The 144,179-nt window shown below is 38.0% G+C and overlaps 2 protein-coding genes across 10 annotated transcripts; both read left to right on the plus strand.

The window, feature by feature from the left end:
• Positions 1-1,518: 1,518 nt before the first annotated feature.
• STXBP5 (syntaxin binding protein 5) lies at positions 1,519-104,952 on the plus strand. 9 transcript variants are annotated; one of them, XM_082049686.1, is made up of 29 exons: positions 1,645-1,884; positions 2,097-2,496; positions 4,313-4,410; positions 32,979-33,060; positions 33,917-34,017; positions 45,527-45,661; positions 46,727-46,790; positions 48,255-48,338; positions 51,602-51,725; positions 53,151-53,229; positions 58,371-58,525; positions 59,614-59,686; positions 61,845-61,992; positions 62,419-62,486; positions 63,541-63,581; positions 65,676-65,896; positions 67,278-67,456; positions 68,034-68,159; positions 68,636-68,787; positions 74,470-74,535; positions 78,080-78,139; positions 78,236-78,282; positions 85,492-85,561; positions 89,735-89,974; positions 91,410-91,779; positions 94,224-94,389; positions 95,194-95,305; positions 98,429-98,649; positions 99,346-104,952. In XM_082049686.1, exons 2-29 carry the CDS (start codon positions 2,344-2,346, stop codon positions 99,385-99,387), a joined length of 3,477 nt encoding a protein of 1,158 aa, XP_081905812.1. In that variant the 5' UTR covers positions 1,645-1,884; positions 2,097-2,343; the 3' UTR covers positions 99,388-104,952. The 9 variants fall into 9 exon arrangements, with proteins under 9 accessions (XP_081905805.1, XP_081905812.1, XP_081905806.1 ...); XM_082049679.1 differs by lacking the exons at positions 1,645-1,884; positions 78,236-78,282 and adding an exon at positions 1,519-1,590 and having other exon boundaries at positions 85,511-85,561; XM_082049680.1 differs by lacking the exon at positions 85,492-85,561 and having other exon boundaries at positions 78,236-78,283.
• Positions 104,953-130,124: 25,172 nt separating this feature from the next.
• Positions 130,125-133,581, plus strand: SAMD5 (sterile alpha motif domain containing 5; the record flags this gene model as incomplete). Its single annotated transcript, XM_082048944.1, has 2 exons — positions 130,125-130,598; positions 133,537-133,581. The coding sequence occupies 2 exons, from the start codon at positions 130,125-130,127 to the stop codon at positions 133,579-133,581; spliced, it is 519 nt and encodes a 172-aa protein (XP_081905070.1).
• Between the last annotated feature and the right edge of the window lie 10,598 nt (positions 133,582-144,179).

Genomic DNA, 144,179 nt, shown 5'->3' on the forward strand with positions numbered 1-144,179 from the left:
ACTGAAAATGCACACAATTTTCTCTTAAGTTGATTTTTACATTAGATGTTTACTGAACCTTACTTAAGTCTACTTGTTTTCTTTCTAAGGCTTTTGCCATCTCTGGAAGCATTTTACCGTGTCCAGCAGTCCAGGTAACACAGGGGAACAGCTATGTAAGTTCATGACACAGTCACTTTGTACAAGTATGCACACTGTCTTGGTTTCTTTCAAATACTCATGTAGTTGCTGGCAATACGTAAACTGGCATGGGGTTACAAGTCTAAGAAGAGTTTATGGAATTTTTACTTTTGAGGTCATGATGATGGCTGCATCATAACTATTTTGCTGCCTTCTGATTACTCTTATCCCTCTCCCCACTATTACACTCACTGTGCTAATAAAGCATGCATGGTTATCAGACTGAACACACCACTTAAAAGGAACATTTCACTGTATGCAGAGCCTTGTACTGCTCAGGCATTAAAGATGTAGGTAGGGGATGTGAGCCAATGTCTTGAATCTCATTTCTACAAGTTTTCCTTCCAAAAGTGATGACCGATCTTCCAGTTTGTTATAATAGAAAATAAAGTTCAGAAAAGAGTCACAAATAATAATTACGTTCAGCAATACAACGACTGGGACAAGAGTAATATCTATTAGCTGACCACTGACTAGGCAATTAAAAAAAATGCAATCTAGTACTAAAAGAAAAATAAAAGCAGAAAACAGAATACTCTATAACACTGGTCAGCAGAAATAAATGTTCAGCTCCGTACCACCTGCTCAAATGAGTCTTGCTGCCGTAAGAACGAATGGAAGCACTTTGGTAACCCCAGGGGCTCGCCTGGCACCCCGAAGGCTGGCGGGGACTGCTCGGATGGGGCCGCCCGGCTCCGCAGCAGCCCTCGGTCCGGACGGGTTTGGCTACGAACAGCGAACGCTCCCAGGCCGGGGCCGCAGCAGCCGCGCAGCTCTCTCAGCACGGGTCGGGGCGAGGAGTACGGGGGGATCGCACCCGTTAGCCATTCCTGCCGATGGGAACGCTCCCCTGGCCTCGCCCCTGGCCCCGCCTCCGCTCCCCGCTGCCGGGGCTGCGGCGGGTGCCGCCACCCCGCCGTGAGGCAGCGACACAGGGAACCCGTCTTGGCCAACACCCGCCACGACGTCCGGGTCGCCGCCGCGGGATGAGGCGCAGCCGCCCCGCAGCTGCTGGGGGGTTTTCCGTCTGTAACCACGCACGAAGCGCAGCTCCCGTCACGGCAGCTCTGCTCCCCGGGAGCCGCCCTGCGCTTCCAGGGCCGCGCCAACGGCAGGGCCTCTGGCCGCCGTCACCACCTGTTACCTGCTCCCGCCTCCGGCTAGCCGGAGGCCAACACCCAGCTCACGCCCGCCCGGTGCTCTCGCTGTCGCCCCCCAGGCGCGCCCCCCCCGCCGCTCACGCCGCCCCGGCCCCCGCGCAGCGCGGCGGGGGGGAACGGGCACCGCCACATCCGGGCGCCGGCGCTCTTAGCGCGCATGCGCGGGCGCCCCACTGCTGCGAGGCTGGGCGCCGCGGTAGGCGCTGGTACCGTCGCTCCTCCCTGGGGCGCTGCGCTTCCGCGTTGTCAGGCAAGGGGGAGCGAGCGTGAGGCGGGGGAGGCGCCCTCCGCGGCGGCAGGAGGAGGAGGAGGATGGTTGTGGGGGCGGGCGGCAGCAGTGGCCGCTGGCAGCAGCCGGGAGAAGCCCCGCTGGTGGCTGGCTGGCGGGACACGGAGCTCTGAGGAGGCGAAGGGTGGCTGAGCCGAGCCTCGGGGCGGGCGCCTGCTAAGGGGGGAGAGACTGCGGCGCCGGGAGGGGACCGGCACACACACACGCACACGACACGCAGAGACGGATGACAGCGGCGGCCGCGGCTGTTACGATGTGAGGCGGGCTGCGAGGGGGGACGCGGAGGCTCCGCGGAGAGGAGAGGCAGCCCGCACATCCCCGGCGGCGGGAGGGGCGGCCGGGGCGGGGCCGGCCGGGCCCGGGGAGAGCCGTGCGCCTCGGCGGGCAGGGCGCGGGGCGGCCGCGGGCGGCGCGTCTGGGACCGGCGGCGTTGGTGGGCTGACCGGCTCGTGTTTGCTTGGCTCCAGTCTCCCACCCCGAGGGCCCCGATGAGGAGCGCCCCTGCGCTGTCGGACTGACGCCTCGCCGCCCTCCCCGCGGACGAGGAGCGCTGCCCCGCGGCGGAGAGCGCGGCGCCCCTGCTCGTGGGCCGCCTCTGCACCGCCCACCCCAGCGGGGGCTCGTCTGCCGCCTGCGGGGCAGGCGGCGCGGCGCGGCGGGCGGCGGTGACAGCGCGGCGGCGGCGAGGCCGGAGGAGCGCCGCCGCCGAAGACCATGAGGAAATTTAACATCAGGAAGGTGCTGGACGGCCTGACGGCGGTCTCCTCCGTCGCCTCGGCGTCGTCCGCCGCGCAGCAGCAGCAGGCGGGGAACCGGGAGACCGAAATCCAGGAGACGCTCCAGTCCGAGCACTTCCAGCTCTGCAAGGTGAATGAATACTGCAGCCCCGAGCCGGCTGGCGGTCGGGGAGGGGGGCGCACCGCCGCGATGGGCTCTGCGGACTTTGCTTTTCGGTACCCAGCTCCCTGAGGCTGCCCGCTGCTTCTGTTTACTTGTTTGGATTTATTTTTTCGGGGGGAGGGGTGACGGGAAGGAAGCGGTGGGTGTAGCTGTACAGGTCATGTTGGATTTCCGTAGTCATCTTTCCTGGAGAGTTTCAGGGTCTGTCGTCTTCCAGGCTCTTTCGTGCGTGTGATATTGACCGCGTTCATGAAGGCTTCATGGAAAGAGTGGGATGGATGGGGGAAGGAGTGATACCTAGCTGTATTGCACATCTGATTATCGCGGCATTTGAGTAGAAGCCTCTGCTAATGGGCTCAAAGGACAGGGGATCTGTCGCTCTGCATTATTTGGAAATCCATTTGTCCTGTTCCTTTGCGTCTGAAAAAGGAAGCTGTAGACGTTTGTGGTGGTTTCACTGCAGTGTGTTGCCAAGTTGCCGATGCTGCTGTTGCAAATGTTCTTCGGAAACAGAGGAAAAGTTCCTGTTTTTTATTTGCTTGTGTGTGATACAATAATGGCAGTTTGTGTCTGCACACTTCAGAAAATGATGCAGTGAATTAATCCACCAGCTGTACCAAGAGAAATAAAATGGGTATTGATATTCAAATCAGTTTTTTTATCTTTACAATGCACCCGTGGCCTAGCTTGATATGGATGAGCTTGTTTGTGGTTTCTCTTTCTTGTTTTATCTAGTATTGCAGGCGTTTCTGCCACTTTGCAAGTTGTTCACGAAGGACATGGAAAAGAGCAGAGCTGTTACCAGTTAGATTTTGTTCACTGTGAAATACTGAGACTTGTGTGGTATGCCTGCAACTTCCGTGAAGTAAAAGAAGTATATAAAAAGTTTGCGATGCATTTATGAGGTCCTAAAATAACTCTCCTTTAAAGGTTTTGAAATGGAAAAGCTAGCATTTGTGTGATTTGTGTTGTGTATGTTTATAATGGAAATAAGAGTAGGTTACATTTTTATTATGTTCTTGATTCTGATTAATTGCAACCTGAGAAGTGTAAAGGAGTTATTGCTTGGTCAATTACCAAATTAGTCTTGGCTAACTGAAAAGCTAAATGTGCCAATAACTTCTTATTAAGAAAGAATCCCATGGTTGAGTGGGTTTTTGCTTTGTTTGTCAGGGTGGTTTTTGATTTTGTCTATTTTGGGGACTCTTTTTTTCTCTCTGGGGTAAGCAGAGGGTGAAAGATTGGTTCTGTGGGGCTTGGGTTGTTTTTCTTTTTTAACATGCTGAGAGAGGTTGCACTGTCATGTGGGGCCTGTTTGACTGAAATTGAAGTGATTGTCAGAAGAGCAGGTCTAGTAATTTGTAATAGTTCTAATGACAAGTCTGGCTTTGTTGCCAAACTTACTAGGAACATGTCAGATTTTAGTAGTTTAGTGCCTTTGGAACTGAAAATAAGATTACTCAGAGAATGAAGTAGATGAAAAAATAAAATGCTGAGTTGATACAGTCTTTGTATAGAAGAAATATAAGATTCAAATTAAGTTTCAGTAAGTATGACTGTCACTTGATGACCAAGGATGAATGAGTAAATATGACTAAAAAAATCTTTTATAATTGGTTCATGTAAGACAGTTGATTTTTCTCAGTTTGTTGTTAAAATGCTTTTTAGTTCCTTTCTTAATTGTGATTAACACTGAGTCCTGTTCCCTAACATACAACATTGATTCTGTTTATTTTTGTTCTGCTGTTTGGCCCATCATTACTGCGATGTTCTGACTTGTTAGACTGTACGCCATGGTTTCCCGTATCAACCTTCAGCCTTGGCATTTGATCCTGTTCAGAAAATACTGGCCATTGGGACTCAGACTGGAGCACTAAGGCTGTATCCTTTTATATTCTGAAGTGGATTTAGTGTGCCTCATGCAAGTGGTGTTTTGATTCAGCTGCTGGAACCATTCAGAAGTCTGGTGGGACACAAGGTATGCAGGAGGGGAGAAAAAAAGCTCTGTTTTCTGTTGGTGGGTGGCCTGGCTATTCTGGTTGTTCTTTGTGTCAGTTCAAGTTCTGTTAATGATGTGAGGTATGGCTGTTCAGTCCCCATTATCTCGAGTTAATATATACATTTTCTAGAGGATTACTAGTGTGCTGACAGTTTAGAGCAGCTGACTGCAAATCTAAAGAGAGATCTGGGCTGAGTTCTGTTTCATTCTGCTATATCCTCTGGGATTGGAAAATTCCATGCTGCTTGGTGGGTTTATTTGGTGTGGAGTGTTTTGTTTGTGTGATGTGGGGTTTTTTTGTCTTGATCTTGACATAAGATTTGTAATACTCTAGTTACCTGTTACTACATCTGTGTTGCCCAAAGATGGTTTCAAGCAGGGACACTAAAGGGTGCAGGAATTTTGTCTCACTAATAGTTTCTGTGTGACTGAGATGAGCAGAAGGAATTTGTGGAATAAAGCACCAGTAACACTGCTTCTTTTTGTTCACTGAAAAGTATACTGCCTGTATGTTCATAGCCATATGGTATGATAGCCATATGGTACTATCCAAGCCATGTAACAACATGTGTTTAAACTTTTATGTTTAAAAGAAGGTACCCTCTAGATTCTTTAATCCACACTGCCATTGCCCAACCTTACTTTTCAGCAGAAGATAATGAATTTAATTCTGTTGTCCTGAAATTGACTGAACTCTGACCTTTTTGGGGAAGGCTTAGGCCATCTTGCTAGGAAAATTGACTTAATCTGCTTTAAACTGTAGGCAGATCTCATCTTTTCCTTTGTTACTTACAATAGTCTGCAAGTAGACTTTTTTTTTTGTTTTCTTCTGTAATATCACTACGCTGTCTGTAAACTTAATTGCCTTAAGAGGGTCATCCTTCACAAGCTGAAAAATCATAACTTCAGTGTGAAATCTGGGGCTTTTAGAAGAGGCTGAAATGAAGTAGCTTGTATGGTATCTATAATATCTATTATGAACTCCCAGGATCTCTTAATGCAAAGTATGAGTAACAGTAATGACTGTGCAGTGCTCTTAATGCTGTATTTGAAATTACCCGTAACTCTGTAAATTTTGGTTTTAAAAAGGTGATAAAGTTGATTTAAATGAAGAATAAAGTGTGTGTGTGGTGCTGTTAATTACTCTCATATTGGTAGAAAAGATGAGAAAACAGAGACCTAAGAGTAAGGATTTGGGCTGGAGGAAAGGAAGAGATCAAAATGTGTCTGTTTAGAGCTTACTCACCTGTAATTTTGGGCACTATGATGTTGCAGTTTGGGTAATGATGACTTGATGAAACTTGTTTACTGCCTTTCACACCCAACTACACCTGTGAATTCTGGGAGTGTGAATTGCTTTCTAAATAATTGAGATAAGTATTGGAAGATTGTGAGGGAAGAAACAGTTACTGAGAGGAAGCAGTAACACTGACAGAAAATGTATTTCCTAAGGGAGGAAGTTTCATACAGAGGCTGAAATGTTGGTGCTCCTCTAACTTGATGAAGATGAGTATTCTTCTCAGTACCTTGATACAGATCTTGATTCTCAGAACTGGTTAAAAGCCCTCAGCTGATCGGTGCAGGCAGAAGGGGTAGACTCAGACACATTCTCAATGTGAAACCAGCTTTCTGCCTAGTGAAACCTGCTGGAAAAGCACTCTCTGAGAAGGAAGGAAACTTGCAAGAAGTGCTTATTTCATTCTATTGCTCGAAGATAAAAACACAACCAAAAAGTGCTTCTTGACCTACAGGATGCTTTACCTTTTAAGGTTTTTACAAACAACAAATTATGTGCAAGGATTCGTTAAAGTGGGAGCCACTTACTCTTTAGAACTGCAAAAGTGGTTTTAATTGAAAGAAGATGTGGACTAGAAAGAGAGTCAGTAAAGAGGTATTAATTGAGAAGTAAATCCGAGAAGTGGGAAAAAAGTCAATCCTCATTTTCTTCTGCATTCATGTTGTGAGAGTATAGAAGAAAAGCAACAATAATCCTTCTTTCATTGCCTACCAGCAGATGGGAGCTGGGTATTAGTGTTTTCATTGCATCTTCAAGTACAGGTGCATCTTGTCAAGCTTTTACTTCTTTCCTATTGCAAGTAAGTGACCTGAGGAATTGTGAAGCAGGTGTTTTTTTGGTTTTTTTTCGGAAAGGGTATTAAAAATAAAACAAGGAATGAGCTAACCTGTTTTAGATTTCATTAATATGTGAAGAAATGAATATTATAGTCCTGATTGACTTTGGACTATTTATCAGCTAACCCCTTTACAGAGCAAGTTCTCTGTACTTGAGCGGTCTGCAATTCAGGTATTTTAACTTCAAAACTTGTATTGATTAGAACAGATTAACATGAGCAGGAATTTTCTTAACCACTCTCCCATTTCATTCTTCTTTGTGAGGATTCTGTAACCAGTAGTGGAAGAACAGGGAGAATTTTAATATGCAAATAATAAATGTTGCCTCTGTTATTGATGCAGTGACATGTAAAAATAGAACTAAAGCTTTTGCTGAAGAATAAAAATCTGTGGATACAAATATACTGGGAGTTCACTGACTTAGTAAATTTACCAATTAGAGATAAAGACCGAGTAGGATCATCACTGTATTTAATTATCTGAATCCACAAATTAATTGTGAAAATGGAAATACCTAAACTATGGTTGGCATGTTTCGCTAATTGTATTTAGCAGCAGAATTGCTACTCTGTAATATTCTTTGCCCTCCATCGTAGGCTTGATGGGTTAAAATCTGAGGAAAGCCTTGTGGAGTTGGTGACTTAGTGTGCCAGAGGTGGGACTTGGCTGTTTCATGTGCAGAAGCAGCAGCTGACTCCAGATGTTGCTGTTTTAAGAGGGAGAGAAGTCCATAAACATATTAGGTAGAGACTGCTTTTAGTGTAAAACTTCAAATTTATCAGTCACCAAAGTTACAGCTTAGGATTTTTCACTAGCTTAACTTGAGCATTGCATCACTTGTATTCCTTTTTTTTTTAAAAAAAAAAAAAAAATAAAAAAAATAAAAATAAAAAAAATCTTTATTCTCTTTCCAGAGTTAGAAATATTTCTAACTGTGATTTAGCTAGGAGACTTAAAAGCAAGTATTTCTGAGGCAGACCTATATTGTTCAGGTATTATCCTTAATTAGGGAAGTATTTTATGCCCTCAATAGAAAGGAACATTTTGATCAATTAATAAGAAAGGCTCTGTTGTATTTTCAGCTATGAACAATATCAATATCACGCTTCCTTTACAGTGTGTGAGTAAAAGTTACAAAGTGTATAGCTTAGTAGAATACTGACCTTGGAGTGAGGTCAGGTGCTGGACCCACTACTCTTGACTATGGAACAGCTGGCTGATGTGACCCTCTCCCTGACATTAGGATCTGTTGGAAATAGTTCAGCCCTTTGATCTGGTTTTCTGTATTGCAGGGGAATTGAGTGAGGTAGGCATAAGAGCAGAAGCACAGCACTGAGTGATACAAAATCTTAAATTTATTTCTCGCATACACCCACACTCATCTGCTCATGCCGATCCTTGGAGTTTACAATGCTGATCAGAGGACAGCCGTTTCAGCTGCTTGAGGTGTTTGAGTCTTGGCTGGGGGCTCTTTTGTGTGGCAGTTCTGCCTTGGGCTCACCCGTCTGCACAGTCCTGGATGTTTGTGGAAGTGTTCCCCATGAGAAGCAATTGTGCTTGCTATTGATTTCAAACTGCAATGATCTGTGTAAGTCGCTGGTGGCCTCATTTGTCACTGCAGGCCAATATCTTTGACTTTCTCTATACTTAAAGGGATTTAGCTGTTGTTACTAGAGTAGCTTTCACCTTTTAATCTCCTGTCTCAGAAGTGTTAGATATCAAGTAGTTAAAAGTTCATTTATGCTTTGCTTCTTTCCTGTGCAGACTCTAACCGTTACAGCAGGACATGTAGTCTGTAGTCTTTAAGAAGTTTTGTGCATAGTTGTCTGTGCTTTGTTTTCCCAGCAGATATCAAAACCTTAGAATGAGTTAAAGTTTAGTATATATACTCAAGGTTTAACTTGCTTGATGATGTAATTGGGTAGACTTCATGTCATGCCATGACATTCTCACACTGTTCAGTGTCGTAGGCAATTGCTCTACTTCCATACTGTCTGTTGTTTTCAGTCTTTTTCTTTAAAGTCCCACCAGAAGATGAATGTGATCTGAACAAGGTAACATTTAAACTGTAAAGAGGTTTGAGAAAGGTGAAATGAACAGATGGATTTGACTGTCTTTAGGATGTTGTTTGTATAGAACTTTAAATTATAATACTAATTGTACAGGGCTCTGGACTTAATAGTTGACTGAGCTTTTTTGTTTGCTTTTGTAGGAGGTAGAATAAGCTAAAACAGAAAAATTGAAGGAATTCTTCTGCTCCCTGCTATTTAACAGCTTAATCTTAAACAAGTTTCATCAGTTTTTCTGTGCTTTAATTTCTCAATAGCAAAACTAGGATAGTATATCAAATGAGACATGTTTTGATTTCCTGCCAACATGAATGCAGTAACTTTATTGGTTCTTCATGCTTTAAAAATACTCATTTACAGCTTGAAGCTCAGACTCTTTCTTCATAGAGTGAATTCCTAAAAGGAAGACCATTTCCACTAGAAATTCTCAAGAATAAAGGGAACATGTGTAGAATAAGTGATGTGTCTTCCACACAGACCAAGTTGTGCTTAGGACTCTTTATTCCAAAGCAGAATAAGCTTTTTAATTAAAGTTGGTGGTGTTTTGTTTTTTGTGGTTTGGTTTTGTTTTGTTCTCCTCCCCCCATCCCTGCCCTGTTGCAAACCCAGTTCACAAGAAGGAGAAAAATTAGATTGTTCATAATTCTGTCATTAAGTATCTGAAGATCCCAATCATTCTGAATGTCAGCATCTGTTCATTTTCCCCATTATTTTCAGCAGTAAAAGATGACTTATGTAAGCAAATGGCTGAAGATTTCATGTATATGAGGTGTATAAAACTTGCTCTCTGTGACTTCCATTCTATGGCCTTTGTGAGAAGAACTCAAAACTGTTTTTCTTTGATAAAAATAGCCCAAAGCCTGGATGTGTGGCTCCATGCAGTCAGTTCCTGATGAAATGCTTATGTTGCAGCATCTGGATAGTTTTGCTGTAGATGTACTCAAAACAATTCAAGCAACTTAGTGGATTCTCTGTAGCTCTAACAAAATTCCATTTCAAACTTGTGATGTGATTATATCCTTTAAAAATACTTTGCCTTTGGATCATTCAGAGTGTGGAAGACAGTCTGACAGTCTAACGATATGTTGGGGTTTATTCCCCCCCACTCAGAGAAACACCAGCTTGAGATATTGTGTGTTGTGTTGTTTGTTTTTGTTTTGTTTTTTAAGTAGCTCTACACCTGTTCTTTCTCTCTTCCGGAGAGAGGGCAGTAGGGCAATGGTTGGAGTTGTGTTTACAATACGCAGAGCAAAGACTTAGTTTTTCAAACCGGACATCTACTGTGACGTTGGCACAGTTTCAAGTGGGAGACTGGACCATGTGAACTTTGGAGTATCTTTCTACTTAAATTATTCTGTGGTCCTGTCTATTTGACCGAAGTTGAACTGAACTACTGTTTTGTGTATCAGTAGGGTGTTGTTTTTTTTTTTTTTTTGGCATTTGTACACTGAAGAGAATAGTCTCAACCTTTGCCAACGTTCTTCTGGGCTTGGAACAAATCTTCCTGTTTTGGGAGGAGTATATCGGTAAAGCTACTTAAAACATTGCAATAGTGTCATGCCAGAGAGACTCTGTGATTATCTGTTAATAAGAAAATGTTTGTTGGCTACCTTGCCACCCAATTCACATAGAGTAGTTTAAACAAAAAAACTACTTTGCTGAAAACATATGTTAATCTTGCCATCTTTCTGTTTAACACTACCACATTTCTTATCATATCTTCTAGCACTTAGTTCACATGGGTATCCTTAGCTCTCTTATATCCTTTGTTCAATGAAAACCCCTGACCCCCTAAATGAAGAAAATCAACAAACTTTGGATATTCTGAAATGAAATAAGGCCAAAATGCTATAGTGAGGCATGTAACTCTTTCACAATTTATGGAATTATAGCAAGTTAGTACTACACAGAGAAAGCTATTACTTCATTCTTCATAATAAATAAAGTGGTGTATTTTTTAAATCCACGGTTATACTTGTTACGAGACATGGTGTGCCCATTTTCACTGGAATAGAGTTTTTTTTTTTTTGTAGTAGCTAGTATGTGGCTATGATTTGGATTTGTGCTGAAAACAGTGTTGACAACACAAAGATGTTCTTGTTACTGCTGAGCAGTGCTTGCCCAAAGCCAACACCTTTTCTGCTTCTTATGCCATCCCACCAGTGGGAGGTGCACAAGAAGGGACCAGAGGGGGCTGGGACAGCTGACTCCAGTTGACCAAAGGGATATTCTGTATCATATGACATCATACTCAGCAATTAAAAACCAGGGGAAGAAGAAAGAGGGAGACATTTGGAGTGATGTTTGTCTTCCCAAGTAATCATTATATGTGATGGAGCCTGGTTGTCGTGGAGATGGTTGAACACCTGCCTGCCCATTGGAAGTGGTTGCTTTGCTTGCATGCACAGCTTTTGTTTTACCTATTAAACTGTCTTTATCTCAACCCATGAGTTCTCTTACCCTTATTATTCCCTCCCCCATCACACCAGGGTGGAGGGAGCAAGTGACTGTATGGTGCTTAGTTGCTGGCTGGGGTTAGACCATGACAGTCCTTTTTGGCACCCAATGTGGGGCTCAAAGGGTTTGAGATATTGACAGACTTGATTGGAATGTGCTAGATTGAATTTATAGCTGTTATTGCTGTTTAGCTATTAATTGTTGGATTTCTGTGCTTGCCATGGGGTGTGGTTGCCTTGCTGTAAATTAGAGTCTAGTGCTCGTTAGTGGCTGCTTTTTGTTTTTCGCTGCTTGCTGTACTGCTTATCATACTCAGCTGTGCCTGGGAACATTTTGATAACAGCAATGGTGATGTGCCTGGGCTGGCAGATGGCCAGAGCATCACTGCTGTTTGTGTGCTGCTGTACTGAACAGGCTGGAACTCCAATATGAACTCGGATCAAAGGGAGTGTGGCCTGTGGTTGAGTTCACATGGGAGCAGGACACCTCAGAGTGTCTATGGCTGTGGATAAGCCCATACCAGAACAGATGCATCTCTAAGTGGTTGTGGCTGTGCTGCAGCAGGTATACCTCTGAAGGGATTGTGGCCCAAGGATAAGTCTATGCTTGAGAAGGTACAACTTGAATCATCCGTGGCTGTGCATGAGGTAATGCTGGAGCATCTCAAAGCGCGCTGCCATGGGTAAGCCCATGACAGAGCAGGGACACCACTGGAGGGACTGCAGCCATGGGTAAGGCCTTGTTGGAACAGGTTTCCTTCTGAAGGGGGTGTGGCTGTGGATAAGGCCATGCTGGAACAGGTGTATTGCTGAAGGCATTGTGGCCCATTGATAAAGCCACACCAGAGCAGGTGCACCTCAAAAAAACTGGCCGTGGATAAGTCTGTGTCACAGCAGGTCTTAGACTTGAAGTGTTATTGCACATACTGTAATTCTACTAAACAGCTTTTAGTAGTAATTGCTTTTGTTCAAAAATACCTGAAGTATAACTGTATTCATACTGTAATTTACAGAAATTAACTTTAGAATGAAAACTCTTCTTCCCTGTAAGTATTTCACTGGCAAAGTAGAAGCCCAGTGAATATAGCCTTGCAGCTTCGAACTTGCTGGGTCATAGTGAGCTTGGGGAAGGAAACGTCTTCAGAAAGCATGCAAAATTTGCAAGTTTGCAGGTATTACTGTAGTACTCACATAGCCTGTTTCCTTGTACCTCCTAGCTATTTGTGGAACACTGAGATGGTATTCATTGTGTGGTCTGATGTCATTAGGATAAAAGACAACAGGGAATTGGACAGCTGGGACCTAGTTTAGGCTTTCAGACTTCTGGTATGGTGCTCAATTCACTAGGCTCTTAATTTGACATTTTACTGGATTTGTTCTTTCTCGGTCACTGTGGAAGGGTTTTTATAACTGAGGTAGCATTGCTGCAGGAGAAGAAATGAGCAGTTTCAATCAAGTCATGTCTGGAAAAGTAGAAGCAGCTCATGATTTGAGATGTGATAAAAAGAAAGCTTGAAAGCACAAATCAAGATTGCAAACCCTATCAAAACTTCCTGTTTGACAGAAACTTTGTAACTGCATTACATGACTTCTCAGTGTCCAGATCTCCTTTTTTTTTTTTTTCTTTCCAAAGCTTTCACAAGGCAAAGTTAAATGTCCTTACACATTACCTTTAAGGTCACTAGAAGTGCCTTCAGTTGTTATTTTTATATGTAGTTTCCTATTGCTCTGCTAGAACTATATTTTTTTGTTGTTTCTCAGTTTAATGGAACAGTAAAAACCCACATTATTTATCAGGGTTCCAATAGCACATCTGTTTTTTTAGTTATCTATGTAGAAGCTCAGTGAAAATAGAATAAAACTTGTAAATGAAGTTACATGAAACTGGAGGACGCGGGGTTTGTGAACAGTTCACTTTGTCTTTAAACTTAGCTAACTGGTAATAGTTTCACATTTTTAAATAATAGTCCTTAGCAATTTTTGAAGAGTTAATACTGTGGTATTTCTTTCTTTCATCTCTTGGGTCTTTTCTCTTGCTACTCTTGATATGACGTATCCTGGAGTGTACCATCAGACTGATCATTGTAATTAAAAAGAAAAATGCAGATTCTTAATCCTGCCGAACACATCTTGTTAAGTAGACAAGATTTTACTTTTCCAGAGGTCTAATTCTTTTGCGTGAAGTGTGTTTAGCTTTTTGCCAGCCTGAAGAAGTTTGTGGTATTTGTGAACCAAAAGTGCATATGAGACCATGTTGCTTACCCCCATCATTATGATGTCTTTCAGCAGCTTTTGAAGTTACATTATTTTGCTGAACTGTAATTTTAAATCGTGGTATCATAATTGGTACTTGAATGCTGATCAAGCATAGCATCGCGGGATTCACCTGGTGATAACTTGGGTGACCTTTTTCATGTCGATGAGTCTATCGTAGGCACTTGATAATAATACAGCTTACATGTTTATCAAGGGGAGTGTTAAGTTGCTACTTCTGTTGATGTCTAGTGCAAATACAGGTGAAGATCTAATGACATAATTTAAATCTTTGGCAGGGATATTTGTATGACTTAATTTACACACAATTTAAACTAATGAAGGTCTTGGAAATAGCTAAAACTGAAGCATTTCACTAGTGGGGACTGTAGTAGAATAGTATAATTCTTTATTTAGTAGATTTCTAAAATATGTAGCAATTCTGTCAGCCTCTGGAAACTCATACTGAATCCTGATTCATCTTGATTTTTACAATGTTTTCATGAAATTACTTTTTTTTTTGTGGCTGTCATTTAGCCTGATCTGACATGTTGATGTTTAGTTTAAGATTTTCTGCCACAAATGAGAACCATTTTCTATTCTTGGTAAGAGGTTCCAAAACTGCTTTTATGTCTGAGATCTGTACAACTCAATGACATTCTTGGTCTGCATACTAGTTGTTCTAACTTAATAACTTCCTGCAAAGACTCCGTCTATTTTGAATCCTTAAGCTTCCTTTTTTTAATAAAAAAACCTGGTGATTGATAGTGCTTGTATTAAGACAGCTGTATTGGTTGCTGAATTAAGATTGGTTCTAATATTGTATTAGTAAAAAAGATTTCACTGAAGGTCAGAAACAGATCTTCCCTGATCATTCTTCTGCAGTAGTTCTACTGTCTCTTTGGTTCTGTACCTATAGATTTTTCATTTGCTTTTAAGTGTCAAGAATATTAAAGTAGGTGAAACTTGAAATATGTCTGCTAGTAAAGAAAAGAAAGTGCAAGATTAAATGCTTTGCAGAATACTAGGTTATGTTGATTGAGCTAATAAAAGTGTGAAACTGAAATTTTTTTGTAATAATGATACTGATCTTTTAACCCTTAAAGTGCTGTCTGAAGCGTTGCAGTTTGCAAAATCAACTGCATGGTCAGTGTTTTACAGAGAGAAGTTTATAGCTTGATAGAAATAACTAAAGGCTGCTTTATTAATTTTACTGAATGTTACGGGATTTCGTTTCATAAGTCCCTTAAAAAGGTAGTTACAAAACCTGGTTTCTGTTTGGGCAGACTGAAGCTTAATTTCCTTCTAAAATTGAGATTATATAATTGCAGTCAGCACTGCTTGAGTGTCTAGAGTAAGTCTTAGCCTGTCCTATTCAAACCAGTGTTCATGAGAGGAGTGCTGGTGGAGAGAGGAGTTTAGATTCTCCACCTAGAAGGCTGTAGCCAAAATGCACCTTTTTTTTTTTTTTTTTTTTTTATGGTATCTCCCATGGATTCCCCAAGAACTAATGGTCATTTCCTGCTACTATATTCTTGTGAAAAGACTTCACAGGAGCGATTTTAACTTTGGAAACTGGGGAACTAAATAAAGATGCAGATCTAAAGGAAATAAAGACTTTGTATTTCTGCTTAGCAAGCAACTATTTTATTTTGTGTGATTCATGCTGTTTCAAGCAGGGGATTGCATTGCATAGCCTCTCAAAGCTGCTTCCGGGCTTGTACTATGTATGTGTTTGATTAACATTATTAGATCTTTGGTTCATGTTAAGATGATATATTTAACGCTTCAAGAGTAGCCAACTAAAGAAGTAATCCAGCTGGTATCCAAAGCTTTTGGTAACCTTTTCTACTAAAGGCTCTGCCTCTTTCCCACCTTTGAACACCAACTTGTAGTCAGCAGCAGCAGATGGACAAAAGCAATTTGCATTTTTCTACTTGCTCATTAGGCAAGAAGAGTAGAATGCTAATTTTTGTGATCACTTAATGTTAAATTGATAGGATTAGCATGCCAGTATTTTTTTTTTTTTTTTAGCATATGCTCGATCCAGTCTTACTACCTTGTTAAACAGAGCAGATGTTCATCTTCACAGTTGAAAAACATTCTTGACTGAACTTTGTAGTGTTGATATTAGAAGTACAGTTACTAAGCTTTAGTGATGCTTGTTAATATGCAGAATGGGCTGCAGAGCAATAACTTGCCTGGCATTCCCTTTTATGTGAGTTCCAAACTTGTGCAGTGAGATTAGCTTCACGGCCACCCATAAATGTCAGAGAGAAAGGAGTGTCACCAAAAAAAGCCCCCAGTAGACTTCCATTTAAGTGCCTAAATATAATGAGACTTCTTGCTGGTATGGCATATATCCCCTCATTTTTAAAAATAATTAGGTAGGAAATCTAACACTTAGGAAAGAAATCCTGGTGAATTACTAACCTGGAAAAAGAGAGATTGGGTAGCCTACCTCTTTAAAGTACATAGTCTTATTAGTATTGTCCCCATGTTTTCATAAGGGCTGCTGGCCAAAGGAATCATAGAATCATAGAACCATTTCAGTTGGAAGAGACCCTCAGGATCATTGAGTCCAACCATAACCTAACTCTAACACTAAACCATGTCCCTGAAAACCTCATCTAAATGCCTTTTAGACACCTCCAGGGATAGTGACTCCACCTCTTCCCTGGGCAGCCTGTTCCAATGCCTGACAACCCTTTCTGTAAAAAATGTTTTCCTAATATCCAATCTGAACTTCCCCTGGTGCAACTTGAGGCCACTTCCATATGTAGCCAGATGTAGCAAGAAAGGGAAAGACATTGTACGTAGCCCCATAGAATGCAGTTCCATCTAGCACAAATTTGTTATAAGCACAGTCACACTGAGATAGTACATGACAGCTCCAGCAGCTACCAGCACCCTACTTGCTTCCACTCAGTGATTTCAGATTATTCTGCACAATGCAGGAGGCCCTAGCCAAGCAGTCACCAGGACTAAAAAAAAGTTCAGACCTGATATTAAGTATCTTAGCATCTCCTAACAGCAGCTGCAAATCTGAACTTGGTCCCGTTGTCTTAAGCCTATGTTCAGCATTGTATTTGCAACCAACATTACTTATGTGTATGCTATTTTATGTCTTCCAAAAAAGTGGTTTCACCAGTCAGCATGGAAAGTGGTTTCACCAATCAGCATGGAAAGACGTAGTATTCAGATAGCAGCTACTCACAAAGAATGCTACAATTTTCTTAAACTTTGTACTTACTTCTCTTTCAGTTAAAACAAACAAAAAAACCAAGCCAAACAAACAAAAAGCCATAGGTCCCAAACCCTTTTTCAACTACACACATTATATGTTGCGGCCTAGGAGTTAACTTTTACAACATTGTTTCTTTCTTATGTAGCAAAGGACAAAAGCTACTTAACTTTTGAACTCTGGTAGTTTCAAAGAGGTGTGAGGTTGTAGGTTTGTTTTGGGGGGTTTTGTTTGTTTGTTTTTTGTAATCTCTTTGTATGAACACTCTGCCAATCATTTCCAGATCAAATAAATGTTATTCTGGGTAAAAAGAAAAATAAAAATGTGGGAAGGAGGTGATATTTCCTGAGCAAATTTTACTGATGTTTTGATGATTTTTTTTTTTTTTTCTGCTGGCCATTCCCACCCATATCACAAGGTGCTAGCAGTGAAATTTTGTTACAAAATATTTAGGAACTTCAACTTTGCATTTTAGCATATCATAACCAGAAGCAGTTCCAGTACTTTGTGATAGTCTGGTTGTACATAGCTAACAGTGCATTCTGTAATTTCCAGATCAGGATTTTTGGTTACTTTTGTGCAGCCATTTTACCTCCTGTAGTTAAACTGACTGAAACTTAGTAAACACATCTCTTTTAATGCGGGAAAGTTACCTGTAACACATTCAGTGTATTAATAGTATTAGTGCTAAGAACCTTAAAGACCCTTGTTATAGCAGTTTGCAAATACAGCTCTACAGAAATAAAAACTTAACTGCAACTACATAGCCATCACAGCTGGTACATAGCTATAATTAGAGAGCTAAGTGATCAATATTTGAATGCTTCAGTATCTGTTTGATCCCCTACTTTGCAGCAGAACTGGCTTGTATTTGCAGCAGACTTCATTTTAAGCTAAGTCTATTTTAGTATCAGAAATTACAGTACCAAAGGGGCCAGAAATGTGATGGTGTGTGGTTTAAATGGGAGTATACGATAGTCACTAAAAAAATTGTCTTGGTGGGTTTTCTTAATTATAAAACAGCTAAAAACAAGGCTTGCATTTTGTTTCAGTAGACAGAAGTTGTAGAGATCCTTGCTATTTTGTTAAGGTCGTGGACAGGCTCTTCTCCTAAAGTGCTCAAAAGTGACCTTAACTTCTGTCTAGTGCACCCTGGCCTGGGCAGAATGTTTATGGGCTTTAGCTGTTACCTTAGTGAAACCCTTTGAAAGAAGGATAATTTCTAAAACCCGTAGAGGAGGAGTATGTAGTCTTCCTCTATATTCAAGATTGATTTGGGGGAGGGGGAAAGAAATCCTAGTCAGGCTACAGAAACTTGGGAAACACTACTACCAAGAATACTACTTAAATGTTTAGTTCATAAGTTCTGTGCATAATTTCCTAGTGATTCACCTGTCTGAATTCAAGCTAATATTTATTTAATATATACACGATACTTAGTGTATTATATATTTAGAAACATTTAATGTACCAGATTATATGCAATACAAACAATATAATAAAGAAAAATAGGATTGTCTTAAACTAGGTCTTTGAGACATAAGGATCACAGCAGTAGAAGCTTCAAACTGATAGATAAGTGGATACTACTGAAACTTGGCTTTTTGATTTGTAATTGCTAAATCTGCCCCACAAACTTGGAAGAGCATTGCAAACAAAAAAGCATCATTTTGCTGTCTTATAGAACAAACATGTGTCTGCATTTTGAGACTTATGTTTTCCTGTTCTTTGCATTTTAAGTGGCAAGGATTTAGAGGAGGGAAACTAGAATTATTGAGAACAGAGTGGCTGTCTTACAAGGGGATTAATAGTGCTTGGTCTCAGTTTAGAGAGCAGGAGGAGAAGTAAATATGATCAAGGGTTGTGAAATCAAGCAGACACTGTTTAAAACGCATGCTGAGATGTCATTTAGCAAATTTGCAGTGCAAAATCTAGGGGGTTTTCCCTAAAGTACTATTAGACTGATTTAAGAGATAAAAAGCAATTTTTGGTTTGAATATAATTAGTGAAATTCTAGAACTTGTGTGTGTGGGAGTTGGTGTCAGCAGGCCATACTGGTGCATTCAGGAGGGGAGTGGACAAATTTGCAGACATTGACTCCTTAAGCAAATGCTAAAGGGACTGGGAGTTTTCTTCTAATGTGTCTTATCCACCAGGATTGTTTGGTTTGGGTGTGGAAAGGGAATAGCCACAAAGAACAGCCAGGTTTGTGTGCTCTCCTTAAATAACACCAATTGCTCTTGTAGGAGACAGTGCTGGGCTGTGTGGGCCTCTGGCTTGAGTCAATGTGGTGACTCTGGAACTCATAGTCTGGCTGACTCCTGTCAGAAGAAAGAATTCCTTAATTGTGAATCATAGAATAGTTTGGATTGGAAGGGACCTTCAAAAGTAATCTAGTCCACCCCCCCTTGCAATGAGCAGGGACATCTTCAACTAGATCAGGTTGCTCAGAGCCCTGTCCAACCTGGCCTTGAATGTCTCCAGGGATGGGGCATCCACCACCTCTATGGGCAACATGTGCCAATGTTTCACCACCCTCTTTGTAACAAAAAAAAAAAAAAAAAAAGGAAAAAAAAAAGTTTTCCTCATGTCTAGCTTGAATCTCCTCTCATTTAGTTTAAGAAATTATCCCTTGTCCTGTAGCAACAGGCCCTGCTAAAAAGTGTCTCTCCATCTTTCTTATAGGCCCCTTTAAGTGCTAAAAGGCTGCCATAAGGTCTCCCCAGAACCTTCTCTTCTTCTCCAGGCTGAACCAGGGTCTCACCAGAGGGGAACAGGGCAGAATCACCTCCTTCAACCTGCTTGCCATGCTCCATTTGATGCAGCCCAAGATACAGTTGGCCTTCTGAGCTGCACGTGCACACTACAGGCTTGTGTCCAGGCCTTCATGTGACAGCACCCCTAAGTCCTTCCACAGACTTCTTCATTTCAACTCAGTGCTTTGCATTATAGTTACTTTTATAAATAAAACTTAAAACTGCTTCTGTAGTTGGTTAGCAAAGAAATAATGTCTGCTACTTAAGTAAAATTTATCAGATGCCTGAATGGTTGATGAAATGTTCCTGTGGTATGATACAACATAAAATGCCAAGAGTATTGGTGTGGTATAGTGGTGAGTTTTAACTTGAAGGAAGCTGCTTTGTAAACTCAAGTGTGGTAATTACACTGTGATCTGATAATGTTCTCTGTCTTCCCTTTTTTTGTCTGTAGTGGAGGTTACTGTTGCAATTAGAACAGGGTGCTGGGCAAGTTCAGAAAACAGTGTCCTTGAGTAAGTTTTAAAGGGGAATAGCTAATTTGTGCCATTCTCCAAATGTCATAGCATGCCTTACAGTAGTTGCATGCAATTTGACAAAGATGATACTACTAACGCTCACTGTTCTAATCTACAGAGTAATGGGTTGGCATTTACAGGAATATAATGTCACCTGGTGCATGAAAGCTCATCCAAAGAGGCTGTTCTTGCAAGATATTCCTGAAATTGTTTAGTGTCAAACTAAAAATTAGCATATTTCGGTAACAAAACAGGTTAAAAAAAAAAAAGCATAATTTGAAAACTTTGTCAGTATAGTTTGTTCTACAGTCCCCAGAAGCAGAGAATCTTCTGTATTCTGTAATTTCTGTTGTCTGCTACAGTACGTTTAAAACATAATTGTAAGTTGTACAAATGCACTTAATTTGGGGAGAGTTCACTTCTGATGAAATTAAACTCAGTTGGGAATACTTGTTATTGGTTAGTGTTGTCTTAGTGCATTAATGGAGAATCTTTAAAAATGATCAGTGTAAGTGCATTCTGTATGACTGATACTGAATAATTATAAATATTAATTTCAGCTTCTAATAAGGACTTATAAAAGTATTTAATAGTCTAAAGTATCTTAGTAGCTTGGTGGTCATAGATGTTATTTGGAATGTTACTTCTGACTTTTTTTTTTTAAAGGATAATTAATAAATGACATTCAGCGTACTATTTTTGTTGATGTTTGACTGGAATGCATGTATCAGTCTATTGTGGTGGTTGTTAGTAAAAGAGACTTCATTCTGGGTTTGTACAATAGGCCACTAGTTAATGTTCCTTTTTTCACTTGTATTTGAGGAAATTTTATAGTTGCTATTTTGGATTATTGGAAATTATTAGTTAATAGAAATAGTTATTTAGTTAATAGAAATAATCTCTGCTTGTCTTTTGAAACCTAGTTAGTCTGTCTTTATCTTAAACAAAGGCAATTTTCAGTGTCTGTATGTGACAGATTTCTTTTTCTCACTAAATTATTCTCCAAAAATACTCTTTTACAGTTTTCTGATGTGCTTTAGTACAGTGTTGCTTCCAATAGAGTTAATTGTAGCTCTTGTCCATGAATAGTTTCTAAGAATGTATCTTTCCTGGAAGAGGCCATCTTGGGTGGCCTGGGGCAATTGATTTAACTCTTTCTCCTCTGTCTGAAGAGGATTGAGTTTGTGTATTTATGTGGCTTGTGAGGGGGGATAACACTTGATTCCGCTGAAATGTTTCTTTGTCCCGACTGTGCAGCCTTGTAGCTGCACGGTGAATTTGAACACTGCCTGTTCTCTGCAAACTCACCAAGTTTAGGGAGTCGAGCAGACTTGGAATGTGTGTATGAATTTGTAGATGATTCTTAATTGAACAGCCAGCTTCTCTCAGCCTTTCCTGGGGGCTGAAGTTGGGAACCTGGGCATTCATAGGGGAAAAACTTAGTAGTAATCAGAATTAAGGTTGCAGTGCTAGCATGTCAGTCGGGGTTTTTTACAGTGTTTTTCAAAAGAAGTTGGGATGCTTTACAAGCAAAACACTTCTAGACTTGTAATGATTCAAGGAATCAAAGTGAATCTGCATGCAGTTGGCCAGTAAAGATTCTCTTTTTGTAAGGAGAAAATATACTTGACTTTTTCTCCTAATACATATGTGACTTGAATTTAGCTCCAGTAGAATTCTTAACATCAGGAAGTCTAATGCTTGGCTTTTTTTTTTTTTGGCTTTTTTTTTGTTTGTTTTGGTTTTCAGTTCACACAGAGCTACTGCCCACTGTAAATATACAACAGGATTATTTGTTCTGGTTGAAGATTGTAGTTCTGCTGTGCTATCATTTGAAAGAAGAAATGCTCTTCGAATGGTACCTTGTAAAGACGGCATTTATTACCTTTAAACTTTTCTAGCCAATTCTTGGAAGCTAGTTTTCTCCTGTGGTTTGGTTTGGTTTTGTTTTTCTTTCCTAGATGAACATAACAGGTGATTTAGTCTTACACATATCAACTTAAATGCTTACTGTTCCAGTTTATATCTGAGTCTCCTTTGTTTTCACTTCTCACCATGCAGCGTATATGTAAAACTTCCACATGTTGCAACTTCCAGTGAGTTGCATCAGCTGGTTGAGAGTTACGTTGCTGGTTTCCTCTTGTATTTTTTGATGGAAGGTGGTACAGAAATGAACTTTCAAGATGAATTAATTTTTTCTTGCTGAGTAGAAAAAGATGTCTGACAGTCAAAACATTAAAAATCTTTTAATCAAAACATTTTAAGCAGTGAATCACACTGTATCACTGCAGGTTCTCCTGACTCAAAGCAGGTGTGAACTGGCTATGCTACAATGCAGTGTTGATTTTAAAGATCTGGATTTGCTGCTTAGAAACCATCTTGAGGTTGGATGAAGAGTCCTGTTCCAGACAATACTTTTCTTCTGTCTGAGCCGCTGGATGTCTTCATGTTATGGCATTTCTGGAGTGCTGTTTTCCACAGCTGGAAACTTCCCTAGAGAAGGTGGGGAACCCTGTCTATTTGATACCTGTCATTTCAAGCTTTGACATTAAAACCTCAGTAAAGTTCTGGACTGTGGTGATAGTCTACCTCAAACTGTGAATGATTTTTTTTTTTTTTTTTTAATTTTGTTTGTGGGGTCAGTATTGTGACTAATGATGATGACAGAGGTTACTTTTTTTTTTTAAGATTTACGATTGCTAGGGGTCGTTTTGTTTGTTTGTTTTAAACTAAGCAGTAGCACTTTCACTCTCTTGGATGGCTCTCATGTGTAAAGTTGCTGAGCATCCCAGTGGAACCCAAATTGCTTAAAAAGAAAATTCCAAACTGCCTTAGTTTTGTACTTCAACTGTCATTTTGAAGGTAGTTTTCTGAGGAATCCAACTGTATTTCTCTTCAAGCACATCTTCCTGCAGACTGAGCCTTTACTTTGCCTCCTTCTTGTCCTTTAATAAAGAGGAAGAAACAGTGGAAATGTAAATGTCTTCTCTTGGCATTTGGGAAACAGAGTGATAGTGAAGGGGACAGCAGCACTGGGGAAAACCACTGCCCTGTTTCTTCAGCCTTTCCTTGGCTATGCAGCAGGTGTAGACAAATGCTTAGTGTTCTTTACCCCCCTAATCCTTTCCTCTCTCCTAATAAATCAGAGATCAAACTATTACATTTTAGTGTGTGTATTTTTTTAAAGACGATCTCATTCTTGCAGAATTATTGCTAGATATTTCAATTAAGCTACAGGATTGTAAAGAAACTTTGGAAGTGCTAAGCAGCATAAACAGATATAGCTCTGCATCTTTGGAGGGCTCAAAACTGCAATTTGCCTTACATAACTTTTTCTTCAAGCCATCATGCGAAGAGAATGGGGTTTCCTCTTCCTTTTTCCTTGGAACTGGAACAGTTTCAGTTATAGTAAACAAGTTGCAATTTATAGATATTCATTATTTTGGAAACTTTTATCTAAAGGAAAGAAGGATTTTATCTGTGAAAACTGCTATCCTATGACCTGTAGTATAATTACCTGCGTGTGTAACTTTTGAAATGTTTCCTGTGATTGCAGCATTTTATACAGAGCCTATATTTTAGGATGTTGTGATTGTTTCCGCCTTTCCCCTTCTGATGGGATATTCCTTTCTCAGCTTCCTACTTCCCTAGAACTTATAGCAAAGTATTACCTGTAAGACTCTTTCACTTCTGTCAAAGTTGATCAAATTGCTCTTCATCCTCAGAAATTGCTAGCACCTGACAAATGAAATGGTTTTTCTAATAGCAGGGCAGATGAACACAGCCTGAAGTATTGACATTACTTGGAATCTGACAGGAACTGGAAGTACACAAGGCTAAGAGATTAGCAGGGTCTCTAAAGTGTCAAATAAAAGTCTCACTGAAGCTAAATTTGCAAGGTAGTACCTTCCCTCCACCTAGCAATTAAAGTGCCTACTAAAAAAACTGCAGGAAAGATGCATAGGAGAACTACTTTGGACTGTTCTTTTCTGTTGATAGTCTGTTTTCCATCCTTTTGCAGTCTTAAACTGAGCTGTGGGTACTTGGAGATCTCATAACACTGTCTGATTTATCCCCTTCCCAGTGGTAATAAAAGCTGTTTGTTACTGACAACCCACAGCCCGTATAAAACACTAGCTCTGTGTTTATACTCTCATGGGAACTCCTTAGCATTATGGAGTGGTGCATTGCTTGAGGCCAAAGGAGGGACCCAGCTGAAGACCTCAGCTACACTGAGGAAGAGCAAACTACAGAATCCAAGGTGGCATCTGCAACGAAGTTTAAAAAAAGATTTAAGATTTTTAATGCTGGGCTTTACATTTTAATAGTATTGAAGAACCACATGTTTTAATGCCAGTTTTTTTAATCTGTCAACTTCATTTAGGTTTTTCTGATGACCATCTATTTTTTTACTATATTTTTAAGTAAAATTTAAGCTAAATAATGCAAAATGTTTACTAATTATGTTGAGATAGATCATAAACTTCTAAAAACAAATGACCATAGTACTTTTGAGGAGATATGAATTAAGATTGCATAAGCAACTTCTAGGGACAATGTCAGCCTTTTAATAGTCCATCTCAAGTTGCATTTCTGGTAAACACAAGCCACAGAAATAACACTTAATGCAACACTGAAATGCAGCTATTTTTGTGGTGTGAAATGGAGCTATGTGAAATAGCACAAATTTGCAGTCAAAACAGTGAAGTAAAACTAAAGGTATTTCAACAAGATGTAGTAATTCCTCTTAATATTTTGGAATGTAATGAACTATTTCTCCAAGTTCTATTAAAAGCACAAAAAAATTAAGGAACACTTTAAGGAGTAGGTTTTGCATTTAAAACAAAAAACCACAACAAAACACAATTCTGGCTCCAAGGTACCCCTTGTTTATGTGAGGACATAGTTTACTCTTTTGATATTGGTGAAATAGTGCCATCTACTGAATTGCTTTAATGCTATTAATACCTTGGTTTTCATTTCTGGTGGCAATTTTGAGCAAAGCTTCTTTAAGATCATCACTGCTACTTTGATAGCAGTGAAAAATTATCTCAGTTCCTTTGGTGATTTGCAAAACTAGAAATTATGTTGTAGTGGAACCTGAGGAACCTTAAAATAAAGCTGAAAACAGTGCTCTTACAAAGACTATATTGCAAAATATTTGGCATAGCAGTGAGAGGATAATTATTGGTAGCTCATATGTTTGAGGCTAATTTTAAGTCTTAAGGTGTCATTTTGAATGAAGAAGATTTAAGATGTCTCTCTACTTATGCATTGGTGTGGAGGAGATTGAAGAATGGGCTCATGTTTGAACAAAGTTGAGATGGAATGAGTAGTGATTACAGGTAGTGTATTTGGTCATGAATATCCAGTAGTCAGTGACTCAAAAATAGCTGAAGAGGATTTGTTTGGCAGGCAAGAGTTAAGGGGAGTATTTTAGATTGTGCTGTGTGAATGAAGAGGGATTTCTGGACCTAGCAAAGAATTGCTTTGCCATCAGAAATCAGTGTTGGCAGACAATAATTGACTGGGCAAGGATTGGTGCTGTTCTTTGGAAATGTTAAATTGTCCTTCTTATTAGATAATATCTATGGTTCTTTATGCTTCAGAACATTACATAGGTTAATACTGCTGTTGGCAATGTCTGTACAAAATATTTGGACACTGGGAAGATACATCATTCTTAGTCCAAGTATTCTTCAGTTCTAGGAGCATAGAATGGCCATGCTTCTCTTGGCCGAGAAGCTATGGACATAAGAAGAAAAGCCTTGTTAATTATCAGTATTGTGATATAGTATGTGCTACCAAAAGGATAGATGAGCTAGGATATTTGTAACAACATGTTAATATTTGACATTAAAATTAAACTGGTTTGAATAGAAGATAGGCAAACAGGACTTGAAAGCATGCAACAGAATACAAATATTTTTGTCTCTGAATTTTGATGAAGATCTTTCAAAATATATAATTATTTCCTGGGTTTACTGTATATAGTCTTTGGAAAAAACTTTATTGAGTTAGTGATTACCACCCATTTCACTGCATTTTGCGTAGTCAGAGGAACCATTTGCAGATATATTTGTAGCACTTTACTACTTTTTCGTGTGCTACCATTCTCCTTCCCTTCCATCTCATCCCAAAAAAGTATCAGACTAATCACTTTCTTAGCATTGTTAGTGCTGAAATACAGCTTTTAGATGAAAGTAGTAGAACTTGGATCACAAAACCAAGTAAAATCAAGGAAGGCCTGTAGCAGTGTTAGTTTTTTGAAAATGCTATGTTTAGTCTAAATTGATGTTTTTACCTTTTAATTTAACAACATGTTTTACTGTCTGTGAATTGTGCATATAGAAAATTATCCTTAAAACCAATTTTGTTTCTTGTTTGATTTTTAAATCACATACTTTGAATCCTATTTGCATTTGTACTACTTAATTACAAAATGCTTTAACGAATGATTGCCTCTCACTGGCAGCTCTGAGAAAATTCTACAAATAGAGCCTTTAAAGAAGACGTGCTGGCACTTTTCCTAGCTGTTTGGGAAATACTGTATTTGTGGATATCTATGTAAGCAACTTTGAAGTTTAAGATGTACTTTGACTCCTAGCTATTATTGTTGTTAGAAAACAGATCAGATCTAAATAGCTGCTCTTTATGCACTCCTTATTGGTTTCTATGCAATCTAGTTCAAGAATTGTTTAATTTTGAAATATATATGTTAAGGGTAAAAAAAGTGATTTTGTGCTTTGCAATTGCTGCAATTTCCTGTACGCAGAAACTAGTTAATGAACTTTAACTGAGATCTGTGAAATTCGGTACTTTTCAAAACAGGTCTCCTTTTTGCCCCCATCAATCCAAGATTTTTTTTTTTTTAAGTTAACATCAAATCACTTGGCTTCTGGCATTTAAAGGAGCTGAGCGTTGTTTTATATAAAAGTGAATACTTAAGGAAGTTGATCTGCATTTATGCAGGAACTAATGTTACTGGAAGCTGAGAAGTTCAGCTTCCAGGCAGTTGTGTAGTCCCCAGTTCACTGGAATTCCTAAAGCTGCGGTAGCAAACAGCTATAGTAGTTGTTTGCTGCAACCTTTTAAGCTAATATATTTGTAATAACATCTAAGGTCAGCTGTTTAAATACCATACCTGTTGTTGCCCTCTTCCTCCCAAATAGAAAAGGACAAATGGCAATCTCCCCACCTCCTTCGGAAAGCATGAACTCTTATGAGTGTCAGGGCCTGTACAAGCTGCTGTACTCAAATGGTATTAAATAATTTTATGATAATGCATCTGAAATACTTTTTTGGACAGACATTGAGTATCTGAATGCAGCTTCTCAGCTTTTATTGTTATTTTAAAAAGTGCTGAGCAGTCAATACCATTGCTTTCTCAAAAACATTTTTGAACTTTGTATAATGTTAACATTCCTAGGAAACGAGAAAAATAATGCATTTTTCAATATCTTGGTGTAGAAAGGATCTCTTCCAGTTCATCTTCTTGTCTTCCCCCCCATCCTTCTCCAAGAGAAGAGAAGACCTTTGGAAGAAACGTTTTGATAACCTTCCAGGACTGAGATCCCAGTCTCTTCATCTCTGAGGTGCCTCGCATTATTTTCATTCTTATGACTAACAGAACGAAGCTGAACGTAGATTTTTTTTTTTTCTTCTAATTTCATGGAAGTTATATTTCTTTATGCTCTAGGGACACTTGATTTGGTTCCCAAGTATGATACGTAATGACTATTTTTTTTTTTTCTGTCCAAGAAATGAGGTCAGACTGTATCTAGATGTCAGCTAATTCACAAGTGCTATATTTGCACGGAAGTTGCAGCCAGTGTCTTCTGTCTGTGACTGATGTCTTCCTTTCTCCTATCCTGTTTCCTTACTGTCAGTTTTCTTATCTGCTCACTCTCCTTAGCTGGCCGGAAAAGGCATCATAATGGTCCAGCTGGAATTCCCATAGTAAATAGTTATCAGTAATTTGATAGTATTTCCACCTGGTGAACTTTAATCTCAGTTCTGAAGCCCTAGTTTGTTTTTGCTTGGTGCTGTTATTTACATATGTGAAAGTAGATCTGAAATGTTAATAAATATTGTTGTATACTTTTGCAGACATAAATACTGAGACTTGGGGAGGAATAAAGACCTGCTTAGCTGAGTGATATAAACACAGCAAGATGCAATACAAGCCTAAAGCTTTAGAAGGAAACTCTAATCCTGAAGTTGCTGAGAAATAGTGATATGATACCATATCAGGGTTGTTATGAAGTATTTAGTGAACTTTTACATTATCTTGTTTGCTAATGCATGGATGTGAAAGGTCAAAGGTAGTTTTGTAGACAGAGTTGACTGTAGTACTTTCTGACTAGCTCTCCCTTGTTAAATAGTATGTGTCTTTATAGATTGTTCTTTGAGGTTGTTTCTGTGAGAGATCATGCTTTTGTGTGTGCAAGTAATAGTTTTGATTAGGTCTAGACCCAGGTAAGATTGACAGGAAAGTTGCCTGAAGCTACACTTGTTCTGCTTTAGTCCTGCTTAGATGTATCACCAGGACTTCATACTATTCTGTAACTTGATGTAACCTAAGCCTGCTTTTTGTCTGTTGTTGGATTGTATTCAGACTTTGCACTGGTGAGTAATACCAGACAGACTTTTAATCTTTATATACTTAAAATACTATTTGGAAATCTTGCTATCATTGTGTGTGTGCTGTGTTTTTTGTTTCCAGTTGTTTGTTTTTGTGAGCTTTTGGTTGTTTGTTTTGGGTTTTTTTTTCTATGTTAATTTTTGGGGACCACAATCAAAGCACACAATAAGTGTGTGCAAAATAAGTGGTGGTATTGCTGCCTATAAAAATAATTCATGGTGTGATTAAGTGGAAGACTGCTATATAGCAATGACTATAGTAAAACATGCAGGTATAATATGCAGTCCTGGCAAGCTATATGCGATATACCAGTATACCTAAGAATACAGTGAGTAATCTACTGCCCTTAGAGTTATTCAGATCAGTGGTATGTTTGTTCCTCCAGTTAGAGACCGATACTTTTGTATCAAAATTGTCAAGTGTTTAAATACTGTGAGGTGTTACAGGTACAGTTTGGAGAATATCTAGGAATTAATTTTTAAAGCTGTTAGTTTCAGATCTGTATTAAAAATCTTGAGCTATTGTAACAGTGGCAAATGTGATACAGAAACATGGTCTGTACCTTGTGCTGTACCATCAAAACTTTTCATAGCAGTGTAATGACACGAAGATGCAAATATCTGTGTGATGGTGGTTTGGAAGGTAATTTATATGATAAATATGTCCCTGTGTACATAACGGATTTATGCTTGGGATTGAATTGATAGCTACAGTTTTTGCAACTGTGTCATATGTCAACTGGGTCAACCACAGGTGAGAACCACCCAATCAATATTACCTAGGTCTGCTTAGAGTAACTTAAAGAAGTATTTTAAAAGGAGTGCTCTTCTAAGGCTGTCATAAATAGTCTGGAATTAGTTTTCTCTTTCAAAATGTGACTTTTAAGGGCAGATGTGCACTGAGTTGCTTCTATGTAAATAAAAAATATTACTATTCTTCATAGTTTAAAATAATACTTTGTAGAGAGAACTCACATATCACTAATTGAAATGCTTTAATTTTGCCTGGAAAAAAAAAAAGTGTCACTTTAGGTCTGAAGCTTGTTTGGAAAAACTATTACTTTGTGAGAAAAGGCAAAATCAGTGTCATTATGTGATATTAAATTAGCACGATACTGTGTTTTTCTTATGTATGACCTGCATTTCTAGCAGTTATGAAAGTGAACACTGATTTTGTGATATTCAGTACATTATCTCTTCTTTCTCTTAGCTGTAGCTCTTGTCTCTTACTTGCTTTTTGAAAAAGACATGCAGAGAAGACAGTGAAATGCTAGTGTTCCCAGGGTTAACTTCCTAATTACAGTGGGGCACATAGAAGCGAAATTCAAAGGTACAGCTGAGAAGCTGTTAATTTTTCTTGTTGGTTCCTATTTGGAATAGGGGATGAAGCAGGAATAGTACAAACAAATGCTTGGTAGTGAAGGAGGAAGGATGGGTCTTTGATTAGAAAACTGCTCAGAGCAGACTGTTTCCTCTGGTGTTACCCTAGGACTTTGGCAGAGAGTTTTTCCTGTCTACAAAATTTAAAAGCGTTGCCCATCTTGTCATTGTTCATTATAATTGTTGCCTGCTTTGGGGACTACTATGTGGTAGCTGATCACTGCTTAGCACAGCGAGGTCTCTTGCCTGAAGCACACATACACTAGTATAGAGGAGTTGGACAAACTGCATTCCATGGGATGCTGCGTGTTTTCTGTAGTTGAAAAACGCTGAATATGTACTGAAATGGACGTGTATTATTATCCTTCTACAGTCAGTATTTAAGTGACGTGTTTTCTCAACTTGGCATACTCTGCAAAACTGGGAGGCTTTAGAAAAGAAGATTAATGCTGTTTAGGAGGATGATATTAATTTGAGATGAGAAGAATAATTTTAGCTACTAGGTGAAAAAGTGAAGATGACATAATCCTTGGGTAAAGAAAATAAGTGGCACTAACTGCAAGGACTACTTTTATTTTTTTATAACTGCAAGCACCATAAAAGAGGCCAAACTCTATTTTCAGATCTGCATAGGAGGCTTCCACTAATTTGTCAAAAAGAAGAAACTTGCTCTGAATGTTTAAAGCTTGTGTGAACTTATTCCCAGTGCTGCATACTTACTGCTTTCTAGAGAGAGACCTGGTTCAAGTGCCATGGAAAATGCAAAAGAACGGTTTTGTTTAAAGAAATGTTCACATGTTCTTAATATTGAAGTTTTTACTGACTAGTTATAACAGGGCTTCCAGAAATATTTGCATCAGAAGTGCTTAAAGAAAACATTTGAGGAACAGAATTTGAGGCTGGAGTAACATGAGGAATCCATGGGCTTCTCTGTTTTTCTGGGTCATACTCCTCTTGTTTTGAGGCAAGGTAAAGCCTCACTTCCAAGTAAACTGTGGGTGGGTGGATTAACAAGGGTTCCATTTAATTTTGTTGGAAGCTGATGTTCAAGGGAGGGCCTGGGGAAATCTTCTTTTGTTAGAAAGCTACCTGCGTCAGTGCAGATGAATAACAAGTTTTAAAATTCACTTCCTGTAAACATCTGAATTTCTTTTTCAGATATTGCTTTTTGTATATCTCTGCAAATAATTATTAGTTCAAGTGAATGCAGAAGCATGAGCAAGGCTGAGGCAAATTTGCTCTGAAAGCTCTGGTGTTCCTTGTGGGGATATTTTTTCCAATCTGGCAATTTGTGTAGCCAATCCATAGATAATGCAAAAGCAATGATTTTACATTAAAAGTATTCAGAATTCTTTAGAAAGATATCATTTATAGGGACAACATCACCCCCCACCATTCCCTGAGTTTCAAGCTCTGTGTTTCTTTCCTTGTTTTGACAGCTATAAACTGTCAGTGGAATACAGATATGCAGATGACTTGTACAGGAAACATATTGGTAAGAATTTAAAATACAAAGAAAAAACAGGTGAGGCAAGCTGGCTCTTTAAGTCCTTCCATGCCAGAACAAAATTAAATTACTAATTCTGTTCAGGGGAGAAAGCTGGTATTAAGTTTGCTGGATTACTCAACATCTGTTTAGTGGAGCTCTCATCACTTAGATGGATGTTATGCAGATTCATTAGTCTAGGAGAAGAATGTTATTGAAGTTTAAAAGTTAAAATATTGTGGTGAAGCAGACTTGTTCCCATGGTAGTTCCGCTTACGTTTTATCTCACCAGCTTGGAGGTTGAGCAGGATGTGTGTTTCAGTTTTGGTTTGCATGCAGCCTGGTAGTGTCTTCAACTGTTTGACTGTCTCTAGTGTGAATGTATATCTTTTTTAAGTGTATTTGCATCTGCTTTGGTTTTGATCAACAATTTCTCAGTAAATGGAAGATCTGCAGAATGAGTGAGAATTGTACTGTTTTATTAATTTCTAGTGTATACTGAGAGAACAAATTAGATGTTGTTTCCTGTTTTGCATACATCTTTGGAATTACTTCCTTTCTTCCAAAAACTAAGGTGCCTGTTTAAAGCAAGGAGATGTTTAGCTCTTTGACAAATTATACTCCAGAAACCCTGGGCATATTATAATGATGAAATACTGACTGCTTCCGTAATTCGTCTGGACTTCGGTTATTTTTGCTCTGTCTCTTAGAGGTTGGAGAATTTCCTTAATTTCAAATCAGAAGAAAGAGGATGACTACATTTGAAATACAGAATCTTTGCAATTAATTAATGAATCAAGTATGGAGAATTGAAAGAACTGTGTTCCTGCTGCTTCTATTTGATATTCATTATGTCAGTATAGGACTGGTTTATGTGTGGGAGGGAAAATGAACAAGCTTTTGTTATCTCATAGTTGATGTGAATCCAGGAAGTCTTGATACAGAGATCCTGGAAATGTACTTTATACATTATTTCCCATTGACTCCTCTGTATTTTGGCTACTGATCTTTTATCTCTGTCACAGCAATTTTTTTTTTTAACTTAGATGATTCAGCTGTCCTTTTATCTCTAAGTAGTGTTGAAAATGGAGAGAGAGATCCTTTAGCACTTGACAATTGTGATCATTTTATTATATGCTTATTTATATCAACTTAATTTTATACTAATCCTGATATTTAATACTACTAAAATAACTCCATCAGTCTCCATTATGATTCTCATTGATGAAGAATTCTTTAATATGTGTACATTTAGCACTTATACGTTATTTTTTTGTATTCCATGGGGATAAATAAGATAAGTCTTTCAACTTTTTTGTGTTACTTTGTGTTGTTTATAAATTAGTTTTTGGTGATCACTCAGATCTCTGCTGTTCAATGTTGAGTGCACTAGCTAGAACCAGGATGTTAACCTGTTTGAATGTGATATTAGTGCAAGTGACAAAGTTGGTTATGGTTTTTGTTGTTCTTATGTCACATACAACCGTTATTCCTTAATGCTACCAATTCCAGCTTTGGTCGACCAGGAGTTGAATGCTACTGCCAACATGACAGTGGAGCTGCAGTAATCCAGCTTCAGTTCCTGATTAATGAGGTTAGTAAAATGTTGTACATATTCCATAATTCGGAGAAGATATGGAGTGTATTTTCTTCAATTTCTCATTAGAAAAGCATAAAAATTAGCTAATGCAAATGAATCTTAGCATGAGTGGCAAACACTAATAACTATCATAAAGAAACTTTTTTAATTTTAGAGAATATTTGATTTACTGTTGAAAAGTTTTGTCTCCAGAGTACTCTTGCTGTAAGCAAGGACTTTTTCCCTAGTGATATTTTTTTACATCACTGAACATTGCAAGTCATCTCTTGAAGTAGTAAAGTATGTTTTCAATACTACTAACAGTTTAAGTAGGTACTTAATTCTGTTTTGATAGTTACTCTTTGAGATGTGAGCTGAGCAATTATCCTTAATCTGATCCCTTGGAAATTTCAGGTATGTCTTTTCTAGGAGTGTAACAGCTGAAATCTGACAGCAGGGCTGTTCTGGAGCTAGCTGGCACCAGATTTGTAGAGGAACTTTCTAGCTCAGAGGAATGGAGAAATCAAACCTCACTAGCTTTGTCAGCACATAGATATTAGCAGCTGAATTCATTGCTTAACTTCTGTACAGAGGTGGGCATGAGGGAGCTGATGTGCTCAAAAAGCTTCTCCTTCCCCATGACGCCTCAGTGTAGAACTGAACCAAATGTGAGCTGGATTACATGTGGTCACATCAGTTAACTCATTGTAACTACTACTTAGAACTTATCTGTGCTATGGTGTTGAAACACATGCTTATTAATGTTGTTATCATCCAGGAAACAAACATGTAATATATTTCTGCTGTGATGTTGATATCCTGTTGTTATGGTTATGAAAATAAGGTGACTAAAACTTTTTTTTTCTTATAGGGAGCTCTTGTGAGTGCCTTGGCTGATGATACCTTACACCTGTGGAACTTACGTCAGAAGAGACCTGCTATACTTCATTCACTCAAATTTAACCGAGAACGGTAGGGACTAGATTGTTGTTGTGTTGCCTGTTACCATCACACTATGTGCTATTGTAAGATCAGGTTTATTAATGCAGTCCAATTTATAACCTAAATAACTGAAATTTGGTTTACATTAGGTGTTGGTGTTGCAGGCTGTTAAAGCCCAAAGTACTTGTGAGTAGACACACTAGTGACCTCACCTGAGATGACTTTTTATCACTTTAGATATTGCATTGCTGAACATCCATTTTCTTGTCTTTAAAAGGTGTAAGGACAGATGACTTTCAATGTATGTCTCCAAAGGAATTTTGGGACAAAAGAAAGTGTGTGTGTATGTGTGTACGTGTGCACAGCAAAACAACAGGAAAACTAGTTCAAATGTTTAGTTGGAAGTTTTTCTCCGCTTGATGTAAATCAGAATTCTGCAGCGTTAGACCTCCTGTGTTTATCAGAAGCTGAAAACAACATGCATTTTGACTAACAATTTTGAGACTGGGATAACAGCGTTGTAAGCAAGCTAGGGAGACATTTTAGATTAAATTTCTACAAGGTCAATTGATTTGATTACATTTCTGCAAAAGTGTTTGGTGGTTGTTTTTTTTTTTTTTCTTAAATAACAAATCACAGAATCACAGAATAGTTCTTCCCTTTGGGGAAGTAGTTTTTTTTTTTTTCCCATTATGCGTAAAGTCTCACCTGCTTTTGAACAACATGTGTCAGAGATGGACTGCTTGGGGAGCTCAAAGGATACTAGAAAGAACTCAAAATAATCAGACTTATACCTGTGTTGAATAGGGCAGGAAGTATTTAAGCTTTAAGTATTGGGTAGCAATATAAAAAGGCAAGTTAAGTATTTATGTAAAACCTCCTAATGTAATGTCATACAAAGTACTAAGCAGGCTGTTGCGTGGGTTATGGAGTAACCTTGTGGTTTTAAAGAACAGGTTATAAACAAATCTGTCAGGAGTAACATAAATGCAGATTACTAGATTTTTGAGGGGGAAAAGGACTAAGTGGTTCTAAGTCCCTTTTGAGGTTGTTTCTATGATCCTTGTGATAAGCTTTTCATAAGGACTTGTAGGGATAGGACAAGGGGTAGTGGTTTTAAACTGAGAGAGGGTAGATTTAGATTAGATATAAGGAACAAATTCTTTACTGTGAGGGTGATGAGGCATGGGATCAGGTTGCCCAAAGCAGCTATGGTTGCCCCATCCCTGGAAGTGTTTAAGATTATGTTGAATGGGGCTTTGAGCAACCTGGTCTGGTGAAAGATGTCCTGCCTGCAGCAGGTGGGTTGGACTAGATGGTCTTTAAAGGTCCCTTCAGACCCAAACTGTTCTGTGATTCTAAACTGTTATGCACAAACCAGAAAGTTCTGACAGAGCAAAATTCTGTGCCCCAAGGGAGTGACAATGTTCCTTTATGCAGTGTGAAACTCAAATGGAGAGAAATGCAATTCACAACCTCTAGATTAATGAGGATCGTCCAACTATAGGAGATGCAGTGGCTTATCCAAACCAGATTTTCTCCCCCTTCCTTCTTAAATGACTTTTCTCTTGCCTGCAGCACCTACTTAAGTATCAACATAAAATTTGGGTTTGCAGCCTGAAAGCACACTTGGACATTGGCTTCTAACTAATGCTTTAAAATGGACGTCTGAGCAGGTGATTCAGATTGCGTGCAAATCTGCTGGAAGCTGGCGTAGTCTTAGATGTATGGATATCTTCAATTAAACAGAGTGGAAGTTTTAAACCATCCTTGTCCTGTAAACATGGTGTTCTCACTAGCAAAACTTGTCACAGGGAGTTGAACTATGTGAACTCTTACCAAAAAGGGGGATGGGAGTGGAAGGGAGTCCAGGTAACTTGTACTGATTTTTCCAGGGAAACCTGTCCCTTGCTAATATAAGTAATGATAGTGCCATAGTTACTAGGAGTGGTAAAAATATTAAGGCAAGAGCTTATTTTTCTAGTATTTATAATCTTAAAGTATCAATTATAATAGCATGTAGAAGTAGCCAGAACACTTAAGATCCCAGAACCACACATTGTCATAGCTGTTTATTATGTCATGCTGGATGACTGTTAACTGTTTTCAAATATTCTGGGTTTTTTTGACTAGTTTATGAAATGAAGATTTATAAAATGAAGTGTAATCTCATTACTAAGGAAATATTTTGATGTTCAGAGAATTGCACAAATTCACTGTTGAATAATTCTAAATAGGTGTCTTTATATCAAAGGGTTCTTAGTAATTAATGATACTTAATAGGTTTGATATGTTATGTGGATTTGAAGTACATGGGGTTTGCTTAGATTATTTTTATGATGTGTATTCACTACTAAGTTTATTGACAAGAGTGTTCATGAATAAAACAGGGTCTTCTCAATTCACAAGTACCAAGTTGTTAGATACCTAATTAATAAAACCTTTTAAATAATTTATGTTGTGGGGTTAAGATTTATTCATAAGGGTAACTAACTTCTCAAACAGTAATTATTTAAAATATTGAATACTACAACAGAGCCTTGTAGCAATATGTTCTCTAATTATGCTTTAATTTGCTAGCTTGTGTAGGGAGCTTTAGTATCTTGGAAATTAGTTTGGATAAAAGAATAAGTAAGTTAAACTGGAAAAAATGTCCTTGGAGGGTAAACAATACTAAATCTTACGATATGACTAAATAAACTATTCTAGCCATATCAGTATTGACTCTAGGACTCTGTTGATGCTAAGGTTTTAAAACTACGTTTGGGAGTATCTGCAAGTACTGTGCTGACATTGTGGAAAAGCAGTATTTCTGTCCTGTTTAATAAGAGTTGACCTCAACATTATAGGCCAATTTTTATTCAGACTTTGTTTCCAAATTAGAGTTTAATGTGTAAGGATTAGATGTGAACTAGAAGATTGTTTCTAGTGTAGAAAGCTAACCGTAGCAGTTTGTTACACAGATTAAAGGATATTCTAGTCTTGAAAACTACCATTGAACTATGCTTTAAAAATCTAACAACATATAAGACTATAACTTGTTAATGAATTCTGTATTCTCCTGGCACAGCCTTCTGGCAGCTCTGGCCAATTCCCTGCTTTTAGTCATGTGGAAGAATTACTGCCTAATGTTTAACAACATAATTTCTAGATTTCATATTTGGTTCTCTTGTTGGTACTGTGGTTTGGCTAGCTTCTTTCAGGCCTGTTTTGAACATCTTTTTTATAAGGAATAGAAAACAGACACATCTTGTTTATAAATGCTCATGTCATGTGTTAAGTATTTATTATACTTACCTGAAAATGGAATTAGAGTATTAAATTAACTGTAAATTAATTCAGAATGCAGTCTCTACTATGACTGGAAAGTGTTGTGAATTCTTGCTTTTCTACTCATGAATTTTAAGGACAGGGTCTGGTGAGAAAGAGTGGTGGCTTTGGTTTTGTTTTTTAAATAATTCTGTGCCCCTTACAGACTTTGTTCTGAGCTGTGGAAAATACCTTCATTGGGTAATTGGCAGCTTTTTAGATTTGAGCAAAACACTTATTTAAAAAGTAGTGGCCAAGAGTCTTTAAAAATGCTGCTTTCTGTTGAATCTTTAAATGAGTATCTGTAGATAAGAAATTGGCCATTTAATGACTTCACAGCTCTTGGCTGCATTTTGTACCAGTAGTTAGTAATTTGAAGCAAGTCATCTGAACTGGTGATTGAAGTTTTTGACGTATAACAAATCTATTAGTTGAAATTACTGGCAGGCATCAGAAGCACAGTGCAAAACAAGATAGTTTTGCAGGTTTTCTAGCCTTTGGTTCCTGTTGCATTTGTGTGGGTTTTGCAGCTGCTTCATGTTCTAGTTACCAAATAAAGGTCAGCAGATATTAAACCAATGTAATACTAAGCTTGGCCACTGTTCCTTGACTGTGGGAAGAGGTGTGTAGGGAACAGGAAGAAATGCCTAATGATTCTTACATGGGAGGGGGTTGCTTGCATGACTTGTCATGCAAGTGAAGAATGTGTAAGTAGTACATATTTGCAAAATGAACAATTCCATGTGTGAACTTACTGTCCTAGGTTTTGTAGTCACTAAGATTTCTTCAGTGAATCACAATGTAGCTTTTATTATCGGCATACCTGCATAAATATCCTACACATAACATTGTGTGTTTACTTGTAATGCAAGACTCATGTCAAATTGGTTTTGACCTAGTAGCAAATGTTAATGTTAGGCTAGATTTACTCTGAAATAAGCATAGTTAATGCTTGTTATTAAAGTAAATATTGAAAATATGTTGTGAGGTAGATATCTAGTCTGACTTCAGTTTTCTTGCCATACAGGGACTATTAAACTTTGTGGTGATCTAAGATGTGAGAGGCCAAACACACATCACTAGTGAGTCAGGGGCTGTCACAAAGCCAGTTTGAGAGAGGGTTGGGTGACTAACTTGATTTAAAAAAAAAAAAAGAAAAAGTGGTGTGGGATGACTAATTTGAGTCTCCTTTGCTGCAAACCAAACCACAAACCAATCAGCTTTATGTATAATTATGAAAAATTTGTCTAGTTATCCAGAATGTGCATCCTTCCATAGCTGAAATTTCCTATTCTAATGCCAAAATAAGTAGTATACTTACTTTGTGACTTATCATAAAGACAAGAAGCAGAATCATAGCGTAAAAATAGAACTGAGTGTTTGGCCTGTGTTTTGTGTATCTTATAGCGGAATATGTTGATAGACGTTTAATTTTTAATATGTTGACTTTTATGCTGTGGGCTTTTGTTTTTCTTGGCATTAAACTGCACAAGTCAGAATTAGAAAAATATATTTGAAGTATCCCTGGGTTTGTATCCTGATGTAAACAGCAACTTTAGTGTTGTGTTTAAAATGTAAACTCTGTCTACAGTGAGTGAATAAACCCACTTACTAATAAACAAGACCTATCTTTTATGTTTCATACCTTACCTTTTTGGATACAGGTAACTTTGTACCTGGCCTGTGCATTAGCAGACATGAGCTGTGAGAGAATTTTTCCTTCTACCTCTCTGGATTTCTAAACTGACCAATTCTGCCACTTTGTGGATAGCAGGAGGACATACAGGTTTTCTTGCCTGTGAGAGCAGGTGATGATAGACATTGTTTGTGGGGTTTTGGTTGCGGCTTTCTTGTTCCTCTTTCTGTGCATCAATATCACTGTTTCACTTCCAGCCTTTGTTTGAGGGCTGGCTTTTTCCCCTCTGCCCTATGTCTTTTGGGTTAGGATTGTAGTATAACTAACAGAAAGATTACAGATATGTATCCAAATAATACTTCTGAGAAGTTAAATATTTGGAGTCTTTGCAGTGACAGTGATATATGAAGAACAAGTTAAATATGACAACTAAGTTTTTCACACATAACTAAGCTTTTTTATAACTTTATAAACTAGCTTTATTCTTGAGTGTGAAAGGAAATGATCACCAGGTCTGCTTACCTTTTTATGGTGTCATAGGGCCTTCTTTTACCTGGTAGGCTTAAAAATGTTACTCGGTGATTCAGTGGATTATGTATTTAGAAGAAATTTTATTTTGTTTCAAGAAGTTAGCAGGAGAAAATGAACTTCTCAACTGTGGATTTGCTCCAGATTGCTAATGTCTCTTTCATGCAAGACCAGATTCATTTGAAAAAACTTTTTCACATACATGCAAAGTCCTGTGTGTTGTTGCAGTTGATGGAACTGTAGTTGCATCAGTTGTCTTCTGCTGCCTTTGGCACTGAGACAGTACTAAGTGCTGAGTCTTATTACTCTGAGATTTCAGGTTTCCAAGAAGCAGTTTTCAAAAACTGTATCTATTGTTTTTCTTGCACAGTGATGACTTTCACAGTGGTATGAAGCACATAATGGCCAACTGCCACATGCCTGGGCAGAATTTAACCTTTAGTCTTCAAGCTCTGCCTGTCTGTCAGATTTTTCCCCATTGGTGATGGGTATAATTCTTCTGTCGCCTGTGGGAAAGCTATATCTCTGTGGCCATTTATAAAAATTGCATTATGTGACTTCCCAGATGAAATGTTCAGCCTGAACTGCATGTGTTAGAGCAAGCTACCCAAGTGTCTTCTGATGCCGAAGGTCTGGTTACTTTTTGAGTCATGTCAGGTATATTAACAGGAGCTTATAAATATGTGGTGCAGGAGATTTTATTAGTGGCAAGAGGTCCTTAAATCTTTAGGATACTTGATGCGAATTCCTTCAATATTGAAAAATAGTCGTGGTTTTCAAATCAGTTGCCTAAGAATGCATGTGTGCATTGGTCTTTTGTCAGCATTACAAGCGGTGAAGTAGCCCTTTTCTCTTTGTGTATAAATAAAAAATGGATACTCATTTTGAGTGATGTACAAATGAAGCTTGAAAAGCCATCTTAAAATGGAGAGGTGAAATGTTACTCCATAAATGAAAGAATACATAAGCCGTGAAATATATTAGGAACACTATATCATAAAAATACAAATACCGGCGGCAGCCTAAAAAACCTTCTAAAATTGAGCTTTTTTTTTTTCTGGAAAATTATCTAAATGGCCCTAGTATCGATCACACCAGTGGTCAGTGGTGACAGTTTCATTTCTGTTCTTGGCTCTTGCTTACCTGTTACTCTCTCTTGATGCCCTTAGTGTATACCCCAGCTCAGACACTGAATGGAGATACTGCTCAGCTGCCTTTAGAGACAGCCTTTCAAGTGAGCATATTTTGTGAAGCATTATTAGGAGTGATGCTATTGGATACAAATAGGATTGAAGTACCTGGTCCAGTTTCTATGATATACTGCATTTATCCACTTGGTCTTTTGGCGGGACAGTTTTGGGATTCATTGAAGGGAAATTCTTCCTCTGCGTGTGTGTTCTTCCCCTTTAGGCCTTCTTTATATGGGTAGGTATTTTAAGCTTATTGCAGTTACCAGATCTGGAAAATAGACCCCTTGCAGCAGTCTGGCCAAACCACAGCCACTGCTTCCTTCTATCAGCCATTCTGACCATGGCTCTTGGTTTTTTATGCCCATTAAAGAATTGACAAGAGACCATAGACATGGAGTCCAGGCTAACCTAAGAATTAAACTTTTCAGCTTCTGAATTTGCGTGGTGGCTGTCTCATGCATGAAAGGTTGAGGATAAAGGTATGCAGAATACAACTTTCATAGCTTAACACTTTTTTTTTCGTAAAATTCTTATTTTGCATGTACAGTAACGATCTGAGCAGACAGTGTTATTGCAGTGACTGCAGACCTGTAATGTTAGCCTGAGGTTTTAGAAATAGCTTAGTGGCTTAAATAAAATCTATTATCAGTGTTTGTCATTTGTCAAAGTATTTGTCACTGTGCATTGTTAAAGCAGTTTTATACGTTCTTCAGAATTTTCCATTTCATGAACCAGTAGACTAAGGAAAGACAAGACTGATTTAGGATTTCTGTTGTCATAATAATACACTCAGGATAACAGCCTGTCATTTTTACTTAATGTTTCCATTAAAAGCATACTTCTTAGACCTAAATATTAATTTAGTAAATGGTATTCTTTGATATTTCTGTAATTAAATTCCTCTAGGGAATACTATCACTTGCTATAATAACTATTTTGATATACATTGTGAAACAATCACAATTAAGATTGTTCTCAGTTAACTTTGACAGATTATCAGAAAAGACACATGGTCTGCAGTTAAGAAAGGAAATACTTCCAGTAGTTTTACAAATGGCTTCTTAAAGACTCTCCTGTCACTGCTAATACTTTCCTGTAAGCAATAGCACAAATTATATTAAGTACAATAAGAACAAGAAATATTTTGTTATTTTGTGAGGGGTTTTCTTTTATTGATGTTTTACACAGTTAGTGTACCACTGTGTTTTTCTCTGTAGAATCTTGTTTTCTTGAACTGTTGGTTCAACTCTTACAAATTAATTTCACAGGAAAGCGAAATTTCTTCTGTGTGTTCTTTTAAAATTGAACTGTAGATTTCAGGTTAAAAAGATCTCTTTAAAGCATTGCTGCTTTTTTTTATAAAGGGATTTTTTTTCTTTGTATAGGTATGGGGATGTGAAATATGTGGAGTGCTGTGTACAATACTTGCATTATGCTCTAAGTTCAGTCCCCTTCACAAAAAATATTATAGTACAGAGGCAGCTGAGATTTCCTTGGAGGTAACAAGAAGAATCTGTTTTGCCATGAAGGAGCTGCTTGCAAAAGCTTGCTTTCTGTGATCACTGGCTCAAATAGTCCCAGCCTGTCTCTTTAGATGCACAAAACTGGTATACTTTTTTATAAATGCTTCTGTTCTATTGTTTTTGGCCAGAATGGCTTGATACAGGAGAGGAAGAGTATGGTACTCTGTTTTTGACTGATATGTTATTTTCAGTCAGTTGGGGTTTGTGTGCAAGAGAAACTTGTGAAAGTTTTTTACTTGGGTTGAGTGTATCTGTAGTCCTTTTGATCTATTCCCAACAACGGATTGTGTTTTCCATATATATATATGTATGTATGTATCCATTTGTGGGTAGGGAGAGAGGGTGAAGATGGCTTGATTTGTTGAAATGACCAGAGCATTATACAGCAACCTGTGCTTCTGTTGATCTTAAAATATGTTATGGGTGGAGTAGGTTATTCTAATCATGTGGTGGCAGAAAGATAGAATTCTGAAAGAAAAATATGCATTTTTCAGAGGAAAGAAAAAATATCCTATCCTTGGCAAAATGTTAAATAAGCAACTGCTGCCTTTCCACCAAGAAGACTGTGACAATCCTCCAAAACAAGTTTGAATCCCTTTAATCCTCAGTCTAATTTTCAACACAGCAAGTGAGGCCACTGAATGTAGTGTGTATGTTGACATGCTAGTATGTTGTCAGTGGTCCTTCAGATGGTTATAGCTTCACTGAATTTTAAGTTTTTAAGAGGGCTGTAACATTTCCAATGTCGTTTAGAATCTACATAGTTCAAGGTGAAGCCTTAATCTCTGAAGAGAGAGAAGCTCAACACATGGACTTTAATGTTGGAATTTGCTAAATTGCTAAAATGAGTGCAGTTACCTGAATCACTTTAGACAAAAATGTAATTGAAGTTGGAAGACATACTTTTATTAGGGAAATAGATAGCAAATAAAATTATAGTAGAAAATGGAGTAATATTTACCACATGCAAGGTGAAATGGTGATTCTTTCATTATAGCAGAATCAGCGTGACAAATTCCTTTTGAATTTAACTAGTCATCAGTTAAGTGAAAACATAAAAGCTCTAAGAATACTTTTAGGTTATAAAAATCATACAAGCCTCTTTTTCTGATTGCAGAAGACTAGTAAAAAGTGATAAGGTTAAGAACCATGTTTTATATGTGCCTGCACCCAGCAATTTTGAAGTCTCTTCCTGCTTTAGAGGGTTTGTAAACATTTTGTGAAGTTACTTGTTCAACTCAAATTCACTCTTGATGTGGAATCATGTCAGTGCTTGTGAACTCTTGCACAGAGGATACAGATTGAATGTGGCTGCATATTCAAAGATAATATCAAGAGTATTGAGGACCTTGACACTGAGTGTTGCCTTTTTGCTATAGCAATCATAGTTGCAGCTCCAACTTATATTTTTGCACACCTTTAAATGGCATGAAATAAATTGGTTTTCATAATGAAAGTGTTGGACAACTGTAACTGACAATATTAACTCAGCAGTCAAGACAGATAGGCCCCTGACCCTGCTCCTGAATACTATTTCTGGCTGCTAGGCCACATTTTTAGATCCAACTGATCTGGCTGCCAGCTGCTTCTGGCAGGCAGTCCTGGCACAAAAAAGCAGCTGTGGTGTCACAGAGTGTTGAGGGTTTATGTTCTCCTGCTGCATCTCTTCCCCCTGCCCATGAGCTGCTTCCAGTGGGAGAGCTCTGGTCCTGGGCAGTAAGGTTTTGGGACCTGCTTAAGAAGTGTATGTACAGGCATATGTTATTTAGCTTCCAATCAATTTTTTTTTTTTCCCAAGGATGTTGGGGGAACTCAAGTCTTTTAATTGTGGTATTTGCAGATTGCTTTGCTTAGTAAAAATGTTGCAACCTCTGCAAGCTCAATGAGTTGGGAGAGCATTTTAAATGTTGTATGTAGTCCTTTTTTCTGTGAAACATCAATGAAAAAAAGTTAGTGCAGCACAAAAAATCAAGGAAGTTAGAAAATGGATAAACTACAGATTTGCTTAAGCAGGCTGCATTCTCTAACTAGGAAGAAATTAGTGATATAAAAAGTAAAGTGGTATACTTTTGATCCAGGTAGTATCATTACAGAAGCATTAACTTTTGAAAACTGTAATACAAATTAACATCTTTTCAGTCATTAGCAATTTTTTTCATTGCTGCTGTTAGCCTTTGCTTTTGTACTGCAGTGTGTATATACAGCATCTAATGCAAAGGATCTAAAGTTGTTCTTTGAATAAATAAACAGGCTTGTGAAGTGATGCATGGATTTGACAAAAGGGAGCCCAGCTGGGAGAAAACAAGAACAAAAAGTCTAAGGATTAGAGCTGACAGAACAAATTTCCATTGAATAATTATTTTACCTTATCACTGAAACATTTCTCAAAGCCGAAGTTTGATAGTCCAAGTAACTTGGCAATTTTTCTTTCAATATTGGACACTGTCAGATTAAAATGTTTTAGAGTTTGCAGTTTCCAGGAAGTTTCTAGGCTCTAATTTCAAGTTAGTATTTCTGCTGCATAGAAAAATCAGATACTTTAGAAGCTTCAGACACTATTTCCTTATCAGACATTATTTCCTTATCAGTTTTGAAGTAATAGTAAACAGTAAGTGGGAGCCAAGAGGACAGAAATAACCAAGTTTTCAAATACTAATATTGGCACTGGAGCTGTAGTCGAAGAAGAGTTCTCTGCTGTTACAAACAGTCATTAGCTTTTGTGTTTTGTTCACGTACTCTCTTCTAGCTGAAGAGAAAAATAAGGCAGAAAATTAAATTGTATTTTAAATAAGCCCCAAACATAAACTAGTTTTAAAATTACTTTTATAAATTGTTTAGGATTGGTTTTAGGTTTGCTCTTTAGAGGATACTTTGGGTTACATGTAAACTTACATTTCTTATGCTTTCTTTTCTGCCTTTGTCTCCTTACTTGAAACCAGCTTAATCTGCATAAGACTACTTCTAAAAATCCTTTGTTCTTTAGAACTTGAAATTAGATTTCAAATTATAACATAGGAGTGTTGTGTATCAAGTTTAAAATGACATCAATCTTGAAAATACATTCAACATTACAAGTTTCAAAGGTGGCTGTGTGATTTTTTTTTTGATTTTTTTTTTTTTTAAATCTGAATGTCATGATAGTTTTAGAATACCTTGGTTTAGTCTTGAGTTTTTACATTTGTCTGCATCTCTTACTTTTGTCATGTGCTGTCTTTGCTACGTTTCTCTATCTGTAACTTGTCTTATTTCTTCCTGGTTACCTATTGCCTTTCTTCTACTTCTTGGCAATGTAGATCTTGAAGTGTAGGATATATGAAAGACTAACTCCTTTTTTTGGTGGCTTTTTCTTTCAGGATAACATTTTGTCATCTGCCTTTCCAAAGTAAATGGCTATATGTGGGCACTGAAAGAGGAAACATTCACATTGTCAATGTGGAATCATTTACTCTCTCAGGCTATGTCATCATGTGGAATAAAGCCATTGAACTGTGAGTTTAATCAAGTATTTTCTGTTGAGGGGAGGGAACAAACATGTCCCAGATGTTATTAATATCAGTTGCAGAAATGGCATTGTTATGTAGACTGGCCTCCATATTAGTCTTGCTATACCAAATACGTGATCAAAGTACATAAATAGTCACATAAATACTTTTTATTCTCATAAATGTGAAGTGTTATTGTTAATGTGTTTCCACCTATAGCACTTTTTTATCATAGTGCCTGGAATAGACATAAAAATAGACAAATTAGACAATGTAAAAAGATACATAAGTCATTCTCTGTGGCTGGTACTTCGGCAGACATGTTGCTTCTACAGTTTGGGGGTTAAAATGTAAAGTATAAACATATGCATTGTAAGAGGGCTGATGTATGCTGAGTGTAATATTACTGGCTAAAAATGTGAATTTAAATAAGCCTATTCCAAGAGTGAAGTATATTTTCTTAGCAAATATTGTCATTGCTCCTCTGCATTTAATAATTACTTTGTGTATGCAAATACGGTGTTTTGTGGGTGAAAACATGTAATGTGTGCTGCTGTTCCTGTGTGGTTATTTTGTTTCCAGAATGCTGTGTCTGTCTTCAAAACATACATGAAGTCCATGATTTGCCAAAAGCTTTTGAAATAAACACAGCTCCTCATTAGTACATCTTCTTCAATAGAAAGAAGTCAACATAAAGTCTTAACTGTGGGTGGTTTGAACAATGGCCAGCTTGGGTGGTTTATGAATAGTGGCAAGACCTGCTTTTCAGCATAGAAATAAACATTTTATCCAACTTCGTCAATTCTGTAACAACAAACATTTAGATGTTGTAAAGCTAATGGCATTTTTTTCTGGGTGGCTAAAAATCAGTAAATAAGTCTTTCCTTGTGAAAAGACAAAAACCAAGTGCCTAAAAATAGACAGTGTTTATGCGCTTGAAGATAAGAGTGACTCCATGCTGAAATGTCAATAGTTTGCTTATATGGACTCTGTATCGCAGAATCTGTATTACTTGCAATCGTTGAGATGCAGGGGAATTTTTTTAGTTACATGGAAATATTTCTTGTTTAGGTCATCCAAATCTCACCCAGGACCTATTGTCCACATTAGTGACAATCCCATGGATGAAGGAAAGGTAGGATATCTTTAAAGACTATTAATTACATTAGTTTTCAATCAGGACTTCTTGTAAATATAGATACCACTGCTTTTTAAGGAAGGATTAAGTAGATGAGGACAATGTTGAAAGCATAAAGGAAAGCTAAATCAAGGTTTTTGGATCTGAAAACAATATGATGCAAGGTACAGGCTATCTGTCTTTTACTAGATTTAATGTGTCTAATATTTTTGGGGTACTTTAGTGCTGTATAGCACTGAAATAAATATTTTATCTATAAGTTGGTAGAGGAGATCCTCTTATTTTTCTTGCTGGAAATAACAGTATACCTTGAAAATCTTAACATGCTTAAAAGATTGTCCAGGCAAAATCTCTAGGTATGGCAATACACCATATTGATTTAGATCTCCATCCTTGACTACAATGGTATGTGTGTGAAGGGAGTGTTTTCTAAGTTGTAATATGAAGGACACTTCTCATGGTACTTCTGTTTACTCACAGGAAATAGGCTGTTTCAACAGCAAGTAAATCCTAGCAGCTAAGTACTCCCTTTTTGTATGTCCATGCTGGGAGAAAGAAGTGGGAGTGAAGGTGAGCTACTTAGTGCTAGGAGCTGCTTCTCCTATAGCAACATTGCTCAAAGGAAAGATCTCACAGTAGATCAGCAGCTACAGAAAATGAAGCTTCATTGCTGCCTTCTATATAACAACTGCCAAGACTGTTACTATTTCCTTATGTTGGCCCTCTTTTATTTTCATTAAGAGAAGTGCCACTTAAGAGAGCAAAACACTTAAATACTCAACAATGTGTTAGACCAATTATCATGAGCAATTTGAATCTTCACTCCCTGCAGAAACAGTTCAATCTTGATTCTAGCAAAAAGATTGTTTGTAAAGTTACCTTGTTTAATTTTGCTCTGGCTTTTCTCTTCTCAACAACTGATGGTGTTTCTCAACAGCTCTTGGTGTTCCTTTAGCCAGTTATCTCAATTGTGATTAACATCTGGAGAAAATTTGTATTGCATAGTTTCTTTATAGACAATGAACTGTTACCTAGAGCTTCAGGAAAGGTAGCGTGTTCTAGCAAATCAAAGCAGAACAAATTCCAGTGAGGAAAATGCACAATAAAAAGTTCCCTTTTCCAACCTCCACATTTTCACTCAGGAAGGAATACGCTTAGGAAAGTTTAATCTTGACTGTTCTTGAACTTGATGGGCTTTCCAAGGACTCTTCAGAAGAATGTGTATTTTTTTTTTTTTTTCTAATTTGGCACAAATGTCAGTTTTATTAGGTGGAACGTTTTAGAAGGATGACAAATACAAACATAAAGGTCTTCACTGCCTCTCACTAATTTTTGTCTTCATAACTACTTGCAGTTATGTGTAGTATTATGCTGCATCTCTTCAGGACAAGAACTACATGCATTTCAAATGGCATTTTGTCTATCCTTCTAAGAACTTAATGTATCTGCTTATTGTTGCAGCTTCTGATTGGCTTTGAGTCTGGAACAGTGGTATTATGGGATCTGAAGTCAAAGAAGGCAGATTACAGATACACACATGATGAGGTAATGCTTTCATCTACATTACTTACTATGAGGATATCACTCAGTACTCTAATAATGATTTTTTTTTTTTTCACTTTTTCTGCCTCTGTCACCAGTGGATCAATAAATAGGTCTCTTTGAAATTGCAAGTACTTGAACTTTTCTCTAAAAGAGCCGTAGAATTTGAATAATAGAAACTTCAGACCAAATAGTTGTTCACTGAGTTGAAGTTTGTGAAGCAATGAAGGGTGATGTGGATTGTATTTCTTAACTAATTGGGGAGGGAGGGGCAGGGAGGAGCTTTCAGATTTTTTTCTATTATTAAGTAGTGACTTCCACCTGTGTTAAGAATTTGAGTCTTACATTGAAACAAGATGGCTTAGCCATTTCTGTAATTTCAAATCTCCCACATATTCTGAAAAGGGGGATGAGGGAGAGAAACCACTAAATAGTCTTGCTAGGACATCTCTATAAATCTACCTTTTATTTGTAGGATAAGAACCAAGTTTGAAACAAAAAAACTGGGGAGGTTTAAAAAAAAAAGACATTGATTGGCACTTATTTTTAAAAACTTGATTCTTGAGAGAATGTAGGCTTTTTGAAAGACTGAGATTAAGAAAACCCATTCAACATAATGTGCAAGGTGATATATTTTATTGAAAACATAAAATTAGTCTTGATTACAATTTCATTGATTGTAGAATGCCTATATCATTGTTCTGTGTCAGGTAGGCCTGTTTCTTGTATGACAGTGGATGTATTTACCTTAGCTTTGTGCTGAACTTTTCACAAGACAGAACTGGTTTTGTTTGGTTGGTTTTTGTGGTGGTTCTGGCTCATTATTCATGGTTTTGTTATCTCTTTTCTTTGAAGGGGGAGTCTCTGAAGTAGTCTAAGCCTTAGATCATCAAACCTGTATCAGAACAGCAGAGCTGAATTAGGTTTCTTTGTGTGTTCAGAAATGTTTGTGTAAGCTTCAAAGTATATGTGAAGAGCAACTTCATACCTTCCAGTTTCATTACATGCATCTAGTTAATTCCCTGTCCCTTTATTTCGTAAACTTACTCCTATCTCTGTCATCTTTTTCAAATCATAATCAAGTTCTTACTATACTTCTTATTGTTCTTGCTCTTCTCTAACTTTATTTTGTTAACCATTCTATTTTATCTTTGTTTTATAAGAGAAACACAACAACATAGTATATTCAAGGTGTGGGCACACTGGATTTATGATGTGGCATAATTATGTGCGGTTTTGTTTGCTTTCTCTGTAATATTGGCTTAGCTTTTTGATGCTACAGGCATTAAGTAAATACTTCCTTGAAACAATCTTCAGTAAAACTAGAGTCTTATTCTTCAGTGTTAATTGCCAGCTCAGAGTCCATTGCATTTATGCATAGCTTCACATTTACATAGTTAGACAAGGAAAATTTAAGTCTTTCTGCAGGTCTTCACTAGAATCCTGATTTCTACCTTGCATATGCTTTGGTAATGTCAGCAAGCTTATCTTAATATGCTTATTCATAAATAACTGAAAATTAGAACAAACTGAGCAGCACAGATCCCTGAGGGTCTCTACCAATTATTATACCTTTATCCATAAACTCATCTGTTACTGCCTGCCTGCCTTTATTCTAGCTTGCCTGATACCTTAACCAATTATTCATCTGTCTGAGGATCTCTAGTCTGTTTGGTTCTAGTTTCCTTTGAGAGATTACTTTGAAAATTGTGTAGACATTTTAATTGGTGTTTCCATTAGCCACATACTTGTTAATGTTTTCGGAGGTTTGGCTATGATTTCCTTTTACCAAAAGCATATTGACTTTTCTTATTTGGTGTATTATACACATCCATTTGTTGGTTAACTGTTCTTTAATAATGTTTTGTTACAGTTTCTAGAAACTTACCCAGGGTAGGCACTGTGCTGCTTATTCTGTTTTTCTTTGGATTTTGTGGTCCATTTGTTAAACTGACGCCATACTTGTCATCTTCCTGAACCAACACTGATTTGAGAGGTTGCAAACAGCAGTCAATAGTTCAGCTGTTTCATCTTTTATTTCCTTTAAGATTTATAAGTTAATTTATCTAGTTGGTCTGCTGGTTTTTTGATTGCAGAGGAGGTAATGAAATATCTTAGGTCAGATCCTTTGTTAAAGAAATGTGCGTTGTCAAAAGTTGGGAATGGAGAGGAAGGGGAGAGAGAAAAAAAAATGAACTTGGTGAGTTTCATGGTATTCACTAGTGAGAATCAATATGCAGTAAAGTTGCTTAAAAATATTGGCCATTTGAGTCTTTAAAATTGAAGTATGCTTTTTCTGTGAGTTAAGATTGCCCTTTAAGAAAAATATATGTTTGGAAAAAGAATTACTCTATGCATAATAATTTGTTGGTTTACTCCTAGGGACTTTTTAGTGTCTAAGAAGTTATATATAGATTTACAGGCTCAGTGGACTCGGCTTGATTTTTCCATATTGGATGTTTTGCTTTCCTTCAAATTCTGGTACTAGTATTAACCATGGAAAAAATGTCAAAACTTTTCACTCTTGAGTATTGGTTTAATTTTTGTTATGAGTTTTGTTTTGGTGATTAAGAATATTGATATCAACCAACCAGGGCCACCTAAAGTTATTGTACTTTTTAATTGTAACTGACTTGTCACTCTAGATATACTGGCCTGTTGTATGCCTTGAGATTATGCTACAGCTACCTACAGGTCTAGTTTTGTTTTTCAGGCTTACAAAAAGTTTTGAATTGTGTACTAGTAGTGTTTTGTGCCAAAGTTTATCATACTCAGTCCACTGAATTGTTAGTTGGTTTATTTTATAAATACATAAAACATGTATTTTGTTATGCTTTAAATAATATTTAGCGATATTGCTAAATCTAACCAGATTTTCTATAAAACTAGACAATAAAGAGCCATACAGCCAAAGGCCTTGTTATGCTCTTTCAGCATTCTTTCCATCTCGTCAGGTTCCTTGCAGAAATTGATTGCAGTCATCCTTTGCCTTTGTGCGCTGTTTATCAGATCTTTTTATGTTCATTAGCATAATGCTGTTCCAATGGTAAAGGGTTGTTGCATTTCCTTTCTTTTGACTTTTTTCAAGAAAAGGAAGAAGTGTTCATTTCTCAGGTTTATCCGTTCTTGCATAAAGCCTGCTTTCTTACTGGTTCTTAAGACCTATTTCCACATAATTGTCTGTCAAAAACTGGGGTTTTTGTAGTATGGGCTGCCTACTGTTGTCAGGATTAGACTTAGACTGTTCTGTGTTTTCTCTTTTATAGGCTATCCACTCGGTGGCTTGGCATCATGAAGGAAAACAATTTATTTGTAGTCACTCAGATGGTACCTTGACCATATGGAATGTAAAATCTCCTACCAAACCATTCCAGACAATCACTCCTCATGGTAAGATAGAATGGATACCCACTGTGTTTGACAACTCTTAAAACACAGGGACTTTATTTTCAATAGGAGTATGTTTTGCAAAACTAAGTATTAAAAATGTATTTGTAGTGCAAGTAAAAAAACTGTCATATCAAATTCTCATAGTTTTCATTTTAAAAAGCCCAGTCTTTATGAAATAAGAATCCAATACAGTAGAGTTTTGTCTATATCTCTGAACTTTAAGACGACTTTTCACACAATGGCATTAATCTCAAAAATGCATATTTTGTAGAGCTTGCTTTTTGCTTGACATTACAATCCCATATGTTGTTTAAAATACATATAAGCAAGCATCTGTTTCATGTATAAATGTATGGATTACCATATAAATTCTTGGAAAGGTTTGTAACAGAGTAAGACTAGCATCTGGTAAGATGTTCCCAATGTTATGTGTCAAGTCTTGCATTAATGTTAATCCAGAAAATTAACATTACATGTTCTTCTGTGAACTATACTGCTGCTCTTCAAAAGTTCTATACAAATGCCAGGTTTACATGGTGTGCATGTGTCTAAGTCCTGTCTTAGCAGTTTATTTACCTCAGATTCTTAAGTGTGAACATAACAGTGAGGATGATCTGTGAGGTTACAGTCATAGTACAAGATGCTATAGTTAAGCATCCTAGTTGACCTGTCTGAGCCTCCAGCAAGTCCATGGTAACTGTGCTTGCTGTGGACTAGTGTGGATTTCTATATGATCCTGACTGATACTGTAGTAGTAAAACTAGTTAAACAAGACTGAGTTAAATTTATTTTGACCTCTTTTAATAAACATTTTTATCTTGGGTTGCAAAATAAATTTTCTGCAGAACTTTATAGTTGCATCACACTTGACCAATGTTCAGATAGAAGAGATGCATATTTACTATAGTCTTAGTCTCTACTGACTCCATGGGAAATTGTATAATATCTGTAGAAGCTTTAATTGCTAAAAGTGCACAGTAGAGAAAGAGCGGGCCTTAATGTTCCAATTCAAGTCTTAGCCTGTAAGAATAACACTCAGATTAAGCCACATTTTACTTGGAAACTGACCAGTTTTAATGGCAAAATGGTAGACATGAGAAATTTTAAATCACCCAGTGCTGCTTAAAACAACTTGTTAGGCAAGGATTCTGTTTTTGAAGACAAATATTCTACAATACTTAAACATGCACACACACAAAATCACAAAACCTGCAACTCCTAAACCTAAATATTATAGCTTGGTATATTGAGAGTTTTGACAAATCTTTAATGATGTTATTCCAAGGTGTCCTCTATAATTGTCAGTTTGTATGTTTGTTTGAATGTTCTAGTGGTGTTCTACTTTGCAAGATGCGTAGTGAATTTCATAATTTGTCATCATGTTATGGAACTGTAAGATTAATATAAGGAAATGATTCACTTTAGGAAAGCAGCTGAAGGATGGAAAGAAGCCAGAACCCTGCAAACCTATCCTTAAGGTGGAATATAAAACAACTAGAGCTGGGTAAGACTTGTTTTTGTATGCAAAACTAACATGTAAAATAAATGCAGCTCTCTGAGAATGTACTTACTTTCCCAGTTGTTGGGATACATATCCTGATGGCACTGAACTATGGTAAAACAACTGGAATAGTTTTGGTAAATCGGATATTGCCAATAAACAAAAAGAATATATGTGAACAAATTACTATATAAAAAGCTTAACATAGGTAAAGATACTGCTAATGCATTATCTACATGCGTCTTCCATGCTACTGAAGTCATGTGTATTTTTGTTCAATCTTTTGAGAATATTAGAAAAAAAAAAGGCTGATAAAGCACAGAAGACACTGAAGCGTAGACCTGAAAAACTGAACTTTGACAAATAGTAGCCTGATGCAAGTATTCTAAATTCTGAATATGTGCTCCTCCCCCCAAAAAGTTACTGACAGAGGCTTTTCTGATAGAGTTCAGTAATTTATGCAGTGAATTGTGCCTAATTATGCATATTGAGAATGTAACAAAGCAGTAGTTGCAGCAAGAGGCTCAGATGGAATTAGAGTATCTCGAATAGCATGTTTTTGTTACCAAGACTGCAATTAGGATTGAAGAATTTCATGAACTGTATAGAGTTTTTTATTTATGGTTCTAAAGTGCTTTAATGTGTTTGAGTAAAAAGTGCAATATAAAGATAAAACATTCATGAAAACCTGTTCAGATATTTGCAAGTGTTGTTTTCTTTTTTTCTTCTTTTTGTTGACTTTGGGGGGGATTTGTGGTGTTTTTATTTGCTTTCCAGGCATTCAAGTCTATAGATGATTACTTAATTGATGTTATATAGGTTTCTATTATGTATTGGTATACCTGCAGATATAACATCAATATATTTTTATTGTTTTGCTAGAAGTGAGATAAGTAGAAATTTAGGGCTGTGGCTAATTCCCAGATGTATGAACATCTATGATCAGTTGGAAAGCCATATTTTACTTGGAAGAGTTTACATCTGTCTCCATATTCTTTTCTCAACTGAAATGTCAAAAGCTGATCTCAAGAAAGATACAGATAACCAAAAGTCATCTCAGCTTCAGCAAGTTATAATTTCTGCAATCAAAAGCCTTCTGTTATAAATAGTCATTCTGAAGAAAAAGATGAGTTCAAAACTTATTTTATGCAGTCATAATGTGAAAACTAGTTGACTTTTCACACAGTTTAAAGAGGAGCTTATTCTAGTATAATTTCCAAGAATACATAGCTCTTTGGGGAGACTGCTTTTTCTGAGTGTGGGCTTTTTTCTGTTACACCCTTCATTTTCCAGTGTTCATCCAAACTGAGTGTTTTGGTGCATTTCAGTTTAATATTTTCTCCATCTTCAGTCTACTTATTGTACTTATAAATCTGTAACAGTTGTGATAATCTTCCAGAACTTCAGTTGGGAGGTGGTGGGGAGGGAACACTTTAAAAAAAAAAAAAAAAAAAGCATTGTGGTGGTAAAGCAGTGCACTGAAAGTCTCCATTAATTTACTACTACAAGACATGTACTTCAGTTCCCACTTTAATTTTTGGTTTTACTTGTGATCTCATTACAAGAATTTTAAGGTAAGGCAGAGCTGCCTTTTAATGTTCAAAATGTTGATAGTTTTTCTCTTTGCCAATTGAAATTTATTAGCTATGACCATGATAGAATTTTGGCTTTTGGCTAAAGCGCTGTCATTTGTTGTTCATGGTTTAATTTCTGTAGCACAGAGGAGAATAATTCCTGGACAGGGCCAAATGTTTTCTAGCTACTGAAAGAATATAAGAAACAAATCAAATAAACTTGCTTCTGTAGCAGTCTGTCCTAACTGTTCTTCAAAAACAAAGCAAAAAAACCCCACAAAACAACCCAAAAAGCTTACAACATATCTAAGAGGTACTGTTTAATGTATATTTAAGTTACTTCGCTTAACTTCTTTATTGTGAAAAACAGTGAGTTCTTCTCAAACTTTTTTTTTTTTTGAAAAAAGGTGTCCACACCGAAGGAACTGAACTGCTTGCCATCTGTAGTAGAGGCTACAGACACAATTCTTTCCACTGTTGCAGCTCTTATTAATCCCTTCTCATGTTTTTCCTCCATCTTTTCCTTATTGTGAAGCTGGAATTGGGGAAACAGGAATATGTGAGGCCTTTTCTGGTTCTTACAGATGACCTGAAACATTAACCCACTTTGTAGTGATTTTTTTTTTTTTTATAGCGTTCCCCAAGTGATTTTTTTTTTTACAGATGGGGAAATTAATGTAAAGGGATTGCTTCCATACCTTCTGAAACATAACTGTTTCAAAGAAGAATCTCTGTATTAGCAACTGCCAGAAATGCTGTATGGCAGTTCTCTAAAAGCAGAACACTGCTTTTGTTAAATGTTTTCTATTGTTTCAGGTAGGTAAAACATCACTATCAGAGTTGGATCAGTCTCATCTATTATGTAAAGTACAATATTGAAGTTATGCATTTCTATTTAACATTTGTGTGCATCAGCCTTTTAATATCTATCACAACTGAAGGACAACACCCTAAGTATTTAATTAGAAAACAGACAGCTTATGTTTGTGATAAATCCATGGTTTCACGAAAATGTGAAAAGTTCATACACAAACCTGTATAAGTCTTTCTGGCAGACTAAAGTCAACTTTAATCTTTGGCTCATCCATGTGACAGATCCATGTAATCTATTCTTAGCTCTTCCATTCTTTGCTTTGTAAGGATGCAGACTCTGGCAAGCCTACTCAAAGCAACCTGATTAGCTTGAGAAATAAAACTGGGAGAAACCAGCATGCAGTTATCACTGTGATGTATGAAATTTAGTAACTGAAAGTTGTCACTTTGTCAGTTGATCTTGATGAACCTGCAAGTGTAATAATTACTGCAAATCATTCTGGCAGTATTATTGTTTCAAAACCTAATGATTTTGTGAGGACAAAAAAATACTGTAATAAATCATTCCAGCACAATGAGAGACTTCAAGTAGATCACACCAGTACTTTTCACTGACATCCTGAAAAATACCAGATTAAATTACAGTTTGTCCTTTTCCTGAAAGTGCTTCATGGACCTGACCTTAAAAGATTATGTGAAGTTCCAATATAAAGAACTGAGATGAAATTAAAACTTGGAGAAAGCTTACTCCTTTGCTAGAAACACACTTTTGGCTGCTGTGGGAGGCAGGGTATTGGTGGACCTGTGATGTAATTTATGGCAATTCCTTTGAGGTCATGTCCTCAGCCAGCAAAACTCTTTGATTCTGGCAACTCTCCAGTCACAGAGCTTTCTGAAGGATCAGGCAGATTGTTAAACAGTTGTAGAAACAGAAAGTTTATCCCAGTCTGCTTTGCCTTCAATGCTACAGATATAGAACATGTTTCAGCCAAGCCTTAAACTCATGAAGGGCAACATGTGCATAAAGTACACATTCCATGCACAGTTTTCAAGAAGAAAAATATACCTGATCTGCCATATTTGTGTTTCAAGTGCTAACTAGTGAAAGCAACTTAGACAGTATGGGAAAGATGTTGTTATAGGAAAAGACAAAAAATAAAAGAACTCTGCAGCCTGATTCTCCCAATGTCAGGATGGCTTTTTTCTCCCCTACAAATTTTATCTAGATACTGGCCTAGAGCATCTTATGAGGAGAAGCTGAGGGAGCTGGGTCTGTTCAGCCTGGAGAAGAGAAGGCTGAGTGGGGAATGTCATCAATGTTTATAAATATCTCAAGGGTGGATGTCAAGAGGATGGGACCAGACTCCTTTCAGTGGTGCCCAACAATAGGATGAGGGGCAACAGGCACAGACTGAAGCACAGGAGGCTCCGTCTGAATATGAGGAGAAACTTCTTTATTTTGAGGGTGCCAGAGCACTGGAACAGGCTGCCCAGAGGGGCTATGGAGTCTCCTTCTCTGAAGACATTGAAAACCTACCTGGACACATTCCTGTGCAATCTGTTCCAGGTGAACCTGCTTTAGTGGGTGGGTTGAACTAGATCATCTTCATAGGTCCATTCCAACCCCAACCATTCTGTGACATACTAGCTGCAACACAAAGGGTAGGATTTCTACCTAAAGTGAGCATAAAAGTAGATCAGAGGAATTTCACACTCTTGAGTGCCTTTTTTCTTTCCAGAAATATAACCTAGATTTTGAGGCAATAGTAAAAAATGGGTGTGATTTCTTGAGCTGTATACTTATAAACAGCTCTTTAAAATAGCGCATAATACCTTTTAAACATAAACTGTATAAAAATGAGTGACCTTTGATAATCAAGAAAGTAGAAAATACCTAGTAAAAAGAAGATATTCATCTTGTTTTTTAATAAATGAAATGCTAAACTCTAAATTATGTGCATACTGGAGAACTTGGATGTATTTAAAAACATGTTTCTGTACAGACTTTAAAAAAATCTTTTGAAGGGAAGCCTCTAATCTTTTATTAAGACTAGAAGAAATTGTTTTAATTTGCTGTGCTCAGCCACTTAATTATGCAATAGGAGTAGTCTATCACATAGAAGTAGTTCCTTTAAATTTGTGCATGATGGTAGGGGGGGAAAATGGATAAAATGTCTAGAATAAATGTGTGATGAGAGATCTGTGGGTATTTATTTATGTCCTTGCTTCTTAAAAGATGTTGGGTCTTTGAAGCTTATCAAGCAGCTGGTTTCTTTTCCAAGGCTGCAGAATTACTTTACACTGTCTGCAACTGTTCATCCTTCAAAATTTATGGTAATTTTGTACAGGAAGTAAATGAGACTATTTCTTCCTGATTCTGATATTTTATCTTATGGATAAATGGGACAGTTGGGAAATCTGGATCTGCAGTTCAGTCTGAAAGGAACCATTCTAAAGTTTAACAACCAAAAAAAAAAAAAAAAATCATCTTAGTGAACAGTTGCAGAGATTGGTTAAATAAGCAATATAAAACAAAATATTTGGAAGAGATGTCTGACTTCAGTTGTAGCCTTTTAATTTCTGGTTTTTAAGTTTTGAAACATGTACTCAAGCTACACATTGCACGAAGAGCTGGTTTGCATGATTCTTAATGTATCTTTGCTTAATGATATCTCATTGAACTTTGGGCATTTTTTTTTAACCTTATTATTATTATCTCTTTTTACATAATATCTAAATGCCTCTGCTTTATTCTAGGGAGCCTTTCATCATTCTCTCAGGAGGCTTGTCCTATGACACTGTAGGAAGAAGACCCTGTTTAACAGTTATGCATGGAAAAAGTACTGCTGTGCTAGAAATGGATTATTCTATTGTTGATTTTCTAACACTCTGTGAAACGCCGTATCCTAATGGTAGGCTGTGTAAAGATTTTTCTCAGTGCTTTGACCTCTTCCCTCTGGAGTTTTATCCCATCAGAATATTCCTTACTGTTGCCTTTCTGTTTCATCTCTGGGGTTCAAGCTGCAGCAGCAACATCTGTTATCCCTATTGTCTGAAGTCTGTTTTGTTTCCCAAAGCATCATGATAGAATAGTTTATTGTAAAACCTATTTTGCTTCTAGAAGAATGCTGATTACTAGTTACATGGTTTTTCATTATTTTTTTTTAAATCCCAAAGGCGTGTGCAATCTAAAAGTAGCATTGCAGTTTTAACCTGTAGTTACTGCAGCAGATGTGTTCATCAATATTTATTAGAGCACATGAGACATTTTCCAGTCAGTGCTAAATCTTGATTAGTATTTGTGTAGTAGTCTTAACTTTTAGTGACTTTATTCATTCCCATACTCACATGAAGTTCGTCACTAACCTGTAATATCTCTTCTGCAGAAAGGGTTTGGTTTTTTTTTTAATCATAGTTTAGGTAGTTGTCTCAGATTAATAGTAGTATATTTCCGATGACTCCAGTGTTTTTAGCTGTCAGCTTCGATCAAAGTATATAAAACTGCTTAGCTTAGAATTGGAGGTCTGCCTGAAAGAGGGCAAAATAAACTTCAGAAACTCTTTTAATTTTCTTATTTTAGTGACAAGTCAGCTGGTTATCAATCCATTTTTTAAACCAATTAGAGTTTAAGCCTCACTGAATATGAAGAAAAGCATTTTGGAGGTTGGAGGATGTCATTATTCAGTTATTGGCTCTTTCTCAAAAATACTGCTTATGCATTTCCTCTTCATGTTCCTTTTCCTGTTGTTTGAGCTGTTTAAATGGTTCTAGCAAATCAGAAGAGAGTTGAGAATATTGAATATAAGGGAGAGTGTGGCTCTTCCAGACTTAACTTGGAGTATTCAGGGGGGTGAGTGTACAAAATATCTTCAGAAACTGTATAGTTATGAGTGGCTTTTCTACTCTTGACTGATTAGAATGCAAGGACCGATTATGTTCTTGAGGCTGTGCATGCAAGAACTATGTTTACCAATAACTAACTTTTTTTTCTTTTGTTCAGACTTTCAGGAACCGTATGCTGTAGTTGTTCTCCTAGAAAAGGACTTAGTACTGATTGACCTTGCACAAAATGGGTAAGAATCTTGTGTAGTCTTTTTAATAGTTGGCTGCAGTGGTCAGCCTATTGTTCTGCTCTATAGCTTTTTAGTCTGCCATAATACCTCCCTGTCCAGAACATAACATTTTGAATATTTAATACAAGTCTTCTTCAGCAGAACTGACAATACTTATAGATAACTTTTCTCAACTTAATACGTAGTAGATGACAAGAGTGACTGACAGAAATTAGTTGTACTGCTTTTTAGTTGTCACAGTTTATTTTGAAGTTGATTCCTGAGTGCTATGAGAGGAGCTCAGAATTTTGGGGAAGGGAACAGGGAGAACAACTGTTTAGGTAAGCCAGGTAATTTTGCCTTACAATGAGTGTTGTTGTCATTACCTAAATATTTGCTGATTTTATTGCCGAATTAATTGTTATCTTGTATTGCTTAAAGTAACTCAATACTGATGCAATAAAGATATACATAAAATTTGAATGGTAACATCTCCTCCCTGGTTTAGTACTGTGGTAAGAGGTTTTTACAACTAATACTTGCCTAACACATTTTGAGTCTCACGTTACTTTGTCCATGGAACAGTCTGTATACTCTTAGATGGTGATTAAAAATTCTAGATCCTGCAGTCTTTCTTTTTTAATCAAGGGTTTTGAAATTGGTATAGGCAGTAATAACTAACTACTAAGGGATTAGGAGCAGAGGAACCTGACAGATAACACCTAGCATGCTCTAGGTGAACCTGCTTTAGCGGGGGGGTTTCGAGAGGTCCCTTCCAACCCCAGCCATTCTGTGATTCTGTGCTCTTCGTGGTGTTCTTTATTAAAAGTCACCAGTGGTTAATGAAGAAAAAAAATCCTTGTGAAAAACATCCTTCCAGGGCAAGACAAAAACCTGTAGATATGTATTCTGAAAGTCAGTGGTATGATACCTTAGATAATGATGACTATATCGAATTTTGAAGGAGGTCAGGTTTGGTCCTAATATCTCTACAGCTACTGAGCAATTTCATTTAGATGTTTCCACTGTTACATGGCCATATGCTGTATCCAAAACTTGTTTCGGATATATCAATGGCATTGATCTTCCAACACTCGCATGCTGAAAGATCAATAAAACAAGTTTTAATGAGCTTGAAATAAAAAAGTTTGTACAAGGCTTTTTTCTCAAGTGAAATAGCTTATGGTGCCTGAAATCTGAAGTTAAGGCTTGTTCCATTTAATAGTAAAAAAATCTTCAGCAGTTATGTTTTTAGAAGACTTATAATGGTCTTTATGATTGGCTTGCAAACTGTTAATTATTTCACATCTGAGAAAAGCAATAAATTTAATTTGTTACAGGAGTTTTCCTTTTGCCCTGTGTTTTCATATGGATTTATCATATTTTGTTAAAATTAAGCCTTTCATTTAATTGTTAGAAGAATGCTTTAGCATTTGAGATAGCTTTGTATAAAGCCACTGGTATGCGGGATGTTTTAATCTGTTGTTGCTAATTTTTCCTTAAAATGGGTTGAAGATGTGTACCATTTCGCCTCTCTCAAAAAAAAATTCTCTGGAGATATGTTCATTGAATACAGATGTGTATACCACTTGATGTTTATTGACTTTTCTCATTAAGGTTCTGTTGCTTTTTTGTTGGTGGTGGGGAGTACACGTGTGTGTTTTCTTCTCATTGGTAACTGCCTGTCACTATCCGTAACTTTCAGAAAGTGATCTGGGAGTTGCAAATAGTTTGTAAAAAATGCTGGACAACTTTTTGTCTAGCAACAGTATAGTAATACAAAGTGAGAAGTGGAGTCTTCCTTTCTTTCTGGAAGAATAGACAGAAGAGTTAGAAATAAATTCATAGCTCCACATTACTACAATTAGGACGTGGTACCTTAATTTTTTCCACAGGCCATTAAAAGAGTAAGCTTCTAAAAATATAAAACCATAGCAGTGTTCTAGAAATACTCTAGAAACAGTCCAAACTTCAGATTCCATCTAGAGTAATACAGTATCTTGATAGTGTACTGGATGCGCAGTAAGGTTGCACAGTATATTTGTTAATAATCAAATTTAATATGCATTTCTTTTTCCTCTTTACAAAAAGAATGCAAACTTAGTTTTCAGTGTTTTGTGTTCTACATTTTTAAAAATGTTTTCCTAGATTAACAGTCTTCCCCTTTCATCCATTAAAGGTACCCTATATTTGAGAATCCCTATCCTTTGACTATACATGAATCTCCAGTTACCTGTTGTGAATACTTCGCTGATTGTCCTGTGGACCTCATACCTGCACTCTATTCAGTTGGCGCTCGACAGAAACGTCAAGGTTACAGTAAGAAGGTACAACATCTAGTACATACGTATGTATTTGAAAATATTGAAAATCAACATCTCTAGACAATGTAAGAGTGGCCGTACTAAGACCAAAACTCCATCTGATTTGTTATCCTGTCTTTGGCAGTGGCTAGAAGCAGATGTCTAGAGAAGATACAGCATATGGGAAGCTTATAGTTGTGTTTTCCTGATGTACTCTCATTGATCACCATATCACTGGAAGCCAAGGGACTTCCTGGAGCCAGGAGTGTTGTTTTATAGCCCTTGTTGATTTTTTTTTTTTTTTTTTCCCCCTCTCACTGTAGTTGATTGATCTATTTACTTTCTGAAGTCATGTGAAATACTGGAATCTGCAGTATCTGCAGTACTTTCAGTGGCTTAACTTTTCACTGTATGATATTTTCTTCCTCAGTGTATTTGTTAATCTTCCAGGAATGGCCTATCAGTGGAGGCAACTGGGGTTTGATCACTCAGAGCTATCCAGAGATAATTATTACAGGGTAAGTGGCACCATAGTGTAGTAATAACCTTTTTAGCTCATTAAGTAGAAGTGAGAATGTTTTGTTCCTCCTATAGAAAACAATGTTCTAAAGAGTGTTTTGAGTGATTGAAAAAAATACGTTCACCAGACAAGACATTTGTATAATCTCTTAAGGTGTTAACAGGAAAGCAGAGGAAAATATGGAAGAGAAGGTAGGAACAAAATGGTAGCAGGTGTTTTACAGGGATGGTTATTATAATGTGGTATTGTCATTATGTCTGCTTGCTATCAGTATATCCTGGATGAAACTTACCTTTTATTATTTAATTTTTGGAAAATACATGTGCAGTGTTTTAAAGCATAGGAAGTCCATTAAATAGTTATTGAGTTCAGTTCTCCAAGGGAAGATGAGTTTTTTTTATTTCAAAAAGGAGAACTGGATACTTAAATCTGTTTTGATCTCCTTTGAGACTGATCCTTTTAATACTACTCTGAGGAGCATAAACAAAGTAATTTATGATTGTGTAGTGTATCACTGAAAGTGAGAGCACTGCTCAAGTTTGTTTTTTAGAATAGCACATTAGCCATAATGAGGGTTACTGTCACTTTATACTACATATTGCAGAGAATTTGAGAGAGAGTCCTGAAAAAATCTAGTCATCCAGTTCTCAGTTTCAAGGGTAAATAAACAAGTTGTGACTCATTTACACTGAAATACGGTATATTTAGGCATCTCCTTTACAAGTGTCACTCCAAATAAACAGCATCTTATAAGAAACAACACATGGTAAGGTATACCAAACTGCTTATGGGAAATCTAACTAACTGAAATCAGAATTTAAAGTGGTAAATTAGTATTAGTACAGTGCAATTTTGGGGAGCTGGCCCCTTTTGTCTCAAGTATCTGGGTCACATGTATGTAGAATATCAGCTTCCAATAAGTTGTAAAAATAAATTGTCACTAAGAATGCTAATAAAAATAGAATGTTAACCATATTTTCTAATCAGTAGCAAAGAGGTCTAACATTCAAACTAACCATTTTACCATCTTACTATTTTTTAATATTTCATAGGCATGCTGATGGGTCAATCAAGTTTTGGGATGCCTCAGCAAGTAAGTGTTTTCAGTAGAGATTTTTTTTTTTTTTTTTTTTCCCAATGAAGTTGGAGTTTCTAAACTTACTGATTTCTCTAATGGAATGTACTTGCAGACTAGTCATTGACATTATTTTCTGCCTCAAGTAGTCAGCAACTCCATAGGAAAATGTGATTTAAAATTGAATAAAATTAACATTATTTTTTAGCTAATTGTTTCACTCTCTTTTCTGCCTCCTTGAAAAGACACTGGTAGTCCAAGGGCCAGCTCAAATGGAAGAGTTCTAAAATTTTTAGAAGCGTTCTCAGAAGCACATTGAGTGTAGAGATGCATGACAGGCAAATGCATTCCTTTTTAGTAAAACTGAATTTCAGTTAAATTATTTCTGTCTTTTTAGACAGGAGAGAGGCATGTGTTTATAAGACATCAGCTCCCCATAAATTACAGTATCTAAAAATGAGAATTGGAACCAGTAGTAGTTTGTGCTAATAATGTAGGCATTTGTGAAGGAAGGCAAGCGAACAGTAAAGACACTTTTCTTTGGTGGAACACTGAACAGACCTGAAGAGTCTGATACATTTCTCTTTAGTTATAGGGTCAATTGTATCTGATGATCTACACAGCTAACAGTGAGAAATGCAGTAAGAATTGAAATTAGAATGGATTACACAGAGTTGGATGTTTCAATTAATCTAGTTCTGACTAACCTTATTCTTTGCTTCAGACAGTTTTTAAGTACAATCTTCAAGTCATTACTCGTTGTCTGAAAACTTATGGAAGACTGAGATTCCAAAATGCTAAGGGATGTGTGGGTGTGGGAGGGAACAGATGCAATGTATATGTTTAAAAACTGGGAGGAGGAGTATTTGGAGTGTTATACATCTTTAACTTCAGTTTGCAGTGGGGGTGGAAACTGGGAGGGGAGGGTGGAACCCACAAAAAACCCCCCACGCTAACTTTGTGTGCTTAAAAATTCTATTCAGCATAGATCTGTTGAAAAGAGATCCTGCTAAAGATGTTTAGTTTCTTTCTAAAACAGATAAATAAACATGTTAAGGGACAATCTGCATCTATCCTGTATCTTGATTTTAAAACTTTTAAACCTCTTTAATAGCACAGTCTTACAGATGAACTAGGGAAGTGAACTTCAGGTTAAACCACTGAAATATGGAAGAGGAGAAAGGGTTCTGTAAATTAGGTTTTCCTAATTATATGATTAGTATTTGTACCATGGTGTGGGCTGTTGACTAGAGAATATGCTTTTGAAGTCTTAAAGCAACACCAAGACAACTGGAATAAAATAATTGGATCAGAAATAATTAGCTTTACAACTGAGAATGAAATTGCTAATTCTTGAATATCATCCAAGACCATTATTTGAATCTAGGTTCTATGATTTACACTCAGGACTTATGTTCTGGGAAAAAAAAAAAAAAAATCAGAGGTCTCATGGGTGATGGTGTCAGTGTTGCACAAAAAAATATCATCGGGATAAGTATAATTGGAGATAGCTGCAAAACCAACATGGAGTAATTCTTTTACAATTTTAAACTGTGGCAAGGCCTCGCTATAACAATTCTAGGAAACATACTATCAAGAAAAGTACGGACTGATCAGAGGGCAGTACTTTTGAATGACAGAACAAAAAAAGTGGAACAACTGGGACTCCTAAGTATGAGAACAGAGATGAGAGGCTAAGGATTTGAAATACTGTAAGGAGAAAGGAAAGGAGCTTTACTTTCTCTGCCATAGGTAGGCTTAAGTTGTGAGTATGACACACGTAACTAAATGTTATTGTTATAAAGAGATCCCTTAGTATAGTTAAGTCTTCAAGCTGTGAGGGTTTAGTTAATAACTGAAGCTTAGTATAAATCTCTCAGGGGAAAGGTTGGGTTTTCTTTGCTTTTTGTTTATACTAAGTGATGCTGCATTGGGCAAGCGGTACACTGCATGGGAAGAGGCAACACGGATATACAGTCCTTGTACTGTGCCTTCTTTTGTTGAATATAGTGGCTTTATCTGTGAAGAAAAGTTTCTAAATTAAAAAATTAACAAGAGAAAAATACCTGTTTAGATCAAAACTAATTTTTGTCTGTTTTGGTTTGTTCCTAGTAACGCTGCAAGTACTCTATAAGCTAAAAACAGCCAAAGTATTTGAAAAATCACGGAATAAAGATGACAGGCCAAACACGGATATAGTAGACGAAGATCCATATGCTATTCAGATCATCTCATGGTGTCCAGAAAGCAGAATGTTGTGCATAGCTGGAGTTTCTGCACATGTCATTATTTACAGGTTCAGCAAGCAGGAAGTCACAACGGAAGTCATACCGGTAATTAGTATAAACATTTTTTAACTTTGTGCAATTTAACTATAATAAGACTGTTGTAGCAGTTTAGTTATTTGTTGTCCTTCATTTCAGTTGATGAAAACAATTTTCCCAAAACAAAGAGATGTTTTTGTGGAGGAAAAATAATTATGAAATTCAGCAAAAGTAAAAATTGTGCACCAAAGTTTTTATTTTCATTGGCTTTTTCAGGTTTTGCATCTAATAATAGTTTTGTTGTATCTGTCAAAGCAAATAGTGGATCAAAACTTGGATGTACCAAAGGTAAAGTCAAAACAACTCAACGAAATGTGGAGTTTAAGAATTTTCAAAACTTTTAGGGAGTTGACTTTACTTATCAGTGTTTTATTCTGTATAAGATACAACAATGAGTTCTTTTACAAGAGTTTGAGAAGTCCTTTGTTAAATCAGACACACACATGCAACTTATCTCTATGCATGAGCTGAAAGCTTGAAGCCATTTAATTATAAAATATTGTATATTCTGAGTAAAGCATTAATTGTAATGTAGTTGGTTCCGCTCCCTACCCACCTACTCCCCCCACCTTTGCTCCCTTCAGGTAAGTCTCAGTTTGAGATGAGGCATGTTGTTTTGCTTCTGGTGTTTACTTATGCAGAAGTGCATTCCCTTCTGAGGGAGTGCTTTTTCTAAATTAGTTTTACAAATCAACCCGTAGCAAGCTATTCTTCAGTATTAGGAATGCTTTAAAAATACTGTATATTTGTTTCAGTCCATGAGTTAAGTTGTACTTTGCATAAGATGAGAATAAAACAGTGGAAAACTTTCTTTACTCTTCACTACAATTAATACTAATATTGTTATAGACCCACAGAAGGAAATCTGAAATCATGATGCACTTAGAGTTCTTTAAAATCTATGATCTAGTTCAGTGTAACAATAAACATTGAACTAAGTCCCATGTGTGCAGTGCTACAACAGTATAAAGCGTAGCTGTCTACATGCCTTCATTTCTTGTTAGTTTTAGCATTCCTAAACTGCATAAAACAAATCATCTTTATAATTGAGAATTTATTATGTGCACAAAACAATAATTAAATGGGTCTTGTATCCACTATTTAATTTCTTTCCAATATTAAGCACCAAACTTGTAAATATTGGGAAAAGGGTTAGATTTAAGTTTTAACAATCTTCAGATATTCAGTCTGTAATAGTGTGAATCTGTATTTTGGAAGACCACATGTGGGTGTTTAGTTGCACTGTTTATTAAGCTACTGTTATCTTTTAAAAGATTAAAAAGTCCTAGGTGTCACTTTTATCACTAGTATCTTCAGTTGCACTTCATTTTGTGTATAGTTTTTTTTGAAAGGCAGAATTTACTGATATATGTTTTTCTTTCATTTACAGATGCTGGAAGTACGTCTGTTGTATGAAATAAATGATGTTGAATCTCCAGATGGTGAGCAGGTGCCACCTTTACCAACTCCAGGCACAGGTTCCAATCCTCAATCCATTGTTCCCCAGTCTCATCCATCTACTAGTAGCAGTTCATCTGATGGACTTCGTGATAATGTCCCATGTTTAAAGTAAGTATATTCTGTTATACTTCTGAGTGTGAAACTTGTGGTGAGGATCTATGTACTTGGATATTTTTAAAGATACGTCATTGTTGGTAAAAAGATTGTGTTTCTTAGAGCAACGTTTTCCAAATATTTGAAAGTTGAGTTCTGTTTTAAGAAATTAATATTCCAGTCTTAACTTCTTTAAACTTCCTAAGTTGGTTTTTAAAAAAATTTCCTTTGGAAACTGTGAAAAGAATTAGTAACACTTTCCTTTAGACACTGTACGCTTTTGTTCAAGTCAAGACAGCATGCAAATGCTGGTACGCCCTACTCTAAAGAGGGGAGAAATGAAATATTGGTGATCATTACTCAATTAATTTTCCATTAGGTAACAAATCAAAAAGACCTTTAAAAAGAAGTGAATGAGCAGTTCCAGTGTGTTTTTTCTCTGGTAACTTTTATGTGTGTGTTTGATTCTTTGCAGTTTTCCAACTTCCTGAAGTCCAGTGCGATGTAGAATTTAGTGAATTCTAAGTCCAGAAGGGAAAAATGGATACTGGGGGGAATCATAAAAAGAGACTATGTTTTGTTTACATTTCAGAGTTAAAAATTCTCCTCTCAAGCAGTCTCCAGGCTACCAAACTGAGCTAGTTATCCAGCTAGTGTGGGTGAGTGGAGAACCTCCTCAGCAGATAACCAGCTTAGCAGTCAACTCAGCGTATGGCCTGTAAGTATATCCTACATAGTTTTTTCATTATTCTGTTAGTGGTTTAAAATAATTGATTAAAAATTAAGTCTCCATGTATGCTCACACAAGTCGCACAAATACACGAGAGAGGCAATCAGTCTCATGTGCTTAAAAGATAATTCTTTTTGGGTCATGGCAGATTCTGATGATGTTTATGTCAGAAACAAATCAGCATCACACTTCCTCACCTAGCACTGTACAACCAATAATAAGTGTCATTTAAGGCTCTGTCAGATCAGTTGGCAAATACAATGACAGTGTTCTGTTCTATTCAGTATCATGTTTCTTTACAAGAGAACAATTAAGCATTCTAACATAGTAATTTATAAATATGTGAAATTTAGAGTAATTGATAAAAATGAAGAAGTCTTAAATTACAAACAACAGCAAACACTGATATAAGACCTTACCAATATTTAATTAGCACTATCTTTTCTTTCCACTTCTTTTTCCAGAGTAGTTTTTGGAAACTGTAACGGTATTGCCATGGTTGATTACCTCCAGAAGACAGTGCTCTTGAATCTAGGCACTATTGAACTGTATGGCTCCAATGATCCTTATCGCAGGGAGCCACGATCTCCCCGAAAAACTCGGCAACCGTCTGGAGGTGAGTGACCCAAACCATGTTTTAACCAACTGTGCCTTTTTTTCTGAGCTTATCTGGGCTATTAGTGTATATTCTTTGAATACAAGCATCTTTTTCTCCATTGTGGTATAATCCATTCTTCTTGATCTGTCACTATTGCAGGTTTGTTACTTCATGATTCCTTCAAAATTGTTGCTTACTGGAATCTACTGATGATTGATATTATTACTTATTTTTCAGTGTAATGTATGTTTTAAGAAAAAGCAGATGGGAAAATATATCTGTGTGAATAGATATAAGTATAAATGCACAATGGATTTATGCAGTTTAAAAGATTTTAACTTAATAACACAGAATAAAGTAGTAGAAGTATCCCTGGTATTCCTGATCAAACTAGTACCTATATCACATGCTTGTATAAACCCATCAATCTTTGCAAATACCAGGTGTATCTGCTGCAATCCTTTGGCTTCTTATTTCATACTTTGACTAGGAATGTCCCTGACAAGTTAAAGCTTGTTATGTTGTGTATGCTGTTATGTTATGCTTGAGAGGAAGCCTGTGATTTAAATTACCCAAATAAGCTTCCAAATACAAAGTGGCTAAATAAACATTTTTTTTAAAAAAGGACTTTGAAGTAAAAATATAGTGAAGAAGGGTGTTTCTTTGCAACTGAGGAGGAAAGTGACTTTTCAGTCAAAATTCCAAGCTTTTTATTGCCAAAAGGAAAATTTAGTATTTTTAAGTTATTTTCTTCTTGTTATGTAAAGGATACTTTTAAGTTTATTTGGAAAACAGCTAAAGATAGAATGATAAATAATGTCACTGCTGTCCCAAATTAGTATTTATTTGATAGAGCATAAGTTTTCTGAACAGTTTATTTCCTAGCATGGATTGCTTTATTTTGAGATCCAGATTAAAGTCCAGGTAAGTTCTTTAGGTAATCTTTTATTCAAATTGAAATGAATGCTTTAAGATGCATTTTATTAGATCATTGGTTTGAGGAAGATGCAGTTAGCACCAATCAGCTTATTTCAGTTTGGGAACCTGGTCTAAAAATCGTTAACATAGAGGAGAACATACTCTCTCTAAGATGTTCGTGAATGAAGTCCTTTTAAATTATGAATATAACTCTTACATGAAATCATGTATTTCTTTTCTCATCTCACGTGTTAATACTAATTATCTGCATGGCAAAAGCATTTTATAAAACTGATTGTACAAGTTATTCTGCTGGCTTTTCTGTCTCAAATGTACTGTTAGTGTCTCCGTCTTTCCTTTTCTCATTGCTTCATAAAGGTATGCTGACTGTGGCTTCTTGCATGTGCGGCCTTTCTAACTTATATTCAGAGTCTGTGAAAAAGCTTCGCACCTCTTATATAAGTAAGTCATCTCATGGCAATAAAATATTTTTTGAACATCTGAATTTATTTTTTTACTTGTTCACTTCCCATAAATATTTTTGTTAGTCCATTTTAAGTACTTGTTTTACATTTAGAAACCGTTTTTTAATCCGTTGCGCATCTATTGTATTTCTTTTTCATGGCATCTTTAAAAGAAACTTGAAGGAAAAAAAACAAACATAATAGTCTCTGTGTTTTTTCATTTTGATACTTATTTAAAATGACAAGGAGATCCTGTCTCAGAAGTTACTGCTGTCTACAAATCCAAAATCTTACTCACCAGAGTTGGTGTCATTTTGCGATCTAAGGCTAGAAGCTTCCCTTGCTTGGTACCCCTTCTGGCAGAAAAAGCTTCAGAACTCTAATGTTAGACTGTAATTATTAACATTGTAAAAGATTTGCCTATTGATTTGTCTAGTACAAATGAAAATTTACTTCTACAAAGATGTTGTTCGTAGGGAATTCAAGTGAAGGTGTCAGTGTTGCGCAGCTCTGTGGGGTTTCCGAGCAGTTTTGAAGTTCAGGCACCTGTTGAAGGGTGGTAGCCCATCAGGGCTTCTCTGACTTATTCCATCATTCATGACATCAAGAATTTGGAGAATGTAAAGCTGATTTTTTTTTTTTTAAGCGTAACTTTGTTCATTTCCTTAGGAAGCTGGTTTTCTCTAGCCCTTGGGCAGAGGTAGGTATTTTTTAATTGAAGGAGAGTAGAATAAAACTAAGCTGAAAGAAGAATGACCTGGAGTTATTTTAAAAAAAAAAAAAACAAACCAGAATCGGACCACAATCTAAAGTCTCTTAGTTCTGCTGGTTTTGTCTCCCTCAACAAGAAAAAAACCTACATTTCAGATGGTAGGCTCCATAGCCAAATATTGTTTTCTGTATAGTCTTCAATCTGCCAAGGGAGAAAGGGAGCTAGGCATAAAAGAAGTGCCTCTGCATTAAGATGAGACAGAACTGAAAACCAGGATGGGCTGCCGATTTATTATTGTGAAGGGAAACAAAAGATGGGCAGAAGTCCCAAAACTGTTTTCTGAAGCCAATGATTGTAAAGCTGAACTTACCTGGACTATTTAAGAATAAAGTAAAACAAGTTTTGTATGAAAGAGTTTACTGATTAAGCATGTAGCTAATTCTCTTTCCCTCCATCATCCCCTCAATATCTTCATTATCTGGAGCTACAGTCTTTTTAAAAAATGAAAATAATTTCTATAGAGAGACATATTTACCATTATTTGTAGTTCTTTCAATATGTGTTACTCAGAGTTCAGTAGCTTAAACAATAAAACATTATTGCTGTGTGATTTCCCACAAATAAGAAGTCTGTTATATTAAAGAACAATCCTGTGCTATACTGATAGGGTTGGAACTGTAAGAATCAGAATACTTTTGGATTTTGTATTCTCCCTTTCTTGGACATTAATACCTGTGTTTAGTGTCTTCAAAGATGCAAAGAATTTGTGCTTCCTTGGCTTTGATTTAAAAGATATGCCTTCATTGAGTTCTTTGTCTTTAAAACCCTTGTATTTCAATACTTCAAAATTATTTTTTCTAAGAGTAAGACATTTTCAACTACTGTAGAGCTCTAATGACCTTCAGGGAGTATTAGTACTTGATTCATAAAATCTATCTAGAAAAAGTGTGCATGTAATGTGGTTGTTTTAGAGAAACTGCATTTCCCATTCTCTTTGAGAAAGCCACAATGTATCTTAAAAAAAAATCATAGTATCCTTTGCATGCATTCACACAAGTTCTTCATTAGTTATATTAAGTTCAGGTTCAGACAGCATGGAACACAACAGCATATTGTCATTGTCCATTATATCCCAAGATTGGCAGAACAAAAAATAAATTATTTTAATATAGAAGGGAGTAGAAAAACATTTGCTGTTACTCAACCACTTCCATAGGTTTTGCCTAAAATATACAGCAGAAATCCTCCTATTCTGTATGCTCTAGCATAAAATGTCTATTTAATACATCATCAGTATCTGCTTACATATTTATAATTTAAATTACATGTCGTCAGTCAACCAATTAAAAATTTAACACAGTTCTTAAAAAGTGCAAGATCTTCCCTTGGCTTGTGTTGCAAGAATATGTATGTTTCTGTCATCTTATTTTTTTCTACAGAAAGAAACTCAGATTCCTGTCTTAAAGCAGCATTTAGAGATGAGACTTTCTACAGTAGCTAGACTGTAAACTCTCATATCATAAATCACACTCTTTAGTGGGATAGATCTTAACTAATGCATAAAATTTTTGTATAGGTTTATGATGAGAGAATGTTTTGGGGGTTCTCTGTGGATCAGTTGATATGAGTTATTTGTGAAGATGTATATTAATCAAATTGTAGCCTCAAGACTTCTCACAAAGAAATCAAGCATGCAGGTGTGTGACTTCATTCTTGGCTAAAGACTATTCTTGTCAATGCAGGATTTTAGTTTTCATAGGAAAACTACTGTAGAGAAGTTAAACTCTTCCTGTGAAGATAAATAATTTAAGTTTTTCTGGGGAAGGCAAAACTAATTTCCTGAACTGTGTGTTTGGATTTGTAGAGTTTGGCTCCTAAAGGAGCATGATCTAGAAACACAACTATTTCTGAAAGCACAGTACAGGTTTTTGTCCTGTAGTACTGCTACTCTCTAAAACTTATGTTGCTTGTTGGGAGAGCAGCACCTGGATTTCTGAAAAATCTTTTTACACGACCTGATGTAATACAAAACATTTAGATACCCATGAATGTTTAAAACTCTGGTGCTTTCAGAGGTCCAATCACACTTTGTTAGAGAATATATACCACAATTATCTCATAGTGCTCATTGATTTAATGACAGATAAATAAATTGCTTTGTTCTTTCTCCTGTGTATTGGAAAGGTATAGCTTCCACCTGGGATTTTGCCATACATTTTGGAGTTGAAATTGGTTCCTGGACTACTGTTAAGCGTAGGCTTAACCAAGCCTTATGGTCATTTGATAATTTCACATCAATCCTAGTCATTGAGTTTAGAGGTTCAAGCTGTACATGCTCTTAGTACTCTTTAAAAAAATATACTTTGCATAAATGAAACTGTGAATGCAATATACTTTTAATGTGTTCCACACTAATATATTTCAGGAGAACATTTTTCCTTTAAATGATTAACTACTGTGTTAGCATTTGGAAATTCTAAAGCTTTGATGTTTGATGGAAGAGTAGCACTGTTCCCTTTTTTTATTGTTGTCTGTTAGTGAATATTTACAAATTCACTAGTGAATGTGTAGAATGCAGCTGTATAGGCAGGCTTTGCATCTGTAAGCCTTTATTGCCTTAGCTATTACCATTACACCTTTCAGGCTTTTTGACTATTTGAAATATTTCTGTGCATGCAAAAACCTTTTGTTTTAACAAATATCCTTAACTTCTACTGTTAAGTATTACAAGCTTGTTTGCATTAGTATCACCTAATGAAGTTTCTGAAGGAAATAACTCATCCAAAGATGAGTTATTAGCCTTAAAATATCAATAAAATGCACTTTCCTCAATTTTAGGCCATTTTGACTGCAATTTATTGTCAAAAAGGAAAATGGCAGTGTTCAAGGCCAGGTTGGATGGGGCTTTGAGCAACCTGTTTTGTGGAAGGTGTCCCTGCCTGTGGCAGTGGGGGTTGGGACAAGATGATATCTAAGGTCCCTTCCAGCCCAAACCATTCTATGAACATACTGCAGTTATTCAAATCATAAGATTACGATATTGTTAAAATTTAGTTACATTCCTCCATACAAGGAAGAACATTTCCATAAGCACCCTAGAACCTAAATTCTGTAAGGAACATCAATAAGGAGTTTTGCTGTAAAATGGACTTAGCAATGCATCAGCAAATACAAAGCTTATCACTGTAACAGTGGGAAAATAATTTGAAAAAGGGCACTGTGTTTTACACATCATACTGCACACATGCTTGTAATTCTTTAAGATCTTTTTTCATTTGTCTTTCTTTTGCAATTGAACTTTTAATATAATGCTAGGTTTTTCAAAGCGAAGGTGATATTTCTTATATATCTGTAGGATGTAAATAATTAACTGTTCTGATAAGTCTGTCTTGCTGAAAATATGGTGGATTTTGTAAAGAAAATTTCAGTAGGAAGAAGTGACTACAGACACTGTGGGTAATGTCCAAATTTTTTTAAAAAAGTTATACGTGAATTCGATCACAACTGGCTGCTTTGTGGCTAAAAATAAATGAAATTCCTAAGTGCAGTGGAAAAAAAAAGATAAAATAGCAGCTTTATTTATTACACACTGGTTTTGTGTTCCAGCAGGTCTTTGTGATATTAATGAAGGTGCCGTGGTACCAGAAGATCGCTGCAAATCACCCACTTCAGGTAATCATAACTTTCTCTGATCTTCAGTCTTAAGCTTCTTATTTGTCCAGAAGATGGCATGCTTTAAGTCAACATTTACTAATTAAGTAATTATATAAAACCTGTTGTCTCTCACTAAGTGTTTGGGTTGTCGTAAATTTTGCTGTGTTACACAACTGCATTTTTAAAACAAGGCTGATTTAAGAGATGCAATAGGAGTGTGTCATGAAGATGAGTGAGAAGAGAGATAATCTGAAATATTTATGCTTCAGGGAACATACTGCACAATGGAATTTTGAAACATTTAGAGATGCAGAAATTCCTGTAACAGTTCATGTGTCTGTGTTTCAGAGTCCTCAAAAGTGGTAAAGATTATTTATGTAAAAAGACCTAGTTCACTTCTGCATCCTCATAAGTGGTAAACTACTATTTTTCTTTGGAATTGGAGGTCTTTAGAAACTGGTATCCTTACCAAGTAACACTCCCTCTTCTTTTTTTCTTTTTATTACTTGCCACTACTGCATGTGACTGTTTTAAATGAAAGCTTTAGTAATATGTAATACTATTTAATATTTTGTTTAATATTGACTAGTTGAGGTTATAGCCATATAAATAACTTACTAGTGCATGTCAATATAGTATTCAAGATTAATATTTCATGTAGTAGCTAAAAATTTATCTTCACCTACTCTGAGAGAATTTCTCAAGTAATAGGTCATTTAATCTGCTTCATTGAAAGCTGTAGTCAAGTTAGAATAAAGGACAAAATTACAGGTTTACTCAGTACCTAAACTAGTATGTGTACTCTTTGGAATGTAGTGCAAAATGGTAAAGAAAATAAGAATGTAATGATAGATCCCTTTTCTATTGTAGCCTGTATCTTTCAAAGCTAAGTTGAAAGCATAACAAAGCAAAATGTCATGTTTGTAGCTCTAGTAGAAACTTTAACATAAATTTTAATTTCTGATTTGGCAACTGCTGTCTTTTGATGTTAATTTTAAATTCTGCAAAACTCTCATCTGGATCAGTCAACGTCATTTCCCTTTTTTCTAACCCTTACTTAGAGCAAACTTATAATAAAAGCAAAATCTGGCTGGCAATTTTGATTGAAAGTCTTCACTGAAGATGTGATTTCATGACAGACCTGTGCGATGCTAAGCATTGGCATGCTGTAGTTGTCACCTTCAGCATCATTTTTTAATGCAGGCATTTTTTTTGTGGTGTTTAGGATAAAGTGCAACTTTGCTGTCTCACTTTTAAATATCAAGACCAGTGTCTATTAATAACTTGCTGTGTAGTGCTGCCATTCTGGTAAATTATTTTCTCTGTCCATATTGAAGAGACTGAGGATAATTCTTACTTGAAGTCCAGCCTAAGGTTAGCTTCTGATAGACTGCTATGAAGTATGTGCATGAACAGCTAATGTGTTGTAGTCCTTAATCTGTGTCCTTTTTTCCCCACCTTCCTCTAGTATCACTCAAATGTGAGCCCAAACCACTTCCAACTGGTACTGCTAAAACTTTTAAAACATTATTTAAATTGAATTAGAGGGTTTATGGTCAGAATTTGGAGAGAAACTCAATTCACTATTTCCACTAACAGTGCAATGAAAGCAAGCCCAAAGGTTAAAATAAAGGTTTTGTAAGGAAAAATCCTATATTTAATAATGACCTCCCTCCCTATTGTCTCAGTTGTGTTAGCTGAAGTAGGTTAGAAATGAATGCAATCTGGATATTTCTTTAAGAAAATTGAAAGAGGGGGCAATTTAGAATAGATGGATTCAAATTTTTTGAAAGGAAACAGAATTAGGGGGAAATTCCTAACCCTGTGGAGGTAGAAATCAAGCTCCAATTTATGCATTGACTATTTGAGAAGACTATTTTGAAGTTAGTTCATATTAGAGTAAAATCTAGAAGCTTGGATAGCAGAGTGTTCTGTGAAAGAGTATAGAATGTCTTAGGTATATGCACAGTACTAAAGAGAAGTAAGTCTAAAGTAGCAAAAATAGGGAGTGGACAAAAGATGGAGGGGAAAAAAAACATTGTTGCTTTCCCCTGTAAAATAGAATCTTGAAATAATGAGCTCAGGCTGGGCCTTGCTTCCCTCGGTTCTGTCCTCTCCTCCCAGCTCTTGGCGAATGAGATGAGGTTCCTGGCAGGCTTCTCCAGTTTGCATTTGAGAAAGGTGCTTGGAGGGAGGCACTTCCCTAATACAGAAATTATTTGCTGGTGTTTGAAGAGGGAAGAGCTGCAGTTCCTTAGGTTTGGATTAACTTTTGTATCTTTTCTGGGCAAGAGTACAAGACTGGAAAGAATTTTGAAAACAGCATTCTCTTTTCCAAGATAAGAGATGACGTTTTGGAGAAAGCAGCTGCACAGTATTGGTGAGCTTGAGATGTGGTACAGATGAGAGATTTTAATAAAATGTTCAGTCTAGAGGCATTCTAGTTAAGAGGAAAATACACTAGCCCAAAACATTTGCTTGTTATTAGCCTTAAGACTGGAGGATGGGATTGGCAATTGAGCACATTATTGGCCTTGACTGTTATGGAGAGATCTGTAAAACAAACCAGCCACTGTTGGGGCTGCTCTGCTTTTGCTCAAGTGATCCAAATCTTCCATCTCTTCTACCTCTTCATGCCCAGGTGAAGAGGAGTGGAATCTGACTTTCATCAGCCTCCTCCAGTGGGTGGTTATACAGTTGAGAGGACTGTGAATGGGACTATACAAGTTAGAGTATCTTACAGTTTTAATAACACAGAGCTATAGAAATACTGTGAAAAAGCTAGAGAAATGATAACTTTATCTCCTGTTTTTTCTACAGAAGTTAAATGATAATAAGGTTAGGCTTTGGGAGCTTTTATCTGACCTGTAAAACATTGTACAGCACTGCAAACTGTCAAGTTTCTGTGTTCACAAATGTCAGTGTTTGCATTCCATTCTTATTTTACACTTCCACAATATACAATCCAATGAAATTTGACATTCTTTAGTTCAACTGTGTTCTAATTTCATGACAATGGTAAACCTCACATTGTGGGCTATAGCCACTGCTGGTTTTTCAGTACTAAGAATTCAGAATAATTGCAGGTGGCAGCATTGGCTCTGAATTGTCTGCAAAATAGTTTAAGAATGGTGGCCCAACAGTGACTTACTGCATTGGAAAAACAAAACAAAACAGCTTGAGTTTATTGTTATGGCATTGTTCTTTGAAACATGATTTAGGTTAATCTTTGATGTCCTAATCATGGTTCCTGACACAATCTAGTTATTCAATGTAAACATTTATTCAATGAGGGGAATATTTCTAGCAATAAACTTGCTGCACTGTTCAACGTTGAAGTTTGTAGTAATTTTTGTGATTAATCTCAATATGCAGAATTCCCGTCATACCAAAATAATTTGCACTTTATAGTATCTAGTACAGGTACAGAGAATGCCAGTATCAGTAGTTGGTGTTTTAATACATCTTGCATCTTCCTTAAACTCAAAGCATGTATTAATACATTAGTTTCTTGTCAAAGATAAATGTTTGTATATCCATTTCATTCTGTCTTCACTCATAGGTTCTGGTTCACCAAGCAATTCTGATGATGATCAAAAAATGAATAATTTTATAGAAAAGGGTACAGTATTTTTCTTTTCTATAGTCTTATTTTTTTTCTCTAGATCATCCTTTGTTATACTTAGATTGATCTTTTTTATTAAAATATTATTTCCAGTGAAGACCAAAAGCAGAAAGATTTCCAAGATGGTAGCCAATGACATAGGTAGGAACTAGAAAAAATTCTGCTCTGTTCCAGTGCCTTACTCTATGCAACACTAACCCAGCAGCAAAAAAAAAAAAAATAATTTTCAAATTTCAATGCATTGTTATTAATTCTTCATTCTTTACGCTAATTGGCAGTTCTATGGGCTGCTTCTGTACTAAATACACTGGGTACAATCATTTTAATAAAAATAAAGGATATTGGTGGTTTAAATTCTCTGATTTTACAATTGAACCTCTCTGTTTTCTGGATGGGTGAAATTCTAATCTGTACTAGGAGTTCAGTCTATGCAAGTCACAACATTATTCCACTTCTTTTGCAAAGGTATGCTCTCACTGAGAACATGTGGCTGATTCAATTTCTTTCTTTCGTGTGCTGCATTCATAGCCATATGGTCAAATTTCCATATGACTGTGGTCAAAATAGAGGTAGTATTGTGTTTTCCTTTGATCATCTGGAAGAGAACTTGGTCATATGTATAAGTATGTCCGCTTACTGTTCCAGAACTGTATTTACTTTTCTGCATCCAACAATGACACAACACCATACCGGCTCCAGACTTGTATCTTAACAATTTGGCGACAAAATTGCTTTGGAATATGTTGTATGCAGGTAGATTGAACCCTTTAATGCTTGGATTGAAATTAACTCTGCTTCTGACAATGGGGTTATTAAATAAATGAAGATGAAAGACTGATTTAATTTTGGGAAAGGGACTCTCCTTCCTTAACTGGGATGAGGTTATTTTCATTTCAGAATTATTGTGTTCATGGTTCATTTTGTTTTCATTTAGTACATCATTGCAGGAGGATTTCATTTTATCCCTTTAGTCAGATCAAAAGGTTGAAACTACATTATATAGTAAAACTGTTTGTTAAATTACTATTTCATAGGTTGTATTGAACCATAGGTTTAAGACTAAGGAGGAAGAGATTTATTTTCCTGTAGTATCCCTTTGATTTGCTGTTTGGCAATTTAACTTTTTTCTTAAACCATTAATGCCTTTTATTGTAGTTCAGTAATTAAGAAGATAAATAATTCAAAATTCAGTGGGATAAATAAGAGTATGATGAAGTCGTCTTTGGAATCTGAGGTACTGAATGAGGAAGAGCAAGAACATGCCCTTTCTCAGTACTAGGTTGAGACGTCCTTGCAGTGATAACAGAAATGTCAGGGAAGATAAGTTCTGAGACACTGGAAAACAAAATGTAATTCAAGAAAGCAAATGGCTGTCAATAGTATACCATGTCAATTCATCTGTCATTAAACAGTATCATTTACATGAGTATTGATTAATATATTCTCCTAAAGGAAATTCAGGCTACCTAGAAACTAATGTTTAGTTCATCTGAGAAAAACAACATTTAATCTTGTTCATGTTATATCAATGCCTGTTCATGAGAAAATGTTTCCCTTCTGTCTCAGTGCAGCCTTTTCTGACCTTAAGACCACCTATCTTGTGCAAAAAACATAGTTTGTTTGATTGTGACTTCATTACTTTTTCACTTTTTTTCAAAGAGTAATGTTATGGTATTAATAAAACGTGCTAATTACAGTTCTATAGAACTATTGACATCTGTTTCAGCTTGAAGCCTTTCAACTGAAACTATTGTGAATGTTTTTCATAGCTGAAAAAGCAAACCATCTATTTACAAGTAACGGGTTCTTTAGGGTGTAAGTTAAACACAGAGTTAATTGAGACAGTAAGGCATTTGATGTGTAACTCATAAATGTCTCCCAGTCAGCCAGTACTGTGATTTATGTATCTTGTGCAGTCATTGGAAGTTTAAAGAAATTTAGTTATTTGCATTCTGTTAGAGTTTTGAGTGGTTTAATGCCATGTACTGAATGTTTTGTGTTTTGAGGGTTTGTTTTTTTTTTTTTTCACTGCTGTGTTTTCTTTACCTTATCTAGCATGTTTACTCTGCATGGCTCTTCCTGAACTTGCATTCTAAAGTCTTCCACATAAGTCAAACACCTCTTCTTTGGTGTTAATAATTGCATGGTTTTGCATGTCATTGTTTTAAACTGACTTGCCAACTAAATGTGAATGGACAATGAGTTATGTAAAATGTGCTATTTACTGTCGTTAGCTTGACCATGTTGTATGAAACATTGTTTACCATCAGCTGTCTTCACGTGGATGAATTAGATGTATGTAGCATGGCTGTCATTCTTTGCACTGGCATTTAGTGCCATCAATTGAAGTTCTTTCCAGTCTTTGACAATGTGTAAAATAACCTGTCAAATAGATTGTGAAACAGAACAAGAATTATTTACATTGATAATTTCAGTTGCTCTTAACATCATTCCTGTGGTTTTTGTCCCATGGGAACAGTGAGTAAGGGGACCCTGCTTGCAAAGTGAAAAGTAATTTTGCTTCAGTGGTAGAGCTGTCAGGTGATAACATAATACGTATGCCTTTAGAAATAGGAAGCCTATGTCAATTGGCTCTTACTGAAAACTTATGTAGAGGCATCTTCATTTCTACAGATTCCTATCATTAGTGACAGTATTAAATGAGGATTCTTGCTTTGTTAAAGGATCAAAAACCATCTAAGACTGCACGATAGTATAAATAAAACAAAATGTAAATATTTCATGCACCAACACTCCAGCATTGCTATATATATACTGTTAAAGTCAGTTAGTCTTCTCTTTTTGCTAAATACTCATTTGTGAGTGTTCTGTGCTAAGGAATGGGTAGTAACTCACGTTAAAGACCTATTGTGAATATGTTGCTTTTGGGTCAAATTTCCCTTTTATTTGCATCAGAGGTGATCTTTGGAAAAGCTGCAATTGCCTTGGATATATGGAGATACTTGATTTAACGAACTGTTTCTAGAAATTATAGAAAGTACTGTGGTCATTTTTAAAAACAGCTGTTTGTCTTAGGAATGGCAAATGTTTGAAAGTATGAATGTGCTGTGAAATAGTACAGAGAAGCCTACTAAATGTAGGTGAACTTACAGGAGGAAGAATTGGTAGGTAGCCTTTAATTTCTAATGCCATGTCATTTTTACAGAAAGTCATTGTGATCCAGCTTCACTGCAGGCAAAATTTTGAGCTGTTTTGTTACCCATACTCAATTAATTATTTGGTATGAAGAGATTTATGCAATTAAATGTATAGCTACAAATCAGGTCAGAGGTGAAGAGGTATTGTAACATCCATGAATGGAAGAAGCTTTAGTAAAAGTGCTTGTAAAATATTGTAGACTCTAAGACCTTCACTATTTCAGTAGGCTACATCTCAAATAATTTTCAGGAAAATGCATTTATTTTCTGCAGTTTTAAAATGTATAAGGAAATGCAAACAATATTAGTAGGCAGATCTAAGCAGAACAGCTTTAATTCCAAATTTCTATAGTCCTTGGTGTTACTATTAATGTAAGGTTTCTCACGTTTGTTACATTCTAAGTGTACCCATAAATTTTTCAAACAGTGCTAAAGTCACTGACTGTTAATGCTGATTTCATGGAATAAAATCTTAAGATGCTCATAATAAGTACTCATTCACCCTAATGCCAGAGTAAGACTGTTTCTTCCAATGCATTTTTCATACTTTGATCTAATATTGGATAGATCAAGTACATATTTTCATACATTATCTTTTAAAGTAGTTTTATTATTTATATATGTAATTCAGAAATTTCAGCACTGATAATGTATTTATCTATTTTACTCTCACTGGTTACAATATTCAATTCTTTAAACATCTTGAAACTGGTAATGTAAATCTACCACTTCTATGTAGTTGTCAAATAGAGAAAAATTTGGGTACTTTGTCTAAAAAATTTCTAAACTCATGAAATGTTAAATGAAATGAGCTTCATGTAAAATTTTGTTGTCTACCAAAACACCAAGGTACTTGTTTCCTTTATAATCTTTAGGTATTTTAAATGGTTTAGACTGGTTCCTTACATAGGGAATGGATTACAAATCATTCTATACGCAGGGGTGTCCAACTCAAATTTCACTGCACAAATGTACAGTCCTAAAATTACATTCTGCCCTTTGAAGGCAAACACCAGGCTGATGTGGCCCCTGGTGAAATTGAGTTGGACACCCCTGCTCTATAGCTTTCAAACTGCTGTGCTATACATGGTAAAGTATCAGCTCAGGATAACCCACTGCAAATAAAATGTTACTATTACTGTTAAGTTACAGCTTTCTGTTGATAGTTCAGTCATGTCTCAGCTTTCAGGTTTTCTTCATTGAATTGGTTGACCCTCCTATGCTGAAATATAACACACTGTGCCAAGGTAACTCTTCATATTTTAACACCTGCCCCCTCAAGCCTGATCTATGAGAAATCTCCAAGAATCCCAAGTGTTGGTTTTGGACAGGTCTCCAATATCATACCTTTATATGACGCTTGATTATATTTGTTAGCAATAGAAAGAATGTATATGTGCCCGTGTATGACTCTAGGTTTTATAATTTAGAGGAGTATTAAATATAGGTATAAACACAAGCGAAATAGTAGCAGCGTGGCAGGCAGAGCAAAACAATTCCTTGGTCTCTGTCTCCTTTTCTCACACCAGCTGAAGGTTTGTCTTGGCTGTAAATGCTTCAGCCGCCACCACCATCAGGAGAGGTATTAAACTCTGATATGAGAGCTGGTCCTTGAGCTCAGCCAGCCTCAGCAGGAGCAGCCACCGTCGCCTTTGCCCTGTTGTGTGACTGCAGTAAAATGCCTGACATTGAGCCCTCTCTCTGTAGATGTCCAGCATGTCTCTTACATTTCTCAGATGTATATCTTTTATATTGTAGTTGTCTAGCATGTTGCTGGTTTTCATCTGAGGCATAGCAAAACTGAATTTTCCAAAAGCGTTGTAAACCATAAGCCAGATATGAATACAAGCAGGTGTTTTTATACTAAGTACCATTTAAAAACAGCATAGCAGGTGAAATATTCCTATTTTCTTATTGCATCTTTAGCCACTTTATTCTTTAAACACAAGATGGCACTACTGCTATTTAAATAGATTCTTGTTTCCTATTTACTTTTGCATTATAGAAGGTTTTGGCACATTATGTTTTGAAATGTGATTTTTTTTTTTTTCCTGTGTAGCACATTAATTCACAATTTCTAGCAATTACATTCTTAACAATTCATGTATCCTCTTGTCCCATTAATGAGGCATCATTCACTGTTCGTAGAAAATGATGTCTTGACAAATTTGTTTTGCCTTATCCAGCTAGTTCACACAGCTGGCCTTTCACTAAGGAATAAAAAAAGATAAAATTGTGGATTGACTCTTAGAATCCAACACATTTACCTGTACTTGTTGTTACCTGCTATGTTACCTAGTACATTTTTTTTTGTCATTTTTCTCAGAGTTATTAAAATTGCCCATTAAACATTTCTATTTGAAAAGCCAAAAGTGACCATTCTAGTCTTCAAAGTGACTAAGTTAACTAATCATTGCTAGTATTCACACACGGTAAAAGCTGTGAAAAGCCAAAAATAACTCAAATTATTTGTGTCCATACCTGAGCTTTTGTTCAGTATCTCAGCTTTTATGGTTTACCTGTCTAACACAGAAAACAAGTCTTATGATGAGAAATGCCTATCCTTTAATTTGCAGTTCCAGATAGGGTTTCATGATCTCTTTTTAAGCTGTTTTAAGTTCAAGCTGACAGCAATAAGATGGGCTCCTGGTCACTGGTGATGTTTTGTACTAATGTTTTTCTGTTTGTAGAGCTGAGCTCTGACCAGAACAGGAGCTGATCTTGTTTGGGGGGGGGGGGGCGGGAAGACAACAAAACAAAACCAAAAAGCCACAACCCTTGGCAGAAACTTCATTCAGATGAGTTTTGGTCTCACCATTAAGCTAGGCAGATGCAAGGATGAAGATAGAAAACATGTAGCTTTCCAGTTTCAACCTACACTAAAATAAGTTAGTGACTAGAATTTCAGTCTGAGAGTAAGTAATTTCAATTTAATTTAAATAGGGCATACTTTGTAACATTGACACATGAAGGAAATTAGATTATTTCTGGAGTCTTATTTTCAAATTTTTATAATGTATGACAGGAATAAAACTGTTCAACTATTCAGATGACTAGCACTTGCAATATTGATGAGAATAATTGATGACACAATGAAGTATTTCACTTTTTGAAGGAGTGGAAGTAAGTTTAAATCACATGCTGTTCTTCAGGATACATAGAAAATTGAATGATTCCTGTTAAAAGGATAATTAGAATGAGTTAGCTCAATCTTTAGCTGAGAGAAGCAGCAAGATTCAGGCTGCTTTATGGTGGGTATCCATTACAAGATACTCATAGAATTAAGAGGCTGTTCTCAACATCTACTTTAGGTAGAGAAGTATTACCCTTACAAGAGAGTGAATTAAATGATATATCAAAGTTCAAGCATGTGGCTGGGAAATAAATTCGGAGTCTAGCCCTGGTCTTGTAGTTAAGCTATGTCAAAATTATTCCTCCTCCAGTAACTCTTGAAAGAGAGATGGTATAGGGATATATGGCTACTAGTGTACTAGTACTAGTAACTTATATTATGGCAGCATTTGTTAGTATTGTACTGCATTTTAAATGGACTGTAAGATTTCCATTCCTATAAAGACAATTTTCCAAGGCAGGGATGAGGTCAAATGCTATTTTTTACTTCAGCAATATTATCAAAATTATACTCTTTTTTTGACAGTGTTGCAAGTGCTTGTATGATGCTGATTTTGTAATTATTCTCTGTAATGTCTTCATTCTTCTAAGGTTGCGAATTGCATCTCATTACTAGCTTTTAACACATGTACATTAAGATTTTAGCATAATTAAAAGTTCATCTTTTCTCTATTTTAAATATCTCAAAGAGAAGAGGGGACGGGATTTTAACTTTATGTAAACTTCAGTGCAGATTCTTGCAATAGCCAGGAGTCTGTGTTCTGCCTTCTAACCTGAGGAGATAAAACTCAAGGTTGAGCCAGAGCAAAATTCATCCAGTCCATCAAGTTCTGCCTAAAAGCTGAGGAGAAATGAAGCTTGGCAAAAGTCATAAAATTCTGTATTTGGGGATTTTGGTATTTTTCATGCTTTACTTTGCAACCCTCCCATGTGGAAGTGAGGCTCTGCTTTAGTAGAAATCCTATTGAGTACTGCAATTAATGTAATAATGGTATACTAAATATGGAGAAAGAGGCAAATAAAGGCCAGCAGAATAATGTTTAATCATTTTAAAAAAAGGATATACTTCACTTTTCAGCAAAGATGTCCAGGAAGCTAAGTTTGCCAACTGAGTTAAAGCCTGATTTAGGTAAGTTTACATAGTTGACTTTATTTTTACTAAAACTGTTTTACAGAATGTGGGTACATTAGAGTCCTAAATTATGTAAACTACCATGACTTTATGTTGCATTTATTCAAAGTATAGAACTAAAATTTTAATTCCACTCTTTTTGGGGGCCCTCAGGCACAAAATGTCATTGCTGTCATCATAAGGTAAGCCTGCAAGTCTTGTACATGGCTTATCGCACTTCCGTCACAATTTTTAGGCATCTGTCACTCACTTTATCAGTAGAGTTGTGATAGGAAGAGCATGAATAAGCAGGTAATATAAGGAAAATTGCTGCCTGTTTTGAATCATCTAATAATTTTTAAATTGAAAAATTAAATATTTTAAGACTAACAGAATATGTTGAGGTCCACTCAACAGATACCTGGATGTAGTTTCACGAATGTTAATTTTCGTTGGGGACCACTCTTTAAACAAAAATAATATACAGCTGTTCGGATGGATGACAAGTCTGCGGACTTCATTTTTCTTGAAAAAACACGCTACCTTTTTATGTAAGCAGTTCAGTTGTGAAGTCTATAGCACTAAAGCTCATTATATTGCATAACTAGAACAGCATACAAATTAGTAGATTTATTATTTTTTTTAGTACTTTGACTGCCAGCTTGTAGCTCAGATCCAGCTCCCCTGCCTTGTTCTCTGAAGACGATGGGGGACAGCTGTGGACCTACAGCAGTAGATGCAGCCTGAATGTGCAAGCTGCCTTCTGCTACCATGGCTCCCTCCCCTCCTCCAGCAGAATCGCTGCCACAAGCCCAGGAGAAGGCAGCTGCAGAACTGTGTATTTGACAACTGCTGCTACCAGCAAAGAAAGAGTCCACTGGGGTGTCCTGAAACTGAGTGGGACCACCCTGATTTACAATGTATGCTTACAGCTTGCTCCACTCAGAGAAATGTGAAGTTGGAAGGAACCCTCAGAGAGCCTTTAATCCCTTGCTAAGGCAAGGATCCAGATGTCTGACAGTTCAACCCCTCATCTATTCATGAGCCTCCAATAAATAAGTTTTTAGAAAAATCCTAAACAGAAAGTTCCAATGGTTTTGGTCAGACAAATTCCCTGTTGTTTAATCAGTTTTCCTTGCTTCCATATTAACTTTTTCTTGTCCTTTCCACAATGAACAGGGATAACAAGTGTTCCCTATCTTTTTGTTAGCCATCTTTTAAGCTGCTGAAATCTGTCATCTCTAATCTTCATTTTTGCAGACTATTTTTTTCATAAAGTTCAGTTCCTTCTCCTCTTTTTAGGTTATGTTGTCTAAATCTAGGATGGCTTCTGTTGATTTCATCTGAACTTGGAATTTTTCCTCATCTTTCTAAAACTGCTGTGCTCAGAACCAGAGGGACTTAACTGTAGCCTTGTTGGCACAAGAGAGCAAAAAAAAGTTGATTTTCCTCCCCCCCCCCAATCTGTCTGGTTCTTCCTTACTATATTTAATGATGTTTTAGAGATAAGTTCAGTTTAGGGTGAATTTTACCATACTTTGCAAACTGGACCACATTTGTACTTAAATATTATCTGATTTGTTCTATTTCTACTGTTATTTTACTCCCAGTTCTTTTATAGTTCTTTTATAGCATTAAGTACTAAGAAGGGTGGGGTTTCTGTGAAGACTAGAGAAAAAAGCCAAAATTCAGTATTTTCCGATCCTGAGATTCAGCATGTTCTACATAACTTAACATTTGCTATTCTTTCTACTGAAATAATGGATTTTTTTTTTGTCAACTCACTTCTCGTATACTCATAAAATACTTTGTCCTTTCCAAATTTTAAATAGCCTTTGACTGGTTTTGTGTGACTTTGCACATGAGTAGATATCTGCACTTAGATACCTCATTTTGTTCTGTGTAACATTCTTGTAGGTCTTCAGGTCTGTAAATAACTCAGGCAATTATGATCTTTATTTTACTTTTATCTTTTCTCCTAGCAGGATAGCTTTTACATAGCGTTCTTCAGCGATTGTCTGCTTGCTTGGATTTTTTTGGTCATTTATGTGGGCCTGTCTACTGGCTCTGAGACTACTGAAATGCCTTTCTCCCAAATTCATTGTGCTTATTTACTCTCTGTTCTTTCTATGGCTTCCTGAAACCTGCTCTTCCATGATCTTGTTCTTTCAAATTACTTTTCTGTCTTTAAATTTTTACCCTGCCTCTTTTCTTACTTAAATAACCAAAACAAAATCCTAAACTACATGTTTCTGTGTTTATCCTCCACTTTCTAAAACAGAAGTTATCTTGAACATAGTCTGCATTATACTATTGCTCTTCGATGTTGTAATCCAGGTGGTACCATTACCACTAGGTCCTATCCCTTAGTTTAGTGGCTCGAAAGAGCTTCATCTTTTCATCTTTCTGACAAAGTGGTGTGTAGCTGGTCATCACACTGTTCCCTCCTTTTCATCTGAAACTAATCCATTAACTCATCATAGATTCTTCCCTGACTTCAGGGTATATAATATACACTAATGCAGTCAAACTCTTTACTCCCAGTTCTCTTTCCTGAATGAATGTCCACTCTCCACAATGCCTGTATTGTCCCGCAAGTTACTTTTTATGGTTTTTTTTTTCCTGTCCATTCCAATGCTTCTGGAATTTGTACACATGGTCCTCAAATATTCAACCAAATACAACTCAAGTGCACATTTTATTTTATGCCTATTGCAGTTAACATATGATTATATTCAGACTGTTTAATTCATGTAAGAGTTGAAAAAACAAAGTTTAGTCAAGTCTGGAGAAGCAAGCATCCTCAGAGGTTGTGGTCATTAGAGGAATTATTTTAAAAAATATCTGTTTTCATTGTTTTACTCTGGATTTGATTTTTTTTTTTATGTGAAAACTTAGGATGTCAACATCCGAGCGGCCGACCTACTTTCTCTTTATAATCCATGTTTTAAATTTCACTTAGCTGAAGTTTAGCAAGACAATTTTTCTATCCTTGTTGGAATAAGACAAATATGTCCTGAGAAGATTGACTGTATATGTTGAGTAGATATATTTAGTCAGCGGAAATCTAGTGTGTATGCTTTTCAAATGCATGTTAGATGTTCTTTGTAGAAAGTCTTGCAATAATTTAATGAAGTTAACATAGTGATACTTCCAGAAAGCATGTGGTTAAATGTTGCTCTTTTGCTCTTAAACCTGCTTTAAAGATGACCATTACATCTATACCCTACCAAAAGTTCCAAAACAATAACTTAATTTTTTAAAAGCCATTATATAAATTGCATTAAGCTTTTACTAGTAAGGGTTGTCTTATGCTGAAATTTTGAATTTTGGAGTGATGAGTTAAAGGAAAGCATTCATTTGCGAGCGAGATAAATTCAGACATGCTGATGTGTTAAGTATCGCCATGTGTACAAACAGTACACATTTAGAAGCACATTTACTGGTTTGCGGCTTTTGTTGATAATAGAATTCACTCTCTGCTACGAGAACCTTATTTACTAAGCAGTAAGCAAGATTTCCTGAGAAGTATTAGTGCAATTTTGTACAGTATTCAAAACAGAAGTCTTCAACTTTGCATATCAGTGCCAGGTGGCATTTGATATATAGCATTAAATATTTCTCTTGCTAAAAGTTTGTGTGTAAATAGCCTGTTAGACCTACTCCATACAGTTTCCTAAAGCGGCACGATGTTATTTTGAGTCACTACAGCTTATGTGTTATCATGCTGTCTGGATGTAACTGCAGTTCTCAAACTGAAGTAGTTGCATCTTCACAAGTTTATGAAACCGTGTTTCATGGAAGACAATTTCTTAATCTGATCAATGAATTAATTGGCAGAGAGGTTTGTAATTCAGTTTGGGGGCTTTTTTGTGTGTGTGTGTGTGTTTTGTTTGTTTGTTTTTTAAAGGAGGAGTCCTGTTTAGCTGTTGTTCTCTGTCCTAGGAAGACAGATATATGCATAACAATTGTTCATGACAATTACCTAATTGCAACCCCTGCAAAAAAAGATTGGGTGCTTTGTTCAGGGTATAGCATTGAAAACTGGGCCAAAAGGAAATATGACTAAGGAAGAGTGCTGGAGTAATAATCAACAGAATTATAGTGTATACTTCATGCTAAAGAACAAAAAAATCTGTTTTCATGCCTACATTTTTCCATTCTTTTTAATTAATACTGATTTATTTTCAGATGTGAAAGACAACTCTTTCAGTCGATCCCGGAGTTCTAGTGTAACTAGCATTGATAAAGAGACACGTGAGGCAATTTCAGCTCTTCATTTTTGTGAGACTTTCACAAGAAAGGCTGATACATCACCTTCCCCATCCCTGTGGGTTGGGACCACACTGGGTACAGTGCTTGTCATTGTCCTGAACTTACCCCCAGGAGGAGAGCAAAGACTTCTTCAGCCAGTTATTGTTTCTCCTAGTGGTATGTACAAAGCAAATGGCCTAAAGTATACTTCGATAAAGTGTTGGTGGTGTCGTTCTTTCTTCAGATAAACTATTTTTCTCTGTTATAGATCAGTTGGAAATTAATACATACTTCACTGATCTAGCTACTAATGTTAACAATCTAGACTGATTACTTCATTACCAGAGTTTCGAAGTTGCAAAGTTGAAAATACGTTCTCATATAATATAAAAATTCCACTTTAATGTATATTTGCTGAGAAAAAACATGCTTTCTAACCTTAATGTAGTACATGGCAATTGTTAAACAGATAGTGGAAGAGATGAGTATTTCAAATGTTCCATTTTTTTTGAGTAATTTTCCTGCTTTATAAAAAGGAAATAAATCAAGGGCTGTATATTGAACAACTAACTTTAAATGGGATAGAATATTTGTTTGGATTGCTCTGAAAGGTTGTTTTCTGATACACAGCAACTGATTTTGTTTTAATTATGTATTAATGGTTTGCTTTCCTGCTACCACTGTCTCATGCAGAATATGCTGCTCTGCTCTACTTTGCTCACACTGATAGTTTCAGGATGTGCAACTTGCCGTTCCATTTGATTGAAATAGTGATTAGGAATAGTGTGACCTCTAGACCATATTTCATTTGTGCTTATCAAGTATGGTATTGGCTGCAGTATTCAGACATGGTAACAGGATTGTAAAGGCCATGCTGCAGACTGGACAGTTACTTTAATCGCTGGATCTGCAGTATGAACCTTAAAAGATACTGCCATATGCATGATGTGGTTTTTTTCATGTACATAGCAAATGTTCATGTTTTTACTTCCATGTGAATAAATATAAGTAAAATAAGACATGCATGAGCCCAAGATCTGACATACAGAGACAGTGATTTAAACAATTGGGAGGGAAAATTCCCTCTTTCATTTTATCTTACAGTGAAGTGGATTCAAATGTAAACTGCAAGGGGAAAACACACACACAAAGAAAGACAGGTTGCTTGTTTCTGTATGTGTGAATGTGTCTGTATTGAAGAAAGAGGTGGTGCTCACCTTTGGCTAACAGCATTTCTTGTAGGTATTAAGCACACAGTGTATTCCTCTGGAGTGAATGAAATGAGTTTAACACTGAACTCAATCCAAATGTGTATTCCAGCTTGACTCTCTTAGAAATGTATAGGTTTCTGTTGAAGTTAATGGAAGAGTATGCATATGCTTAACTCTTGAAAACTAGTTTAACATTTTCTTGAATGCATATGTGCTATTGCACATGCTTCATTGGTTTTCAGATTATTGTCCAAAGGTTTTTCTAAGTTTGTTTTGCTACACAGGCAAGCCTAAATTCTTGTTTAGTTTTCATTTTACTGACCGCTTTAAGGAATATTTTGTATCTTGAAAGACAGTTCAGGAAAATTGATTTAGAAAGGTGCTCAACTTCTTTTTCCTAGGAACCATCCTGAGGCTAAAAGGGGCAATCTTGAGAATGGCTTTTCTGGATACCACAGGATCTCTGGTCCCACCAGCACATGAACCGTGGAGAGAACATAATGTTCCTGAAGATAAAGATGAAAAAGATAAATCAAAAAAGCGACGACCTGTCTCAGTGTCCCCCTCTTCCTCTCAGGAAATCAGTGAAAACCAATATGCAGTGATATGTTCGGAAAAGCAAGCAAAAGTTATCTCACTGCCATCCCAGAACTGTATTTATAAGCAAAACATAACAGAGACTTCTTTTGTTCTTCGTGGAGATATAGTGTCATTGAGTAACAGTATCTGCCTTGCATGTTTCTGTGCCAATGGACATATTATGACTTTTAGGTAAGACCTGTTTGGTACTAACTTAAATATTAAGAGAAAAAAATAGTCTTCTGCTAGACAGAAAGTGTCCTTTTCCATAAGAAAATGAATAAAACAAGTCTATATTCACTCAGTGTTGATGAACCTCTAACACTTGAGCCTGGATAATTTCGATTATGCATTCTTATTGGACGTCGTGCCTTTAACACATGAAAAATTTACCAGTTTAGCTCAAGCTATTCTTAATCAACAAATAGTTCCAAGCATGTGATATACATCTTTGATGTGGTTTCTCAAATGTGAATTTACTCCCTGATGGAGAAAAGTGCATTGATCAGACATTCAGCTGGTACCTGACCACAACTCTGCATGTTTTTGTGCAGCTGTTTGCATCACACTCATGCTTCAAGTTTACTTCTTGTGTAGCCTGCTCATGTCTTGAAGGTCTTAAACTTGGGCTATAAAGGCAAGATTAATAGCTCGTGGTTGTAGCATAGAAATAAGTAATCTAAAGTAAGAGATTTAAGTTAGGAACTTAAACGTGTATAAAAGTAATGTTTGAATATATTTTCCTTTCACCTATGTAATACATCCTTTCTTTAATATTTCCAAATGCTATTTTATTCTGAATAGCACTGTGTGTGTGTATATATATATATATATACACACACACACTTGCACTTCCATTTTAGTCCTGGCTAATGCTAAGATGACTGTGAAACATGGCATTATAAATTTGTGCCAGTAAAATTCCTAAAAGGTTATATTTAAGGTTGCAAAAACAAATTCTCAGCTTGGGAAATTCTCTAAAAAGTTGCTCCTTCAGGAATTTGTTATGAATAAAACTAAAGCTGATCTGATACAATCAAAACTTACTTATAGGATGTAAGTCTGTTAACTGCATTGATCTATATCCCAACATATATTCTAAACATCTCTAGAAAATGCTGCTCACCTTGCTGGGCACGCACTGTATTTTCCCTAATTAAAACTGAACTGAATAATGTTCAGAGACTGTTTATTCTGGTTTTCTTCAGGGTTTATTGTGCTGCCAGGAAGAGACTTCATGTGCTGTTTGTGTAAAGTTGTCAGTATGTTGTATCATAACCAAGATGTCCCATACTTATCTACTGAAACAAGTTTAGATAGGACTTACGATTCTGTTACAGATTTGTTCGATACTCTGAAAATGCAATCTGGATATCATGTTTGGCCTGTCTGATCTGATATTTTTTGTTGTTTTTGTCTTGAAGCTGTAAGGACATTTTAGGCTTCCGTCGGTCTGAAGCAAAGCACTTCCCTGTTATTAACTTGCTCTTAGGAATATTATTTTTTTAGATAAATGCACAGCAGAAGTGCCATTTCTGGGTGATGTGCTTACAAGAGAATATTGCATTTTATTTCTTACCTGTAGAACTCGCCTCCGAACTCATGTTACCTGTTTTCCTTCCTTTCATTTGCCATAGATGAAGTCTCCTGCTAAGAGACCATCCACAGTCTGTAAAATGCAGGCTTAACATTTAGAAATCTCAGTATCATAAAAAAGCAGCACCACCCAGTGCTGACTGTTGCAGTTACTGCATCTTTCTTTGTCATTGCTTTTGACTTCACTTTGCCACTTCACTGCTTTTCTAGAAACAATCATCTGAAGCAGAATGTATCTGCAGCAAACACTGCTTAATGTATTGTTGGTACATTTGCAACTAACATCTTGCATAAATTATGTGTTTACAAAAATTTCACAGGGGATGGTTTTTGAGACAGCAGTTTATTTTGGGTTCTGTTTATCAAGACATCAGGTGTTCAGTCACTTCTTACTTGCGTTTATTATTACTGTGAGGTAGAGGAATGATTTTAGCAAAAGCATTGTTATAGCTTGATGCAGTAATTATTGCAGTTACATGTACAGGATCAGTAAATAGAAGGTAAGCAATCTTTGCCCTGAGAGGACTTCTTGAATATGCAGTCGGACAAAATAGATGGACATAATTCATAAGTCTGTTGTTTGAGGCTGCTGAATTCTGTTTGTCTTTTAAAGCACACCCCTGTGTATTTCCAGGTGTTCCTGAGGAGAGATCTTTTAGACTTGTATTTTTAGTCAAGGAGAAATTCTTCACCTGAGAGAAGAGGCAGGATGTTCAATTGTAAACTGTTGGCAGATACTTATAAAAATACTTTATTAGTAGTGACTGAATGATTTAAGTGAATCCGTGATTTACATGCTCAGAGTATCATTTAAATTATACTTTTAAACCTGTGTGATGCAGATGTTTGAATTTCACTTTTGAGGTGCTACCTTAATCTCATAAATATGTTTTGAGATTTTGTAATTGCCTTAAATGATACTCTGTTTGTCATACTTATGCGGATGGTGAAGACAAAACAGTTTGTGGTTTAAAAATGAGCCATTTGATAAATAATAGACAATCATGCTATATTTAAACATGTTTTCCTTATTTCTTAAGTTTGCCAAGTTTAAGGCCATTACTGGATGTATATTACCTGCCACTCACCAATATGCGGATAGCCAGAACATTCTGCTTCACCAATAATGGACAAGCACTCTATCTTGTCTCACCGACTGAAATACAGAGGCTCACCTACAGTCAAGAAACATGTGAAAATCTTCAGGTAATAAATTTTTTTAAATTACTGTTTTCTGATATGGATACACTTGGAGCTTCTCAGTTCTAGATTCACAATGCTTATAGTAATTAAGTTTGTCATAAAGCTGAGCACTTCACCTTTGATACTTTGATTTTTCTCACTGTAGAGTCTGATTCAGAAAGAATAATTTCTCTTATTTTTTTTCTGTTTCATCCATCCTATTGTATTTTAAACAGTTTCTTAATTTCCTATCTGATTGATAGCAGACTTCTTTGTTTAACATGTGCGGTTAACAAAACTCCCTTTTTCAACTGATGCTGGTGGATGTGCATGCTGAAATAAGCAGGGAATGCTAACTCAGGATACTTGAAGGGAACTATTATGTTTCAGGGGTATTAACAGCTTGAAAAGACTCTCAGCCATGCTTCAGCTTGGAAGTTGTATAGGATACTGAAATAGCAGAGATGCAGGCTGTAAGCTCGATTTTTGTACCACACATGGATATGAGTATTTGTAGGTAATGGTTTCAACAGAACAAAACCAGGAGTTTTGCCATATTGTTGAGGGGTAAATACAGCTTTGCTCAAATCCCCTCCTTTGCTACTGAATTTTGTGAGCTATAAACTTGCAACAATTAGAACAGATGGTTTGGATGGTTTTCTTAATAAGTTTTTATTTATTTCCGTCACCTTGCAAAGGCAGATACCTATTAAAGCAGATTCATTTTGAAATTCAAATCCATGAAAGAAGTCCTTAAAGTGAAAAATATTCCATTAATTTGTGTGTGAAATAATGTATGCCTTGTTGTGCCTCCTCTTCATTGCTAAGGAAATGTTGGGCGAGCTCTTCACTCCTGTAGAAACACCAGAAGCACCAAACAGAGGATTCTTTAAAGGCCTGTTTGGAGGTGGTGCACAATCACTTGACAGAGAAGAACTCTGTAAGTTTATAGTATTCAGTATTTTCCTGGTATTTCTACCCAAGGAAGCCAAAGATTCTTGAGAAATGCATTACCTGTGTTAATAGACGTTACATTTGCAAAGAGGAAAGTAAAAAAAGGAAGTGACAAATACCTTTTCATGGCTTTTATGTGATGTACACCTTACCAACAGATCTGAAAAGCTTGCTACTGTTTTTCTCACAGGATCCTTTAATTCATTTATTGAGGAATAGTTTATAAAGCAAGAAACTGATCTCACTTTTATTCATCTTTGAGTACTTACCAGGTTTTTTTTAATGCTGTTAAAATGAAAGGGGCTGGTTCTGGAAAACACTATTCTGGAGAGTGAGAAAATTAAAACTTCATTCCACTTCAGTTCATTCACTAGATTATTTTTCCTCATTTGACCTGTGCAGAGATGCCTTAGGAATGAGAGAAGGTGAGTTGCCAACTGGCTTAAGGAGAGAAGCCAGAGAGTGGTAGTCAATGGTGCAGCATCTAGTTGGAGGCCAGTATCTAGTGGAGTGCCTCAGGGGTCAGTACTGGGGCCAGTATTATTCAATATATTCATTAACGATTTAGACGAGGGAATAGAGTGTACTATCAGCAAGTTTGCTGATGACACTAAGCTGGGAGGAGTGGCTGACACGCCAGAAGGCTGTGCTGCCATCCAGCGAGACCTGGACAAGTTGGAGAGTTGGGCGGGAAATAACCTAATGAAATTTAACAAGGGAAAGTGTAGAGTCCTGCATCTGGGCAGGAACAGCCCCAGGTTCCAGTATAGGTTGGGAAATTACATATTAGAGAGCAGTGTAGGGGAAAGGGACCTGGGGGTCCTGGTGGACAACAGGATGACCATGAGCCAGCACTGTGCCCTTGTGGCCAGGAAGGCCAATGGCATCCTGGGGTGTATTACAAGGGGGGTGGTTAGTAGATCAAGAGAGGTCCTCCTTCCCCTCTACTCTGCCCTGGTGAGACCACATCTGGAATATTGTGTCTAGTTCTGGGCCCCTCAGTTCAAGAAGGACAGGGAACTGCTGGAGAGGGTCCAGCGTAGGGCAACAAAGATGATTAAGGGAGTGGAGCAACTTCCTTATGAGGAAAGGCTGAGGGAGCTGGGTCTCTTTAGTTTGGAGGAGACTGAGGGGTGACCTTATTAATGTTTATAAATATATAAAGGGTGAGTGCCACGAGGATGGAGCCAGGCTCTTCTCGGTGGCAAACAATGATAGGACAAGGGGTAATGGGATCAAGCTGGAACACAAGAGGTTCCACTTAAATTTGAGAAGAAACTTCTTCTCAGTGAGGGTGACAGAACACTGGAACAGGCTGCCCAGAGAGGTTGTGGAGTCTCCTTCTCTGGAGACATTCAAAACCCGCCTGAACATGTTCCTGTGCGACCTCACCTAGGTGTTCCTGCTCCAGTAGGGGGATTGGACTAGATGATCTTTTGAGGTCCCTTCCAATCCCAAACATACTGTGATACTGTGATTTTCTCATTCTTTCTTTGATTACAGCTTCATTTTTTTACTATGGTGGCATGCAGCAGTTTAATACATTTAACTTCCACTTATTCGTATTTGATAGATAACACATGATATCATGCAGATTTATTTGTAAGAAGTTTCCTTTTAAATATGAAACCTCTCTGTTAAAATAGACAAGGCTCCCTAGCAATCCTTTTTTTTTTATTCTTTTGATCTAGCCAATAAAAATTAAATTAGTCTTTACTACTTGTGCCTTTACATTTTCAACAAATATCACGTAGTTAGAGGTCACTTTCTGCCTAAAGATTCCATTTGTATTTTTATGTTTAATACTTTGAAAGGTTGGTCAAGTATTCTATTAGAGAAATATATGTGCACAAATTACATGTTTATTATGACTGGGACAGGACAAAACTGCTTTTTCATGGCAACAGAAAAGTACTCTTGAAATAATGTAAAGACATAGCTTCTAAAGTTACAAGTTGCCATCACCAAGTTTTGACTCAGATCTTCAGAAGGAAAATAGTACTGAATGAGGGAAAAAAGCCTGAAATTGAGTTCACTGACAATGCAAAAGACATTGGAAAATGCTTTAAAATAGTCATATTTAACACGAGGGTCACAGCAGAATATTATTTCTTTTTTGTTCTTGAGAATTGACAGAAAAATGTTTATAGTGTTAGTTGAAATCTAAGTCGTTCTTCCCAGAAGCATAAAATCGAATCAGAAAATCTTGAAATAACTGCAACAAAACTTACTTTAAAAGTTAATATTATTTTTCCAAGAGGTTAAAAGAGGAAAATATTAAAACCATAATTTGTTTGTAAAAAAAAAAAAAGTTATTATTTGGTTTGACTTAAGCATCCAAAAAATCTTTTGGCCTTCACTCAAATTTTTGTAGAGTATGCAATTCAGCATGAGATGGAAACATCCATTAAGTGTCTGGGCTGAACTAGGTGGCTGGTGTCCCATTGTGAGCAAAAGAAATGTAGTTAGTGTGGTCACTGGAACCCAGAGAGCATTTGTGAGTGTTTACTTTAGGATGAGCTGGTTTGTTCTTACAGCTGTGTTGCCTTTTCATGAGTTATATTACATTATTTTTTTACCAGATTTTTACAATAATGAGTGCACGGACACCTAATCTTCAGGTGTCTGCACCTCAAACTGAACTTCCATCACAGGAAACTTCTGCTGGTGGAGTCATGCTGGCTACAGCAGCAAAGCACTTCCAGAACTGACCACAGCTTGCCTCTTCAAAATTCTGCTTTGCTGAACTCCCAACACCTTTCCTGTGAAGCAAGCTGTATTGTTAAAAAACACTTCACCAGCACAATTCTGTTGATGACTGTAATGCCAGCACTATTGAGAGGGTTTTAATTTCACATTCGAGCTGTGAAAAGGTTGTAATTTTATAACCTGCCTGAAAACTCTGAAATATGTTTGAAAACTCTCAATTTTATAAAATACTAACATCTAGTAACATTGAGTAGTATTGCTTGAAGTCATGCCTGTGTTGAGGTGCTCAGTGTCTATGATAAAAATGACATCTCTTTATAAACTGGTTACATTGGTATTTATGTAATAATGACCAAGCTTACTTACTATTCCATTTTTATTGCTTTTCAAATGCCTCCAGTTGGAGAGTCAGCATCTGGGAAGGCATCAAGAAGTCTCGCCCAGCATATTCCAGGGCCTGGGGGTATTGAAGGCGTCAAAGGAGCAGCATCTGGTGTAGTTGGAGAACTAGCACGAGCCCGGTTGGCACTAGATGAAAGAGGACAGAAACTAGGAGAACTGGAAGAAAAAACTGCAGCTATGCTTTACAGTGCTGATTCTTTCTCTAAACATGCTCATGAGGTGAGTCGGTTGCATGTGAAACTGAGAGCATTAAACTGATTCTCTGCCAAATAAATGCAAGGCTGGCAAGTAGCTGGCTTCTGCAAGGGAATGTTAGAGGTATCTAAAGGGAATGCAATATCCTTGATAAAGGACACTTCACTTTTATCTGTAAATCCTAATAATTAAGTATTAATGTAAGCAGCTTTGTCTTATGGCACATGAGTCTAGAGAGTATCCTCTGAGTGGCATATAGACTTCCGAATATGTGGCTCAGTTCCCATTACTTTAAGATTTTGTCACTGAATTGGAGAAGAAGAGTAAATGCTCTGTGTGAGATGCCTGTGGTTCTTAAGAAAGACCCAGCTGTTGAATGCAAACCCCATGAATCCAAGCGAGTTTGAATCCAAACTATTTATTTTCTTCAGTAACTAGGATGGCTTTTCATGCAGATCTTTCCATCCCCTGAACTGCTGCTCCTGAACTTCCCAGTTCTCCCCAAAATGTCTTTTACTATCTGAGGCAAGATCAGCAGTGATTCTACCATTAGAAAATTCATCATGCTAAACCCTCGCTGTTCACCAATGTTGTTGTTGCAATTTTGAGAAGCCTTACTAAAGTCCCTCTTTCTCATGCTGCTTTGTAAGCCCATTTGTATCATTATACTTTTTGATGTATTATAAAAACAGTAATTAGAAATTGCTTTTTGTTTTTTAGATGATGTTGAAGTACAAAGACAAGAAGTGGTACCAATTCTGATGATGCTCATCAATTACATCTATTTAATTTTGTCCCAATGAAAAAATCTTCGGTTTTCATTAATTTTGGCAGGACCATTGAAATTTAAAGGAGTATTCACCATTGGATACTGTTGTTTCCTAGCACAAATCACACACTGTTTTACCTCAGTCGTGGCTTTAGCTGAGGAGCTTTATATTTAAAAGAAACACACACAAAAAAACAAACTCGAGTGTTTCTTAGCTGTTGGTTAGCTGAGAGTTGGAACAGAGGAGGTTACTAGAACATGTGGAAAAGAGGGTGAAGGGAAAACGTGGTGTGAGATGGGCAGGGGCAATGCAGGGTCAATCCTGTGTTAATATTTTATATGCCAAAAGTTTTTGTGCTACTGTAATTGCTGCCAGTGTTAGACCCTCCTGTGAGGAGAGGCAATAAATCAGGGGTCCAAGAGCTGGAATAAAGTCATTTGTCTTGCTGGATGGTAGCTGACTGACTTACCCTCTCTAGGACTCAACTTTATTTACCATTACTGTTGAAGAAGAGTTGAAGTTTGCTCTCACTTCTTTCATCGGAAAAGCTGGAAGTTTGGAAGATTTCATGTTGAAAATTGTATACATAGTTGACTTGTGCATAGTCTTTTCTTGGACCCCTGATCTAGTATTCTTGTATTCACATCATATTCTGTGGAGTGCAAAACAAGAGAATACACAGTTTTTGCATTAAAAAAGTCAAGTGAATAATATGACTGAAATGTGTCATGCTGGGAATTTTCATTTGTGTGATGGCCGTGCAATGTGAAATTTGGTAACATCTTCATTGTGGTAAGAATACTTCAACTTCAGTTAAATATTATTTTTTTGCCAAAAACAGTTATTGGTTCTGTTTGTATAACATTTAGAATTGGCTGTGGGTTCCATTCATGCTGTGAATTTTTATAAATGTTTAAAAGAATGTACCTTTACAGCCATTAATGAAAATAGCTGAGATAGTTTTGCTCAAAATTAAGTTCTAGATGCCCCTTTAGACCTTTACTATGGTATTGGATAATCATGGACTCAGGTTTTCAAACAGTTTTACACTCTGTGGAGGTGCTGATGCATGAGTAATGGCAAGCATCTAATATTTAATAGTTGTCAGTATATTGTTTAGCAAATTTCTAAATCCTGCTGGTAAGTTTACAAGTACCTATCTCAGCCCCATGCAGTGCTAAAGACAGTTGGCCTGAAGTTTGGGTTTAGTCTCGAAAGCAGTGTTTTCAGTAGTGTGGGCAGTGGTAAGTGTCCACTAAAACTTCAGGAATGGGTGAAACGATGCTCACTTTGGGTGAGGTGAATAATACAGCTGAGCTAACTTGTTAATGGCTGCTGCACTAGAGCTGTAACACTGGGAATGACCAGAGCTCTTTGAAAAAGAGAGAATTCCTTAAAATGTTTGCATTTAAAAAATAATTTAGACTTTTTTCCTCAAAGCGGGAATAGTTACTGACTGGTCTTGTTTTATAAAAGGGAGTACTTAGAACCTGAAAGATCTACATTGTCTGAAATTTAATAATTCACGTTTTTTTCCTCCAAGCACCACATTCTGCGTGGGTTTTTTCGCACACTTTCTGAATGTTCCCAGAGCAAAACCTCAGTTGTATTTGTATTGTAAAATGATGTTGCAGGTACATAGATAGAGCATCCTTACAAAACGCTTAGATTATGTGAAATATTGAAGTTACTGATCGTTCTTGATTCCTTTTTCAAATGAAAGGCAAGTATGTTTGGACTTCATAGCACAAATTGATACTTTCTCTGATTTTATGTATAACATTTAATTTAAAAAGACAAGTGAATTCTCTTGCCAGTAGGAGGGCATGCTGTACCATGCCCACTGTGCAAAGAACTTAACAAATGAGGATGTGACAATTTGAACAAGCAGCATTATGATTTCCTGATGACTCTGTCCCATACCTACTGAGGCAATATTAATTCCAGTTACTTAACTCAGCTTGTCACACAATTTTTGCCTCTGCATGTTAATTGATTTATTTTTCAGTGTCTAATGCATATTTAAGTTCACACCATTTTGTTAAAAATCCAGAAGAAATCTGGATAGACTACTTCCCATAACATTTCAAAAAACAAAAACACCCTAGCTGACACTTGTCCCCTTATCTCATATTTATAAATTGAGATGACTGATTATTTGACCTGGTGAAGAGGAGCTATATTTTAGAGCAACAGAATCCTGTGAAATTATTCTGGCCAGGCTCTGGAGAAAGGATGGCAAATGTTTGTTTCAGCAAATTGTGGTATCAGTTGAGTGGAAGATTACCTTAGCTTGAAAGGAGAGCGTACTTAACTTCCCCCCCAAAAAAAACCAAGACAATGAGAGACCATCTGCCAGTACAAGAAGAGTAGTGGCTTACTTGGTGTTATAGAGTTTATCATAGTTGAATCTTTTTCTGTTGCATGTGTGAAGAGGGTGCTTCTAGATTTGAAAACTAATGAAATGATTGCTCATGAGATGAATACAGAAGTGGTTCTTGTTCAACAGAAGGGGCTATGTACAATTTTAGTCTAAAAAGTTCCTTTTTCCTTCTCTGTGGAAGGGAGTTGATCGTACATACATCATTGCATCTTCTGCTGTTGCTGGTGCACCTTTTGTACAGCAAAATATATTGAAATCCTTGTGGGGGGAGCACCCCTGATTTTTTGCGAGCATTTTAGTTGTGTGAAACTTTTTTTAGAGTATCTGGAAAACTATTATAAAGTAGAATTGAGCTATTTCTTTTTTGTTTGGTTGTTTTTTTCAATGGATGTGTGAGAAACTGCTGCTGCCTATCTGTTTATATGTAGTGTGTCTCATTAGGAACTGTAAACTGAAGATGCTTTTCTTCATCTTAGTCCTGCCAAATTGTAACTTTTGAATGTTGACATGTGTAAATATGTGTGTATTCCAAATAAGTCTGAAAGTGTTACACCACAGGCATTTCCAGTGATTTGTCCTTCAGCAAACAGGCGGTTATAAAATGTAGTAATATATAGCTGTGTTCCTTGTCTGTCTTTATGCAAAGATTTTTGCCTGAGGTGGTACTTGCATGGCAGGTGATGTTAGAAAGCTCCGTCCAAAGGAGGATTTTTGGAAGAAAGTTTGTATCCTTTTTTGCCTTTGTTTTCCTTTTCTCTTTTCTTTTCTTTTCTTTTTTTTTTTTTTTTTGCTTTAATAATGGCACTGATATTACCTGAACTTTTAAACTTGAATTTTTCCTGCACTTTAATTCAATCATGGCATTTTATTCCTTAATTTTGTTTCTATATTTGTGCAAATCAGGTTCATTATTTGTATATAAACACACACATTCAATGAAGACTTTAGAACAGATTACTTTCAGGCACATTTGCTAATTATGTGACTATCATTTAGAGTGTGTGTTTTCTTAGCAAAATATGTATATACAAGTATATACAATATAGAATCTAATGAAAGGCACTTATCCTGTGTAGACATTCAGTTTATAAATTACTGCAACACTTTCAGATTTGTTACTAGATAATACAATGAAATCTATTTATACATACTGCTTAAGAATATACTTTTAGTTTTAAATAATTTTTATATGTACACTTCTACCTTTAATTTTAAAAATACTTATGTTCAATTTTTAAGTCAAAGTACTTAAAGTATGTATATTATCCATAGAAGAAGTTGTTTTAAGCTTATGAATACATTCATATCTCATATCGAGATGATACAATTACTAATCAATGAAAACAAATAGCCCATCTTGCTTTACAGAAAATAATCATACGTATTTTTACCTCCCATTTTGAACATTCTCAAACAGTTCTCTTAGTATGGAAAGGGAAGATAACACATTCAGAAAACTAACCATATTTAAAAGTTCTCTCAGTAGCTGCAGTCTTTGGCTGAATGGTTTTCTGTGATTTGGGATTTTTTTTTTTTTTGGGTGTACACATGAAAGGCTATTTTTCAGCTCTATTCCTTGGACTTTTAAAATTCCCTAAAATTGAAGTTTGTCCAGGAAATATTTTAAGTACAAATCTTGATTATACATCAGCTCTTTACATGTAATCAGGCTTTTTTTTTAATACTGAATGCACATTGGAAAACTTACAGCCTGCGGCTGATGTGTGCCCTGCTTTCCCATGGGGGTTTAACATAGCCAGGTGGGCACGGAGAGCAGCTGATGTTGGGGGCAGAGGGGAGGAAGGAATGCAAAGCTTTGCCTCCCTCTCTGACTTACAGAGTAACTTGTCGGTTGCACCTTTTCTTCATTCCAGCCGATTTCCCGTAAAATTTATGTGAAGCTTTTTGAGTGGATGTTGATAGCTTTGCTACTACTACAAAATCTTCAAATACTTTGTAGATGGAAATTAATGGTGTTTGAGAGGAGGAAGCAAGCAAAGCAAAACAAAGGTTGTGTAGGAGAATCAGCTAAACCAATTTTATTTCAGTTTTCTTAGAAAAGTTTAATTAAGCTGGGCCAATTTCTCCTTCTTATGCATGTTATAAAGTTGTGCTGGATATCATCCAGTTTGTTACCGTTTCAAGCAAGATGAGTGTACTGTGTTCCTGGGTTCTTCTACACTTTATAAAGCTGAGGCTTAATGATGTGGGTGTTCATTTAAAAAAAAAAAATTAAAGAGAGAAATGCGACAAACATAAAACAATCAAATGAAAGATGTCAATCAGTATTCCTTTTAGTTTTTCATGTAAAGCACCTGGAAATGTTTGTCATACAGCTGTAGGTTTCTTTGACACTCGTATTTGATTTTGTTAGTACCTAAGTTACATATTACCAGGCAAATAATAACTAGAAGTTAAACTGTTTCAGTTGAAAACATAAAAGGAGTTGTATGTGGATTACCACTACCATTCAGTAATAGGTGATGCAAAGGGAGAGGGGTGGGAACATGTTTTAAATATTCCCTTTTAAAACAGAATTGTAAATAAGCAGTACTGTGTTATTTTAGACCTGAGCTCTGCTATCTGTAGTGGTTAGAACTAGGAAAACATGCTGCTTTCTAGTTATGCTACTGTTTCATTGTACCAGCACCATTGGGGGGAAAAAAATCAGTAAATTTTTCTAACATTACCCACTTGTGGGTAAGCATGCTTGATGTGTAGCAGTTCTCGTTTATGTATATCTTAGTGTGTACATGTGTCTTTTTTCTTTTTGTTCATTGCAACTTATTCTTCAGTTAAGTCTTGCTGAGCCCCACTAGCTCTTCTGAGGGTGATTACTGGAATATGCATTTTAGGTAGGGTCGCAAATCCATCTGTCTACAAATATAGTTTCATATGAACTGCGAACTGTACTGTTACAAACACAACTATGTTAGATTGCATAGAGTTATTTTACTTACATGTACTTGAACTGAACTATGTCATCATAACAAAGTTAAAAAATTAAGTATGGAATATTTTTGTAAATAAAAATACCTGTGCAGCTGGTATTTTAAATTTAAAATGTATTATACATTAATGTTTCAGAAAAAATGTTCATATATGTGTATATGAATGTGTCATTATGCTGAAGGGCTCTGATCGGGCAAAATAAACTATTCAAATCTCTCCTGACATATGCGTGGAGCTTAGTCCTTTTGTTCCTAAGCTGTTCTTGTCCCGCTGGCTGGAGCGTGCAGTCGCTCTTTGCCAAAAGAGGCTGTTTCATTTTGCCAGAGCTTTTGTGAGCTGCGCTCTGTACTGAGCAGAGCTGCGTGTACATAAAGCAGGAGCTGCCAGGCTGGCAACCAGGAGCCCCTATGGGCATCAAAGGCAAAATGGTTTGTCTGGGGTGGTATTCCCATGCAGGTCTGAAAACATTCTGGAATGCATATCTTGATGGTGATAATGTGAAGTCCTGGTCTCCTTTTAAGCTATCAGAAAAATTACAGTCATTCATATTACAGAGTCATGGTAAAGCAAAGTATTTTCTCTAGATGCATTTTGACAGTGTTCATTAATGTAGGAATTTGAGGTGCATGGGGAGAAGTTCATTTTTTGTTTGTTTGTTTTCCATGCTTACGACACAGCAGATGTATCATTTTCTTTGGCTGAGGCTCAGCTTTGCCACAGATTGATATCTGGCTTGCAGCCTATTAAATTTTCTGTCTTCTGCTGCTATGGGCCATGGGGGGAACACCTTTGTAAACATGCCTTGAATGATGCAAAAATACTGTGTCTGAAGGGAGGCTGGGGCAGTAATTCTGAAAAGTTAAATTGTTGCACCTCAGTGAAATTTTTGAAATCTTATGATGTTAAGTACTAAAATACTTCAGTGCTGGTTGTTTTAGTATGTGATTAATACATAGGACACAGTTTCATCTGTGGGTAAAGTCTGCTGGTTCCAGACCTCTCCTGCTTTCCTGGTTTTTCTCCAATATGTGGTAGTTACATATTCTGAACTTTAAGCTCTGCAGCATATGCAGTTATAAATAGGACAATGCATTGGAACAAAAAAATTGTTTTACCTTCCATCCAACTAAACTGAAGGAGCTGTCATGCTGTTTCCAGCTGCTCACTAGCTCTGGTGATCTCTGGTGATCTCTGTTACTCTGTGAGTAACAGGGCAAGAGTAGCTCCATCCCTATGCGAACTGCAGGCTGCATCAATGCAGTCAACAAGAGGAGGGGACTGTCAGACTGAGGTTGCCAAGTGAAGCAATGCGATTTGGTGAAAGCCAGGATTTGATGAGACCTACATAAAAGTTAGTCCCTTTGCACATTGTGTGTTACAACAGTTCCAGTGCCAATGTACTGCAAATTAAATGCATCCAAGACCTACAGACACATGATAGCATGCCTGTTAGCATTAAACTGTGCCACCCTCCAAAAGTTTCCCTTACCCAAATTCTTCACTGGGAATGGTCCCTTGCCAGCTCTGCCTGGAAGGAAGCTGGGAAGCCCCCTAAGGACATAGCAATGAGCAACTGAGGTCTGGTACTGAGTGACTGTAAAGTGGACAGTGCTAAGGACTGAGAAGAAACATAAGGACCTGTCTCACCCCAGCTTTCAGAGGTAGTCTTTTCATTCAGGCTGGTCACCAAACTAGCCCCTCCTTGTTGCCCACTGGTGTCTGGGTGCTCAATGGCATCCTGGCCCTGACCTCACCTGCTCCTACGCTGGTGCACCTGGGCTGCTCCCTTGGCCATGGGTCTGCCAAACAAGAGGCACCAGGTGTTTCCTCTCTCAGCAGAGAAGGCAGCAGCCTCATTGGAGGCATCCCAGTCCATCCTAAAGAAATGTTTTTTCCCCTCAGTCCTGCACTGAGGTAAACCCACAAGAGCAGAATGCCACCAAACAGCAACTTCTCACCTTCTAGGTTGCTGGCTGATTTTTCAAAACATGTAATTAATGCTACCTTATTAAGGGCTTGGGGGCTTGCATATGCTCATTATAGTGGCAGAATTCTGCTCACTTGGTGTAACAAACAGTTTTCTGCATTTTTCAGCTGCAGGAGACAGCCTGTGCTGAGGCTCATGTGCTGGCTGCTCAGGAAGGAGCACGGGACCCGTACACCCTGGCTGATTGAGGCTTGGGGAGCTCTCCTTTAGCCTCAAACATTCATTCAGAGCTGTTTGACTCCAAAACTACTCAGAAGGGGTGGTGGATGACTGTAGAAAAACTACAATCAAGAGATAAATAGGAAGATTAATGTTCTGGTTTGGAGTAGATAAAGGCATTTCTGTATTGGGTAAGACTAGATGATGTTCAGAGGTCCCTTCCAACCCCAACCATTCTGTGATTCTGTGATCTTTCTGCAGTCACAGTGTGAACAGGGCTTCCGAGCGAGTTGATCATTTGAAGGGGTTTGCAATCAACATGTCAGGCTGTGCTTATGTTTTGATAAGTTTACCAATTCCTCTGCCTAATTAAGCAGACATAATGAGAAATTTTATATAACCAGGATTTCTGTGGTCCAAGAAACTCCTGAGAAGAAGAATGTGGAGTGCAGTCTCCTGTATGGGAATAAACAGAAAACAATTTCAAGCTGGCATCTCCTAATCCTCTTGGGCACTTGCAAGTCTCTTAGCACCACCTTAGTAGGTCCCTTTTAGCTGAACATTATAGCGTCACCTACCAACTATGGTGCTTTTTCTTCTGGTATCTCAAAGCACACAGCACCCAAATCTGAAAATCCCACTCCTTGTGATTTAACCTGGGTAAAAGGTAAGGGTGATGTGAATGATGCCTGTTTGCCTGTACTTCTTGTAATCAGTCCAATGAAGCAATAACCTTGAATTTCTCTTGTAGCTGTTGAAAATAATTTTTTATTTGCATTATAAACTGTAAGGTTGTGATTTGATCTCGGTCAGAGTGTGAGCTGTCTGTATTGCTATATCATTGACAGCCCTAGTCGTGATCTACTGCCGTATTATTACAGGTAGTGTATAAAAAAAAGAAAAAAAATGTTGATCTGTATCTGGCCCCATGGGCTTCAGCCTGATAAAAGGATAACTGATACAGGTCAGAGAGGCAGAGGGGCAGAAAGAGGGAAACATGGGTTGGCTCACTGGTTCGCACAACACCAGGTGTCTTGCCACATTTTTGTAGCTATTGTTACATAGGAAATGCATTTTAAGAGAAGCATTTAAAGAATGCGTTTAAAATGATAAAAAGTGGTTGGTTTGGTAGTTACAGGGAGCTGTTCCCTCACACAAGCACCAGCATGGAAAAAGTGGGATTGTGTGAACATCTAACCAGAACTGATAGTCTTTGGCATGGTTGAGTAATCATGAGAGATCTGACATCTCACTAAGGGAGCAATGGTAGCTCTGGAGGGGACAGGGTGCTGAGAAAGTAATAGATACGGAGACAAACTGCTTGCGTTGCTGCTGCCAAGAAAGGAGGAGCAAAGCAACAGCAGCACAGGCGGAGGAAACAAGTAAGATGCAGCAGGCTTCAAAATTATCTTTGTGGCTGTGTTGTGTGGGATGGCATTTCTCAGAACCAGAGGACAGGATCTAAATGAGTGATGATGTGAAGCTTTGTCATTTGGACGTTACACAACAGACTGCTGCAGCAGGCAGCCCCATCATCAGTTCCCAGGGAGAGGACCTGGAAATTATGCCCGAGGAGACACCTGTTTGACCAGAGGACCTACATTATCTCAGACATCACTTCACATACAGACAACACCAGATATGGGCCACGTGTTTCCAAACACAGTTACACCTGGAGCAGCACCGTGGCTTATGACAGCCCAGGAGTGATGGGCCCCAAATTTGTCTGGCAGCCAGGGCAAGGAGAGCGCTGACCCCAAGGCTCTTCTGTCAGCAGTGAGGAAACTGAGAGCGAGAGTGTGACATCGCTGTCTCCAGACCAGGATTGCTGTCCTCCTCAAAGGGATATGAGTGGCCATCTTGGCCTTCAAAGTTGCTAGGAGGTGACACAGGGACCCCTCTTGCAGTCCTGCTGGCTGCTCTGGTGCTGACACCAAGGCTTTGACCCCCTGAGCTTTCAATTTTTCCTGGGTGGCTGTGATGAACAGAAAAATACAGGGGTTTTTTAGGGTTGTTTTTTAACTTTCTCTTTTTTTTTTTTTTTTTTTTTGCAGGGAAGGTGAAAATTAATCAGCCTTTGATATTATAGATTTTTTTTTTTTAAGGGAGAAAAAAACCTGCTCTGGGCCAAATTAACTGGCAATGCTGCTTAATGTAACTAAGGCACAATGTATGCAACTTTCTTCAGCGAACTGACATGTGAGCGCTTCTGTCCATAGGGCACTGCAGATGTAAACAGTCTCTTGTGTGAATAAATGATTAGCTGCAGAGTGACCTTGCAGTAGATTTTGGCTTCATAGTTGCTGTTCCACAGGTCTACCTTACCTTGGGGCTCCTGCTCCCTGAAGACAATGAATATGACACAGGAGCAGATTTTTTCATTTGTTCCCAGAGCTTGCAGTGAAGTGTCACATTCTGCTGAAGGCACACCAGACGAGGCTTTGTGGACTTGCCAAATTTCTGAGCTTCGCTGCCAGGTCACTGTGAGCAGGATCTGCAGCAAACCCATGGGTTCAGTACTGAATGTGCCCTGTAAGTAATAAACTTCATGGCTTTAGGGCACCAGATGGATGTTCATGGGAGAAGTACCAGTAATATTGCAAATTATTAAGTAAAGAGCTATCCTCATTGTTACCACCCATCCTGCTCTGGAGTGAAATAAAACCCGCTCCTGCTCCATAGTTTAATTAAAAGCTGTGCTGGTGCATCATAGGGCATTAAGGATGACTGCAATTGCAGACTCTGTGGGAAGATTTACTGCATAGGCAATTGGGAGTTTTATGTCTCCCCGATAGTACTATCCTTTAGTCCTTTGCACACCTAAGCAACCTAAGCTAGATAGTAACTAGTACATGCCATAGTAAAACTTCACATAAAAATTTCCTGTAAAACTAAAATATGGGTCTCTAGAAACTTCTGCTTTGATAGGGTTATTTAGTAGATTCACAGAGTCTGCTCCGTTTTTGGTTTTTTGTTTTTTGTTTTTTTTTTCCTCTCTCTTCCCTCTCAACTCTTCCCATCTGTGTGTAGGCTACAGGAAAAACTTTCCCAAAACCTGTGCTCCAGGTTTTGTGGATCAGCACAGTAGCTCATTGCAGAGGGTTTTTCTTGCTTGCTGTGCTGGGCAAACAAATGCTACTGGGCCTCAGGAGTGGAGGCACAACAAACATACTTTGCTGAAGAGGAAAGCTCCTCTAAGACTTTGGCTCCTTGTGAACAGCCTCCCTTTTCCCACCAGGTGGGTGAAGAGCATGGTGTTTATGCTGGGAGGAGGAGAGGTGAGAGGCTGCAGCGTGGGATGGGCAACGTTTTGTGCAGCTGGTGCCAGCCAAGCCCTTTCTACACCTGCCTCCCAGGCACAGGAGGGGACACCTCAGGTGGGGCAGGATGGCCACAAGGCACTGGTCTGTGCAGGAAGGGAATAGCTGGAGGGAGCATGGCTGGGCAGCAGTTGTGTTTTGAGCATGGGATGGGGCTGGACACAGGCTGGCTCTGCTGGAGCCCAGGCAGGGGGTGCAGCTGGGTTTTGGAGAGGTGAGGGACTGGGAGAAGAAAAGCAGCCTGTGAATTGCCAACACATTGGTGGGCAGCTGGTGAGTTTGGTGCGGGAGGGCATGGTGGTGGCCAAGGACAGCGAGAAGAGGTCTATTTGGGGTGCATCACTGCTCTGACTGCACAGCAGAGCCAGACTTAGCTTGCCAGGACCTATTGTGCTGTTTTGCAAACATTAGGCACCACTGGAGACATGTGAGAAGCAGTTTGGCTTCTCTGACTCTTCCAGCTCATGCTATTAGTTTTCAGTTTAAACTTGCCTGCTAATCAGTAGAGTATAATACAAGGACCTGCTATGCAGAGTTGTACCTCTCTTAAGCTTTAACAAAATCCCCCAAGGACAGGAACAGTGACACCAGCATAAGGGTGACCCAAAACCTGACTAAACCAAACACTTGGGGATGCTGCACCCTATGTAATCCTACTCACGTCTAACTTGCATTTGCTGAGGAAATTCTGGGTTTTTTTTGGAAGATGGTTTATACAGGCCTGTGATGACTTACTGCCTGGCAGCTGAGAGTCAGAGTGAAGGGAAAAATTTGCCTCCAAATAGATAATGAAGGCAACAATGTGGATTTGTACCTAGGTCTGACTGTAAAGAAGTGAGCCCTGGGACACCTAGCAATTATTATGGTTGATAAATAATAAGCACTTCATGAATTAATATACCCAGCTCCTATACAAGATGAAGGTTTTACAGAGTGACCTTTGCCATATTGCAACAACTCTCATACAACCATCTTTTCTAGCGCTGAACAAGTCAGCTTATTGTGTCTAAAGCACAATAAGGCATTCGGCTCCCAGTCTGGGTGCAGATACATCAACCCTGTGGTTTCTTAGGAGTTTTTAAAAATAAAAACAAAATGCCTTCACTTAACATAGGCTTCTATTATAAAATGTCATTGTGCATAGATTACAAATTTTACTGGAGTTTAGCAGTCTATCTTTTCCATATGAGCACATGCTTTTGGCTGGGAAAACTATTATCTGAATATAATGGCTTTCTTTTCAAGCCAAAATCTAAGTATGGAAGGCACATCCAACTGAAATGAGAAATGCTGCGTTGTTTCAGTCTTTGTAAAACTGTTCTTATTTCTGACAGTGGTTTTGCTGAAGACTGTGGTTTTGCAGAAGAGATGCAATCTTTCTTAAATAGACTATAAATAATAGCTAAAATCTGAATTGGAAGCAGAATAAATAGAGACAATTAATTCAACTGAAAAAGGCTAATTTTCATTCTGATTACCCATGCTAGCACATAATCATCACTTAATGCCATTAAGAGACTGTAGGATGAGGAACAAATAGAATTCAATTGATAAAATAAATGGTACAATACATGTGCTGTTCGTTTCAATCTGTCGGTAATTGTTCTTTGCTGTGTTACACAAAAATATTCCCTTCCAGTTTGAACACAGTTTCAAAACTCTCATTAGAAATTTCAAGACATATATGTAGATAATGTGGTTGATGCTCAGTCTGCAGATCTTCAATGTTGCAAGTGTCCTTCTGCCTTCACTTTCCAAATACATACTTGGAAACCCTTCTCCATTGGCCAGTATGCTCGTGCTCCCGCTTTATATTCTAAAATATTTCACTGAGGTTATTTCTCAAACTTTAGACAAATCTTGCTGCTTCCCCTCAGCTAATTGCCCAGGATAGCCCACAGTTAATCAATTTTTTTGTCATCCTACTGTGCTGGACACATTCTGTTCCTATCACCAGATGCCAACTGAAGTTCCCTGTAAGTGGCAGCTGTCATCCAAAATTGAGTCTGGAGCAAAGTCCGTGCTGCTCTCTGCTGGGAGGACCCAAAGGTACATGCAATATTTGATGTCTGTGTTGCTTATTCATTGCAATGACAATATCCCCTAGAAAGCCATTGCACTAATGCCTTTTGAACAAAATCTCTCAATTTTATTGGTGTGGTCTTCATTTTCTGTTTAGAACCATCACTTTATTTCACTATACTACTCACCTTCTCTACCCTCACTCATTTCTGCTTTTCTGCCCATGGTGCAAGCCAGACCAGACCAAAACCTGTCCTCACCTCAGCGTTTCTGCCATGGAGTAGGGGGTGTGATGGTACTAATACGTCTGCTTTTCTCATTCTAACCGCTGATGACCAGGGAATGAATCAGAATTTGGAGGGGATTGCTTTTAGTGTGATGTGAAATTAAAGTGAAATTGTAAGCTGGCTGAAAACTTTTCCAAGCCTATCTTTCAGCTTATCTTTCATCTTTATAGACTCTGAGGAGGCATGTTAGTCTCTAGGCAGTTACTATGATTTGTTTACTCAAAGAGCTTCCTGAAATCACAAGGCAGCACTACTGTATGTTATTAAAAGATAAAAAACATATTACTGTCAGGTGAAGGGTCAATGTCAAATCCTTGTTATATCTGGCAAATTCAGATTTAAAGCTGAAGCAGTCTTGAAGATGCTCAATTGAAAGCATCATATTCAGCAAAAATACCTTATGATACCACATTGTTTCCTATGTCTGGGTCCATCTAGTGTTGTCAGGAGAGAAATATCACCCTAACATGCAGCTGTTTGTCAATTTACCTCTCTGGATACTTGCAATAAATTACAAGTTGTACAACAAAAAGGAAATTTAGAGAAAGACCATCTTTACATGTGTGTGCCCAGGCCAGGTAGGGGGGGGGAGGTGAGGAGAGCCAGGCTGGTCTGAAAAGGCTTACTGGAGTCTTTGTCTGTTTCTGGCTGTGAGATGTAGTTCTGCACTGAAAGGAGACTTTTAAAATGGCATTTGGTACATACTGTATCTCAAGGGCAAAAGGCAATAAAAGTAATTTCTGTCAAACGGCTAAGCAGATATGACTGGACATTGTAAGGAACTATTCAGTTGAAAATCAGAAGTCATTTTTACAAAACTGTGTTCCAGAAGAAACATTCTTTAAGTTTTTACTGCAGGACTCAATTGAGTCTTGTGTAGTTGTCTTTTCAGTTTTACAAGGATACCCCTTCATAACAGTTACTATAAAGTATTCTGTAGAAACTGTTATTACAACCTGCATAATTATTCTTGCCCTAGGGAATTACTAAAAAAAAAATATAAAGATCTGCTTGAAGTACTTGTAGTCACAGCACTGTGATGAAGGTGAAGTAACACAGCTATGACTTTTTATTCAGAAACTAAACCAGAATGCCTTGGGGCAGGAGTGGTGAGCAGGACCACAAGACAAATCTGTTTTCCCAGCTAAATTGTAGGAATCCATCACATTGCAATGAGGTTCTTAGAGGCAATTTAGGTAACTTTGTTTGATATATATTTCAAAGCAGTAGTAGTAACAATAAACCACAGAGAAAACAATTTACCCTGTTTCTGACAACTGTTCTTTCAGTCTTGTGGTGTCCCAATTAACCATCCACATGCATTAACAAAATCCAGTATTTCAGCTAAGACTAAGACTAACAATGTCTAAATGGGTTCATTCTAAATTTAATAGCCAGTTGAAAAACCTATAAAGTTTTTATCAAGCATAGATTCACCTAAATAGGCAATGTTCTCACTTATTTTTCCACTATAGAAAAAGATCGGATTCTTACATCCAAGGCCTTTTCCACAAAGGACTTGAATTTCTATGACAAACCTTAGCTACTGGAAACTGGTTTTGTATTGACATTTTTCTGACAGCAGAGGAGCAAATATTTAAAATGCGTAATTTATTATTGCTCACATGCAAACATTTTTTCTCTTCCAGAATGAACAAGTGCAAATAGTTACTTACGCATTCCTGACAAAAGAGGCACATGAATTTTTCCCCCCATGTGAAGAGGCTGTCTACCCATCAGGTATGTCTCCTGCAGTTGTTCTAAAGAGAAAAATTAATGTCTTTCAATGCCTTGATATGATAGTGTGTAACATCAGCAGCTTCTGATAAACCTTACTCACGAATGATTTTGCTGAGACAGGAGTTCTACTGAGTTTCCATATGAGCAATGCTCATTGACATCTTTCTGCCACGAGCAGTTACTTCAGGCACTAACATCGCATTTTACCCCCTGTGACAGCCAGAGCCCAGTGGAGTTTGTATCACGTTTCATCCCTGCTTCAGTCCACTCAGGCTTTTACTTGGGTTGCAGCTCCCATTTGCTAATATGGAATCTCTAGAACAGACCAAATTCTCACAGAACTGCTTCTATTTTTATTTCAGAGTGTCCTTACGCAAGCCCAACCACATTTCCATAGTTTTGTGAATTATGTCAGAGCTTTTTGGTTGGTAGAAGACATGCAGGTTGTAGATGCATTAACGCCAGCTACAAAGTAGCAACTTGTTAGTTTTGATTCTTCTTTTGGTCCATAAAAAAAAAAAAAAGAGATTTAGATGATTCTCTTCAAGTGCAGATGTGATAGAGAGTGAATATTTCGAATTCTTCAAATTCTATGACAAACCATTGTGGATACAACAAGAACGGTGTCACAATCAATGCAAGTGTGGTCCACGCAACATTTGGCCATAAGTAAATCATTCTGGAGTTTGCTTGTGGACACTTCTATGTAAACCAGTAAAACAACTAGTCACTGCTAATGAAAACACAAAGCAGCACAAGCTTAGGGTCTGATTCCATCTTATGCTGTGGCCCCATGTCACAAAGCAGTTACGACCAGTTACTTTAACTATTTCCCTGACACACGAGCAAGCAGAAGCAGCCCCCTTGTGTAGAGATGTCCTGCTTTATTTGATTGCTTGTGATCATTCATAATCTCTCGGCATTTTTCATAACAGACCTCGACCCACAATTTAATCACAAGTTAAAACTGCAGCACCGAAGCAGTTGCTATTTGAAATGGTAGATGCAGTCTCCCTGGGAGCCAGGGAGCGATGGAGCCAGCTTTGTGGCATGACACAGGATAGTCTGGTCGGGCTGAGGTTTTCCATTTCCCTCCATGGAGGGGAGTGGGGCAAGGCAGGAGGGCTGGACCCCACACAGGTGGGGATGGCAGGGCCACCACCATCTCAGCGCCTCTCTTCCTACACCAGCCAAGGACAACGCAGGCCATGCCACACATTGCTTGTTTTCCTCCCTGTTGTGGTACGTTCATCATTATTATAAGCAAACAAACCAAACAATTTTTTAAAAATGCAATAAATTAATCAAAGGCCATTACTGAAAAGCAAAAACAGAATCAATAACTTTTTTCAGAAACAGGTTCTAGCAATACCACTGTGTAGTTTCCAGTTCTTTTCTTTGTCTGGATTTGAGGCACTACATTAAGTCATTGTGTCAAGCAAAACAATTATTTGGACCCTGGGAAAATGACTGTACAGATATTTTATGTTCTCATTTGAGCTTTCCCTGCATTTCAGATTAAGACATCCGTGGCATGGTGGCATAAATGCTGTGCTCTGTGCTGGAGTACACACCCTGGTAGGACCAATTCTGAAAAATAGTTTTCTACAGGGTAAGTAAAGTTCATCAACGTATGGTGGTGTGTGGGCTCTCATACAGCTGCTTTGTGCTTAGTATTTATTAGCAACAACCCAAGAGTTGAATGTGTTGGTTGTATGAGGAGAATTTTTTTCCTTGGAGTTTTCTTCGAAGTAGTGTTATGATCACACTGTCTTCTAACAGTTTCCATCTGACAAACTACTTCAGTTTTCTGCAAAACAGAGACAGGCAGTCTGGATCCCATTCTCTTCACTCATGACGCTTTTTGTCATGTTCATCCGTGAAGTCTCTCTTGTGTCAGGCTGAACGGTTTTCAGTCCTTCTTATCTATGTGTGTTGCCATGACCTCGTTGCTATGCCCAAGCTTCTGTACTATCTCTTTTACCTATAATTACTTATTCAGCTATTAGAAATGTGCATCTCTAGTTCGGACCTTCACAAATGGAACTAATGGTAACTAACATGTAACAAAGTTTGTATTGAATTAAAGCCAAGGAATGAAAATTCCATGTTGACAGAAAAGCTGTGCCCCCTGTCCGTTTTCCATAAAACTCCCCAAAAAATCTGTTCATCCAGGATAAGTGCTTGGAGGTTTCCCAGTTGCCATTTCTTTTTTCTCTCTTTTTAAAATTTCTAGGAAATTTAATAAATGCTGACATAATGGCATGTGGAAATTTAATCCACTTCAGGCCAAAGAGACCTGTGAGCAAATGGCTCAGCACAGCTTATTCTGAAGGAAATCCTTTGAGGCAAAATTGTCTTAAGACAAAGACTGATTTTGTTTTTTTTTTCCTTTCAAATCTAGAACAGAAATACAGACAGTTATGATGGAAAGGTGAACCTTGGATCTCAAATTATGCTAATTCTTTATGTTTTATGCATAAAATATTTATACATTTTTATGCTAACCTGAAACATAGCAAACATATAAGAACAGATCATGTTCTTGTTTTGGACAGTGAAAATTTAAGCCATTTAAGGCAAAATAGGTTTACCTTGTATGTACGTTGGAGCCTTTCTGGTTACAAAACAGACCTTTTCTCCTTGTCCCTGTTTCCACACACCAGGTTTTCTGCCATGTCCATCTCCACCATGGCTGCCCTAGCCTGCCCAAGTGGCAGCAAATATTAGAGATCTGGAGAAAGGGGTGGTATTAGCAGTGTAAGTATTGGCAAAAATTCATACTATGCTTAGAGGCATTTGAAGGAGGACAAACTGAAGGTCATTTGCATATTTGCTTTTTACAAGTTGTGATAGCTGTCATGCCCTCACCCCCCAATATATTAAGCCAGAGCTTGTTTGGTCAGAGCTAAATCACAAGAGATTTGGAAAACAGGCTTAAAAGCTTCTATTTGGTGCAATGAAGAGCTCTCATTTGATTGGCTAAAAAGACTGAAACATTGAGCCTCAAGAAAGATCCTTGGGGGTTTTGCCACAGAGCATCTTAGGGCTAACTAACACAATAGCAAATAATAATTTATGCAAAAGTACAAATGTATGTAATTTTAGTTATTTTTAGGAATCCATCACTAGCTGTAAGTGCTGGTGCCTGCTGGAATTAATTGATATTTCTTAGATACTGAAGGGCAGGAACATATGGTGCCACCTTGTGTGTTGTGCTGATCTGTATAAAACCCTGCTGCTGTAACTGCTGAGTCAGTTCTTTCCTTTCCTCTGCGATGGCAGTAGCTGCAAGACTGATAAAGAGCAAAGGTGAAAACATTTAACCCACTGTCAGAGCACTGTGGCTACAGCTGCATTAGAGAATAGTATTGCCCAACAGAAACATATTTGTAGAGAAAAATACTCTGTTTCAGACCATACCCAAGTCAAGAGGGTTGCTTTGAACTAGGTAGATTCTGGTCCCCTGGGCTGAACTCCCATAGATGAAGCACATTGCATGTGTCGCTGGAGCACATATGTTTGTTTAGTTTTGACCAGAAAGAACACAGTTCCTGTGCTCCAAGGCTGCTCAGTGATGTTCACCAAGCATTTGCTAAGTTCTACCAAGTTTAGCAAAGTGGTAAGCAGGAAAATTTGGGAGACACATTTCAGAAGTCTGGTCCTGATCCAAATTAAAACATAAATGTAAGCACACCCTGTACATGCCAAACTTCTCATCTGTAGCAGGAATGCCCCATGTGTGACCTAATATCCTGTTCATTCCCTTACACATGTCAAAATCATGAATTGTTAATTCATGCCCTGGCTTTAAAGTGGATTTGAACTAACCATTTCCTTTGGCAAGAAAATGTGGGTATGATGAGAGGGCTGCTAATGCCAAGATCCCTGCTTGTAGATGCACTGCAGATGTAAACAAAACTGTATGGCGTTCTAAGATTGACATAATATTCCAAAAATATCACAGAAACCTTTGTGGCCTCTTTCACTCATAAGCCGCATACAAGTCTCCTTACAACACTCATGGACTTTGTGCCGTAAGGCATTGCCTGTGGTGGGCTAGGAAGCAGCCATTAGTGTACTAATGGCCAAAATCACAGGGGTTTGGTGACTTCAACGCTCTAGTCTGCAATTGTTGTAACTTGGACTTTGCCCCAAACAGCAATGTGAGACAGCAGCTCACAACTACTCAATGCTGGCTTTTGCTCTAACAGTGCAAGATGCCAATCCAAATACAAAAGGCAGCCTGCCTGAGGCTTATGAAGGAAAACACAGCTCTAGCACACCAGAACATATTGCCCTTGTTTTGACATGGAGACCTTTGACACAGAGCCTGTGTCAGAGGGTCTGATCATACATGACTTGTTGGGTTTGGGGCCTGGGTTCCATATAAGCTTGTCTGAGGCTGTGATTCCAAACTCCTCTGCGAGTTTCTTGACAACTGGAGCAGCTCCTGGGGACCATGAGCAAGTCCTGCCCGGCAACGTTGGCCACAACTTACTGGGGCCTCTCTCAAAGACCATGCCTCCCCACTGCACGGGAGTCCAGCCCTGGGGAATATCTTGTCCTGGTTTCTGTGTTTTGAGGAGAAAGAAGAGTGTACAGTGTCTGTGTGTAGAAGTCAAACACTGTCTGACACTGTATGTGGATGTTGAGGTGTGAGGAGAAAGGCTACAGGGCTTGGAGGCAAGGAGAGGCTTCCTGAGCCCCCAGACCATTTTTATTCATGCCTCATGACAGCTACACATAATGTCCAAGCTGCTCAAGCTACTGGTTCCCATGTCTGATAGGGGCCAGGCACCACTTCGGGATTGCACTGACCCACACCACAGCTACTGCTGCAGAGCACAGGGCACACGTCCTGCCTCAGGAAGCTTTATCCTCACAGGCATCCTTGCCCTACTACATGTCAGTGAACAGGGATGCTGTTCATCATTAAGCAAATGTTATTTCTTAGAAAGAGTGTATTCTACCCTCATTGACATGTTGCTGCTCCTGGATTAAGGCATCTGTGTTTGTACTGCAATTACTTTGGGTGATTTTTTTTTTTTAAATCACCCTTATTCAGGGACTAATGGTGGTAGGATAAACATACAATGTATTACCAGCCTCCTGCCTTCATTGTTCACCACCTTTCTTTCAGAAAAAAAAAAAAAAAAACCCAAACAAACAACAAACACTGAAAAGGCCCAGAATAAAAATAATAATAATAAAAAAATACAACAAACAAAACCACAAACAAAATAAAGTAAGCAAGCAAGCAAACAAACAAACAAAAAACAACCAACCAAACAAACAAAAAAAATACAACAAACCAAGAGGCCCACCAAATCAAAACCTAAACCAAAAACTAATTCCCCATTGCAAAAAAAGGTGATGCCTGGGAACCTGAGGTGCTGAAAAACTGAATTGGCTGTGGCATTTGGCACTTATTTGGCACATCTTGCTCCCGGGTCTTCAGCAGATGATAGTACCAAGGAATTAGGCTTTATTATTCCTAAACCATTCAGCTTAATCCCTTCTTAGAGAAGACACATGCATTGAATAAAAGTTTATTGTTTTAAAGCTATGCTGTAGACCCATCTATGGAGAGATTTTTTTCTTTTTTAAGTTTATGGACTTAACTACATCCTGGTAGAAAGTTGCATACACATGTTTCTCAGCCAAGGAAAACCATAAATTGGCTGCATTTACTGACAGAAGAAGGTGCTGCTAAGGCAAACATTCTATTTCCTGCTGAGAGGCTGTGAATCACAATGCACAAAGCAAGACATACGGAGTTTTTATTCCATTGTAAAAATACTGGGGTGAATTGGTTGCCTGGAAGAAATGAAATGCAGTGAGATAGTGTGAAATAACCTTAATCAGTTTCTTGCTGGCATACTGTGTTTTGGATAGCTTTTTGTGATGTTACCATAAACAGCTAGCCATTTGAGTTGATGAGATTTTAGCATTTTTTCATAATATAGGTTTTTCTGAGGCAACAGTATTTCCAGCACAGCAAAGGGTTATTTTATTTTCCTTATTTTAATCTCATTTAGCTACACATCTCTCTCACTGACTTTTTATTTCAGCACCTTTTGCTTTTCATGGGTCTTTAGTTCCATTCAACATCCAGTGCTAATTAGACTCTGTTGTCTAAACTGTACCAAACACTTCACTCAAAATCAAAGAGCATTTAATTAGTTAGTCTACAGGTTACACCCGATCTTGCAACATTAACACAAATGAACAGTTGAAATGCTTGTTACAGCCTAGCAAAAATGTAAAAAAAAAGCTTCTTTAATGGCAATCAAGACTTCCATTTCACTGTTGATAAAGGAAGGCATGACAAGTCCTTGTCGCTCAGATGACTGCTGGGCTGCTTATGGTTGAGGGAAGGCAGGGGAGCAGTAATGCTTATTTCCAGCCTTTCACAGAATCAGCTACTCACGCAAAGCCCTGTCCATGCCTGCACTGAGCCCCGCGGGGTCAGAGCTGAAGGGTGAAGCCTCAAGGTGTCCTTGGCTTAGTGCGAGCTGCCGCCACTGTGGGCAGGTTCAAATTTCCAGAGAGTTCCACTCTGGCAGCTATTTTTTATCTCCTAGTGTTTATTCTGGTATTCAAATGGGAAGCAAGGAAGCAGAGAAAAAAATTGCTGATCTAGGAATATCTAACTGTTTCTAATAAATACAGCAACGGGATGCTAAGGTTCGGTTTATCTGTGTTCAGTAAGGGTTTTGATATCTCTGGATGTGCTACCACCACCGCTCTTCTCATTACCTGATATTTTCCTCAAGTTCGGGATGGGGGGGGTGCATGTCGGGTTTGGGGCACATTGAGTATAGCTGCAGCTCACTGTTGATGTATTGGTCCATATCCTCTAACCGTTCACAGGGATACAAGTAGATATTAATCTGAAACAGACACTTCAGATTGAACTAAACTAATTAAAGATCTTAGGTTTTGTTCCTCTTTTCTAGCTTGGGCAGGGTGATAATGACTGATACAATTAGCCACATGCAGGTGAAACAGGAGGAATCCAACTACCAGGTTCTATCAGTCAGATTGTATTTCTTTCCAGACCATAGCAGGTGTAAGGGTGAACTGGATGCCCACTGGATGCTAGACAAAGCATCCAGTGCAAAGTTTCAAAACTTACTGGAGCTCCAAATCCCCAAACCAAGTGATTATGTGAAAATCTCACCTTTCTGAAGAAACAACAAAAAAAGAGGCAAACTCTCCACACTCGCAGCTGTCCCCCCGCCCCAAAACGAGCTGTCATAAAAATGAATTTAATGTCATCAAACATTAACGATTTCTGAATATTCTGGATTGAAAACATATTGGTTGCTATAGAAGCAAGGAATATTGGGCAGTTCACCTACAAAGGACTTAAATCTCCTAAGTAATTGCTCTTCAACTTGTCAAAACCAGGAATAATAATTATTTGTGGCCCCCAGTAAAGCTGTATGTAGCTGTGTGAATGTTATGTTATAAAAATGGAATGGCATAACAGAGCCAAAAACTTGATCTGAAACTGCTTTAAATCTGTATGATCTCTGGAATAGTTGGAGAAAAAGATCTGCTCAAGTCTTTTCAAAGTAGTTCAGACCAGTGACCAGCAGTAATATTTTCCAGTCACGCTTCACTCCTCCTTCCTTCTCTCCTCAGTAGCCATCCTCTAGCACAATTTTAAAAGAAAATTATTTCAGGTTCAGAGTCTGACTCTATTTTGCAAGTCATTAAAGTAAAACTCACCAAAGGATCTTCTGCTTGCAGATGGATCTACTAAGTCATCTTTTCAAATAGGACTTGTGCTGAAACATGCAGAACTGCTCAAGATGGTCTTGAGATAATTTGTTGACAACATTGGCTTAGGTGGGCTCAGTATGCAAGAGCAAGTTCTGCAACTTAACAAGGAAAATAAAAGTAACTAAACTGCTAGATTCCTCCTTTAAAAACTGAAAAATATTTTTGATAGAGGAAAGAAAATTATTGGAGTCAAAACAGAATCTAACTTGTAATTTTTAATTCATTTCAGTGATCTTCAGAATGCTACACTTAGTCGCTTGCTTGGGTCCACTCACATAGCTGAGTATTGATAGAGGTAGATGTATTTGTGGTGTTCCCATTATAAACTATAAAAACAATATTGCCATTACCAGTTTCTAAGTATTATTATCATTTTTACAGTGTACTGCTGTCAAGAATCATTGCCTCAAGTCCTCTTTTTTCTTTTGTCATTCTAGGAGTAAAAATTTAAGGAAATAAGGAAGTTTTTCCATTCTCCCTGATGAGGGTTCAGTCATATGAAAGTGTTTGTAAATGAAGGGAAACTGCATGCATACTATAGAGAAATGAAGACTCAATAGTACAAAGATAAAACTTCTTTGGTTGTTGAAAAGGAAATAAAAAGTAATACATCAGAAATATAAAACTGGATGTGTTCTCTGGAGATAAACCCTGCCATCCTGATTTTGCATCTATGGAAAAACTCAGGGTTCTTTTAGCTGGCATAACTCCTATAACAAAGAAAAATGGTCTCAGAAGGACAAAAACCACATTACTTCTTCCTTTTTCTTTCTTGCATTTCTAATTATACTGTCATATCAACTTGAGCAGAAATATGTGTGGTGTAAATCTATTCATACAATTGTGAGAATTTTTGTTTGTTAATTCCTCATTCTCATAACATTCTGCTAGTCTTGTATTTATCCATCTAAACAGTTAAAACCCCACAGATGCAGCAGCCGTGACTGCCTGTGTCAGGAAGATACTGGGTATCAGCTGCAGGAAGGCTGAAATCAGCACAGATGTAATGAAGAGTCAGTGCTGAGTGGCAGCATGGCAGTTGGCAGAGGCAAGGCAGGCATGATGGGCCGGGCTCCTGTGATGTGTGATTGACTCCTGACATGCCAAGAGATGGCAAAATGGGTCCCAGGTGAAAAAAAAGACCACACAAAAGGTGGGAGCTGGGATGCAGTGTTGTCTTTTGGGACACCTAGTTGAATGACTGACAAAAATCTATTATGGAGAAAGGGATGAGCATGACTAAAAGGTCTCACAGCGTTTATTCTGACAGGATGATTAATTTCTCATTACTCATCCAGACTGGGACTGTCTGAGGGGAATTCAGGGAAATATTTGATTCTCTCAGACATTGATTATTTGGAGAGAAGCTTTTGCATGAATCCAAACACTCTATCCTGTCTTTGTTTTGAAATGGCACAGTGAGTGCTTTCTAATTTCTTGGTGGAGGTTCTTCAGAGTCTCATCACTATCAAAACTCTTCAGTTCAAAACCAGGACCCTAATCCTTAGCTGCTTCAGAGGATCTAACTAACTTGGGTCATGCTGTAACCTTCATGCCATTTCATTCCTTCTTCTCCTCCTCCAGGAATAGAGGTCCTGCTGATGCGTTGGATTCAGGCCCATAAAAAGAAAAATCATGACTGCTAACCTGCCAAGCTGCTTGGCTCTAGGAATTTTTGCCTGAAAGCCACCTGGATAATAATCTTAATCTTAAGTTTGATGACCCTCCATTAACAGAGTAAGTATTCACTGCTTTACTCTTGCTGATTCCTACCTTGCATGGCTCCTGCTTTTATGTCCTGTTTCTCAAATGTGGTTCAGGAAGCTCTATGTGTTTGTACTGTCTACAGCAGCTGAGCTCAAGAGAGAAAGGGAAAACTAGGGTAGTTCTTTTGCCCTTCACAAAAACCATACATAGCAATGGCTATGCTGAATCAGATGAGAAGTCCCTTTACCTCAATATTCTGTCTAGGTAGCAGATGCCCAAACAAACAAACAAAAAAAGTATATAAACAGGGCAAACATTACAAGGAAAATTTCCAACTTAACTATTTTTGTTGGAGGGGAAGGGGGAAAGAATCAGATCCAGATATAGCAGCAAAGGAGAAAATAACTGAAATTGAAGATTGGTAACAAAAAAGCCATTCAGCAGAGAAGTCGTCAAGGAAAAGAGGAGGAATTGTGGAAATAGGAGACGATGGAAAACACAGTCCATGAGGCAGATAGAGCTGCAGGAAGTTGGTTGGGATAACAGACATGGAAGAAGGGTGGATGAATGGAGCAGTTAGAGAAAGAGCCCATGGAATAAGGGAACCAAGCATATGTCAGCAGGTAATAAGAGCAGCCAGTCCCTCCTATTAACTATGTAATACAAAGAAGTTTTAAAACATGGTTTTAATGCTTATGTACTTAAAAGGGTCTGGGTTTTAATAATTTTGAAAATGTCATGATTTTCTATCTGTCTTCGCCTAGATACCTTATAAATCTGAGTCTTTGCCTATACACCTCTGAAGAGAGGCAGAGTAAATACAAACCAGACATGGTAGTCATACAGTAGCTTTTCTGATAGCCCTGTAAAACTAGTGGGTGACATTGCCCCAGCAGTCCACAGAAGACTCAGCTGTCCTGAATGGAATGAAAGGGGTTTTCCCCTAATTTCCCCTGGAGTCAGGATACTACCTTGCAGTACTAGGACACTGGAGGACCCTTTTGGAATGGCGAGGATAACTTCTGAAGTATTTAAGAGTTCCCCCCTGCCTGACATCCGCTGTCTGTCCCATAATAATTACAGATGGTAATTACAGCTACTCCCACAAGTTTTAGGGCAAGCTGCACAGGCACAGGCTAGTTAGAAATTATGGATTCATTTTTTCCCTTTTTTGTTTTGTTTTGTTTTTTTGTTTGTTTGTTTTTGTTTTGTTTTGTTTTTATTTTCCTCCACCAAATGCTTTGGTATCCTGCAAACCTGATGCCCAATATTTGTAGATTTTCGCAATGTATTTGTTTAAGACAAATAATCCTGATTATGAGTTCAATTTTATTAGGCAGTAGCTGTATGCTTTAAAATCAGTTTCTCACTGGAAAAAAAAAATCTTGAAAGCTGCATAAAGATTGTCATTTCATGGTTTGTGCATGTGTCTGATGAAGACACTCTTCTTGATGAAGAAGAGCGTGTAGAAGTTCACAGAAAGAAATGAGACATAAACTCACAGTAAATGTCCAATTGAGCAAAGCTTTCAGCTTTTTTTGTTCATTATGATTCCAGAATGGTACCATGTGGAAGTGCTACATTGTAAATTGTGAGGATGTAAATTTTCATTAGTTTTCTACCCACTGTGCTGATATTAATTTGGTATTTCTAGGGACTTCCACAACCGAAGTAGCAGGAACACTGCTATTACTAATAACTTAGGATTTCTTCTTATTTTTACCTGCAATAAATAGTTAATTTAAACAGCATTCGATGTGTAGCAAAATGTAAAAGTAAAATTCAACTGTGTGCACACCATATTGGCATTATCTTCTGGTTCAAAGCCAATAGTAATGACAGTTTTTTTAAGTTTTTAAGAACAAACCCACCCTCAATTATTGTAGGAAAATGTTTCTTTATGGAAATAGGAGTCTGACAGCAGCTGGTGAAATAGCAATCACAATGTATTTCTAGGGATATAGTGTATATTTGTTTTGTTTTCTGATAATTCTGTTTTCTTTATGGGTAGACTCTTTGCCACAAAAGGCCAAGAAGGTAGTACTCCTGCAGGCCCGTTCAGCTTCTCATTGACAGTGACACACAAGAAAAATATTAGAGGTTGCCTGGTTAATAGAGAACTGGCTACTTCATTGAACAAGTTTAGCTCTTATACCTTCTCCTTCTGTTACTGAGGAAAAAGAGGCCAGATTTTTAAACTCAATTCTGGTTACAGAACTTGAACTGAGGAAAGCAACATCCTTGATTTGGTTATTTATTCCCATTTCTATTCAAATTGCTCTTTTATTGCATTCAGAAAGTGATCTTCTAGCTATCACAGAATTGATCTTAAATTAATGCCTGCAAAATTTTAATGGGGAAGGATCATCACTGTAAATAAATAGCTACCCTGTTTCAAATGCCCTCCCAAATAAAAAATAATTATAGCTTCATGACAGAGAAAAAAAGGATGTTCATCAGATACATTTTTTACATACCCAGTTAGGTTGTCTCAGTGAGCATTAAATTATTACAAACATAAATAAAGTGAGTATATTTAACGCAGAGGGCCGTGTTTTTCTATATTTTAAAGTCTCCTTTGAAATTAAAATGTTGCTTTGTTTATATAAAGTACCAAGTGATACATTTGTTTCAGTAAACAACTTTATTTTTACACTTAAATGTCATGTAAATTCCTTATTGAAATGTTTTCAGTCTCCCTTTTTCATTTTTCTTTTCTCTGATAGAGCTTTTGCTTAAATAACCTTTCATACTTCTCAAATGGCATCTTTTCAAATTTTTGTCTGCTGATAAAATATGAGAAGAGCCTAGGAGAACTTAGTTTGTTCAGCATAGAGATGAGATGGCAAAGGGAACCTAACTGCAGTCTTTCACTATCTATGGGGAAAGCTACAGTGAAGACAGCACCAAACCTTTCTTAGAACTGCTCAGCAAAAAGACACGAGACAAAGGTCTCAAATTACTTTCCCAACATATTGACTATCCCTGCCAATTTGGTGTCATCTGGGAACTTGCTGAGGATACACCGCACCTTGTCATTGAGGGCATCAGTGAAGATCCTGCACACTGCTGGCCCTAATATCAAGCCCTGAGGAACCCCCGTCTAGCTATCTACCAAAACTTCATCTAAGTCTTCACGAAGACTTGCCCCAAACTTTTCCCAGGGACTGAAGTGGAGTAGTATTTGATTACCTGGACTTCTGACTGTCCTTTTTCTTTTTCTTTTTCTTTTTCTTTTTCTTTTTCTTTTTCTTTTTCTTTTTCTTTTTCTTTTTCTTTTTCTTTTTCTTTTTCTTTTTTCTTTCTTTCTTTTAAGTGGACATAACATTTTGGTTTTAATTGTTGAGTATTTTTGTATTTCAAAGTCACATAAAACTTTGCCGTATTTGCTAGCAGGTGAACTCGTTTTGTGAAACCAAAATCAATGCCAAACACAACCAGACAGAGTTTCACAATGTTGTAACCTGCTGCTAAACTCCATGCTCCCGTGAAGGTGCACCACTTCTCCTCCTGCCATTCCCTCAGAAGCTAAGATCCCTCCCTTTTACAGATGAGAGATGAGCAGTTTACCAAGCACATCTGAATCATAACATTTGCAATACTTTAAAAGACTTCCAAGACCATTCTAAAATGCACACATAAAAATTATATAATTCTGTATGTACTGTCAACAAGCCTGATGATTATGGGCTGTACTAGTCAGTTTTTCCTATCTCTCACACCATCAGTTTCAGCTCCAGTTCACAGAACCTCCTTGCTAATTTCTCTGGCATTGTCAGTCTTTCAGCAGGTCTGTGAAGAGAAGATAATTGCTGCTTCAGTCTCCATCTCTGACCTGAGAAGAGAAAATTTGTTTGAAATATTATGTCGTCTGGAAGGAAAATAAGTTACAGAAAAAGTGGTGTGGAAGGAGATTTTTAAAATAATAAAATGTTATTCCTCCCTTTTTCCCTTTCTAACAAATGAATCTGTGATCTCTAGGCTTTACACCCAGAGGCTGCATTTTAACCATTTGTAAGTATCTAACCTTTTCAAAACACCTTGCAATATAATGCTTTCCATGAGAATGCTGCTATGCTATGTAATCCTGTGGGAAACCACCATGAAGTCCCGAGGACAAACGTGGGCCAATCTGCTGAAAAAGGTTCTCCAGGAAACCTGTTACAAATAAACCCCACCAAATTACAAAAGAGAATGTGTTCCTCCTCCAGCACCCCTGCGCTTCGGGGAGGCAGAGTGGGCGCCCCCACCGCGCGTCCCCAGCTCCCCCCAGCCCAAGGGGGGACAGGCTGCCCCTGTCCCTGCACCTGCCGGTGCCCCTGCCCCTTCTGACGGGACTGGATAGGAAGGACGAGCTCGAAATGCTCCGACTCCTTCAGTACCCCAGGCATCGGAGTTGAACGGTCTGCTGAGGGAGAGGGATTTTTCGAAGAACACAAGTTCCAACCTGCTGTAACTTAAAAGGGTGGCGGGGTCCACACCCCAGCCCTCTGGAGGTCGGCAAGGGGATGGGGCAGTCCCGGCCGCTCCGCCCCGCCGCCCGCCGGGCCGGGTGGGGCGTCAGGTCCGGGCCGGGCCGTGCGGCACTTTCCGCGGCAGCCTGGCGGGGGCGCTGCGAGCCCGGCGTTGCGGGGCGAGCGCGGCGGCAGCGAGCGGCGCCTCCGCCGGCCCAAGGCAGCCCGCGGCGGCGAGTGGGAGAGCGGGGCCAGCGTCTCCCGCCTTTCCTCAGCGCTCCCCGGAGACGTGGAGGACGCTCCCTCCGCTGACAATCCCGCTCCTCTCCCCCCCGCTTGAAGTGGAGCCCTTCGGCCGCGAAGGGGCTCGGCGTCCCCGTGCGGGAGCCAACGCCGCCGTCGGTCTCGCCGTCCCAGGGGCGCTGGGGTGTAGTTCCCTGGGCTGTGCCCCCTGGGCGCGGTGCCTCTCCCTTGCCGGGTGGAACGGGGACAGGCAAGTCCCCCAGATAGCTTGCGCAGCGCAGGCAAACCCCGCCGTTGCCCGGCCGGACTGCCTTGCCCCCGGCCGGCCGCACACCGCCTCCCCGCTCTCCCGGCGGGTCGGGCAGGGGCAAAGACCGCGGGCTGGAAGCGGAGAAAGTTGGAAAGGCCTTGGGGAGAGCGCGGGGCAGGGGTACGGGCACGGAGGAGGAGCGGGGAGAAGCCGCACCGGAGCACCGGGAGGAGCCGGAGAAAATCTGCTGGCGGCGTTTCAGGCGCCTCAGGGGTAGGGGAGGAAGGAGGACCCGGGAGGGGAGCACCGCTCCGGGGTACCGCTGACAGGGAGGGGAAAGCACCGCCACCAGCCGGGGGAGGCGGGAGGAGCGCCAGTGACCTGCCGCAGATCAGCTCATCCGCCGCCAAGCCAAGCCGCCTCTACCGCCGGAGGATGCACGGAGCGCCGGCTGCCCTCACGGTCCCGCCGCCGTCGCCTCCTCCCGAGGGCGGCTGCGGGCAGCAGCGGGAGGGCCAGCAGGGATAGAGGAAAGCGAGGAAAGTTGTGAGCGGCGGGCGCAGGGCTGTGTACCCCGGAGGGGCAAGAGAGCACCGCAGGCATCAGCGCGGAGAAAGTGGGATCGGAAAGCAGTTTCTGGGCTCGCTGCCGGCGAAGCGCCTTTAACCATCCTCCCAGGGATGAAGGGGAACTGGGAAAGTAACTCGGCGAAGTGAGTGGGATTCTGATTTATTTATTTTATTTTTTCCTCCTTTTTTCCTCCTAATCCGAAAGGAAGGACTTGTTTAAAAGGAAGGCAAAAGCCGCCGTCTGCACCCGCTGCCGGGAGAGATACGGGAGAGGAGGGCACTGCACACCGGCACCCCTGCCTGCGCCGAGCGAGGGTGTGGGATCCAGAGCTCGGTTCTCGGGCAACATGATGATGTACCAAAGCAGCTACATATAGTAAACAGATTCATCATACAACAGAGCGCAGGAAGGTGAGACAGAAGCAGAAACAGAAACTAACATTGAAAGGAAGAGGCGAAGAAAAAAAAAAAAGGCAGTAACTGCGAATTACTTCCAGAGAGAGTGGGTGGATGTTGTGCAGCAGCAGCGACTTGGGATTTTAGGGGATGCACCCTTAGATTTTACTTCTCTCTAGTCTGAGCCTCCCTTCTCTGGTGGCAGAAAGCCGCTGTGTTGATGGTAAGAAAACAGGAGGAATAAACAGGAGGGTTTCTTTCAGCAGTGCTTGAAATGCCCTACTGATCTGCCTTGAGGATTTTTATTTTTTTTCCTGGTGGATGTTGGTTCTTGACCTTGATTTTGAATCCTTTTAGTTACAGCGCAGTTCTTGTTTTGTGTTTTTTATTTCCTTTGGCGAGGAGTGGAAAGGGGGAGGCTGGCTTCGGTTCTGAAAGTTGCGATCATTATTATTTTGGAGCCAGCATGTGCACCAACATAGTGTACGAGTGGCTGAAGACCCTGCAGCTCCTCCAGTACGCGGAGTCCTTCGTCGATAATGGCTACGACGACCTGGAGGTCTGCAAGCAGATCGGGGACCCGGACCTGGATGCCATCGGCGTTGCCGTTCCACACCACCGGCGCCGGATCCACGAAGCCGTGCGGCGGCTGAAGGAGGCGGACGAGACGGCGGCGGGGCTCTACTTCACCCTGGAGCCGCAGCCGCCGCCTTCGCCCCCGCGGCCGGCGCCCCCCGCCGCTGGGCGCTGCCCCCGCCGAGTGTCGGGGCAGGAGGAGGCCCGGCGGGGGGCGGGTCCCCGGCAGCGCCCCGGCGGGCGGCGGGGGGCGCCCGGCGGCGGGGGGCTGGTCGCCTACCCCAGGCTGAAGCTGAAGATCATGATCCGGGACAAGCTCATCCGCGACGGCATCAACCTGAGTAAACCCCCCTACTCCAACAAGGTAAGAAGGGCCCGCCGGCCCTGCCCTCTGGGGGACACCGTGTTCCCAAGTGTGGTGGGGCAGTGGTGGCAGCTGGACCTCCAGCTGGAGATGAGGGGGTCCAGCAGGGCCTGGTCCCACCTCTGTCACATCTCATGAGTGTCTCAGCTGCGCCTGTGGCATTTTCAGGGGGAAACATAGTCAGGATGCAGCACTGGCCAGGTGTGAAGAGACACGGGGCCAACACAGGTCAGATCCACCAAGGCTTGGTGGCCTGATGTGGACTTACAGGGTGGTGCAGCATTATGCTGCGTTTTGGTTTCGCCTCTTTTTATTAACCGGTTCTTTTAGTCCAGTGTGGTTTGGGGTGTGAAGGCAGAAATTGACAGGACAGACTTAATGGTTTGGGGTTTTGTTTGTTTGTTTTTCTTTTCTGTGGAACTTTCCCATTGTGTTGGAGAGTGATGCCTTCTCTCTTTTCTTAAAGGTCATACTTCAGTGTCAGTTTCTGTTGTCAAAATGGCTCATGAAGTGGTAATGAGGCTGGAGGAACAACTCCTTCTGTTGCCTAGGTTTATTTACTGGAGGATGATAGTGACTGGTGAATGTCAAAACTATCCATCAGCTGCTCCAGCATAGGTCTGTTTGTGTGCAGGACATAAAGTCTGCTGAAAGGCCCGAAAAGTGCAGTTCTGGAAGAGTACATTCCAGTGTGATTAAACCCTAATATTTACCTAATTTTTATCTTTTGAAAAGGTTAAAATCTAAGATTAATATGGTTTCGAAGACAGAAATTGTTTTGTCTAAAGTTTTCTGTAGGTTTCCTGCTGAAAACATATGCAGAATAAATAAAACTATAGAATTAAATGGATTATACCATGGAGGAGAAAATTATTTGTGGAAGAAAATAAGGTATTACAATGCATGGTTTCATCTGACTTCAGAACAAAGTGCTTCAAAGTTGTTTCATGACCCAAGTTGCCTGTATTTTCTTTAATGATTAAGTCTGACAAAGTTGACCTTCAACTTGTGGGTACTTTTTACCTCTGCAAAGCTTCTGAAGGTTTGGAAGCAAGGTGACAGGGAAGTATGCAGGTCTGAGTTCACATAAACACGAGAAATTAAAATTTAGAATGAATTGTCTGCTGTAGGGGACCTGGATGTGAGGATAAGGAGCAATATTCAACTTAGATAACAATGCTGAAGTACAGATAATAAGAGTGATAGGAGACTAAGTTTCAGGACTCCAGTTTTTTAACCACTTGGAGATAGAGAGCCACTAGTTAGTTCTCAAGTGCAGCACAGTTGACTGGTTTGAGATATTTATTTGTTCTCTTTTCCTGATACATCTGCTTGATGACATTGTCAGAGACAGTGTATCAAATCTGATAGGACGGTAGCCAAATCTAACAGAACATCCATGAACATCTAGTCTAAGTACAGCATCTTCTAAAAGTTACTGTGTCATTTCAGAGATTTTTTTTTCTCCCCTTGCAGTGATACATCATTGGACTTTCAAAATTACCATGACATGTCTTATATAAAAGAACTTCTATGAAAGTTCTGGCTTATCAGTGAAGCTGCAGCATATTACCCACCTCCATAGCCCTGTTACACTTCTTGCTTTCGACTTCATGTGTGTTCGTAGTCGCGAATTCCATTTCACCAAGTGGTTCCTCTGCCTTCTCTTTTCTATACCTCTTGCATAGAAATTGTAACATTTCTAAGATGCCAGCATATGACATCAAGGAAATTAAAATCTTTGGCGTTGATTTCTTCTTTAGCTCACCTTATTTTAATTTGATGCGTCTGATAATAGTGTAGATTAACTGTCAGGGCAAGTTCCTTTCACACAGAAAGCATCAGTCTGCTTTAATTGCTTTAAATCTAAAAGCAATATTTGGAATAGAAAGAGGAACCAAGCTTACTTTCCTAGTTTTATTTCAGCCTGTGGTGTCAATGTATTTATTTTGGATGATAAATGCATATAACCTCATTTTTTACAGTAATAGAAAAACTTTCTCCATCTCCTCAGTGTGAATCACTTCACATCATAGCATGTTGTAAGAAACCATAAAGCTGGCAAGATTTGAGTGAGTGTTGCTCAACATGTGTTGTTCTGAATGCCACCCACTGTAGCAATCCATCTCCAAAACGGCTTAAAGGGAATAGCAAAAGATCACATCACTGCACATTATTCACTGGATGTTGTTTAGAGTAAGAAAAATTATATACTGTATTCTCTCATTTGGGAAAGAGCCATATTATAACAGTGTCTCTTAAAACAAACAAACAAAAACCAAAAAACCCCAAACCCCAAAACTTTCAAAAATTGTGGATATAATTTAAGCAACCTGTATTATACTTTTTTAGTATAGAATAAGCAGTGTACAAACTTGTGCATGTCAAAACAATGTGGATGTATTCTCTGCTGTGCCAAGGATTAAAGAATCAGCTTGAGGTTTGTGTCAAGATTTTTGTATACATTTGTCACATGTCCATTTACAGATGGTCACATGGATATTCTGGAGCAGGGCACTAGACACTGACCTGCTTGACATCTCTGTGCATTTCTGGTGCTGCTGTGCTGCTTCCCTCCATGGCTTACATGGAGAATGCACCATCTTTTCCTGTTAATATCTATGAATGGAAAGTAGTGTCTATGAATGGAGGAGCATGCTTGTTTGTGTATGCATGTGTGTATACGTATGTGCATTTTTCTGGTTTCAGGAAGAATACTTCATGTGTTTGGTTATGTAGTTCTCAGACAATTTTGGCATTTTATTTGGAAAAGTCCTGGAGAACTGGAAGTTCTGCTTCTCTGTCTTGTTCATAAGCTTTTGGTAGCTGCCTTAGTTGTAGATAGGTCAGAAAATTAAAAAAAAAATATTGAATGTGTCTGCAGAGATGCTAAAAGCATCATCTTGCTGTCGTTTGAGTGTTGTTGCTGTATTTTCAGATGAAGGATGAAACAACAGAGGATACACGTGCATTGGCATGGTAAATTCTAGTTTAGCTTAGTTTGATTACAGTCAGTAAAAATGACTAACAATTACCTAGCAGAATGTAATATAAAATAAAAATATAAAAATAATAAAATATAAACACCTCTTAAAGATGTTCATACTTTGACTTGAAGCCATGTGTGGGGGCAACTTCAGACATGGAGAATTAGAACAAGGCTTCACCTCCTCAAATTATATTTTAACTATTTTTCAGGTATAAACCAAGGAATATGACTGTAACTGAGGAGAACTCCACAGAAGTCAGGTTTTGTTCCATGTTGGTAATGCTCCTTAATACTCAAAGCTGTCTGGTTTAGCTTCACGCCCACTCTTGCTGGCTGATAGCCTCTGAAGTCTCAGATATTTAAGAAGGTGAAGGACTTGAATGCCCTTCAAACAAGAACCTGTGGTACCTCTCTGAGCCAAATGAAACACCTGTGTCATCTCAAAACATCTAGCCGCTTTAAAAAATTATCCTCGATGGTTGTAATTCTGTCCTTAATTAGGAACTTAATTATGCTCATTATAGGAATACTATAAATATTCTTTTGCCATGTAGTTTTGGGGGATGAAGGAATGAGCAGCCCCACTGGGTTCCAGTAAAGATGAATGAAGGAAAGCACGGCACTGACCTGAACCACCCAGATCAGAAGAAGTAGAGCCTTTACTTCCACTTAGAGACGCTTCTTGCCTTGGTGGGCTTGTTGCAAAATGGATTGTGCCGATGCTGGGTTTGAGCAGGAGTCATGTCACTAAATGTCACTGGGGTAGGGAAAGCAGAGGAGTGCCTGTTTTGTCAATATAAACACAAGTAAGGTACCTTGTTGTGGAACATGCCAAGAGAGATTAAGTATTCTATTTATCTCAAATATAGATTAAGTGACATTTAATAGTTTACTGAAATTTCATTACTATTTCTAATTGAAATAAATGGCCTGATCTGTTTCTTGGGGAACTTTATTCAATTTTTCATCTGCAGAAGATTGCAAATATATTTAACATCACTGAAAACATACATGTATTAAAAGCTCCCACACCAATAAATATGTTTGCTCAGCCTCACTAAAGTTATACTTATGTAGTTTTCAGTATTTATTAGAGAGAATAAAACTGTAGTGTAATATATGCATATGTACGTGACCTCATTGTCACTCCCTGTGCTGTTCATTATTATCAACACGCTTGGAAAACAAACACAAAAAATTTGACTGCATTTGAGGTTGTAATCTCAAGAGTTCAAGCAGATGTAGGAAAGTAAGAAGTCAGACCCAAGTGGGTATCTGCTTACACGCCCAACCACTTTTTTTTTAAGTTCTGTGCTGATGATATAGCACAGATTTGTGGTTCTGATTAAATCTTTGTTTAATCCTTGTCGCTGCAAAATGAGGAATATTTCACATAAGTTAAATGTTAAGAGGTAAAGACGCCAGCAATACTGCTTTGAAATACAGTGGTTCAAGCTGAGTCTGGGCTGGATAATGTAGTCAGTGCTTTAGATATCTACAGAGTGAATTCAGTGAATTAAAAATATTGTGCTTTGAACAAATGGCAACACTCACCCATACTAGAATTAAACATCAACCTTTTTCTAAACACCTGGCTGCTTTGGAATAACTGCATCAACTCTGATTAGCAGAGCATTCTCAAATATGCCTTGGGGAAAGCTGCCTATTGACAAAAGTACTAGTGCATTAAGTAGTAACAATATTTTCCTGGCAATAAATTAGCAAAGCTACAGGCAATGTTCAGGAAGTGAAAAGGTATTTTATATAAGAAACCACTGAATTTGCCTTTGACTCCATACTTCTGTTTTCTTCTAAAGAAAAGATAGAAATATAGCATATTATATATCAGGCAGTTGTTTTAAAGTCCCAGTTTATTAAACTCAGAGAAAACAAACTGAAAAAGATCTTCCAATCAGACCATTAAGGCAAAATGTTGCAGAATATGAATAATACAACAGTGTGCTGCATTTGCATTTGAATTATTCCTGAATATTTGAAAGTGTATTCAATCTCCTCTGGAGAAGTTGAATGTAAACCTTCTCGGGTTTCATTATCTCTCAGTTTTGAGGGGAGGAAGATCCCATTAGCGTATATTAAAGGTGGAGTCCTCGCCCCCTTTCTACGATAGTGTTCAGGTCCCCAGTGTATTTTCTCAGTTCTGGTGGTGGTGAGGACTGGCAGAGGAGAAGGGGAGCATGTGGCCCCAGCTCCAAGGAGCTGTGCAGGGCTGAGCTGCCTGTCACTGCCAGCAGCAGCAGCTGCCCTGTAAGGGAGATCTGTCCCTTGTACCCCAACATGTCTCCAAGTTTGAAGGAAAAGCCAAACGTACAGGTCCCTGGCAAAAGAGAAATGCCTTTCCTCTTGTAGTTCCCTGAATGCTTTTTCTTCTTCCAAAGGACATGGTTCAATCAAACCTCTGCAGTGTAAAGCTGAACTGAATTTTCTCACATAATGTGAGGTCTTGTGTACATACGGCATCTCAACAGTGACACCACCAGTGGCATGGCAGAAGTATAACTACCAGCTTCATGTCCACACACCGATAAACCTGTCCTTTTTAAAGAAGTTTGGTGATTATAAGTCTTTCTGAGGAAAAAACACATTTTAAGGAAAATATTTCTGTTGATACCCACACCCCCAGAGCTTCTGTCTCTGCCATATATAGGACGATGAAGCCCATACACGCAACCATGTGTGAGGAATACCGAAGAAACTGAGATAATTTCTCCCCGATGAAGTAATCTTGTGAACCATGTTTCTAGTTTTGTTTATAACCAATAACATTAGTTCACATATATATACCATGATATATAGGGAAGCTGTGTCCCTGATTTCATATGTGAAATTGAATAAATTACCTCAAGTCATGAAAGCTTTTAGAATGGTGAAGCATTTGGACCCACTACTGCAGCATCTTTGTTCATTGCTTTACAATTAAGAGTAAACTTCCTTGCGTGTAAGTAACAGAGATCAAGGAATAATCAGTAAGTTGGCTATATGGCAATGAGTTATGCCTGTTAATTTTGCCTATGAGTTATACCCTATGTGCATATGTAATTATGAAGAGTCCCTATCCACTAACATATGTAGATCTGTACGTATAATCTGAAACATACTACCAGCTATTACAGAATTTTGAAAAGTGCAGCAGAGGGGTTTGAAGTGACAGGAATATTGTTATTGCAGATTAGGAATGAATTTATTATATCACTTACAGGAGCTCACTTACTGGTTAGAGACTCTTCCAAAGTAGGAGAAGACAGAATGAATTAAGACTAGATTGGTAGGTTCAACTTTTAAATGTCTTGCTTTGTCAGTTTGAATGAGCCCCTTTGCTTGGTGTTTGACAAAGCTATCTGCTTCAATCTCTTTGTCTAGGTTAATATGACATCTCATATTGATGCTCTTATCTTGACAAATGTGGTGGCTTGTACGCACTGCAGGAATCATCATCTATTAAAAGAGCACGGTGGTGCTATGTTTAGCACTGCTGCATTATTTTGGGACCGGCTGTGCTGCAGGAAGGGGAGAACTGGGTGAACCTTCCCTGACACTGGCAGTCTGCGAGCCAAGCTGGCCCAGAACTGTCTCCAGTGACTCACACAGCCTCTTTGGTTTGTTGCTTGCAGATAGTTAAAAAAAACTTTTCCTACGATTTTGCAAAACAAAAGAGAAGTGCTGTGTCATGTGAAACACAAGTTAAGGGCCTTCAAATAGTATCTCATCCTGGTTCTCACAAACTCAGCAGGATGTGAATGGCAGTGATGCACGCCTCTCATGGGAGCCTTGCTCCTCCAGTTGGTCTCATTCCCAGTGCAGTCAGTGAGGGTTTTGCCAGTGATTTCATTTGATGCTGGGTTTGGCGTGAAGTGTTTGAATTTAAATCAGCTAACAAGCACACCCTTACCGACTGTAATTGTTGTGGTGGGTGAGAACAGAATGACATGAGATGAGAATGATAAATACAGCAGTCGCATTCCAAAAAAACCAAATCAGAACATTGCAGAGTTTTAAATATTACCATTAGCAGCTTGAACAGCAGCTAGGTAGGCTTTTGAAGATAGATCTTACAGATTTGTGCTAGAATAAATGTTTGGTAAATATTCTCGGAAATCTCCACTAATGTATATTGGCTGGAATCAAGTACACATAGTTGTTTACAGCTGTCCTCCCAGTAACTCAAAATCGGAGAGAAATGTTAATAAAATATAGCAAAAAAAACTGGGTACAAATATGTGTTTTGTACAAGTTCTTTTTTCCAAAGAAGAAATGTGTTGGTTTTGACGATCCACACCCTGAAGGAGGCATGTGCTGTTTTCACTGCATATGTCAGTGGGAATTTTACAGGGAAATTAAGTCTGCTTTTGACCTGGTGTGGTTAAGAAAAGAGTTAAAAAGCTGAAAAAAACCCTCGCCTTTCAGTGGCAGACTATGAAAATCTTGTACTTTTTTTTTTTTTTTCCCCAGAGTTAGTTAAGTGGCCACTTGGCCATGCTCTCACATGCACAGAAGGAAATATTTTTATTAGCAGAAAAAGGCATTGAGAGCTTCAGCGGCTGAGATCTGGAGCTAGGCTATTCATGCTGTGAAGAAGGCCAAAAGCCAGTATAAACCAAAAACTTAATAAGTCAATATACCCCCCAAAAAATCCCTTAAAAACCAAAACTAGGAGTGGGAGCCAGTTCTGCATCTGTACCCTTGGTTTGTGGATAGAGATGTTTGCTGGGAGTGACTCTTCTGCACCAGCAAGCTCCTGTCCCTTGGGCTCTGCATGTACCAGCCCTGCTGTCTCAGAGCCTGCTGTGGACCCCAGAGCTCCACATTCCCTGACTTCTCCTAAATCATCTCCACTACGTCTGCCTCAAGGAATACTATCTTCTTCCCTAAGAGCAATCCCTTTCCCACCAATAATATACACCTTTTGCCTTCATTCTCCCTAATCTTTTTCTCCCTGATCTGAATTTGCTCAACAAAGCTATGGAGTGTTAACCAAAATCTGTTTTGAGTGGAAAGACAGAACTGATGCAGTGATACCTTTTTGTACAGCTGGAAATGACAACACTGTGTCTTTTTCACTTGATCCCACCCTATCCCAGTCTCTGTATGACTTTCATTCCATCTCCTTCTCCTGCTACCCCAGATCCCCAGATTGTAATTTGGATCCTTCTCTCTCCTCCCCCTGCTCTGATGAGAAGACACACTTACACACTCAGGATAGTGGGGCTGTCACTTCTCCCTCCTTCATGCTCAGTGTCCCCAGATGCCTTCCGGTTGACCAGCACAGGTGGCTGAGCCCAAGACCTTGTCTCACAGAGCCAGCGCTCGAGACTTTGATCTTAAAAATTTTGATCTTAAAACTGCCACAAGCTGCAGTTATACAAAGTCCCTCCAGCCTCAGTTCTGTGGCAGAAAGAAGGGATTGATCTAGAAAAAGCAGGATGTATTATCGCTTTTGAACATATGTATGGGACTGACATGGTCTTTTTGAAGCAAGGCTGAATGTATAATAAATAAATGTTAATAAATAAATTGAAACATCATCAGACATTATGAGTTCAATGCAAAAATGTTGAAAGTTGGTTGGTTTTTTTTTATTTTTCATAATTTGTTAATGCTAATCATGTGATCATGATAATAGCTTCTAATCACAGCATCTCTGAATTCTTGTCTGATTATTTAGTGGTTGCCAAAATGTTTTTCTTCAAATTGTGTTGAAACCTGTTCTACTAATAACTGCTTGTGTTGAACTGCATTGAGAATTTTTACACAAATTAATCTCTGATTGTTTGTATACCTTGCAGTTAAGATTTCCACCTAAATAGTTCCCCCTATTAGTTTAACAAAGCTTTTTCCATAGCTAGGGAGTGAGAAGTACCAGAATAAAGAATCATCAGGAATTTAACTTGCCCTTGAGAAGGTCTTTTACAAATCTACATGTGCTAGTTCCTAGGCTAAGAATTTCAACCTAAAGATAACAATGAGTAACTATTTCAGGCCCTGAGTCTACATTCTCTCTCGTATCAGACCAAACATCACAAGGAAATCTCATTTTAAAACTCAAACCTGAAGAAACGCAAGAGTTAATACAGAGAACTGTGGGAATTACTAACCAAGAAGGTTTGTTCATTTTAAGGTGTCAACATTCAAAAAAAAGGATAAAAACCAGAAAATAAGGAAATGTGGCTGAAACTAGACCAAGAGATCTGGAAAAAGAGTCACTTTAATTTCACCTGCATTTTTGTTTTCATGTGAAGAAAACTTATTGGACTTTTGCTATAACAGCTTCTGAAGAAGATTTTGCCAAGAGAGTATTTCAGGGAGATGATTTTTCACATACACTTGATATTTACACAGTGGTAAAAATAATGCTCCGTATCTTGTGGAGTAAAATGGAGCCAGAGAAAGTTTGACGGGAATACCACTAGCTGGTTTCTGTCCAGGGTTAAAAATTGCATACACTAAGGACATACTTCATGCAGTCAGTGACTAGAAGTAAAAAAAGTGTGTGTGACATTGCTAATAATGTCAAAACCAAACAAAAAATCCAACGTAATTTAATTTGTATCTCTTTAAGGCGTAAGATTGGGATCGCCAACAAAGGTTATTGCAAAGGTCTCCTAAAAAGCTGATTCTCTTTCCCAGATTTGTGGTCTAGTATCTCAATGGTTGATGCAGTGTGGAAAAATTCTTTCAGTAGTTCTTTGGGTCCTGATGCAATCATTCCCCCAGGGAAAGGGGTTTTATTATTTTTGACAGAAGGACATGCACGGGTTGCATAGCAAAGGGAAGCGAACTAACTTAATTGCTATCAGGTAGCAATGGAAATCAGCGGAGCCAGGCTTGTTCCTGGGTACTCTCAGACTGTTAGCCTCAGTGCTCATTTACTTCTATAAGTAGCGCTGCACAGAATTTAACCAGTTTGGGATATTTTTCCAATGGAGTTTAGCTAATCTTCAATACCACTTGTCAGAGGTAAATTTTATGCCTATCAGTGGAAGCAGAGATTGTTGTAATTAATAGTCTGAATCTCTTGTTGAAGCCAGCTTGTATGAATATTGTAGCAAGTACATGATAGTGTGGGTGCTGTGCCTTTTATAAAATCCTACCTCACGTACAAAATTGGGTAGTTTTCATATGAGCCTTCAGTAGTGAGTATTAATTCACCTATATAGGAAGTTGTAAAGGATTGAGGTGTTTCCCTAAGGGATTATTTCATTTTAGAGCTGGAAATTTACTTAAAAGAGAATTTATATTTTAAATTTATGTCTGTTGAAAAGAACTGTTTATGTGACCACTGGATTCATTAAATCAATTCCCATGGCATCTAACAGGAAATAAGCTGTTGCTTTGTATCCTTCCTCTCTGTGTGTATGGTGGTTTTGGAAGGAGCACAGATTTGTCTGGGAGAACTAATTGTTTTCATAGAATTTGTTTTATAGATCTTTTAGTGTCTGAAATTTATATAATAGTTAATAATATTGATCTGGACTTGGAAAATGAAGCAGATATTCAGTTGTGCTGATCATGATTCTTACTACATGGATAAGGAAATGAGTGTAATATTTTTAATAAGAAATAGTTTCATACTTACAGTGAATATGAATTAAATTTAAGGCAAATGTAGTGGAAGAATTTAAAAAGCTTGTTTTCCATTTATTCTCATAATCTCTTTTGCCATATTTACCACTGAAAATGTCTTTCTGTAATTTGAGTTTGCTATGCAATTAGACAGAAACAATTTCCCCCTCTTATTTAGTACATTCTAACTTCAGAATCTTTCTACTTTTGTCATTTTCCCTGATACTTTGTGCAGTACGAATATACACTTCATGCACTTGATATTTTTCAGTTCATAAGTGTCTAATTTTAAATTTTCAAGATGTGCTATTTTTAACTGTAGTAGCATTGTTTTTCCTTCAGATTAAACACATTATTTAAATTCTGTTATGAACTTATAGAAGTGGTGTCTTCAGAATGACTTTCAGAGTGATTCAGGTGTTTTCACTAACACTTGATTCTTTAGACAGTCCCTCCCAGAACTCATCTTGACTCTTTAGTAGTACATGTTTGATGCTGCTCCCCTTTTGTCTCCCACCTCCCCTCTCCCCAATATTTGCTGATATGTTGTTATACTTCTCTGGGTTCTGCTGATGAAAGACAAAAAAATCCGTTCTAAATGGCACTGCTCTAATTTTAGTGCCGGTTTGTCTTCCAAAGTGTTGCATTTACAAAAAACCCACAAAACTTTTCTGTGTACTCTTTCAGGTAGTTACCTGAGTACTAGTGATCTATTAGTGGTAACATATAACACACAGACAAGCAATAATATGCTATGAGAGCAATATTTACAGGTTTTATATTGTGCATGAATATTTAGGTTTTAGTTTAAGGATTTGGTAATGCTTTCTAAAACAGACTGCAGCACAGAATTTTACTTTCATGTACTTTTCCTGCAGTTCATTTCCTAGCTGCTTGGAAGTGAGACATGGAGAACATGTACGCTGGTAGATAAATAGATCTTTGATACAAGAGGAAACCTCTGCAGTTTAAGCAGTGTTATCAGTTGCCTTTTCTATAGTAGGTTTTTCAAAAGTAAAGGCATGTTTACAATAGATTCTGGCAGGTATGCAGGCTCTGACCGTGTTGCCCTCTATCATGAAACTGATGGAAATTTTGCCATTGATGTTGTTGGGAACAAACTGAGGTCTTTGGTAGGGAGCTATGATTCTGTTTTCAAGGTTCTAAATTTAAAAATGTAACCATTATGGTTGCTGGTTGAAACCTTGCCTTGATCTAAATGACTTCTAAAACATATTTTTAATAGCTGCTATTTTAATGAACTGGTAAAAGTCCTTCCTCTTTGGAACAAGCCGCTGAGGTTGGGGGTGCTGCCCCTCCATTTATGTTGCCACCCACATACCATTAAATAGATCTGGAGCCCTTTTCTGTTAGTGGTGTGGTGTTTTGGGGAGTTTTTTTATTTGGTTGGTTTGTTTTTTTTGGTTTGTTTCAGTTCTGTTTTGTCCCTCTTGCTTTCCTCTCATTTCTCCCATTTTTCCAGTTTGGAGACTTGTGAAGTAAGCCCTAGCCTGTCAAACAGTATGGTGAAATTCTGGATGGTTTCCCATTTCTCAGGTAGAAGTAAGGGAATAGAAAATTTAATCAGTAAGGAAGAGATGCTTTTTGGTACATGAAAAAATATTTAGAAGGCAAGAAATTGAAAGAGTTGGTAATTGGGCTATAAATATTTACTGATGCTGGATAGCGCTTTCAGGAGGGTTTTTAGCCTATTTAGAAAGAGTAATCCTGTACGTTAAATATTGGTGCCTTACCGGCTTAAATTGCCTAAGAGGAGCTAAACTTGGAAAGAAGATATGAGCTGTAGTAAAGAAGTTTCAAGAGCAGCCAAGTTGAGAAAAAAGTTTTTTAGAGTGTGAGTTTCTATCACTTTTTTTTTGGAGCTATATAACCCAAGGAGATAACTTTTTGACTTGGGTGAAATGGTGGGATTTGTTTGCAGATGGGTAGACTGGCATATTTGTGTGTTTGTTCAGTCCTAAAGGTGGAAATTTGGCAGACATTATAACTGATTTCCTGTTTTTTTTTTTTAACTTAAAGTGATGTTTTCAGAGGAGTTACTGTCTGGCTGCCCATAAGATGCCCCGCTTTTTCTTCAGATTCTCTGGTTTCTGTTCCTTTTCCTGACGAACACACATTTTTCAGATCTGTTCGCCCATTGTTTGTGTCCATGTAGACAACTTTGTCAGCCCAGGATTGAAAACAAACTCATAAAAGTGTATGTGAATAACACTCAAAGGGTGTTTTTTTTCTGTATTCCCAAAACTGTGTAGAAAGGTTTCCAAACACTAAACACTGTCAGTGTCTTTTAAATACAAGAAAAGTTGGAAGGGAAAAGCTTTTTTTTTCTTTTTTTTTGTAGGTTCATGTTTAAATCACAGCTCTGGATGTTGTTTAGACAGCTTGCAGCTGAAGAATATGTTTAGAAAAAGACTCCTGTGGTTTTATGCAAGCTTCTTTTCCACTGTACAAATAAGTGGTAGAGCTGCATGGAACTGAACCAACTGAATATCTTTAAAGAGCAGAAAAAGCAGTGGAATTCATGTAGCAGTTTTCCATGTGTTCCCCTTCAATATATCTAAGGTTTGACTAAATGGGTATTACCAAAGTTGTAAAGATAATTCTGTTTATGTGACATCAGATCCACACTGGGAGTTAAAAGTCCTGCTGTTTGGCTAACTGGTGGTACCAGTCCTTAGTAATTTTTGTGATGGAAATATTTGTCCAGGACCTCTGAATAAAGGCGACATAGTGGCAAATGCTTTCTGTGAGCTGGATTTTGAAACTACTGATTGATCAGCAGTTGTCTAACTTTATAGAGGTTGCATTACTTGCAGTCTTAATCTCAGCTATTAATCTTTTTACAGTGCTAAACTGTCTTTGCCATTAGCATTATTTTCTTAGTATATTACCTACCTATGTTGTGCAATAATTTTAGCTTGTTATTTCTTGCCACTTCTGCTAGCTGCATGGAGAACAGAGGGGTTTTTCTCTTTCTCTGGCAGCAAGCTTTA

Source organism: Streptopelia decaocto (assembly GCF_964273445.1).
Source record: "Streptopelia decaocto genome assembly, chromosome: 3".
NCBI classification, from domain to species: domain Eukaryota; kingdom Metazoa; phylum Chordata; class Aves; order Columbiformes; family Columbidae; genus Streptopelia; species Streptopelia decaocto.

Coding starts and splice junctions, on each gene's coding strand:
- STXBP5 (XM_082049686.1), top strand. CDS start 2,344: ATGAGGAAATTTAACATCAGGAAGGTGCTGGACGGCCTGACGGCGGTC. Junction 94,390..95,193: donor AAACATGTGAAAATCTTCAG/GTAATAAATTTT, acceptor TTCATTGCTAAG/GAAATGTTGGGCGAGCTCTT. Junction 98,650..99,345: donor TCTCTAAACATGCTCATGAG/GTGAGTCGGTTG, acceptor TTTGTTTTTTAG/ATGATGTTGAAGTACAAAGA.